The sequence below is a fragment of the Micromys minutus genome (genome assembly GCF_963924665.1).
Source record: "Micromys minutus genome assembly, chromosome: 16".
Classification (NCBI taxonomy): domain Eukaryota; kingdom Metazoa; phylum Chordata; class Mammalia; order Rodentia; family Muridae; genus Micromys; species Micromys minutus.
In genome coordinates this window covers 39,670,185-39,814,363 of record NC_137985.1, presented here as the reverse complement: position 1 = coordinate 39,814,363, position 144,179 = coordinate 39,670,185, and the positions used below count along the sequence as shown (strand labels likewise).

The 144,179-nt window shown below is 45.3% G+C and overlaps 1 pseudogene across 1 annotated transcript; it reads right to left on the bottom strand.

The window, feature by feature from the left end:
• Positions 1–49,327: 49,327 nt before the first annotated feature.
• LOC308430619 (peptidyl-prolyl cis-trans isomerase A-like) lies at positions 49,328–49,817 on the bottom strand (annotated as a pseudogene). Its single transcript has one exon. The product of its transcript is annotated as a peptidyl-prolyl cis-trans isomerase A-like (transcript).
• Between the last annotated feature and the right edge of the window lie 94,362 nt (positions 49,818–144,179).

Below are 144,179 nucleotides of genomic sequence, written 5' to 3'. Positions count from 1 at the left end.
CACACACACACACCACTCCTCGGTATACTCACAGATTTAAGAACATGGGGAGGGAACAGGCTAGAGAAACAGCCATTTCTATGCAAAGTGCTCATGCAATGTGAGGGGCAGAAAATTAAACAGTCAAAGTGCTCAGAAATGGAGGAAACCAGAGCCTGAAGCCAAGAAAAGAAGACCTGGGCCACCTAGGCTGACCTGAATTTGAGCTCTGTCCCTGGATTCTGAGGACCCATTGGGCTGGGGAAGAACTGTTGTCCCTGAAAATCAGCAACCCTGTTTGGAGCACCGCTGTGACCAGTGACAGTCTGTGTTACTCTAGCACCATGATGCTGGCTGAAAGCAGCCTATCCTCTGCTTTCCTCATGGGGACAACTTCTCCAAGAGGAGAATGGATCTGAGAGAAGCCGCTGGGCCAGTGTCTTGGAGACTGGGTCCTAGCGGCCATGTGATCGGTTTGCTCAGCTATGCTTCTCTTTGGACCTCAGTTTCCCCATGTATATGACCCCAAAGGCTCTCGCCATGGCATGCCCATCATGGTGGTGTCTGGTGGGCTTATTTAGAATGGGGTGTGTGTGAATGATAAGGTCAAAGCACTGCCTCTCCCTACTGAGGACACACTGTCTTACAGGGAAGGAAACCTCTGCCCAGAGCATGAAGAGACAAAGATGGGGCTTAAGGCGGGAGAACAAGCCTTTACTGGACCTTGTGAAGAAGTAGATGTAAGCGATGCCTTCTGACAGGGGTGAACCGTTTGACCTAGAATAGGGACCGGACCTCCCAATTTGGCCAAGTGTCGAAAATAAACAGAAAGAAAGAAGTGACCATTAGTCTAGGCCCAGGAGGTGTATGGATGTCCCCAGGAATGGACAAAGCAGGTATCCCGGGATTCTCACTGCCCCATGACTGTCACTTGTGGACCAAAGGGCCAGGTGCTTACTGCCAGTACTACAACCCGAAAGGATGCAGTGAGGAATCCCATAAGCCACCTGCTGCCTAAAGGGAGACTCAGTTAAACACTAAAGGTAGCCTTAGAGGATGAAAGTAGAAAAGAGCATGTCACTCGGGGTCAGGGATTGGACAGTGTAAGTATGAGGAAAGCATATATGCACACTTCCATGACAGAGGTTGGATATATGGGCTGTGGTAGCATCTGGTCCTGTTTTGTACTGGCTGAGCTACCCAGTGGTCCTGCCTAGTACCTAGCAAACAGAGCTCAAGACTTCCCCACTCTACCAGACTTGGGGGTTGCATTGTCCAGCCTTGACTCATTACTTCATCCTCCAGTTCTAGAAGGTTTTATTCATTCATGATATCTCCTTCCCAATTTACTTAGAAAGTGGGACATAGAAATATTGGAAGATTCAGCCCAGCTCACACATTCAATGCATGGACTTGAACCCAGAGCCAGCCTTCCTTCAGAACTCTGCCCACTGCTCCAATGTTGATGGTATGAGATGCCTCAGTCTACTCTCCCGGGACAGGAGGGCAAGAGGGCAGGAGGGCAGGAGGGCAGGAGGGCAGGAGGGGCAGTGTTGATGGGTACCCAGGAGTTCATAGCATGGCAGGGAGTTTTCCCGCAAAATAGAGCCAGCCGCCAGCATGCCTATTACCCAACCTTATTCCATCTCATAATAAATGGAGCCCCCGGAGGGCCAGGCATGATGGGGTGGGGTGAGATGGGGAGTGAAGACTATTACGGGATTTTAACCTCCGTCTTCTCTTTCCGGGCCTCTGGAACAGCTGTTCGACAAAATGGATCTTTGCAGACAATCATTTTTGCTGCATTACTTAATATACAGTTGCTCTCGGCAAGAGATATAATTGACTTGCTTAACTAATCAATCTTTCTATAAGCATAGCCGTCTTTCCTCTCCCACTGGGGGGGGAGGGAGGTAGGGGGAGAGGGTGGAAAAGAGAAATTGCAGGGAGCAACCTTTGGCATGAATTACAGCGCTCTAACACCCAGCTGAGCTCTTGGAGCTGGGGGCAGAAACCGCCGCTAAGCATTCCCGTCAAGGTTCCTTTCTGGACCAGATGTGGTCTATGGTGGCCTGAGGTAATGGTGACCCTAGCAGAGTGCCAACCGAGGTCAAAGGAATCACAGCCCAGACGATGAAAGAAATTGCTCCAGACTGTCTTAGCCATAATTCGCTCCATCTTTAGTGGTGAGTGTGTTCAGTGACTAGAAACATCACAACTCCCAAATCAAGTCATGGAGCTATGGGTACAATCTCATTTGGCTGAATAAAAAATCAATCCTGCTCCTCTTCAGCTCCCACCCCTTCCTCTCTCCCTCCCTCTGACCCCCATGCATCTCCCTAGTATCCCACAAGGCCTGTCTTCACCACTGTGCATGTGCCAAACACCAGAATGACAGGTTTTGTGAACTAGAAAGAGTTTACTAACAAGGTACCAGTTGTGAGGAGGTGGAAACCCTGATTCTCAAACACACCCAAGGATTGGTTTTAATTGTACTTATGGAATAAAGAAACGGGTTAAACAGTGAACAAATGGCTTGGTTGGTAAGATGTTTGTGGTGGAGACCTAAGGACCTGGGTTCAATTCTTACATAGAAAGATGGGAGTGGCGGGGTTCCAGTGATTCAGGGCCGAGGAGACAGAGCTGGGTGGGATCCTGGGGCTCACCGGCAAACCTGCCAAGGCTAATCAGTGAGCTCTAGGTTCAGAAACAGATCCTGTGATACCCAGGATTATCTACTTGAGCACATCTAGATGTAGCTGAGAGGCAGACCTCTAGGTGTGCCTATTGGGGCAGCGGTGTGAATTAAACTCACAGATACAGGAAAAGCCATCTTTTCTGTGACTCCTGCTATTCCTTGAGCTGGGGTCCTGAGTTGAGTAAAATGAAGAAAAGGAGCTGAGCTCAAGCACCCATGCTTTTTGTGACTCTGTTCTCCAGATAGCGTCAAGCTCCTGCTGCCTTGACCCCGCCCCCTCCCTACCCCGGAAATGTACCTTGAATTGTGAACTAAAATAAACCCTTCCTTCTGCAAGTTGCTTTTGCCAAGGCATTTCATCACAGCAACAACAAAAAGAAAAGTAAGATAGACCCTGTCTCAAAAAACTAAGGGGCAGAGCTATCAAGGAAGTGACCCAACATTGACCTCTGACCTCCACACACAAACTCACATGCAGGCGTTTTTGGACACACGGATACAAACACATATACAAAAGGAGCGGTGACCTAAGGAAAAGATAGTGGGGGGGTAGAAAAGGGAGAGCGATCAGTGACCTCTCTCCATGCATGGTCAAGCTTCATGGCTCTTCCTAGGACTCATGTTCAGTAAACAGTATTATATTAGTAAGGTCTAAATGTTGGAGGCATCAGCTCACTAGACCATCCATGCATCCAGTCTAAAGACTTGGGGGTCACCAGCTATCTGTGAATGAACGTGTTTCTCTAGCTACATGTACTAAAACCCCATAGGACCCAGGGAGAAGGGGCTTTGACTCCCAAGCCTAGGTTTCCCCCAGCCTGGGACAGAGTTAAGCATTCAATGCAGGATTAAATGCAGACTCTGGAAGTTGAAAATTACAATGTAGATATTTCCAGAGAACACATTCTTGGGGTTTTCTTCAGGGGGTGTTGTTTGGTTGGTTGGTTTGGTCTGGTTGGTTTTGTTTATTTTATTTGGTTTTTGGCTTTTGGTTTTGTCATCAGATGGGAAATCTTTCTCTAGGAGGAAGGCCCAAGAGCCATGTTCTGTTTTAACCAGTATTTTTACCACTACCATAGATGAAGTTTGAGAAAGGAAGATGGCCTCATTTATAAATGGAAAAGTTGGAAGAAATTAATTACATAGCACAGTTGTCTCAGCACAACTACACTACCTTACGTCTGACCACCACCACAGACAAAAATCCATTCCCAGACAACACAGATAAAATCTGGCAGTGTTGGGTATAAAACCCAGTGTTTGGAGTCAAAGAATCAATTGAACTAGTACCAGATAAAGGTTCTGTGGGTTACCAGAGACACATGAATAAAAGATCTTAGAATCTGAGATGACCACAAGTTCAATAGGAAGGCGTGGTGGCTAAGCAAAAAAAAAAAAAAAAAAAAAACTGTGAAAGAAACTCGATTGGAGAGAGGCACGGTGGCCTCTCAGCATTTATCTTGGATGAGCCTATCTGGGCCAGAGCCTGGCTGTCACTCTTAGCTTCAAGGAAACAGAGGGATACCTGCAAACAGTGGCAAGGATTCTGGAAGAGTATTTCACCCAGAACAAATAATAGTTCCCTCAGTCATGAGACAGGCTACCTCTTAGAACAGCAGTTCTAACCTGTGGTTTGCAACTCTTTTGGGGGTGTTAAACAACCTTTTTCACAGAGTCACCTAATATAGGAAAACACAGATAATTACATTATGATTTATAACATAGTGAAAATACAGTTATGAACCAGCAACAAAAATTATCTTATGGTTGAGGTCAGCACAACATGAGGAGCTGTATTAAAGGGTCACAGCATTAGGAAGGTTGAGAACCAGCCACTGCCTTGGAGGAAAGGAAAGTTCAGAACCCCTTGGCAGTGCTGAGGTTTAAAGGGCAGGCTTGAGAGCCCGGATGCTGCCAAGGGATTTTGCTGTTGTCGTTGCTGCTCTGACAAATAGCAATTTGAGAAGAAAGAGTTTATTTGGATTTTTATTCCAGGCAACATTTTATCATTTCAAAGAAATCAAGGGAGGAACTCAAGAAACTAGTCACATCACACCAATAGACAAAAAACAGGAAAAGAACATATATATCTTTATTCTCTCTCTCTTTCTCTCTCTCTCTCTCTCTCTCTCTCTCTCTCTCTCTCTCTCTCTCTCTCTCGTGCTTGCTTCACTCATATAATTCAGAGCCCTGACTAGGGAATGGTGCTTCCAACAGTGGTTATGTCTTCAGATATCAATTTACACTTAACAGGGTCCCTATAGACAGGCCCACAGGCCAACCTGATCTAGATAATTCCTTATCAAAAATTCCATTTTTTAAAAAAATGTATTGGGAATGTGTGTATGTGTGTGTGTGTCACATATGTGCAGGTACCCCCAGTCCAGTGGCCACAGCACACAATTGTGCTGTCCTTGCACAAAATGATGTAGAGGTACAGACATTTCCTGAAAATTTACCTAAGGGATAGAAAATTTCTCAATAACTACAGCTGTTGAGGCTCTCAAGGGTACGGAAGAGGAAACTTTAAGTGTTAGAAGTACTCTGAAGTCATAGAGCCCAACAGCAGAAATGAAACTAAAGCCCAGATGCACATGGGGTGGAAGAGGAAGAATTCTTGGCCATGGCTTCACACCATGCACATGTCTCTGTCTGAGGCTTTTGCAACTACTAAGACATGGGCCTCTGAAAAATCTCTATTTCAAACCCTCTGAGGAGCTAGTCTATGTATTCCTTTTATGGGAAGAGTATAAGAACCACTAGGGATGGGGAGCTAAGTGGCAGAACACTAGCCTGCACTAGGTCCTGGGTTCAATACTCCTAGCATCAGTAGTGAGTAGGGCCACAACACTTTATGACTCCAAAGCCAAATTTCTGAGTCGTTTCCTGTATAAAGTCAGTCCTCACTCTCATCAACAGAGTCAGCAGAGAATTTGGAGGTGGGGTGGTGCCCTGAGCATACGCCAAGGGGAAAGAAGCTCCCACAGTGGGCTCTGGAATTGGCTCCCCAAGCAATGAATGCATACAAGTAAAGTCCAGACACTTCTGGGCTCAGAGGAGAAACAAAAAATGGGATTTAATTATAGGAGGCACCAAGCTTCCCTAGGGACAGGAGGCTTCACACACAGCCAGGGTGACATTTTGGGAGGTTCAGCATGTCATTTCAACAGAGTATCCACCTTAGACAGCTGAGGCTCCAGTGAGAACAAACAGCGGGACACAGATGATTGAATTTCTAAAGCAAGGTGGGCGTGGTCAAGCACTCTGGTGGCTACAGTAGAAGGTTTTTTGCAAACACCAGGACACTGCTCAGCTTTGCTCCTGGCTTAACATGAACCAAGGTGGTTTTTAGCACTCTCACCCAGGGTGACCTTGAGCCAAATTGCTTATCTCCTGGAGCCTCCATTTTTCTATCTACAAAGTGAGGGGCTGTGCTGGGTGCCCTGAAATGTCTTTTTCTGTGGAAAGACAGTTTGCCAAGGAACCTCACAACTGTGAGTCCCTTAGCTCTCTTGGCCTTCCACTAGTACTGGCAGGCCAAAATTGGCGGCAGCGGGGGCAGGGTGAGGGGCATGGTGGGGGGTGTAGTAGATGAAGGGAAAAAGAACAAATTCATAAGCTAAAGCCCATGTCTATGGAATCTCCACCCACAATGGCAGTACTGTCCCCACCCAGTGGTATCTTTCTCACCCCACACAGAACACTCCACCCACATGGCCCAGCCCAAGTGTTTCTGTGCTATGGGGACCCCAGTGAGCAATTGAGAATGGAGAAAGGGGACAAAGGTTACCAAAAGTCAGGGCCAGCTCCTTCCAGGATCCTCAACTTCATCCTTCTTAAGAGTCAGCTCCCTTGTCCTAGGGAGGAGATGGATCGGGGTTTGATGCCGGGAGTAATCAGACATTGCTTTAGCACACTAGCTCTGGGCCCTTCTCTGCAAATGGATGTGAATTTTTTTTTATGGTGTTGTTTATGAATCTGAATATTCAAAGTGATTCTCTTTTCTCTTTCTTAGATCTGGGAGGAGCGGGAACAGCCACAAGCATTCTCCACCCCGGGGTGAGAAACTGCCCCTGTTCTCCTCCAACCAAGCACACAAAGGCTCAATCCTTTCCAGCTCTCTCGGTAATGCCAGGGGTGGAGTCTCACCTCCCAACCTCTTCCACTCTCCTCTGAAACCTAGAAGCCTGTGATTAGAGAAAATGAGGCAAAACAAAACACAACAAAGCAAGTAGGAGAAGCTGTCTTTGTGCATTCTTTACAGTGGATCACCAGGCTGTGTGTCTCCAGTCCTCTGGGGAGGGGCTTATCTCTAGGTAATCTCTGAGCAGGTGTCTTCCGGTTAAACCAATGGGCTTCAGCCTTTTCCTTTGTTCTCTTAACCGAGCAAAGACAAGCTTCCTTCTATTTTCTGGCCAAGTGCTTGCCAGAAGCTGCAGGCACTCCTCCAGGTCATGTTTCAATATTAGTCGATTTTCTTGTAGCTGTGACCAAACACAGGACCAGAAGCAACAGAGAGAAGAAAGGGTTTCTTTTAACTCCCGGTTTAAGAGGAAAAGAGACTTGGCTGTGGAATGCAACGTGGCTGGTTACATTGTAATCACAGTCCAGAAGCAGAGAGATGCTGGTTGTAAGGTGGCTTCCTCTGGGTTTCCTTTCTATTTTACCCGAGACCCCAGACCATGGGATAGTATAGTGCCACCCATATTTAGGGTGAGTCTTTCTTCTGCAATGAAACCTCCCTGCTAATACACTCATAGACATGCCCAGAGCTGTGTCTTCTCAGTGATTCTAAATTTGATGGATAATGGAGAGGATTCAATGGACAATTGACAACGGAGAGTAACCATGGCAGGCACCAATCGCTCGCTTCTTGCTGAGTTCTCAGCTTCTGACTATAGGCTTATTCTGTGGGTAACAACATGTCATCTCCCTAAACTGAACCCCACATCCATTCCAAGCACTAAGTCTCCCTGTGGGGCTGGGAGAAGCAAAGGGAGAAATAAACCAACTACTACTAGCTATTCCAAGTGTCCTCCACAAACCCCAGTCTTCCATTTGCGTGGGTGGAGGGGACTGTTCTCGTAGATTTTTTAAAAGTACATTGTGTGGGTGTGTGGGGGGTGGGGGTGGGAAGGTATATGTGGGGTGTGTGTAGAGGGTGGGAGGACAACTTTTAGGAGTTGCTTATCCCCTTCCACTTTGTGGGTCTCAAGGATCAAACCCAGGTTCCAGGCTTGGCAGCAAACCCCTTTACCTGGTTACTCATCTCACCTGCTGTAACTCACAGGGTTCTGCCGTGTGTTATATCTTAACAGCTCCAAGGTTGCTTATCCATTAGGGCAGCATGTTATGTGCTTACACCAGGAGTCTCCAAACCTGTGTAAGTATGGACTCCTTTCCTATCATAACCCCTGCAATGTTAGAATGAGGGTTCCATGGGACCCACTTGAGGAAGCTCTGCATCAGCTGATGCTATGATGCCTGAGAAGCCCTGACAACTTATGGTCCTCTGTAATCTACATCTTGCTGACAACACCAGCATGGCTGAAGACATGCCCAGTCTCCCTGGGTCTCCATGACACACTTCCCTGGCCATCATGACTAAAGTCTCTCTTTGTTATTTGTTGGCATTTAGTCTAGGCTCCACCCCACAGTTACCTGGCAACAGCCAGGTGGGCCTGACTTCCTATAAAAGAGGATGCTTGCCCCCTCCTCTCTCCCTCTTGTTCTCTCCTCTTGCTCCTGCTCCCCTCTCTCCCCACTACTTTCTCTTCTCTCTCTATGTGCTCATAGCCAGTCTCTATTACTCTACTCTCTCCTCCTCCCCCTCCCTCTCTTCCTTCTCCTCTCCCCCTTCCACCACCATCTTTGTTTCTCTGTCTCTCTCTCCCCTCCCCCTCTCTCTGTCTCTCCCTTCCCTCTCTCTGTCTCTCTCTGTCTCCCTGTCTCTCTGTGTGTCTCTTTCTGTCTGTGTCTCTCCCTCCCTCCCTCTCTCTCTCTCTCTCTCTCTCTCTCTCTCTCTCTGTCTGTCTGTCTGTCTGTCTCTCTCTCTCTTGCTCTCTCTCCCTCTCATTCTCTCTTTCTCTCAAGTCCCCTCCCCATGTCCTGGATAAACTTTATTCTATACTATCTCATCATATGGCTGGTACCTCAGAGGGGGAAAGGATGGCTCAGCATGGGCCCAAAGAGGCATATCCTTCCCCTACACCATACCATGCCTCCACCAAACACGTCCCTGCCTTCCCTGTCTTTTTATAAAACACAACATTATTTACTTGCTAAAAAGGGGAAGATTTCACAAGCTGCACCTCTAAAATCTGCTCTGCTGTTGCTCTTTCTTCTCATTGATCAACCATAGGACCTTTGAAGCCAACCTTTATTCCTGTCTCTGTCACTTACAGCCATGAAGACATGGACAAGTCACTACAGTCCTCCAAACCTGGGAGTGAGATGTGGACTTGTAACGTCCCCCAGGATCCCCACCTTCGTCATATGTACTCTGTACAACCCCTTCCCTGGAACATAGCATATCCATCACTAATACAATTATGTTTTTTTTTAATCAACTGATTTCTGAGTTTATCAAATGTGAGGCACTTTAGTGTAGGCCTTCTCTAATCAGGTGAGATCATTTTGAAAAAGCTTGTAAATGCAGATGTTTCCTGGCAGGCTTGGAGAATAGAGGCGGTACAGGGTTATGTGAATTGCTATGCACGAAGTCACTGGACTAGATGAGGGAGGCTTTTCATTGTGTTCTGTTACTATAACAAGACTCCTGACACTGGATACTTTATGGGGAAAAAAAAGGAAAAGGGCTCGATTCATAATTCTGGAAGAGGAATTCCAAAAGTATGGAATTCACTCAATGACTAGTAAGAGTCTTATACAGTGTTCTAACATAGAGAAGCAGGAAAGAAAGTGCGTGGGAGTGGACTCTATGTGCTAAGGGGATACAGGGAAGCCGGGCTGCCATAGAGACTGCCCACTGCCATAAATTCTCATTTTAAATACTGACAGTGAGCATACCTATTATGTGACCTTCTGGGGCAGTGCAGCATTTAAAGAGGCTCAAAATGTTTATGTCCAGAAAGGTTGCTGCTGTCGCTGGGACACCAGACAGGCTGCCAGAGGTGACAGCACTGTCATAAAGACCCAAGTGTGCTTTCTAACCTTTTGCCAGCACCTTTTAGGGTGACTGGACCCCTCCCCACTGGCATGCATCAGCATTGCCAGCCTCAGCCTGCTGCCATCTTGGAGCCTTGGAGCCTGCTCACTTCTACTTGCCCCATCTCTATCCCCTTCAGGACTGTCCTGATACTGTGAGCTGAGCCCATCAAGCCAGAACTGATTGCCTGCAAAGACAAACCTCTTAAATCCAACAATAGATTGGCTCTCCTGAAAGAAGGAAGGTGGTGGTAGCTTCAAGTTTAAAGCTCCAATCTTCAAACAAATACCTATAGGCAGGACTCTCTGTCTCTCTGTCTCTGTCTGTCTATCTGTCTGTCTGTATCTGTCTGTCTGTTTGTCTCTCTCTCTCTGTGTGTGTATGTATGTGTGTGTGTGTGTGTGTGTGTGTGTGTGTGTGTGTGTAACTTAATCCCCAATGTCAAACATTAATGATATTGGAGGCTAGGCTTTTGAAAGGCTCTTGGTAGTCTATGAGGTCACAAGGGTGGGAGCCCCAGGATAGCATCAGTGTCTCTGTAAGAGGAAGAAGGAAGTGTACTAGGCTAGTGCACTTGTTCTATCTTGCAGTGATACCCATCACTATGTTACATATGACAAATGTCAAGATGCCAGTACCAGAACCATAGCCAAATACACTTCTATTGTTTATAAATTACCTTCTCTGAGTATTTTATTATAGCAATGAAAACCAATCTAAGACATCAAGTTTCCGAACTCCACTTACCAGAAAGTCAGTGATCAGGTTCTCTATTTGTCAACTGAGATTCCTTGCAATAGCAAGAACAGTCTATGTGCCAACCACACGTTAACCCTGTGTTAGGTGCCACAAATATGACACTGTCCTTGGGCCTGTGTTAGAGGTACAAATGGGTAGTGGCAAAAATAAGATTTCTATCAGGGATCCTGTGTCAGATTGAATTCCACAGGCTTATTTGGCTGTATTGAGGGAGAGACGATGACTATTTATTCCTCTGAAGTGGAGATCAGATGTCCAGTTATAAGATTGTCAAGAAGTCTATTACCAAAGCTTCTCCCTAATTTTAAAACATCTGCCACCCAGTTAGAGGAAGAACACACCCTGCATGGTGACAAGGTCCCTGGATCTGGTGGTTCTGTTCATCTACAGAGGGGCTGATGAGTGGGAAGAACAATACACAGAGTAGTTGTGTGTGTGTAAGCAACCCCACATTCTGTTAACCCCTCCTATTGTTCCTACTCCTCACCAAAACACACACACACACACACACATAGAGAGAGAGAGAGAGAGAGAGAGAGAGAGAGAGAGAGAGAGAGAGAGAGAGAGAGAGAGGGAGAACCAATGAAACATAGCCAGGACACACCGGATGCTGCAAAGGATAGATGCAGGAAGATGCGTGCAATTTCCGGAATGTAGTCAATCTACGGTATGGTCTCAGTAAAATGTTTCCAGGAAGAGCTGGACAAACAGGAGTGTTCTCTAAGCTTTTCTAAGTTAGAGCAAGTATCCTAGAGAGCAACGGAATCTGAGAGAAAGTCAGTACCGTTCAGGGGTTCTTAGCAGAAGAGTGACATCATCTCTGTTGGGCTTGAAGGGTGTCTTTCTGACCTTCACATTGGAAATCATGGCAGCGGTAGAATCAGGGAGACCTGGTAAGAGACTAAGGGAGCAGCACAGTTCTGTGGCGAAGGTTCCCTACTGGGGTGAGAGCGGTGAATGTGTAGGAATTGATCAGATCCAACACAGTTTTCTAAAGTAGGGAAAAACAGAGCACTCCCTAGCCAATTTTATGAGAGGTGCCAGAGAACAAGAGTAGGGAGCAACGTTGAAATTTTTTCCCCAGACAAGTGAGAAGTTGGAGTTGCCCCCCATGGAGGTACAGAAAATAGCTTATTTAGAAGAGGAATGCGGGGAAGGTTCTGTTTGAGATCTGTTGACGCTGCAGATTTTCTTTTCTGTTCCTCCTTATCTCGATCTCAGGGAAAAAAAAAAAAAACAGGCCAGGCTAGGGAGTCTAAGAGAAGCAAGGTGAGCTTTTTGAGAAGAGAGAAAAGTCAGGAAGTGGCCAGGAAGGACTGGCTGGGAGGAAACTCCCCCAAAAGTGAGTTGGGGGATTTTTCTGTGGGCTTGGGTGGGGTTGGACTGGCTGTATGTACAAGTGGTAAGAAGGAAGACCAGCAGGCATATTAGTGGAGAGCCTGCCTAAACTAGGGAGGTGACTTAATTAGGGCCACTTGTGCCTGCTTCTTCAATCTTCCGTTTGATGTCACAGTGGAGACAGGGGAAATGAAATCAGGTGTAAGCAGCTGACACTCCTGAGCCCGGTTTTCTATGCTCCACTTCAGGCCGGTAGCACCAACCACAGCCAGGTCCTCTCCCTCCTTGGACACAGAGTCTGAGAAGTTCACCCAAATGTCATCAAAGGCAGGGAGGGTTTAAGGTTCTGGATAGGTAGGTGCAGGTGTATGCACGTCGTAACGTGTGCACACCTCTGGTTCAGGAGAGAGGTTAACATGGACGGTATTAGTACACAGCTGATATTTCCAGACTAGGTGAAGTCAACAGAGAAGACAAACACGGAGTGGGCCCTAGGGATCCCAGTTGGGTTAAGAGTAGGGGAGCTCATAGGAGAGGTGAAAAATAAATAAATAAATAATAGGAGGGTAAATCATTATCTGTGGGTAGGAAAAGCAGATGTTTACATGTAATCAAACAGAAGAATGACACCCCTAGAAGTCAAGGATTGCTGGTGGACTGAGCAGGATGCAGCCTGAACAGCATCCCCTGGATGAAGCCACATTGGTGGGAACAGTTTCCATGGAGAGGTGGGGTAGGAGGCCTCTCTAGGTAACAGCATCTGTGTTGAAAAACATGCTGTAATCAGCGGGAAGAAGGTATGGGCAGTAGCTGCAGAGAAATGGGACCAGGCAAAGGATTAATTAACATAGGCGAATATTAATTAACATGTTTACATGAAGATGGCGCTAAGCTGGTACAGAACTAAAACTGAATCAGTGTGAGAGGGAGAGATAATGCTTATAAGCAGAAGAGAGGGGTTTGGCTTCTGGTAGACACACAGAAAGCTCATCGGGACATTGTGTGAGAAGTCTGGGGGCGGAGGATGGATGCTGTCATGAAGTAGATAGAGTGGCAGAAGTCTGTGGACGTCATCTTCTAGTTACCACCATATTCCCAGTAAAGCAGTGAGCAAGCTGAGGTAGAAGCCAGAGTATGTTCTGTGAGAAACCTGGGCGGTGCCACCAGGATGGCCAGCAGACAATGTCCCACAGAGATTTGTGTTCATAGACCCTCGAACAAAAGGAGAACTAAAAATTGGTGAAAAAAAAAAAAAAAAAAGACCTTTGCTCAGCCAGAGCATCAACCCAACCCACTGCAAACCACTGCAAACTCTGTGCCTTGGGCTAGGCTGGACTGAGCTGGGCTGGGACACATGGCTAAAACAGGGATAAGAGGTGGAGAGGAAAAGGATGCTTTGGTCAACTTAAGTCAGTGAAAGGCAGGATCTGAAGGCTCACCTCAAAGATACTTCCCCCTCCCCTCTCCCACTCCCCCCCCCAAACAAAATTGTTGATCACTGAATCACTTAGATGCTCTTTGCACCTGTTAGGTCCCTTTGAGGGTCTCCTGCTATGTTTTGCATATAGCTTAATTAAAGATTGCATTTCCCACGGCCTATTAGACTCCATTATCATGTTCTTGAGCTTCTCTTGATCTGCCGTGCATTTCCAGGCCATCTGGGAAGCATCAGGATATCTGTATGAGGTTTCTGTTGCTGCTATAACAAGTGAAGCACAGATGAGTCAGGGCTGAAACCATGTGGCACGGGAGGTCAGCAGATCTATGGAAATCTCACTGACTACATGGTACTGGCTGACGTCACCTTGAGAGTTCTTGGGGAGACTCTACTTCCTCACCTTTTCCAGGTTCTAAAAGTCACCTGAATCCCTTACCCCATCTTTAGACCCAGCACTGCAGGCTGGGTATCACTCTGGCCTCTTCTGCCTTCTTCCACTTTGAGGAGCCCTTGTAAAAACACACTGGGCCACCCAGATACCCCCTAACCCTCTCCCTATCTTCAAGACACCAAACTAGCAACTGTCTCTCCATCCCATGTCCAGGTTCCAGACCATACACAAGGAGATGTGGGTCTGACAACGCCCACTTTAGTGGCACTAAATTCACAGCTCCGAGTCTAAGTCACACCTCTGTGCAACACTAGCCTCCAAATCCTTATTGTCGGCATCCCATCATTCATTCAATCAATAAGTCATTTATTCATTCATACAAGATTTGGGGCTCAAGAAGTCAGCCTGGTCTGGTAGCTATTCTCCCGCCTCTCCTGCGGTGTTTATTAATGAATATGTTACTTCTCCCAGAAATCTTTCCAAATAGATGAAATGAAAATGTATTTTGCATCTAATCTACAGCATGTACTGGAGGGGTGTGAGGCTGGGGGAGGCACAGTCCTCTCCTGTTCTCTCTCCTTCTGTAGCTAAGATACAACAGATGGAGGGGTGAGCTCTGGTGGGTGGTAAGGTTTCACCTGACAAACTTCGTTCTAGGGCCATTTAAATCATTCTAATTGCTCAGAAACACCCCATTAAGTTCCCCAGTGAAGGGTGCTGGGGAAAAGGGCAAGGAAAAATTAGGAGAGGCCGGAAGGAAAAAGCTGTTTCAGACTTGCCATTTGGCTCCTTGCAGCCTCTTACAGTTTGCTTAAAGCAAGGAGGCAGGGGCGGGAGCCAAGGGCAAGAGGGAAAACAAACAGATAATGTCAGGTCCTGCCCTTAGAAATGCAAAATTCATTAGAAAAACATTGATTGTGAAGAATTGATTTGATTGTCAGACACACGCTACATCCAAGGAAAAATCTTTCATTATGATTCAGAAACTGTTAAAAGGAAAAAGCAGAGAGGACGGTGCGGGGTGGAGGCGAGGACAAGCTGCTGTTTGCTGGTGTTTGCTGTCAGACACAAACCTGGCCTGATGTCTCCAAAGAAGACCCTTAAGATGACTTACGGATTTACCTGCTTCCATCCTGCATATTTGGTAGAGAGACCCGGATCTGCAGCACTGCACTTGACCAGGAAGGGCAGACCATGTTCTACCTGTCTGCAACCCCTTCCCTGACTTCTCTCTCCCCACCACTCTCATCCTCCAACCCCCTTAGTGAGATCCTGTAGTTGGATCTGGTTAAAAAAGCTGGGGAACTCCTGGGTTACTCAGGACTCTCTACCAAATGATACTCTGGCTTAACTACCACTCTCCGGAGAGCACTGCTAAGCTTCTCTAAGACCTTGCTCCCACCTCACCCCCACCCGTGGTTCTGAGGCTCTTTCTGGTTCTGTCTTCTCTCACTCCTCCACATGGTGGCAAGGCTTCCTTTCTGTCTGGGATTGTGACATGTACCTTTTGGCTTCTGGTCTTGACTTCATCTTCAATGTCCTTGTTATGGGTTCTCTAAGAAAGTCTTAGCAACAGCCACACCTCTGCCTCTATCTTCCTTTTGTGGATGCCTCAGAGGTTTCACACAGACCAGGGCTGTGTTCTCCCCGGCATCCAGAGCTGATGCTGATGCTGATGCTGACTTTATTCCTCCTTCCCTATCTTGGCTCCAACTCTACTAGTCAATGATGACTTATTTCATCAAGTCGAAGACATTGTTATTTGAGAAATGCACCATTGCAGGGTACTTCATGTACCATTAAGCACACTGTTAAATAAAATGTCATGTGCCAGCCATGGTAAGGTGAATCTCATTGGTAGACATGCTAAAATGCAAACAAAGACAGAACCAATAAAATGCAATTTTATCTACTCAGTCCTCCTCTTGGTCTCCATTAAAGAGCTGGCCTTCCTTAGCTGTGCCTCTAGAAATGACCCGCCATAGGTCTCTGGCTTCCTCTCCCTCTGAAATTCCTGAGAGATTATCTGGGCTGGTGAAAACTATGGAAGCAGATCAGCCTGTAACCAAGGGAAAACTTCAAACAAAGCACCATTAGAGCACCTTTGCCCTGACAGATTAACATAGCCTCATCTGTGTGGGCAATATGTATGTCCATGCACACTAAAACCAGGTACTGGGATGCACAGAGAATGAACACTTGATCACTAACTTCGAATATCCTAACTCAGCCTAGTTAGCCCCAAACTTTTAACACATGCAGAAGGATCACAACATGACATTGTTATCTGTTTCCTCAGGATGGAAGGTTTCTTCCGGGGGGAGAGAGGAGGCTTATAAAACTTATAAAACTTTCAGGCTCAAGACATTTATAAAACAAGAACTCCCCAGGCTCCTCCCTGAGGTTCCATAAGCTACAAACAATTACTAGGGGAGGGGAGATGTGCTGGGTGAAAGGTGTGGGCAGCTACACCACTAAGGTATTACTAACAGTAACATGGTATGTCATCTCATCATCACCGTCATCATCACCATCATAGTCGTAATTGTCATCAGGGACCATTGCTTTGATGAGTCATTACCCATGTTGGGGCAATGTAGCTGCCTTGGTCCCCTGTAAATAACCTCAATTAACTCAAGCTGAGCATGGGTGGAATCAGTTGTCTAGTCTGCCCTTGCCCTCCCTACCTGGAGTGAATAGACACACACACCCTCACCCCTAGGGAAAGTCACACTGCAAGTGTGGTGGTAATGTCTTCATTGTGAAAGGCTGGAAGGAAGTGACAACAAGTCATATCTATGATAAATAAGACATTCACAAGCTGAGACCGTTATAAGAACTTGTAGACAGAGAGAAGCACACGATATAAAAGGCAAAACTATATTGAAGACCTGCAGTAGGCCCTGGTGTGCTCTAAGAACATGTGGGATGTACCAAGGGATAAAATGGAGCCAGGCTGCCAAAATCCTGCACAGTATAATAAAGAGCGGAGACTTTGGAACATGGGAGGAGTCCAACAGGAGTGTGGCATGCTTTCTCTGAGCACATACTCCACTGCATGAAGGCTGCTACTTAATGAAGAGATCTCTGTGATTTGATGCCTGAATACTCAACTGGTCCATCTCTTCTGCTCTGCCTCTGCCTCTGCTTCCCACACAGCTAACTTTCCAAAGATGGCACAAAAACCCACACTGGCCTGGGGGAGTCCTCAGAAGCACTTAAGGAGAACATTAGCACTGACCAGACAACTGAAACAGAATCTACCTGCTGCTATGGCTGGTGGGGCTGGAGTTCAGAAGACTCATCTGACTGGTTGGGGAGTGGAATGGGTCTGGAACTGGCAGAGTATTCAAGAAAAGAAAGTCAACCGTGACTTTGGGCTACCCATGTCATTCTGATATGTCCTCCAAGGGTCGGAGCCTCTGGCTGAGCAAGTATGAGGTAAGCTAATTCCATCCCAAATGAAAGTGTTGGTCTCAAGGCATCCTGAATAAAAGGCCTGTGCTCCTTTGAAGAGTGAAGTTTGCTCAAAGGACACTCAGGTCTGTTATGCCAAGAATACCAGTCCATCTCATTACCTACTTCAGGGTGATTCAAGTTTCCTTCCCCAGCATTCGGCTGCCCTCAGATGGCCAAGAGGGTCCTCAATCTGTGGCTCTCCTGGGATTGGAAGAGAAGGTCAGTGAGAAAGTTTTGAGGAAATTTCTTACTTATTTATTTTCATTTGTGGGGTGTGTGTGTGTGTGTGTGTGTGTGTGTTTGTGTGTGTGTATGTGTCCATGTCTCTGTGTGTATATCTGTGTCTATGTGTGTTTGTCACATGAGTGCAGGAACCTGCGGAGGCCATGGAGGCTGGGAACTCAACTTTGGTCCTCTAGAGGAGCAGCAAGCATTCTTAACCACTGAATCTTTCCAGCCCCTAGAGGTTTCTTAAAGATCATTTCCAAAAAGATCAGAGCCAGTGTATTATTAGTGTAAGAAACAAGTATACTATTAGTAGGGGCTGTAACAAATAAACCTACAACTCAGTGATTTTCTGCTTTCACGGGGAAGTGTTCTTGTTCAGGAATCAACTGCCATCTTAGAAAAAAACTTTGCTGCCAATGTCTTAGGGCATCTTGGGGTCGTCTCGGGTGCTGGATTTCCAACCAGCAATTACAGAAAGACTGAGAAAATGTATGCGTAGGAGGGTATTAGGAGCAAGGTTTGAAAATGGCACCTATCTGCAACTTTTCAGTTTTGTGGCCCATGTAGATGCACAGGGTGATGAAAATGAGATTTCTATGTACACAAGGGATATCCCCATGACAGCTGACCACAACAGAAGGGACACACTGACCTCTGTTGAACCATCACCTCAGGTGGGGATATCCATGAGACACCAATCTCTGTATTTGGAGTTCAGCAGCACTGAAACCACTTCAAACTCCCATTAAAAATCAAACTGGTGGGCTAAGGCTAGCACCTGAACTTCTAACCTTCAGTTTCTCCATCTCGAAAATGGGAGAAGAGCTGGAGCAATGGTCTCCAGTAAGTTTTGACCATAACAGTGAGGTGGAGGTTACACTGTAAACAAGAAATTGTTATCTGAGCCTGTAGGAAGTTTCCTCCCAGCAGGCTGCATGCCCCCCTTGGGCACAGAGTCACACTGCTTTAGAAAGATGTGCAGGGCCACAGTCTCACTTTTCACCTGACATCATACAAATGGGACCCCAGAGAGGATGGAAATTGAACAGTCCCCACAGGAGAGGAAACATGAAAGGTTATATGACTTGAGCCTGCATGGGGGTCCAGGCGACCTTTCCTTGAGTTAAAAGACGCAGACTGCTAGGCCAGTGACCAATAAGGCAATCAGCGCCGGGAGCTGGGCTGTTTCCACAGATGACAAGGATTGAGCAGAAGGATTCCTGCTGCCTTAGCCACAAAGGCAAGCACATGCACACAGGTGGGAAAGGTCAGGTCTATGCAGTCACAGACACACAGCCCACCTGTCACCACAAATTCATACGGTATCTACATAGATACCCACAGGCAGGTATACGACAGTACCAAAACCCATAAACGTACACAGATGTAAGCCGACAGATACACATCTGTTCAGGGAAGACAGAATGTGCCCCTCTTAGCATTTACAGTTCTCTGCAATTGGATATACACAGAGAGATGTTGAGATGCTGAAACAGAGCTCGAGCCAGATAAAGGCTCAGGTGGAGAGTAGCTGGCTCTATAACCTTGTTAACATGGAGAAAACTCACCGATTCATTGTCCACATGGATAATCAATCACACACCTCCCGACAGGCAGAGACGAGGCCAGAAATACATACACGGCCGCACACAAATGAAGTCACTCCCACGTGGCGGCACTACACGTATGCACATATATCCATAGGCTGTACTAATGCACACAGATGAACATCTCACAGCTCCCCATGTGATCTCAGACTCATACTAACAGGAGTTGGAGACTGCTTTCAGCCCCAGTTAGATGTGTTGACCTGAGTAAACCATACTCTCTTTGGGTTTCTATGTCCTTGTCAGTAAGCCTCGGAGGCTGAACAAGCAAGCGCTGAGAAACACACAGGCAGCCACCACTGCAAGCTAAGCTAATAACCGCTGTCCTGCAGGTAGCCGGGGTTTGAGATCAGACAAAGATAGTCCCAGAATTTCCTTCCTGATGGTACATGGCTTTAATATCTGCTACTTGCAAAACTTTTCCAAAAAGAACACAAATTCAAGTTGAGGTTTATGCCGAAATACTACTAGGTCAAGGTCAGCCAGAGCAACTTAGTGATCTACTGTTTCAATTAATTTTTCTTTTAATTAAAATAGGGCTCAGTGGTTGAGGGTTTGCCTTGCATGCATGAGGTTTATTTCCAGCATGAGACAGAGACAGGGAGAAAAGGGAGGATCTTGGCAGCTTCAACTGGACATTTAGGAAGGACATGGTATGCCAGGGCCTTCTTTTCAGTAGTGACCTGCTAGTTCAGCCTGCAGAGAGAGGTATTTTTAGGGAGACTGAGGACAAAGGGTAAATTAGAGTTCTCCCCAAACTTCAGGACCAGTAATGATAGACATGTCTGTCTAGGGATCTTCCAGCAACCTATAGCCAAATGTAGACATCCAGACTGGTGACATGCTGTAAGATACAGCCAAGGTGACAAGCTAGGTGTTGGTCACTTTACCCACAGTGGCCTTTTGGCACACCATAAAGTGGTCTCAGACGAGATATGTGTACCCCATCTTCTGCAGTCAAGTGGCTTGCAGCTCTCTCAGAGCAGCACTGCCAGGTTCAAGGGTGAGTCCGTACATAGAACGGGCCCTGGATGCTATGTATGTTCAGGAATGCATGGATGTGACTGCGCAGGAAGCTATGAGTGTGTTTTTACTTTGTTTCCATCACATGCTTAACTGTCTGCACCACATAACTGTTCACTTATGCATCTTCAACTGTGCAAGCCCAGTACCTGAATAATCAAACTGTCTAAGGGTAAATGCCCCAGATATGTTTTGACCTATTTGTATATGCTAAGGTTTATCCACCTTAAAGGGAAAGCCATTTTTTTTCCTGTGATCCTGCTCTAACTCATACAAAGTAGGAAGAAAAACCTCTGCCTTCCTCTGCCCCTGTCTATATGCCCTGACCCTCTCCTACAAGTAGAGCATAGTCAGGGCTAGAAAGAGAGTACTGAGGGGGTACAGATATTCCCCCCACTCCTCAGTGAATAAACTGGCCTAAACCAGCTCTTCCAGAGAACAGGAAAACCCACAGGAGTCTGGGTTCCTGGCTTATGACTCTGGACCCCTTCCAAACAGAGCAGAAAGAGACCGGTGGGTACTTCATTTTCCTGTATCAACTCTACCAGCTAGAAAGCTGTTACAGCGACAAATTTAACTAGTGTGTGCTTTACTGTGTACAATATCTATTGTAAAACGTACTCCAATTCAGAAATGTGAAAATACACACTCGTGTCTTTAAAAGAGATAAAAATATAGAACTACATTGCATTACCATCTGCCTCTTGTGCCTGCTTCTTGGTCCAGGAAACAAAGGGAAGAAGGAAGCACCAATGGTCATCCCCGAACCTCTATACATTTGCACACGTCTGTATAGGAAGGTGGCTGTGCACATTCAACCACTACCCCTGAGCGTATAGCATCGCCCATCCGTGGGTTACTGGTTGTAATACTGGTCACTGAGAACATATCAGTGCATATAGTGGCTACACACACTGTTGGGATTCTGTAAACCCCGCCCCACAGTCACCTGGCAACAGCCAAGTATGCTCCGCCCCAGTTACCTGACACTGTAAAAAGGGCTGCTTGCCCCCTCCTCTCTCTCTCTTGCTCTCTAGTACCCTTGCCCTCGCCACCTTTCCCCTCCTCTCCCCATTCCCTTACCCCTCTCTCCACATGCTCATGGCTGACCTCTGCTTCTCTATTCCTCCTCTTCTCTCTCTCTGCCTCTACTACCTTCTTGACTCTCCTCCCCATGCCCTGAATAAACTCTATTCTGTACTATACCATCATGTGGCTGGTCTCTCAGGGGGAAGGGATTCCCAACATGGCTTCCCCAGAGGCATCTCCCTTTCCCCCATGCCTTGCCACACCTCCATGGAGCATATCTCCCCCCAACCCCCACTCTCTTCATCTTTTTCCTAACATTGGTGCCAAAACCCAGGACATCATCTTTTCCTTAACACACACTGGCACTTTAACATGGATGTGAATGAGTTCAGGTATTCAGAAGTCATCCAGAGCCAAGGCCCCTGGAGAAATAGGCCCTGGCTGCCTTGCCTGAGAACAACAGACGTGACAATCTAGTAATTAGCAATACCAAGTCTCTCTAACAAGCCTTTGTTTCACCAGAGTAAAGAAGGAGCTTTGGGTGGAGTATGGGGTGTTCTTGGTGCCAGGAATCAGAAGATGGGGGACTCACTCCTCCATATCTCTGGGGCACAGTAGGTACCCTCACTGCCTCAGAATATCCCCACACCTACCTTCTATCCTCTCTGCATTCTTCCTGATCCTTGCTCCTAAGTATTCAGGAACCCTTTTCTCATCTCTGTTCCAAGGAGGGGGTGACTGACATACTCATGCAGGAAAGAACCTAGATGTCAGCTCAGAGACAGAGAGTGTAGCAAGGACTGGAAGATGGACTGTCCGGGCCTTTGCCCATGGTTAGACTCCGAGGGAAACAATGCAGCTGAGTGGATGTGAAGTTATCTGTGGGAGATAAACTTCTGAAGCCTGTGCCTTTCATCTCCTGATGCTTTCTAAAGAAAAGACGTTCTCCTCCACCCCCACCCCAACCCCCAACTTTCATGGTGGCTTCTTGGGTACAGGAAGAGTTAGATACCTAAAGAAAGAGCCAGGGACACAGTACCTTCTCTTGAAGAGGTTCAACGCAACAAAAGAGAAGTGAAATGTCAGCCAATTATTGTCACAGAGTACGGTGAAGAAGTGTGGTGACAAAAAGGACACGGGTGACCACGGAGGATGAAACCATTGCTGCCTGGGAAAAATTTGAAAACACTTCCTGAAATGGAGAACTGGACCTTGAAGAATAGAGATGTGAAGGGTTCCAAAGGAGATAATGGCACGGAGGCATTTGAGTTCAGTAAGTTATGAAGATGAAAACTGCGGCATAAAAACATCATCATCATCATGATGACGATGACAGTGATGATGGTGATGATGATGGTGGTGACGATGAGGTAGAGATGACACTGGTGATATGCAGCATCAATGACAACAAAAGCATCTCTTCCTCCTTCTAGAATGAGACCTCGACTCTACTGCTCTGTTCATTCCTGCCTAGCCCACCCCCAGCTTCTTTCTCTCTGAAAAAAATGCTTCCTGGAATTTCTAATAGATGTGGTCCATCTGCCTTCTGCAGCAGAAAATCCCTGGGAGGTGGGTGGAGATGGGTCTGTGGTCCTGGTTCAATTACAGGGAAGGCTGAGAGCAGATGAGAAGATAATAGGAGGGGGAAGATAGTACTCTGCAGCTGAGTAGTGCCTTAGTGCTTTCTAGTTACCTTGATACACATTCTTCCATGCTGAGGAGAAAGGCAGTATTGACTGCACTACAGATGGCACTCAGGCACAGAGAGGCGAGAGCTCACTGGGATTGCATAGGTGAACTTGGTTCCCAACTGCCACTACACACTGTGACCCAAGGAACCACTCTGAGCCCATCCAGAGGGGCTAAGCATGTGTTCTGAAGAATAATGTCTGCAGTGTGCCTTTCTACCCATGAGTGATGAGTGGATGTCTCTGTCACCCACCAGGGGGCTTGGGAGGCATTGAGAACCAAAGAGCAGACCCCTTTGGGTTCTGAATCTCCCATGAACCTACATACACAGAAAGAGAGAGAAAGAGAGAAAGGCAGACAGACAGACAGACAGACAGCAAGTATCCAATATATATTTATTCATTAAACATTGTTCATCACAGTGGTTGACATCAGTGCCACTGCCTCTCCTTGCACCAGAGAACAAAATCCAGGCAGAAAGGCCCAAGGAGGAGCAGACTGACAGAGATGTTAACCTGGGTTGGTCACAGATCTGGCTATTTGGGGACAGTAATGTATCAACGGGAAAGTGTCAGAAGCCTGTTAGGCTTAGAGAGACCCAACTGAGAGCCAATGCTAACCTCAGTCTCTCTCAATCAGCCTGGGCAGGGAAGACTGTGGGTCTTTCACAGCCCCGGACCTGTCAACACTCCACAGAAAGAGGTCTCTTCTGGCCCGAAAATCTCCAGGCTGCCTGCACTTGTGATAAGCCCAATAAATAAAACAATGAGACCCATGTGAAGGCCCTTGTGAGACAGTGGGGCTCTGAGAACTTAACTTTGATGAGTTTGAAAGGCAAAGGGAAGAAAGGAGAATGAGTTTCCTCTTGGGCCCTGGTTTGTTTATCCTGCTTCTCAAAAGCCAGAGCCTCCAAGCTTGGTGTTTCAAAGGCCCTGGGTGTTTCTCCAACTCTAGACCAGGAGACAGTGCACCAGAGGGCACCTGTCTGCCCTGGACAAAAGAGAAATGGCCAATGGGTCCCTGAAGGCTCTCATCCACAGTGCAGAGAGGCAGACATGAGGACAGGAGGAACCAGGCTGACATCACCCTTGGGAATACACAGAGGAGGCAGAAAAATCAGAAGCTACAGGCCCCTCGTACAGGGCCTCCTAATTCTGTGGATCATGGTGCCTATCCTGAGTCTGAGAATGGTCCTCCACAAGGAGCTTGGTGTCCATGGCTTGTGTCTAGATTTGCCCTGAGCTCTCCCTAAGCTGCACTCTGCTCTACTTTGCATGTTGTTCTCCTAAAATGTTCTCTCTGAGGTGCCTCTGAGCCTCTCAGGCAGTGGCTTCACTATTACCTTCCAGACCCCTCTCCTCTGCAACTCAATGCAAGAGTCTATTCTTGCCTCTCAGGTTCTCTGCTGCCAACCCAGACTCATGTCCTCAGGGACCTCATGAGAACGCCTTGATGAAGTGTTTCTCTTCCTCAAGGAAGCTTGAAACATGCTCCTTCAGGCCACACCCCGTGTGGCCAGTACCGATGGTCTTCAGCAGTTCCAGGAGAACAGAAGCCCCACAGTCCCCATAGGTCCTTCCAATTCACTCAAAACCTGTTTATCAAATGACTAAGCCACAACCCCAAAGCATGTGAGGACTAAGGAATGAGCTCCACCCTTTTGCCTTCACAAAGGCCTCAGTGTCCACTTCACCCTGTCAACAGCTGTGCCAAGTGGGCAGCCACATGCTCCTACCAGAAGGGAACTGAGGCTGGGAAGAATGAGGAGGAGCTTAAAAGGCTCTTCTGGCTGAGTGACCCCGACAGGAAACCTGTCTCCGCACTTACATTCCGTGAGGGGAAAAAAATTGATGGCCGACTTGGGAAAAACAAAAGGAGTTGCCTGCTACCTATTTCCCTGCTTCGGGGTCTTGTCCTCCTGTGCCCTTGGTGCAGTAAGATAATCAGCCAACCCCTCCTCCCCCTAGATTGTTCCACAGACTGTGGCCAGACAGACACACTAATTGGCTCTGAGTAGTGTTTACTTCAAAGAAGGTCCCGTTGGACCAAGGTTTCTTGGAAAAACAAACAGTAAACCCTGTCTCTCCCTCACCTGAAGAGCTGACAGAACAGAGATGGACTTCCACCTACTTGTAGGAGGCAGTGAGGTGGAGACACTTGTGTGTAACTGAGCCCACAGGCTGCCTGTCTTCTACCCACTTACTGTCAGGGGGCCTTAGAGCTGAAAGGCATATTCCATCCATCGGGGCAAAGAAGAAAGCAAATCCTCTTCACAGTTGTCATACCCATAGTCATTAGAGAGGAGACAAGTGTCCACAGACAAGGGGTATGCTGTCTTCCTCCCCTACACATTGTTCTGAAACACTACACTCTGGGTTCACACAACATTGAACCCAAGCCAGGACAGTTTCAGAGCAGGGTGGTTTGTATGTTGAGTGTGTGTGTGTGTGTGTGTGTGTGTGTGTGTGTGTGTGTGGTGTGGTATGTGTGTGTATGTGTGTGTGTGTGTGTGTGTTACTGGAGACAGAACCCAGAGCTTCCGTGCACTGTCTCAACAAATTGGATGCCAGTTCCCAGACAGACATCCTCTGCACCTGCCAAGCCTTCTAAGGAAGTCAAGGCTGTAGAGGAAGTTCAAGAAACCAAGCAGACTTGACATAATTCCACAAAGAGTTCTTAAGAACATATTTTTTTAAACTAGTGTCTAATAGTTGTATTTCTCACTAAGAGTCTAAATTCTTGGGACTGGAGAGATTGCTAAGCAACCAAGAAAACTTGCTGCCCTTGCAGGGAAACCGAGTTTTGGTTCCCAGTGCTCACATGGTGGCCCACAAGCATATTCAACCCCAGTTCTAGGGAAACTGATACCCCCTCCGACCTCCAAATGTACATGTGGCACACATACATATATGCACACAAAAACATTCATACACATAAAATAAATAAATCTTAAGTAAACAAAAATAGTCCAATGTGGTAGAGTAATGCCTCGCACATTCAAAGCCTCAAAATTTGTCCTCAGCATGAAGGAAAAGAGGAAGGTAGGGAAACAAAGAAGGTGGAAGGGAAGTTTTAAATTCCTGGATGCTCTGTTGTTGTTTGGTTTCTTTGTTTGTTCATTTGTTTTGAGACAAGATTTCATGTAGGCTAGTCTGACCTCGAATTCACTGTCTATCCAAGGATGGCTTTGAATTCCTAAATCCTCCTACCTCTACCTCTCACGTGTTGTCATTTCAAATGTATCCCACCATGCATGGTTCATATGATGCCGGAATTGGTATGGTGCTCTTGCAGGCTAAGCCAGCATCCTACCACCGAAGCTGCCTCCCCTGCCCAGGTTTTCCGTGTCCTTTCAATGAACTCAGAACAATGGGCCCTCATCTCTTCTTGCTTGCATTTAACCGTTTGCAGTCGGAAATACTCATCAGTCTGTTCGGTGGGAAACAGATGAGAAAGAAGCAGTAGAGATGCAGGGACACAGGAGGACCATCTCCATAAACTAAGCCAGATATAGTAGTCGCAGGAAGTTGGAAAGTAGCTCAGCCTTGTGTCCCCAGCACCTAGCATGCTTCCTGATGTCCAGGATGACTAAAGAGTGAATGTTTGCTGGTTGGATCCATACATAATGAAAGGCACAGATAAGCAAACTATTAGGTAAATACTGGTATATAAATATTAGCTTGCCTTTGTTGTCTGTTTGTTTCCCGGGCTAGACCTCAAACTGTCTCCACCTCCCCAGTGCTAGGATTCTAGGTGTGCACCATCGGGCCAAGTCTATACTGTTCCAGGGATCCATTCACATTAGTCTCCTTAAACTTCATCACTGCATTCCAGAGTCCAAAACAACTGACTATGAACTCTTGAAGGTCAGCTCTGCTCGTGTCCCAGGCAACAGCATTAGAGGATTGACTCACAACACCACAGAATCATCTTTAGGCCTTCCCAAACCCCCTTGGCCCAGGTGGGGTTATTTCCACTTATCAGGTCAGGAAAGAGAAGTTAGGATCACTAGCTCTGGTCCTGGGGGCCCTGAAGTGAGGATAACTTCTCACGGAGACATGCCTTTCTCTCTCTGATAGCATCTCAGAATGACTCTCTCCAGGCTGACATGGCCCTAGTAAGTTGTACATTCTCCTCCCAGTCTTCACTGCAAGCAAAAGAGGGCAGTTACCCGGTGAACTTTAAGGTTGGAAAACATGAATCTGGGGGCTCTAGAATGTCATCGTCACTAAAAAGAAAAACCATTTAGCAAGTCTCTGCTGTATACTATCCACTCTGGGGAAACATAAGGATGCCAAGACCTGGATGTACTCATTGTAGGGAGAAACTAGGGAGGAACCACGCTTCTGGGACCGTGTGCACAGATTCACCTTGGAACACTGCATCCAGACACTGACAGCTAAGAGACCTGTAAAGGAAGAAGATGGGTGAGAACTGAAAGGTGGGCTGATGAGCACCTAAATCAGTGCCGTGGCAATGGAGACAAAGCAAGCAGGGTCAATGCTGAAGATGCTTCAGTGATGGACTGGGAAGAATGGCGGCCACTTGGGAAAGAGAATGGACAGGCCAATGTCCACTTGGATGTGCTGAAGAACCTAGGTGTGTTTCAGAAAGAAGAGTTCCCCAATGGACCCTGCCCTTGGCCACAGCAAAACTGCCGAGACATTCTATTGTTCCAGTCCCTGGTTAATCCCTCAGGAGCAGGCACAGGGGCAGGGAAGAGGCTCCACCTCTGCACACCCCCTCTGTCAACATATATAGACTCTGGCCACTTTCCCTTCCCTTCTTACCTGTCCAAATTCACAAACCTGATCAACCCACTTGCCCCTCAATCTAAATAACCCTGTCTTCGGCTAAATAGGGAAGAAGAGATGGAGGATTTGAAGAGACACTTATTTATCTCTTTACCAGACAGTCTAATGAATAATTTCATGTTTGCAAAAGCTCATTTTGAAATTTGAAGACAAGAGATATATTGCCAAGGCGGCTCTAATACTGCGACATTAATTTTGCACTGAAAGATTTACTCAAAAATTAGATTTTACAATTTTAATGCCTCCATTCTTTTCTTTAAATAAGCTGTGAAATACAGTTAATTAGACTTAAACCCTGGAAGCTTAGACGTTTGAGCTTTGGTGTAAGCTACAAAAGAAAGCAAGCTTTTTCACTTGCAAATTAAATCTAAATTCATTACACGCCTAAACCTACACTACTTGCAGAAATCCTACTGGGCTGGGGAAGGGTCTTCTCCGGGCTCCAGATGTCTCCCTACAGAATTCTGGCTGTGAAGAAGAGTAGGGAAAAAAATGAGGGCAGACGCAGACAGGGGAAGAGAAAACACAGGCACCATCAGACAACATTGTCTCAGCAATACCAGTATATTCTGTGGGTACCAGTCATGAACCTTGCTCCTCAGGTAAACAAAGGTTCCGTGTTCAAAAAGACCTAAGAAGCCATTGCACACAATCTTTGTGGAAAGCTACAAAGTTCAGGGGAGGAAAACAAGCAAACAAAATGTTTAACTCAGTGTAACTCAGTTTCAACAACAACAATACTTGACCCAGAAGTCTTTTTGTTGTCAAAACACTCAACATTTGGTTCAAGCCACTGCACAGTAGGACAGAAAACTCTGGGCTCTAACGACGTCACAAAGTTGCTTTCTCTTCCTTAGACACAGTCTGGGAGTCCCAGCCCAGATCCTCTGTTCTGTCCCATGGCCTGTTAGGTGTGAACTGTGACACACATACATCCAGCTATGAATTACAAAATCAAATTTATAACAGTTGGAGGAAATGAGGGGCCAGGGTAGATACTGCCCAGGTGTTCAGCTATGTGCTCTCGTCTGCTAGGGACCTCTCTACTTGTTATCTAACAAAACAATTCAAAGGTATAAGGAAGCACAGGAACCTTTTAGTACCTCAGCCTTCCTAATGGAGCATCCTTCCAAAAAACCTGGGACAGGACCACTCATGTTTGCACACTGATGCTCAGGAACTCTGAGCCTGCTAGATGTTCATCTCATCTCTGGGAAACCCTGGCCACATTGACACATAAGACCCCTCCTTGTAGGGCTCTACCCTGTACCTGGGAAAATATCTTGTCCCAGACTCTTTGTGAGAGCCAAACTGGCTGGACAAAACATTTCTTCCCACTAACTTTTACAGCTACTGTAGTCTTATTTTTAAAAAATAAGAGGCCCTCTTTTTCAGCGGCTAACCCGTGTCAGACTTCATGGCCAGAGCTCTGTCCATTGTCTATGGCTTCCTAAGCTTTGGGAAGAGCACAGATCCTATTATGACTATTATGAAACCAACAGGGCTTCCTCCTAGAATTACCCAATATTAAGAACTCCTGGCCAAGTGTAGTGCTTCACAGGCCGGATGTGACAGCTCATACTTTTAACCCCCGAAACTTGAGAAGCTGAGGCAGAGGACCTCTATGTGTTCAAAATCAGGATTGAGCAGCAAATGGAGTCAAATAACATGTATCCTTGGGGGCATCCAGAAACTGAACCACAAACCAAAGACTGAACACAGGCTAGATCTAGTCCCACCCCCTCACGTACATAGCATATGTAGCAGCGCAGCCTGTTCTTCATGAGAGCCCCCCCCCCCAACGACTGAAAGAGGAGCTGTCCCTGAATCTGATACCAAGCCCCAAACTGGGCCACTATGTCTGGCCTCAGTGAGAGAGGAAGTGACTAGTCCTGTAGTGATTTGATGTGCCATGGGTGGGGGGAGATACCCAGGAGGGGTACTTCCCCTTCTCAGAGAAGGAGAGCAAAGAATGGCAGGAGAAGCTGTGAGAGGGAGAGACAGGGAGGAGAGAAGGGGTAATGTTGGGATGTAAAACTAATACACAATTAAAAGGGAGATGATCACAATTCATTCAAGTTAGGACTTCATAATAAAATAAATAAAAAATAAACAAAATTGAAGTTGGTCAAGAGACTAAAACCCTGACTCAAGAGGAAGAGAGGGAAAGAGAGGAAAACAGGAAGGAGACGGGAGAGAAAGGACAATAGAAAGAACCACAGTACTTGGTGGTGAAACCACAAGTTCCACCACTTTGAACTTTGTCCACCAGCCTGTGAGCAAAGATACCCAAATGAGATTGCCCACATTGGCCGTCTCTAACAAGCCTCAACACACTTGATGCGGTTTTCAAACTATCACCTCATATGCCTCCATGTTCTGTCTTTACAAGACTCCCCCTGTGCCCTCTGCCTCTTATAATTAGGTAATTCATCTCTGAAGGGTAATAATAAAGATGATTACAGTAATAATAACAACTCTGCCTTATTTACGGTGCACGGAGCACGGGCATAAACTTTAATTTGACCCCTACCAAGGCCTAAGTCTTACATAAGAGTTATTGTTTGCTTTTAACAAAGAAAATAACAGGCTCAGAAACGTGAAGCAACTTGTCCAGCAGCAGCAGAGCCAAAGGACAGACAGTGGATCGAAGGAAACAGCACTGCCTCTCAATTAGGAGCTCCAACTTCCACACATCCACATTTTTCATGTCCTGCCCATAGCCCTTTATGTCATATGAAGATACTCAGGGATATACATCTGTCACACAACAAGCCCAAGAGACAACAGACTGCTTTGTGTGTGACAGGGTGAAGAACGCTGCCCTGGGTTCTACAAGATCTGGGGTTGATACCAACTCCACTGTTTTCCACTGTGGGGCTGCTTTCCCTACAGAGCTGAGAGCTGACCTGAAGTCGCAGAGCTACTGGGACGAAAACTCACCACATGTTTAACCCATGGTACCCACCCGACAGACATTGAGCTGAAAGTGTATGGGGGCCATTTAAAGATCTTTCTGGGAGAAATAATGTTTAAACTGGGCCCAGGAAGCAGTTGTAGGTGTGGGTGTCTGCAGGACAGGATGGGGCCTCTGGAAAGGTGTCCAGGTAGGAAACCACACTGTGCATTCAAGTGGAGGGAGTTATAAATAAGCTACAGTCTTGCACAGGAAATGCTTCAGGGGTAGAGGGAGTCAGGAGTGCAGACATCAAGTGGATCTAGATTTGGGAGTGTAAACTCCCTTCTGAGCTCAAGTAAAAGCATGGAAGGATGCTTTGTTGGGGTTGTTGATGCTGTTGTTGTTGTCGTCGTTGTCATTTGTTGATGTTGATGATGGTGATGGTGGTGGTGGTGATGATGGTGATGGTGGTGGTAGTAATGATATTGGTGGTGGTGGTGGTGGTGATGGTGGTGCTGGTGGTGATGATGATGGTGGTGGTGGTGATGATATTGCTGGTGGTGGTGGTGGTGGTAGTGATGGTGGTGGAGATGATGGTGGTGGTGGTGGTGATGATGGTGGTGGTGGTAGTGATGGTGGTGGTGGTGGTGGTGATGATATTGGTGGTGGTGGTGATGATATTGGTGGTAGTGGTAGTGGTGATGGTGATGATGGTAGTGATGGGGGTGGTGGTGGTGATGATAGTGGTGGTGGTGGTGGTGATGGTGGTAGTGGTGGTGGTGATGATATTGGTGGTAGTGGTGGTGGTAGTGATGGTGGTGGTGGTGGTGATGATGGTGATAGCGGTGGTAGTAATGATATTGGTGGTGGTGGTGGTGGTGATGATGGTGGTGGTGGTGGTGGTGGTGGTGGTGGTGGTGGTGGTGGTGGTGGTGGTAGAGGTGGCAGCGATGATGTTGGTGATTGTGGTATGCCTTGTCTTGGAAGCGAGAAAATAAAGAGCAGAGATAACTTCGGAGACAGTGGCAGTGGGTTAGTGATAGAGAAGTAAACTAATTTCTTTCCTGTGTCTAGCTCTAGCAAGAAGACTCCTCCCCTGCTGCAGGACCTTCTTCCACCCTCCCCCTGAGTGTTCCAGGCACAATTACGGAGCCTCTGTGACAGACCCCAGTATGAGATTCCCATCCTGATGTGTCAGCTTGTACTACAGTTCCAGGCTATGTTAGGTAGATCTTTAAGCGTTGCCTTCCTGAGGCCTGGATCTTTGTCTCACAGCCCATGACACAGCTCATTGTGTTGAAAATGGCACCCAGACAGTGGTACAGTCAGCAGGGAGCTTGCAGACCTGGCACTGGGAAAACCAGGCACAAGAGTCCTCTAATTCAAGGTCAAATGTGATTCACAAGCTTTTCAGAATTCCCTAGCTAAAAGCTGCAGCTGTTCCAATAAAAAAGTGGGTGGAGAACTCCCACAGGCTTCCATTTCTTCAGCCAATGCTGCTATTTCCAGTGTTACCTATCGGAACAGTCAGCTCATGGGGACAGAGTCAGCGTGGCTCCCTGACCTGTTAGGACATCTGCCTTCATTTCCCTGCATGCCTCAGATACTTAGGTTGGCCCTTCTTGACTGATGTCACAACCCTCTCATGACTGACCCTCACCCCACCCAGCCTTCCAGCCACCCTTCCTCTTGCTGTGATTTGCAAACCACAGTAGAATCAGAGGAAGGAAAATCTCTATTAGTAAAACTAAAGTAAAATACTATACACCATTAAAAAGAAATCCACTTGCCAAACATTTATCTCTCTTTGCAACCCAGGTATTTAACAAAATATTGACTTGGGCAGGCATAGCCTGCCGGATCTCCAGCCTCACCATAGTCCCTCATGTCCTTCCAAGTTTTTCTTCAGTGTATACTTAAGAGACACTGGAATTTCTCTCCAAAAAAAAAAAAAAAAAGATGTATATTCTGAGCCTGCCTTCCTGCTGGATTGGGGTCCCCAGCTACACTCACTGGACTAGAACCACTCCTCTGACATCCTTCATGCTGTTAGATGGACACCATGCCCAGAGCCCTGCTCTCTGCCTCAGTCTCATCCTTGACTTCCCTGTGCTAACTCGGCTGGGACACTGCCTCAACTCAAAGTAGTTATAGGTTGGAATCCAAACGTTCCTACAATCTTCTGACACTAGGGTGTGACCTCATCCATACAGTTCACACTTGAGATCCACCCAACTGAGTTTTAAGAACAGGGAAAACACGCGCGCGCGCGCGCACACACACACACACACACACACACACACACACTCACAATGTCTTAAGTATGTTTATAGGTTTTGTGTTGGGCCCCCTTTGTAACTGTCCTGGGGCACAAACATGGCCTGCAAGCTGCGACATGTCTGGTTTTGATATTAAATGTCCCACTAACAGCTCTTGTGTCTTGATAGCTTAACTGATGGTACTATTGGAAGGTGACAGAATTTTTGGGTTTGGAGCCTAATGGGAGAAAGTTAGGCTGTGAAGGTACCCCCTCCCCTTCTATTCCCCCATTCCGCAGCCACCATGAAGTAAACAGACTTATTCCATCATATACTTTGATGAACTATGACCGCCCCCCCAACAGGCCCAAAAATAACAGATCCCGGAAGCCTCTCACACCATGAGCAAAACCCTTTTCTTCCCTTTAGGTTGGTTTTCTCAGGTACTTTGTCATAGAAACAGAAAGCCGGTTGGCACAAAGACCCTCTGCACTGAACTCAGCCATTCTCTCACGCACCCACCCCTTCATCATGTGAGCTCCATTTGATGAACAGCTGAAAATGTAATCTCTTCCCAGGAAAGCTCAGCCTCCATCCCCTGGTTCTTTCACACCTCAGCTTCCACACTGGTGGCCTTGAATGTCCCAAGTGACTCAATCATTTCATTACCTTCCAAGTGTCAGAAATACAAATCCCCATCTCTCTGTGCTCAGAAACACCACTTCCCTTCTCCTGGCCGGCCTCCAGCCTCCTTGGGCGGGTACCCTGTAAAGCAACAGGCTGCCAGTGGTGGTAGCAGCTTTCACCATCCACTCAGTCTCAAGCCTTCCCCTCCCTGGTCCAGATTTCATGACTCAGTAGGGGAAAGAGACTCCCAAGAATCATATCTATGTCCTCTGCAGTTTCACACATCCAACTTCTCACAGCAAGCCCACTGTGGCAGGCAACCCTGCCCAATACCGTACTCACCTTCCTTCCTAGCCTAACCCCTGTGCACCCCAATCATATAGCTGCCCTCTAGCCATTTGAGCTGGAGTTCCCCAAATGGACTCTGCTTTTTACCCCCTTGCCCCATCATACAGAGAACACCTAGTCAACCTCCAGGTTTAATGGCCTCTATCAGAAAGCCCTTGGGTGACCTCCTTAAACCATGACAGCTTATGACACTCTGTGGGTCCCACAGCACTGCACTCGAACCTGTACTACCAGACTGGGCTGCATCTATGATGATCTATCTTCTGTCTTTCGATACATTCAATTGTGGCTAAGAGCTGAACCCGGAGTCTGACAGAGCAAGGATCAAGATCCAACTCCACCATTTGCTAGCTGGGAGCCCTTCGGGCTGGAGCAGACTTCAGACTCTGCCTCTTTCTGTGTGGGATGGTAATGAGAGTAAGAACCACCCCATGCAGCTGTGGTGAGGATTAAGCAAGTTAACACATATAAATCACACCGTCTGCTTATACAGTAAGCAACCATTGGCAGTGGGCTCATTCTCTCTCCTGCTCTCGGACGCTAAGTTCTTACCACATAGGAATAATAACTACATTCATCCAGCATTAACAAACATGACTTGTGTCCGTTTGTTTAATGCTCCTAACCATGTGAAGTGCTGTTTTGTTAAGCCCATTGTGCAGAAGGAAAAGTAGCCTAATTGGCTCACCTAAATTTATACAGCAAGTGAGGAGCAGATCCAAGGGAGTCTGGCTCCAGAGACTTCTAATGACACCCCACTTGCCTCCTTACACATGCAATCAATCTGCTCAACTTCGTAGCCTTGGCGAAGTGTTGGGAGATGCTTTATGCGGACTCAACGTGTAATGAGTTCTCGAAAGCAGGAGTTGCCTAATGAAGAGCAAAGACTCCAAGTGCAGAGAATCAACCTGTCTCCATTATCCTTTCTGCCCACTTCTTTGTGTGCTCTGATGATTCTTGACTCTGGAACCCTAATGGGAGTGGCCATCCATCCATCGGCCATCCACCGAATGTTTCAGTCTTCTAAATGAGTCCAGTAAAGAGAGCCAGTTTCCCACTTGCTGAGGAAAAGGAAAAAAATTTCTTCATCACCCCACATGGTCCCAGTCTCTGCTCTTCCCACACAACTTCTGACATTTGCAGTAGCCTGAGCAGAGGGAAGAGGGAAGGAGAGACAAACCTTGGCCAGGGAGAGATAGAGAGGGTATTTGACTCATTAGCTGCATATTAAAGTCTGACGTTTGAACCTGAGGAGATCTGAGTGGGGCTGAAGTTATGAATTAATCCCAGGGAGGAAGACAGGTCTGCAGCTACTAGGCCATTAGCAGCCAGCTGAGAAGGACACCCTGCAGAGCTGACATGTGCCACAGAGTTTGTTTCCTGCCACCTGGCTCCTTTTAGAAGCACCCAGCCAACCTCCAGCAAGACCAGACCCGGGACATAGTCAATATATATTTGCCTGTGCATGAAGTTCTCTGAGTGAGAACTTTCTCCGCATTTATTGAAGTAGGACCAAGCCCCACCCCCACCCCATGACATGTGTCCTAGTTAACAAGCTCCACATCTAATAGGGGACATTTAGATCATGGCCCTGCCTTTGGACTCCTATTCTGGGGTCACAGATCAGAGTATCTTCTGACAATAGGTAATAAGAGGAAAGTGAGCATCCATCCATCTCCATGAATTTATCTCATTCCTCCATTTTCTCATTTATTCACACGCATACATAAACACACATGCTCCCCAAATCCTTCAGGCTTGGACTCCCCACATTTTAATGACACGGGATTTCAGGACAGTCACAGTGTAGTGTTGGCATAAATCTCCTTAAAATGAAGACAAGAGAAACAATCTCTCCAAGAGCAGCATCCTGAAGCACTGGCTTTCTCCTCTGGGCTGGGCTGTCTCTAACCCCAGGCCACAGAATTCATCGCTCACTCTGATTCAGTGGGACAGTTATTTTATATTATTAAAATAAGAGATTATCACCACCACCAATCTCCATCTCCTTTCCAATCTCGTCTGCAAAGCAAGCATCGCCTCCTGCTCCCAGACCCCTAATTCTCTCTGCCTCGGCTGTTAAATCATTTAACCTGGAAAAGTGTCGAGAGATGCATTTTACATGAGAGACACAAGGAGGGATGAATCTGGACTGACTGCAGTGTCTGAAAAGAAATGTCTGAGGTGTGGCCAGGGTCAAAGAAAGCTTGGATAAGAGGCAAAGTTGGAGAGAAGATTCTCTCTCTCTCTCTCCCTCCCTCCCTCCCTCCCTCCCTCCCTCCCTCCCTCCCTCCCTCCCTCCCTCCCTACCTCTATCTCCCCTTTTCTCCCTCTCTCTCATTCTGTCTCCAGCTACTGAGGATACAAGAGAGCTTAAGCTTGGTCCCTAAGTGCAAAAAAACCGAAACCGAAGGCTGATTTGTAGCCTAGAGGGACAAGGAACAAACAGAAATAGTCAGACCCTCCCAGGGGTTCTGAGTTGGAGCCTCACTGTGCCTTGTGTTCCCCTAGACACTGGGCCTTTGCATGGTCCCAGGAGGCATCATTCAACTAGACCTACTCGAAAATGGGCTGCAGAGACTTGCACCAACAGGGTGTAACAGCATGTCTGGGCTGCAGATGCCTAAACATGATCTCTTAAATTTACTGATGCAAAAATCAAAAGGAAAGGGACTCAGTCAGGGATATGAGATCTTAACTAAAGCTGAAACTAGTGTCAGGTTTGAGTCCAAGAATCCTGGGTCCTGGTTCAGGAGGTCCAGGAATGGTTTTGATTCTGGTCAATTCGCTTTATTTTTTGAAACTTATAAATGACAATTCTGGATACTTGCGATGTGGGGTGAGAACATAGGGAAGGTTTGCTTTGTCATAACTTATTTTCCAGTGGAGGAGGTATACAGAGAAGTTAGGTTCCTGTTGTGTCAAGGAAAAAAAAAAGACATCAGGTCCCCTGGAGCTGAAGTTACAGATATTGTGAGACTTCCCAACAGGAGTGATAAGAAAGAAACTTGGTCCTCTGCAAGTTCAATAATCAATATGTGGCTCTTAACCACTGAGCCATCTTTCTAGCCCTAATGAATTCATTTTTAACACTTCTGTTCAGGGTCTGCCATATGCCAGGCTTGGCTTGGGTTCTGGGGGTGAAAATGTAGCACAGACATGGGCCATGCTGTCATGGTTAATGGTTAGACACCCACATCAGGATAAATGGAGGGACCGTGGGACTGTGGGACTCTGAGTTCCAGAGAAAACAACCATCTGCTACAAACCATGCCAGCCACATTCTCAGGATCACACAGGCCAAGGATATAATTCTTCTATACAACTTATCAATACAAAAAATGTTTTTCACCCAACAGCATGAGAATTCCATAAACGTTTCCATGCCCCGAGAGAACAAGGTTGCTCGACCATTGGCAGCACCAGTATAGAAGCAACAGATTATCCAGGGTTCCCTGAGTATCTGGCCAGAATCAAAACCAATGTTAACCTTACTAGACCAAGGGTCAGGGTTCCTAGGCTCAAAACTGGATGCAAGTCCTGGCCTTTGCCAGGATCTCACATCCTTGACTAAGCCCCTAGGAGTCTTGCCCAAGTTCCTATACCATGCTTCCAAATTCCACCTCCTAAGCTACGAATGGCCCAGACACTTTATCCAGGGTCACCAGACTGAAAAACTAACAATACAGGGTGTTCAGTTAAATTTTAAATTTCACCAATACAACCAATGAAGTGATTTTGTAATATCAGTATGTCCCGGATATCGTGCCAGACACAGGCTGATGGAAAATTATTGTTTGTCTCAAATTCAAAATCAAGTGAGCAACCTGTGTTTTGTTTGGGAATGGGGAAATAAAAGGACTGCTTAGAAACCAGGCAGACAAGACCAGAATGAGAGAACAGGAGCCAGAGAAAGTGCCAGGAGCCCAGTGGGTGTCCCCCAACCCCCAGGGGAGCCTGGGCTCTTCCTCCAGCACAACCTCTCCCAACCCAACAGCAACTTGAGCAGTGCCTTGCAGCTGTGCTAACTAAAATGCTTTTCCACAAACAACAGATTAATTGATTTAAAACTTTTAATGCCAGATGCTTGGTGGAAGCATTTTAATAATCCTCGAGTCAGAATTAATCACGTCTCCTGATCTTTAAGGAGGGCAGTTATTAAATCCTGCAGAGGCGCGGGGGGGGGGGGGGGGGGGGACAGGGGGAGGAGGATGCCTGTTTTCTCCTGTGTCCTAGTCACAGCTCTGCTCTGATTAAGAGTCCCAGTTCACCCAAGTGAGGACTTGGATGGGGAGCCTGGGCAGGGACGTCTCTGGGTGTGCCATGTCTAGGATGGCCCCCAAGAGACAGAAGGCTACTTAATCTAGCCTTGATTTCATGAAGCTCAAGGCCAAGGCATCCGAGGGAAGGCTCATCCATGAGTTACCCGCCAGGCCAGGCGAGACTCAGTTGACTCATGGACTACAGACCCAAGATTTATTCCCTAAGTCCCAGGTCAGACCTACAGTAGAAATGAGACGCCCATGGGCAAATTCCTCTCACCCACTCCCTTTGTACTTCCTTGGGACTTCAGACAAGTGTTTGGATAAGAAAAAGGGAGAGAGTCCCCTCTCACAAAACCAGGAAGCCTTCTACCTTCCTGTGCTGCAGACTGTCTGGACTTGATAGTTCCCCCTCCCCAGACATCTCTTCTCCACCAGCTTAGCATCAATGTTTTCTCCTTTGCCTCTTCAGGAATGGCATAGCTCAGCCTGAGAGACCCACTTGTTCTTCCGTTCTGACTGAAGCAGTGCACGTCCCTCCCCGGAAGCTGGGCCAACATCAAACCTGTGTTCCTGGACTTCCTAGCCTCCAAAGTAAAGTAACACACACTTCATTTCTTTCCTTTTTTAAAAAAGTGGGATGTGTGCATATTATATATATGGGATGTATGTACATGTGAGTGTGTGCACACGGGCATGCAGGTGAATGTTTACATGTGTGTTCATGCTTCTAGAGGTCAGAAGTCAACAGGGAGCATCTTCCTTGCCAGGCAGGCCAGTGAGCTACACATCTCTCTGTCTGTCTGTGTATGTGTGTGTATGTCTGTCTCTCTCTCTCTCTCTCTCTCTCTCTCTCTCTCTCTCTCTCTCTCTCTCGCCCATGCTCTTTCGCTCCCCCCTCCCCCCATACATGTAGCATTGTGGTTACAGCTGCATCTGGTTGCTTATTGACATGAGTATTTCGGATCTGAACCTTGGGCCACACGCTTATACAAAAGACATTTAATTGACTGAACTACCCTATCCCCGGACCCTACTTCTTTTCTTTATAAATTTCCCAGTCTCAAGTAGTCTGTCATAGCAGCATAAAACAAAATACACCATGCTCTCTCCAGTCTCCAATCTCTTCCCCTTCATTACCATAAGCCACCTAAATTCTTACTCTGCATCTCCACATCCTACCCACTCCTTTTTTCCCCACTCGTTAATTATGTCTCTGGTGCCTTTCAACCAGCCTCCTACCTCACACTGTTCCAAGCTCTAATCTTTACAGGCTCCTATATAGCTTGATATACGAGGGGTAAATGGAGGCTCAGTTATGCTCCATGACTGCGTTGTGCCAGCTCCAGGTGCCACATTGCTTCCTCGTCCCCATGACTTTCTCTTAGTTTCTTTATTTTATAATAACCCAAAAGACCATATTTTGCATGTGATAATAACAAGGGTTTTGCTCCATTTAAAACTCCCAGAGCTGACAAAATGACAAAGGAGCCTGCCACCAAGCCTGATGACCTGAGTTAAATCCCTAAGACCCACCTAGAAGGAGGAGAGAACCAACATCCACAGTTGACCTCTAACCTCTGCCTGTTGGTTGTACACACATACACACACACACACACACACACACACACACACAATCAATCAACCAATGTATAAAATACATACTCCTAAAGTCCATACTTCTTAGCTACTCCTTCCACCCTGTTTAGCTTAGGCTAGCCTATCAGGCCACCTAGAAATATGCCCTCGACAAGAAGGTCATGGCTATGGTCAACCTGTCTGGGTACCCAAGCTTCCTGATAATGGAGCTTAGGATCCCCACTGCCTTTGAGGGTCACCATTGCCATTGTGGTGAGAACCACACCCACCCAGCTCCAGACACCTCACCTGTCCCTCCACACTGCCACATCAGCCCCAAGTGGTCAGGGGCCTGCTGAGGATCCCCACCACACATGAGGAGCAACTCAAAAGCAATTGATAGTCCAGAACTGCCTGAGGGTGGTGCACAGTGGCCCCCATTAATACTGAATACCCAGAGCTCCCCTGGTCCCCAGATGTCCCACTGTCAAGCTAAATCGATACTCTCTTTTTTCTCTGCAAGAACATCTCAGTAATCCTAATTGGTCACTATGGCAACCTCAGCTGCAGCTTCTCGTGGCCTCAATGAAGAGACAGAAGGATGAGAGGGGGTGAGATGGAGGTTAAGCCTACTTATTGTATAATGCTCTGCCTTTGATATCACCTAGATCCACATGCTAAGTACCTGGAAAGAAACAAAATCCCGTGTAAATTAGAATGATACCATCCAATCCCCTCCTTATACCCCCACGAGCAGCAGCCGATAAGGCCATTGTCTGCAGACGCAGGGTCTGACCTCCTCTGTCTTGGCAGCTGATGAGGTTTCAGTGGTAGGTCACATTCATCAGGGAGGCTGGGCTGAGAGTCCTGAAGGGCCAGCTGGCTGAGCAGGGCCACTGGCTGCAATCCTGTTCACCCCCATAAGGAGTGCATCTCAGGGAAGGGGGCAGGTAAGCAGATCAGAGCTTCTTCCTTGGCAGAATCGGGACGCTGACACCCCATACCATCATCAGGTGTGTCCCTTCCCACTTAGTTGAGGCGTTGCCTTGAACTGCTTCCTGTTGCTATAACAGAGTGCCACAGACTAGGTAATTTGTAAATGATACAAGTTTTGGCTCACAGCTCTGGAGGCTGACAGGGTCATGCGAAGAGATCACTTCTGCAGATAGCCTTGGATACTGTCACAACACAGAGAGTAAAGTGAGGTTCAGCTCCTTCTTTGTATCAGTCACCCACTCCAGTGATAACTCATCCACTTCCCTCCACCTTGATATGAGTTCTAGAAACCAGCCTCAGGTTGTCAGGTTTGTTCGACAGGCCTTTCCTCCCACTGCGCTCATTCATCAGCTCTTAGGGTGACTAATTTTATGCCACCTTGGCTGGACTAAGACATGCCCTAGACAGTGGGAAAACATTATTCCAAATATCCCTGTGATGAGCAGAGCTCACCTTGTCCAGTGGGTGGGCATCACCCAATGCTATGGGGCCTGAAGACTGAGAATGCGGAGGAGAAGGGACATCACAGAACCAACCTCCTCCTCTTTGACCTGCAGGCTTAGACTGGAACTGGATCTCAGGCTTTGCTATACCTGTAATTGCAAGGAGGTCTTCTTTTTCCTCCTCTTATGGATTCTGTTCTCTCTGAGAAGGAATCTCTTGTCCCTTACCAGGTAACAGCATGTGCGTTCTTGCCCCTTTCCAAGTGTTCACAGAGTAGGTCACTATGGATAGAGAACTCACAGGTGAGGTACTTCCTGTCACTTCTAGTGTGAATCAGGCAACTGCCTAAATCATGTGCTGTGGCCCTTTAGTACAGTTCACGTTGTAGTGACCTCCCCAACCATAAAATCGTTTTAATCGCTACTTTATAACTGTAAATTTGCTAATTTTATGAATTGTAATGTAATTATCTGTTGTTTTCCAATGGACTCGGGTGACTCCCAATGGGATCTCGCCCCACAGGTTGAGAACCTCTGTGTTATCTTGCTGTGGTGACTATATTTTCCTCTCTGTAACCCAGTCCCACCAGCTAAGAACATGACCCTGCCTCTCCTCTTTAGGTTTGTTTGTTTTTGTTTTGCATCGATAAGAAATCTAAGTGCAAGCATATTTCAGATTCATTCCTTGAGCCCCCAAACTACTGAGATGTAAATGAAGCATTATTTTGTGTATATGTTCGATATACCAATGGGGAAACTGAGGGAAAAGAATGATTTGACTTCTCCAAAGCTGGGGAGCTAGTGAGTTACAGATCTGAGAGCCTTCTAATTCTAAAGTACAAAATCTGGGCTCACCACCGTGGTGGTACAGCTGTCCGCCTCCTGGAAGCTACTCCCTGGGCTCCACTCATCTGCTATTCTGGCGGGGTAAACACTTGAAGAGTGCCCTGTGCTTACAGGGCATGTTGAGTGGAATATCAGGTCAGGGTTCATCTGCATTTCTGGCGGCAGAAGGCTCCGGTGATAATAGGAGCCCCTTTGTGCTCTGTGGGGCTGGATGGGAGCAAGCGGGTGTCTGGAGGAGATTACAAGCAGTTATGGATATTGCTTGTCATGCTGCCATCAGCAGACGCCTTTTTCAATTGACTAGTTGCTTGTATTTCCAGAATAGGGAATGCCAGATGTATTTACCGCAGTGAAAGAGAGTGTTGAAGGCCCTTGGAAAGACACCCAGCTGCCGAGTATCTAAGCATCCATGAAAGCGAGGGTAGTTTAACCCTTTGTGGCCTGGTAATCAGAAATCCTAAGAGCCAAAGACAAACAGACAAGGCAACCTGAATCTGACAAATGACTCAAGACTTGACATCCCTCTCTAAGCTGCTTGTCTGACAGTCAGAACTGACTTTCCTATGTAAACAATGCAACCAGAACTAACATATGTTGAGTCCTTGCTGTGTGCTAGACGGAATCAAAAAAGATATTGCATCATCTGTTTTTTTTTTTATTAGTATTATTGCAATCTCATAACAAACTTACAGTATGGAAGTGTCAGACACTGGCTGTTTGTTCAGCCACCAGTAACCCTTTCCTCTTAGGCACACTGTCACTTCTTAGCCTTTCTTCCCTATATCGATGTGAACATGTGACAGTGGCATCTAGGTGGAGCTCCTTTACACTAGTCCCTGAACTGACCCAATCCTCCAAGCCCTCTTTTCCCATCATATGCATGCTGCATGCAGAAGATGCAGCGGAAAGCCCCTAAACTCTGTAGAAACACACCACTAGGGAGCCCAGACAACTGCATATAGCCAGAACCCTTCACTGGCCTATACTGAGTCATTGCATTGGCTGCTGAGGTTTGACAGGTTGCAGCACTAAAGGTCACCAATCCTAACTAGTTCATTAAAATATCAGTACATATCAACTGCTCCCATTTTTTGAGTAAAGAAACAGAGGCCCAAAGAGATAGTCCCTGATGTGTTGTTGCTACATAGCAAGCAAACAGTAGAGCCAAATCCAAAGTCCACGTCAGGCTCCAAAGTCCACTGGTTTTCAGACTCCCTATAACAAATGGTATCCAGCCATTTGTTTTACCAATGAATTCCTCAATAAGCTCTTCAATTACCCTTAGCTACTGCTCATGGGAGTTTCTATCAAACAGTGATGGGAGCTTCAAACCTAACTCAGAGAACAGAACACAACCCGACACTCCCATCTTAACAGAACACAACCCGACACTCCCATCTTACCTTCAGCAGTTCAATCATGCATCTAGATCTACATAAAAGATGTTTCTGGAAATGTAGAGGATTCACAGTCCGCTTTTCCTAGAGACTTGGAATAGGGATAAAAATGGCTGTCCCCGTGGAAGGGAGGGAGGGGAGTGGGTTCTCACCGCTAGGTCAGATTATTGGTAGGTGAGATTTTGCATGACAAAGAAAGTTGTCTCTGTGTTTTAACATGTTTTCTAGTCTTGTCAAACTTAGCACATCTAGAGTCATCTGAAAGGAAAACCTCCATCTAGAAATTACCTAATTATTCTGTGAGTATGTATGGGGACTGGGTCTTGGTTGTTAATTGATAGAAGAGGGCCCATCCCATTTCCGGCAATACTGTGTGCAGTAAGTAGTCCTTGGCTGTGTAATAAAGCTGGCTAAGCATGATCCTGTGCATACACACCAGCAGGCAACATTCCTCTATGGGCTGTTGGCGTTGTTGCCCTGACCTCCCTCGCTGACTAACTATGACCTGTAAGCGGGAGCAAACCCTCTCTTCCCTTAAGCTGCTTTTGGTCAGAGTGTTTTATTACAGCATATTCCTGAATTAATCCTAAGAGCACGGTGACCGTTTCTGTAAGTCTGACTGGTTGGGGTACATGTTCAGTGGCAAGGGAAAGAATAGCTAAAATTGCCAGTGACCTGGAAACTCTGGAATGTCTGATTGCTGCAGGCAGAGAAAAGCTCATGCTTTTTTTCTGAATGGGACTCAACCAGAGGAAACAAATCAACCTGACGTGAGGGAGAAGGGCACGTGAGGATGTGTGTGCCCTGAGAATGTGACCAACATGCCAGACCACAGGAGGGAAGGCGAAATGAAGGCCCATGCCTGTCCTCTAGGGTGATAAGGTGATTAGGGAAACCAAGCAGAAATGCTGGAGTTCTAATTCTAGAAGGTCTCCACTAGCACACCCTGCAAAAAAATTCTCTCCGGCAGTCACTGTCGATTTGTGCGTGATCACATGTAATGCACAGAGCTCGGTGGCTGAGCTTCCAAAAACCAAAAAGAGGAAAATCCAGCATACATAATGGTGTGGGTTTTGCTAAAGAACTGATAGGGAGAGGGAAGATGGTTTTCTTCTTATGGTTGTTGAAATCTCTCTCGTCCCCTTTCCTCCCTTCTTCTTCCTCCTTTCCTCCCTCCTGCCATTCTTCCTTTCCTTTTCTCTTTCTCTTCTCTCTTCCTCACTCCCCAGGGACCTTTCCTTTCTCAGAAAACCCACATACTCCTGAAAGTCTCTCCCACTCTTAGCCACCATAGCTCCCAGATCTTCCTTCACTGTTTCATTGCACGTAAGATCAGAGTTCTTTGCAAGATTCTGTCTGCAAACTTTTACATTCTAAGCTGTTCCCCAACCTCACCCAGCACACACCGCCAAGTCCTTAAAAAGAAAGTGTCCCCTTGTTTTCGAGACTCATTCTGGAAGATGGAGTGTATCATAAACAACACACTGGAAAACATTTCTAGTATTCCACCAGTGGGAATTCACCCTGCGGAAACCTAGCTTGTACCACCAGGCTGTGAGAGCCGCTGTCCGTGGTCCTGAACCTGTAGGCTGCTCATCCGTTTGGTTTGGTTTTGTTTTGTTTTTCTACTCCATTGAGCTAGCGAGCTGAATCCATCTGAGCGTCATTCACTGTAGCTAAAATGGGATTGATGGGGATGCAGAGGTTGCTGAGTGGATAAAGCACTTGCCACACATGAAGACATAAGTTCAAACCCACAGAATCCATATAAAACTGAACATAATAATGTTTGTCTGTGATCTCACTTCTGCTATAATGAGAATTCCCAGAAGCTCATAGGTCTGCTCAGCATACATAGTGCAGCAGCAAACACTATAGAATAGACCCTGCCTCAACAAGGTGGAAGGCAAGAACCGTTGAAAGTGTCCTCTGATGTGTGTGTGTGTGTGTGTGTGTGTGTGCGCGTGCACACACACACAATAGATAAATATTAAAATGAAATAAAAATTATATTAATAGTATTTGTCTCACACAAAGCCATTAGCACAGAGATCGATACGTGTCACACTTACTGTTATTATCATTATTATGTGTTATGTTGTTTTTCTACAGGCTCCAGGACTGTCCACTGTCCCTTTGTCTGCCATTGCTTTTCACTTTCCCATACAAATTCTGCCCTTGGTTGATTGCTCAGTACTACTCGTGTGGATAACGTTGTCATCATCCTCTGCCCACTCCCTCGCATGGCGTCTTTAACTTTTAGCTTCCAGTGACAGGGAAATGGGAGTTAACAGCTGGTAGAGGGTTGGCAACAAACTACAAAGGAGTCTAACTGTCGGCTGCAACTGATCACACTGGTTACATATGACAGGAGCTGGCTGGAAACGCTTCCCAGTTTACTGTTTTTCCTCTGTGGGCTCACATGGTGACTTCAGCCTGCCCCCATCCCCCCATCCTTGGAAGCCACTATTCTCACACTTGCCTTTCTGACATCATTATCTTATGCTCTGCTGAAACTGCCTGCCCATGGAGATTATTACTTCCTTTAATCCACAACAGCTTGAACACTGTCAGTCACATTGTTTGGACCAGAGTGAAGAAATAAATTAGCAAACAAAAGGACAGCTATAACAGGGTAGGTTGGATTTTCTTTTTGTCTCTGCCTTTTGCTCTTCCCTGAACCCACACACCCTTTTCCATGTTTCTCTCAATTACTCCTTTCCTTTGATTCTGGGTTTACATATGTAGGTTTCTTTGGACAGGTAATGAGACAGATGTAATGATAGGGCAGTTTTAAACATAACTCTTACGGTGTCTTCCACCTCTTGCTTCATAATGAAAAATAAAATAGTATAGATTCCCTCATGGTACCAAGAGGAAAAGCAGAGCTACTTGGAGCATTGCTACCAGAAACAGTCTTAGGTAGAGCCATTATCTTAGTCACTGTTCTATGCTATGAAGAGGCACCATGACCAATGTAACTTTTATAAAAGAAAGCATTTGATTGGCTTGATTGAGGTGTCAGGGGTTTGGTCCATTATGATTACGCCAAAGAGCAAGGTGGCGTGAATGGAGCTAGAGCAGAGCTATATCCTGATTCCTAGGCAGAGGGGGAGAGGGAGGGAGGGAGGAAGGGAAGGAGGAAGGAAGGGAGAGAGGAAGGGAAGAAGGGAGAGACAGATAGACAGACAGAGAGACAGAGAAACAGAGAGAGAGACACTGGGCTTGTCACAGGCTTTTGAAACCTCAAAGTCCCACTCCAAGACACACTTTCTCCAACAATGTCACACCTTCCAATTCTTGCAATCTTTTCAAATAGTGCCACTCCCTGGTAACTGTGGGGAGGGGAGCATCTTTATTTAAAGTACCACGGCTATGCTTGATAGCCACAGACGTGATGAGAGATATGAAAGCAAGGCCTAAACTCACTCTGGATGAACCCCTTCGCAGCTGACTTGCAGAGATGCAACAACAAATGATTATCAGTTTCAGCCACTGAGTCTGAAGTAGATTTGTTACATGCCTGGCATTTTGATAATAACCAACCAGCACATAAATAAATACACTCAAGGAATTTTATTTTTAATCAGAAGATTATGTTTATGGGTCCTAGTGTCTCACCCCATCCGAGAGTTAATTCATGCTCCATAAAGTCTGGGTGACAATTCCTGCCTAATCCAGAGCATAGATCATGCCTACTCTAGATGAGATTAAGTTGGAGTGCTCCACAGTGAATTAACCAGCAACACAAAGAAGAGGGGCCAATATTACCAGAGGACGCCATTCATAAGTCTCTCCAATACCCCACACACCCAAACTAGCCTTGGGTCCTACATCAATTAGAATGAGACAGTGAAGAGTTAAAGGTGGGTATTTGGATCCACAGCAGTACTAATAGAACCCGTTCACTAACAAGAGAGGAAGCGAGACAACTTTTGTCATAGCTGACCAGGAAAGTTAACCAAATTCCTAGACGTTTAAAATAAGGACCTGATACTCTATCCTCTGATCAAAGGAAACCCGGACAAACCGAGAGATGTTGACCCTGGACAGCACTGCCTGAGAGATGCTTCCTCCTCTTCCTGAACCCCCAAAGGGGATCTATTTCCCTAGTTACCAGCTTCTTGCAGCATTTTCTACTTTTCCTTCAAAGCCTGTTATAGATTATAATCGAAAGGCTATTTGTGGAGCTGGGGGTGTAGCTCAGTTTATAGAATGTTGCCTAGCATGCACAAAGTCCACGTTCAACCTCAGACCTGCAGGATCGAGGTGTTGGTAGTACACACCTGTAACCTCAGCTCTTGGGCAGTAGGTGCAAGAGGATCCGAAGTTTAATGTTACCTTTAAAGTGGACTCAAGGCCAGAGGTTATTCAAGGTCAGTGCCTTACAGCACACTGTGAAAGTCAGAGGTGGACAGGAATCACATCCTTCATCTTCACCCTAGGGTACAGATAAGTCAAAGGCAGCCATTGCCGGGAAAGCAGCAGATTAAAAGGGAGAAGTAGTTCTTATCCAAATGCATAAACAAATCATTTTAATATTATTTTAGCAATCTGACACAGCGCTTACTTAACCAAGACTAACTCCCTCAAGAATGAATGAATGAACTAGCAAAGGAGGAATGAATGACAGCGTTTGTCTTTCTGAAGTTTCTACCTCTCCATCACCTGAAGCTAATTCTGTCTCTTGGGGAAACTGCAGAGCCAGCTTCCATCTTGAACCATTCATGAGTATTCTAAAAGCTAACTCTTGGGGAATTTCTCATTAGAGGAGATAAAAGATGGAGAGTGGAGAGGGAGTAATTCACAACGCCATTATTTATCGGATGAGTAGCAAGGGTCAGACAGTTTTCTGAGTATGGAGGGTATAGCCCTAAGTATAAGAGATACCTTCCCTGAGTAGAGTGTGTGCTCTGGTGGGAGGAGAGGAAAATGAAACACTATGTGTCTGTATCCAGTGGTGCCAATAGCAGCAGACATAAACAAAGCAGAACAGGGCCTAACGGTTGCTTCTGTAAATGGGGTCATCAGGACCCCATCTTTGAGATAACATTTCATAAAGGTATGAAGACGTGGAGGGAGTAAACCATGCAGATTTCTGAGGGAAGCACTGTCCAGGCAGGATGAAAACAAAGACCTCCAGAATGCCACAGGCACATCAGAACAGCAAATGGGAAGGCCCTGGGTGGGTGGTGAGCAAGCCTGCCTGGAGGTGCGGAATGTGTGGAAGCCAGTGTCAAAGATAAAGGATGAGCTCAGGCGGGTCAAAGGGAGCCTCAGAGGCACTGTAAGCATCTCTACTTAGCACGTCGAAATTCAACCTCACATCCACACCACATGCATGCATACACACACACATACACCAGCACCCGTATACAAACATAGAGTCGGATGTTCTGAGCACACCATGGAGAAAGAGTTCCTCACCGTGGCTAGTACAGTCCACACTGGAGGGAAGTAAAGGCCAGAGGAGGTTAGATGCTAATGAGCTGAGAAGCATTGGGATAGCGGGTTGGTTCTCTTTTGTATCCCCAGATCCTCCAAACTTATAATCCTCCTGCCTCCACCTAATGACACACATGAACCACTACACCCTATTTACACCTTAGAGAACAGTAGGTGAGTGTTGGATGCAGGACTGTTTTGAAAGACCAGTGGCAGAAATGCTCAGGTTTTTTTCCCCCTGAACAAGTGGCTTTGGCTCAGCATTCCAATGTTGAACTAGATAGGCGGCACATGCCAGCCAGTATCTGGGAAGCAGAGGCAGGAGGATTTCTGTGAGTTTAAGGCAAGCCTACTACTGTATTAGTCAGAATTCTCTAGGGGAACAGAACTGATAAAATGTTTTTTTTTCTTATTTAGTTTTTCTTCATAATCATAAACTTAACTTTGCAATCCAGCTAGACTTGAAGGGGAATGAGGAAAATACGGAACCCAAAGAACTTCAGTGAGAGCAGAGATGACAGGGTATTGGGAGCAGATGGGGTGGGAGTGCTCTCCTGAGCTACAGAAGGAATGGTTTGATGGGTAAAATGCCCGCAAGTCAGAAGAAATTAGAGTTGTCCAGAGTCGGAAATGGTGATCCTCTTGCTGGTCTTGCCCTTCCTGGACCCAAACGCTCCATGGCTTCCACATGCTCATGCCTTCTCTCACCTTCCCAGAGACCACATGCAGCCCTCCAGCCAGTCAGTCTTGGCAGTGCAGATAAAAACTGGGAACCATTGTGTTTGGTCCAGCATTTGCCATGGACAAGATGCCGGGACCTGTGTGCTTCAGGATGAAGTTCTCATCCTCAAATTCCTCTCCATGGATAGACCTGCCACCAGTGCCATTATGGGGTGTGAAGTCCCCACCCTGGCACGTGAATCCTGGAATAATTCTGTGAAAGGAGGAACCCTTACAGCCAAATCCTTTCTCTCCAGTGCTCAGAGCACGAAAGTTTTCTGCTGTCTTTGGAACTTTGTCTGCAAACAGCTTGAAGGAGACATGGCCCAAGGGCTGGCCATTCGCCATGATGTCAAAGAACACAGTGGGGTTGACCATGTCTGCAGCAAGAGACAAAAAGCGACAGCGGCATCTGCAAAGCCAGAATGTCTTTATTTATGGGATTTATTAGAATAGTTTATAGACTGTGGTCTGGCCATCCCAACAATCACTGTCTCCCAACAGAAGTCTAAGAATTCAGCAGTTGTTCGGTCTCCAAGGCTAGATGTCTCAGCTGGTCTTTAGTACATGACTGATATTTGAAAAAACAAGCTCTAATACCAATAAAGAAATTAACTTATCATCAAGAGCAAGCAGGTAAGAAACAGAAGTTTCCTCCTCTCATGTTCTCATATAGGCTGATACTAAAGGGTGTGGCCCAGATTTAAGGTGAGTCTTCCTACCTGGAATGTTCCAAGAGAGAAAAGTCCTTCACAGATTTTCTTCACTAAACAACTTGGGTTTCAGGTAATTTCAGAGGTAGGGACTTGACAACCAAGAACAGCCATCACATAAACCAGTCCCAAGCCAGCCAGTGCTACATCATGAGGTCCTGCTTCAAAACACAAACAGAAACAACAAAAGAGACTCAGAACTCCACTGCTCTGTCTTGTGCATGTTTTCTATAGAACTCTCTCTTCTATAGAGGGGAGCCAAAGTTATTAAAGCATGTAGAAGAATGGCAACCCAGCTAGACAGAGGAGGCCACATCTTGTACAATTCCATTTATATGAAATGTCCAGAAGAGGCAAATCCATAGAGACAGAATAGATTAGTGGTTGCCAGGGGCTGGGGAGCAGGAGCTGAGCAAGTCGGCTGTGATGGTTACACAGTCACAAATATTCTCAAAGTCCTTTGATTTAGTGTTTCAAATGGGTGGGTTTTGAGGTTTATGGAACTTTCTTAATTTAAAAGAAAAATAAACAGAGAATATGATAGGAAATGGCATGTGTGCTATCCTAAAAGAGATCCTAAACAGAAAATGGACAGGAGGTAAAACCAAGGAAATATGATATGAAAGTAGAGATCTGCTTCCCCTAGCTGACATTGATAATTCAGAGTGATAATAAAGAAACCTGGTGTGAAGCGACTGGGAACCCTGATCCAGATCACACTTGGTGGGAGGCTTTTGTTTTGTTTGCTTTTTAACTAGCCCAGGCTGGACTGGAACTTGCTTGGTAGCCGAAGATGAGTCTGAACTCCTGATCGCCTGTCTCCATCTCCTGGGATCACACTCACATGCATGAAACGAAACAGGTGTTTCTTCCACCTGCAGAGCGGCTCTCCTCCCCACACCCTCTCTCACACCCCCTCCCATATCACCACACCTCCAAATTCAAGGTGCCTGGGCATTCTTCCATATTGCAGCCTCAGAGCTGTTCTATTTGTGTGTGCCCTGGGCAGTAAACTGATTGTTTAAAATAATCATAATAATAAGGTTAAAAAAAGCTATATATATATATATGACTTTAACTAATGTCCTCTGGGCTTCTGGGTGGATACTGTGCACCCTGTCTTCTGTGAACAGGCAAATGTGATTACAGCAAACCCTGTATTGGCGGCCACTCTCAGCACACTCAACTCCCCAGGCCACTGCGGGCCCCAACCACATTAGCAGCAAAGGGGCCATCCATCAGGCTAAATGGGGACTGGGCCTGGCCCTGCTGCATGCCCCTGGATCCTCCCAGCAGAGCATCTGCTCCAATTTCTCACAGTGACACAACCAAGCATGTGGCTGAAGACATGATCTGTCTCAGCTTGCTTCTCTCCTGCCAGCCTCAGCCACCCCATAACATCCTCAGAGTTTCTTGGATGGCTGGGGAGGAACTCTCTGGCTCCTGTGGACAGACCAAATCTGGCTGGGGTGAAAGGCCATGTTTTTAAGCTCCATCTGCCTCCCACCCCCAGTTCAGCAGGTGCCAGCTCTTTAGCCCCCACCATCAACTCTGCAGTCTCCTGGGCCCAAGCCTGTCAAAAAATAGATCTCACTGGCAGCAGGAGAAGGAAAGTGGAAGGGGCAGGGGGTCTTGTTTACCTAACAAAGGTCAGGGCCCATCTGCCAGGCAGCAGGTGCCAGGAAGCCAGCTGCTTTAATGGCACAAGTACCAAATAGGCCTGAAGGGCAGGTGGATGGACCTAGAATCTACCTCCCCTCTCCGTGACCTGGCCTGCAGCAGACACGTGTCACGGGTTTGGTCTGGACCCAGACATGACCTGATAGGCCACACGTAACTGGCTCATTTGACACTGTGACCCATGCAAATGTTCAGTTCCGTGTTGACATTCCCTTGTCATTTCCCATGCCACAAGCCACCATTCTACTTCCCACATAACCCTAGGGAACCTATTTTACTTTTAGACAAAGTTCAAGTTAATTAAGATTCCTAATTATCTGTCATGGGGGGTGGTGCCCAACAACGTTCTAACTTACTTTCGTCTGAACAAAACCAGTTTTATTTGGGGGGCTCCCTTTGGTCTGGGAGGGCTCATCTTAGTTTAGAGGACTCACCTTGACTTGGGGGGCTGATCCCAAGTGACCAACTGAGTCTTCTTCTGGGTACAACTGAGTCATTCCCCTATTCTGCTCTTTTTACTATAATTCTGCTTGGTTGTGACACTAGGCAAGAGTGTGACATTACACAGGGAGAAACCTGAACGTCCCTGAAGGCAGGAACAAGCTACATCCGAGGAGAACAGTCTCTCACCTCAAGAAGAAATGGCAAAGGTTTCCCAGGCTGACCTGAATAAAGACACTAGTTTTTCTACAACTTAGGAATGACAGGAAGGGGAGTAATATCCCCCATACATCTCACCTTCTTCAGAGCACTTCCCAAAAGCAGGAAGGCAGAGAGGAAGACAATCTGGGAGAATGGCTCCTGTTCTGATATCAAGGCCAGGCTCCACCTGGGCTAGGGGTTTGATGAAGGCAGAGAGCTAGAACAAGACTCTGGGTAAGCCAGAAGCTTCAGAGCCCCATATGTGCTCCAAACACTAGCAACTCCAGAGAGAAAGCTGAAGCTTAAGGAAAGCCTGTACCAACTTTCTGACCTCTGCAAGTATGGTGGTTTGAATATGCTTGGTCCAGGGAGTGACACTATTAGGAGGTCATTGTTGGAGTAGGTGTGGCCTTGTTGGAAAAAGCATGTCACAGTTGAGGTGGGCAAAGAGGCCTTCCTTCTAACCACATAGGAACCAGTCTTCTCCTAATAGCCTTCAGGGGAAGATATAGAACTCTCAGCTCCTCATGCACCATGCCTGCCTAGACTCTGCTATGTTTCTGCCTTGATGATAACGGAATGAACGTTTGAACCTGTAAGCCAGCCCCAGTGAAATGTTGTCCTTACAAGAGTTGCCTTGGTCATGGTGTCTGTTCACAGCAGTAAAACCCCAACTAAGACATCAAGTAACCTTCCTTCTCTAAGACTGTTTTAAGACCTTAGGCTGTCTACCTAGCACTTTTTCAGCCTCCATGGTTCCTGAAAATCACTTAGAAAGATTTTAAAAGTTGTTCAAGCAAGCATAGAGATTCCTAGGTTAAATGGTTACCAGTTAAATGACTGGTATTTTTTAAGGCTTGTTAGTTTACTCTAAAGTTTAGCTAGGCCTAAACTGTGGTTTCATAGCCACAAAACTTCCATCCAAACAACCTAGCGAATTTGTGAAAACAGACTTAGGTCCTGCCTTTAATATTTCAAGCTCACTAGGTTCATTTTTAGCAAGTTCCCAGATTGTGGCTGGAGGGTGACACTCTGAGAACCATCATCCTACGATGATGCTATTCCTAATCTGATCTCCCAGCAGTGGCAACAGTATTACCAGGAAAGTCGCTAGCAACACAGCACTACAAATGTCTTTACAGGTTTAAGGAAAAATGTTAGCAATGACAATGATGGAAGGTAGAGAAAGGGTCGAGAGCCCTGTGAGAGGGGGTGCATGCCAGCCCCTCCTCTTAGTGTATGACAGAGGTGGGAGGGAAAAGAGGTGAGAGTCAAGTTTGGTTGCCCCTGCCAGTCATCTGTTCTCTTGCTTTGCCTTTCCTGGCTGTCATGGAAAGTTTAGGGAATGGAGAGATGGCTCAGGGGTTAAGAACATGTACCATCCTTATAGAATACTGGAGTTCAGTTCTCAGCACCCACTTCAGGAGGCTCATAACTAGCTGTAAATTCAGCTCCAGAGTATGCTGCCCTCTCCTGGCCTCTCCAGGCAATGCACATATGCAACTCCACGCACGCATCTGCATACAAGTAGTGAAAAATAAATCTTCTTAAAGTATAAAAATGTGTGTGTGTTGAAACTATTTTATTAAGTGAAGTGACTCAACAAGCCAGTTTTTTTTTTGTTTTTTTTTTTTTTAGGCTAAGCATCAGAAAGACAAATACACATATTCTCTCTCTTAGGTGTCCACCCTAGCATCCAATGTGTGTTGTATATGATTATGTATATGCATATATCTGGGTGCGAATGTGGGTTGAGACTATACAATTGGAAAGGAGACCATGGGAAAGGAAAGAAGCCCAGGGAAGGCAGCGGGGCAGTAGACAACATGTGCATGAATACCATGAGGACGTCTTAGGGAATGAGTGTACCTGGGAGACGGAGGAATGCGTGTGTAGAGTATAAGAGTCAGCGTAGATTATGTTTGAGAATGCCATAAAGTCTAAGGTTTTATATTCTGACAGAACACACACACACACACACACACACACACACACACACACATGCAAAAGTCTTAAAAGTGACCCTAATCCATTTTTGCATAAATTAGTGGCTCAGCCAGATCCCTCCTCCCCCATCCCCACCTTCACTCCTACAGAAGCATTCATCACCAAGTCTACAATCTCGATTAGATTAAATGGAAAATAACCTGCCTAGAGTCCTCAGGACAAAAGCTTTATTGTCCTTTGAGCCTGGTTTGTGCTCCCTGCTCCCCACCCCCAGAGCCATAGATGTGCCCAACCAGAAAGACATACTGTGTAGACTGAACATACTCTGAACCTCCTTCCTTGGTGAGCTGACTGATTCCTACCCAACCATCTTCTTAGCCCTTGAGCTGCATAGACATTAGAGAACATGATAAAGAGAAAGTTGGTAGCCGAACCAGGGAGGCAAACTAGCACCTTTACTATCCTGAGCCCAATTCCAACTTACTGTGACCTTGGCATGGCCACTTGCTCTCTCTAGGACTTACCTTCTCTCTGTAAAACATGACAAGGACCCCTGGCTGCTTCCCTCTGACAAGACTATGAGCTGTATTGTGTACACTAGGTTACACTTGTGTCCAGTTTTCCCCTTGTATTGTTAGTAAGGAATGGAGCCTGTCTGTAGGGTGCCCCAGAATCCCATTTGCAACAACTCCACTCTTAGGAACAAGGTTTGGTCAGGTGACTAATCATGACACACATCTATTCAAACTGAGGCCGAGGGCTTATTCCACATGGTTGCAATACCCACCCCATTACTCGGCTCCCATTCGGGAAGCTGCTGGGAGCACCTGTTACGACTTTAAATAGCCTTGTTGGTGGCAGGTCTTCAACCAGGGAGGGTGGATTTGATGGTTGGAAGCAGCCCAAAGCTACCCAGAGCCAAGAGTGGCAAACAGAGTGAGCGATTAAGGCTGGGAAACACCGTTTTTAGTCTGAAACAAGGTGTAAGTGTAATTAAATCGATCTGGGGGGCTGTCTGGATGGTCGCTAATGTCTCCTCCAGCTCCAGTGTGCTATGATTTTCTTGTATAAATAGAAAATGGATTTTGAAGGCAAAAGAAACATTCCACAGGTTAGAAACAAAGCCACTTTAGGGGAATCTGGATGAAATCACTCCTACCTTAAAAGGCAATTCTCAAGATGCAGACCTTGTCCCGTGGAATCCAAGACGTACTTTTTTCAGGCTTTATCTCTGAAGAATGGAGTCAGGACAGGGATGACGATGGAAGGTCCTCCTTTTTCCCATCTTGGTGGATATTTAAAAAGTGGTGCACACCTAATCCAGTGGCGTCTAAGATTAGAGGAAATGCAGTCCAACCAGGTGGATTTTACCGCTCATCAAAATGTCATTGGGATGGTGCTTCTTAAACTTTCCAGATGGGTTTTGCAGTTGTTGGTTTGGCGGTGGTGGCAGTGGCGGAGGTGGTGACTGCTTGTGTTTTGGTTTAATCTACTTTGGCCTGCCTGAAACTCGGCAATCTCTCTACCCTTCTCCTCCAGCCTTAGTCTTCTCTCTTTATTTTTATTTGGAGATAACGTCTTAGAGTTTCTAAGTCTGCCCTTGAGCACTCCCAGTTGCCCTGGGAGGCCCTGAACTTAGGATGGTCCAGCCTCCACCTCAGGGTAGTTAAGACTGCAGGGCTGTGCTGCAAGCCCAGACTCAGGCTAGTCTTGACCGACTTCCCTGCATACCCAGGGTCTCTTGCAGTAAAGACTCAAACAGCATATTCTAAAGCTCTCCAGCTGCAGGCTTCTAACGTTTAAGATGCTTCTGAGTCTGGTGTTTGCTGAACATACAGAACGGAAGTGGGCCAGCAGTGGTACTGTGTGTGGTGAACTACGTTAAGAAGGTCACCAGTGAGCACTAACGCCATCTTGAGCCAAGAGGATGCTAGTCTTTATTCTGAGCAATGCCACCAATTAAAATATAGCCCCCCCCCACTGTGAATCATACATACTATGGTTTCACCAAGGTTACCATGTGCCCTGAGTTTTTAGAGGAAGCTCAAGCTTCCCATGACACAGGCTACTTTGTCAAGCTCTCAGTGAGGCTTCCAAGTACCCCCACTTGAAGACAACCTGAGAAGAAAATATGGATTTGCAAAGAGAAGGCCCTTTTAGCTTGTGGTATGCAATATGTACCGGGAAACTAATAATTAGGTTTGCAGAATGGGCAAAGCCACCTCCTATTTTCCAAGCTCAATTTCCTGCAAGTTGAGGCAGGAAGTAAAGAACTCAGCAGAAGACATACAAGTACCCAAGAGACATCCAATCCCCCAAGGTGTTTCCCAGGTGTGCCTCTGAAGTGAACACAGAGATCTCACTCCATTGATTAAAACATAGCTGCAAGCAAGATTTGGAGATGCAGCCTTGCCTCATCTGAGGCTTTCAGTTGCCCCGAAGTTCAGCCCACAGGGGACTAGGGAGTGTGCTGTGTGAGACACTGTGCTGAGTAAGGCCAGGCCTGCCTGTTTGAAAATAGAAGCATCCAGACCCCAGTCTAGTATCTCCAAAGAGAAATATACCTCCTTTGTTCAATAGTCCTTCACCTGGAGCACAGAGACCCATGGGCTAAAAGATCTTCTAGGGTTAAGTTTGGCTTTCTGACCACAGCTACTTCTCCACAAAATGAGTTGACCCTTCCCTATCACTTCCCAGAATGCTAAGCGGCATGGAGGAAACAGCTGAGCAGAGGTGTGCATGGATCCAGCCCCAAGAACTTCGAATGCCACTCAGAGCACAGGGCTCAATTCAAAGTGAAGAGATGCACTGTTTGGGCTGGAGAAGAGGAATCTCGGATAATGTCTGAGCCTTAGCCACGTTCTCCTGAGCTGTCCTTCCTTGTCTCTCAGATGAAGCTTCACCTTCCCTGGCAACAAGCCTACTACTGAGGATACTCCAGGTCCTTCTCAGAGACTTATCCTAAAAAGGATTGGCTCCTGTTTCCTGGAAACCTAGAATGGGTCGGGTAACAAACAATACAGGTGAATCCAAAATCGTTCTCTGTGGGCGACTGACAAAGAACTCAGGAACAAGGCCTCTCTGGTTTATATGGAAACCCAGAGAACCCAGAGTAGCCGTGGGAATAGAACTGCTGGGTTGTATATCAAACTCTATTTGCATATATTATGTGTTCCATACATAACATTTTAGCACAGTGCCAAGTTCTTTTCCGAAATGGCTCCATGAATCTGACTCCCACCTACAATCTACTTTCTCCAGTTCCTCCCCATCTAATTGGGATGAGATGGGCAGAGCTCAGTGGTGGAGTACTTGTCTGCCATGAGCAAAGGCTTGTGTTCAAGTCCCAGTGAACTGGGGTGGAGTGGGGGTTGGGGGGGATGACACAGAATAAGAAATGCTTTTGAGGATGTTCGAAAATGGAAGAGCTCGTACATTTTCCAGGTCAGGAAGTCAAAACCTCCGACGAAAAACAGCTCCATGCTTCAGTTTAAAATGTTAAATATAGAGTACACAATAAATGTAGATACAGAAAATATGAGTATATTCCATTCCTGGGTATTTACCCATAAAAGAGTAAAATGTGTGTCCACACAAAGGACTGCAAATGAATATTCATAGCAGTGTTTTGCATGATTGTCGAGAAGTGGAAAGGAACTGCTCTTGCATTGAGTCAGGCCTGAAATTTTTCTCCTTCCTTAATGTTCATGTCTTTCCAGACAACATATCTTTGTTATTGCTTATAAGATGCTTCTGAGTTTTCTGGTACTTTCAGTATGAGGCACATACAGAAAGAATGTGGCCTCATCCCTGATACTGTGCCTCATCAGTGGATAGATAAAATCATAATAAATAATAATACAGAACGATTATTAATACATCCTACATACAGCATGGGCGACCCTCAAAAGCATGCTAAGTGAAAGAAGCCAGGCACAAAGGGCCATTTAAATTAACAACTGGAAGCTGGTAAGAAGTGGGCTAGTGGTCACCTGGAGCTGGGAAGGGCAGCTAAGGGCACAGGAGTGCAGACCACTAGGACCATACCCTGGCCCTTCAGGAGCCCTTTGCCTCATCCGATAGCTGAGGTTCCATCACTGTACCACTTTAACCATAGTCTTCTCTCTTTCTTTTTCCCTTTTTCCTTTCAGTGCTGGGAACTGAAACTAGGGTAAGTACTCCACCACTGAGCTGCACTCTCCAGCACCTCCTGCCTCAGCCTCTCAAATGCCAGAGATTAGAGGCCTGTGTTCCATGCTTCAGGCTAGCTGGTCCATGTGCTTCCGAACAGTTTTCTCTCTGTAGGCATGCAGGGTTACGGATGGAGGCTGCCCCATCCAGCTTTTACTTGGGCTCTGGGGATGGAAGTTGGGCCATGAGGTGTGTGCAGTGCGTGCTTCTGCCTGCTTAGTTACCCCACAGGCCCAGGATGTGTGTGTTCTGCTTGGCCCTGAGCATGTGCACTAAGAGCTTCCCAGAAAGAGCAGAGTATCTCTTTTAGGAAGAGTTTATCTAGGTAGATGAGGCTGGAGAGCAAGTTTGCACAAGTAAAGAATATGACAGTGAATTCCATCCTTCCCAACCTGAAAATAAGGTATGTGGGAACATTCTCTGGGGACTGGGCATGTGGGTTAGATAGTAGAATGCTTTGCACAAAGCCCCAAGTTCAGTCTACAGCACTGGTGGTGCATGTAATCCCCGCACCCAGGAAGGCAGATCAGAAGTTCAAGGTCAGCTGCATTACACAGAGAGTTCAAGGCTGGCCCAGGATTCATGAGAATCTTTGTTTGCTTTGGGGTTTTTGGTTTTATTGTTGTTCATTCATTCATTTAATCATTTATTTGTCCATTCATTTATTCATGTTAAAGTTTTAGGGTTTTTTTTTTCTTTGTATTTAAATGCTAACAAGTTCTCTTGGTCTTTAATAATCCATTCAAGAAAAGTCATTTAGCCCAACTTAATGAAGCCCATGTCCTTTGAGTACCGACTGGACACTACCTGCACATGTTCAGCGTGCTGAGCAGACATGGCAGGAGAGAACCCTGGTCAAAAGGGCAAGGGTCAAGTCTACCGAGCCTTCAGACTGCCAGTGAGGGAAAAGGTGAGGTGCTATGTTTAAAAGAAGGAGGACGAAGAGGCCAAGGAGGATGAGGAGGATAAAACACGTCTCAAGGGCAATAGGGTAAACCATATGAAATCTGGTGAGGCAGGTATGGCCCTATAAACCTGTCCCCTACAGGTCTCCTATGTCTTCCCCACATAGGTTCAAAGAGAATCCAGGTAGCCCTGGTTCTAAAAGGGCAGGGAGTCATTTGCAACACTTCGAAGGGAATGGTACCATATGAGCAGGCAGGGAAGTCATTCGTGAAGGAGTAGCCTGTCCCCAAAGCAAGGACCTAAGATGCTTAAATCCTGAGTGCCTGAAAGTTGTCCTCACCCATCCACCCCCAAACCTGCGAGGGAAGGTACTGTAACAAGCGTCTTGATATATACTTGTCTACAATCTGGTTATGAGGTTATCAGGCAAGAAAGACGCCCCGGGGGAATGCATATGCTTCTCTCACAGAGGAAGCTATGAGGAAATGGCTGAAATTTATCTTGAGGGAGATAATAGAAACACTTTTTTAAAATGTGGAAAAAACAATATTTTCCCCTAGAGCATTAAAGCCTTTCCAGGCTTAGATCATGTTTCTCATTAATGGGCCTCCTGGCCAGATCCATCTAGGGTCCCGGAGACAAGGAGAGAAAGTGGATTTGCCTGGTCAGTGGTTTTAATACAAGCCAGGCTGGGGGTGGGGAGGAGCATATACCACCTCAGTCTAGAACTTTGCTGCTGCCCAACTCAAAGCCCCTTGGAGGGTGACCCAAGGATACCCCCTAATTATGATAAGAGGTCCTAGAAGTTTCTGGAAGAATCTATTGCTTCTAAGTCTAGGGTCTATGCCATTCCTGTCTTAGTGAGAGACTCAGCCTCTTTGCCTACATAATGTAAACAGTGAATTGTTCCCTGCACTGACCTGTTCCTGTAGGAACCAGCTTTGCTGCTGAGATGGCTGTTTAATGTGATAATGCCTGTGAGCAGAGAAACAGTGGAGGGGCAACTCGAGAGAAGGTGACAAAAGCATTTATTGAAAACATGGCTTTTAATTCTACGGATCCAACCCAGAGCCCCATGTACACCAGACAAAGGTTCTCCAGTGGATTACACCCCCAGCCCTCTTTTTACTATTATTTCCAGACAGGTTCTCATTCTGTTTTCAAGCTGGCCCTGAAGTCATTCTGTAGACCAGGCAGGTCTTGAACTTGGGATTCTCCTGCCTCGGCATCCCAAGTAACTGGGAAAGACTGTAGGCCTACACCACAGAGTCTGGTTTCATTAAGTTCTTTAAAATAAAAATCTTCACGGAGTAGGCAGTTGCTGTTGGAGAAACTGAGGCTCAGGGATCACACCTGACCTTATCAGTGAGAGGTGGTGTGGGGTATGAATCTAGGTATATCTGAGTCTGACTCCAGAGAATCCTGAAAGTTGGCCATGAACATGTGGTGAAATCAGGGGAATGGGGTTGGGTTTGCTTTCTGTACATGTAAGGTAAGCTTGGTTCACAAGATGCCTTCACCTTTATCTGCAGCTACCCCACTAGAAGACCCACTAATACCTGCCAGCAACAAGTTTCCATCTCAATGCTCCAAAATGCCCTCATCCCTAGAGAGGGCAAGGAAAACCCTGTCCCTGACCCAACTACCTACTCCTTTTATGGGTACATTCTATCTGAACCTGCACAGAATCTCTCTCAAGTCTTGATTTCCTAGTTAAAAAAATAAATAAAATTAGACCAGATAGATGCTTTTTCAACTTTATTTCACCATAACTCACAGTGAAAACCATATTTTTATAACCCATTTTATATGTAAATATGTTTTTTTTTTCATAAAACAAAGGTTATTCCTACTCCGTGGGATGCAACCTACTATTTTTCCATCTTATTTCTGTTTTCTGTGTTTGTTAGTTTCAAGGCCGGTCACAGCTCATTAATCGATTTCACTACCCTAGTGGGTCATGACCTGCAATTTGAAAGCCCCTTCTAGAATGTTCTCTAATGACCATTCCAGCTGTGCCCTTGATGGCTCTTTATCTAGGCTTCTCCTGCTCACACCCTGGGAGCTGATGAGCTAGCTCTCCCCACTCATAAGGCTGCCTCATTCTGCTTGCCCCTCTCCTTTGACCACCTGCTTTACATGAGGCACTCTTACATCTATTCTCATGAACTCCCTGAGGTTAAATGACTCGTTCAAGGCCTCATGCTTGCCTATACAGCACGGCTGCAAGGCCGTGTCCTCCTGAGACAGTGCCCCGTGGTCAGAGGATATCCAGGCCTCCTGGAAGAGGTCTTTCCTTCCGGTGTGTACTTTCCCAACCCCCAAGGAGCGGCTCTCACCTCTCACCTTTCTGCATTCAGCACTCCTTGCCTCCCCTGGCTTCCAGGGCAACCTCTCGAGGGTGTCTGTCATGTCAGTTTTGAGCACACCTGACACAGGCATGAATATAGGGCTGAGCGACAGGTACATGAGTCTCTTGATCTGTCTAGTCTGTAGGCAGATTTCAGAATCTTGGTTCCCAATGAGCAGACATTCTACCTCACGCGGGTTTTAATTGGACAAACCGAATGTGAAGTGTTAAAGCTGTCTTTCTTTGAGTCCCAGGAGCGGACCCTCGATGCTTCCTGTCAAATATGCCCCCAAAACCATGATGTGTCAGCCAGATGTCTGAGGATTTCATGAGCTGGGGACACTGAAATGGGCAGGGAGGGCCTATGGCCTCCTTACATGCAGTGTGTAAGGGACGCCCACAGAAACTCACATCTCAGGTGTCAGAGAGGAGCCTCTGATCCCAGAGGGACATCTGTAAGCAAAAATCTGGGCTCGGGATTTATAATGGCTATTAATTACTGTGCCGAACTTGGGTAGAGAGAGAAAGATGAAGGCTGATAGGCGGATGGCAGCTGATGGATGTTGAATAATAGATGGTAGTGGGGAGATGGTAGGGAACTGTAGATAGAGAATAAAAAGTTGCTCGTAGATTGTAGCACGGCACAGATAATAGGTGGTAGCTGATAGCAGATCACAGATAACAAATGGGAGATACTGGGTAATGGCGGAAGATAATAGAAGCTGATAGTAGATAATAGTAGATGGTTGATAAGAGCAGCTAATAATAGATAATAGGAGCTAGATGATAATAGTACCTAATGGTGCCTAATAGTTGGTAAGTGATAATAGTCACTAATAGAGGGCAGCTAATAGCAGGTAATAGTGGCTGGCTGCAGATCAGAGCGGATAGCTCCGAGCTAGTGGCCTTGAGAGACCACTGCATATCAGCAGCTCCTAGCTCCCCTTGTTGCTCTGAATGACTTCAGGGTGTCCTTACATAAGTCTGCCCTAAAGTCTCTGGAGCCGGAGGTAGAAGAAACAGGGGCCATTCGACACACTCATCACGAAACTTTGTCTGTATTGTGTATGTTTACCTGGATGTTCGTGTTTTCGTGGGTACACGTGTGTACATGTTGGGGTTTGAGATGGGTTTTTTCATTGGTCTAGAACTCGCCAAGTAGCTGGCTGTCTGGCCTGTAAGCTCCCCTAATATACACATCCCACTCTCCTGTCTCTGCCTTCCCTGGCACTAAAGGAGTCATATGATATCCCATATGATGATAACCCAGGTCCTCCTTTTTGTACACAAGGCAATTTAACCCCCACCTCATCCTTTATTTGTGATTTTCTTCCTTTCTTAACTAGCTACAGGATTTTAGGTCCATTATGTGACCCTAGAATCCCTTACCTCCAAGGGAGGGATGGGTCATAATCCAACAGCAGGAAGCAAAATGCCCATTCAGGATAGACTTTGATATTTCACAGTGTGCTAGAGAATCATGCAGTCCAAAAGGCAAAGGCAGGCCCCTCTGCAGGAGGCAGACCATGGGCTGGTTGTGAACATAGAAGTTAAATGTGCCTCCCTTCTCAGATGCCAGCAGAAGACTCACCAGAGCTGGGTGCATGACTGCCTCCTGATCATCCAGGCACATCAAAGAAACATTTAATGTTACCTTAAGCTATGTCCAAGTATATTTTACTGGTTCCATGGCTCTCTACCCAACTTGGGAATGATTTCTATGAAGTTTCCTGCCCCTACAAAAGTTCCTGGCACATTCAACATTGCAGGGAATATTCATTGAATTGATAAATGGATAAAGCATTATCACCACCTTGGCTGTAAGATGGCAGTTATGAAGCCAAACAGGCTGGGGGACACAGACTGTCCCATTCCAAACTGGTCATGGCAGATACCAATAAATCTTTTAGCTGCTCTTATTACCTTTGCCCAACTGCAAATATCAGGGTGATCTCAATGTTGATTTTGAATTGAACCTTTGATATGGAATGTTGAGAAATCTACACGTACCCCAACTTTAATGTTCTTCAAATAGCTGATCTCAAAGGACCATCCTCTCCCAGATAAGACCCACCTCCACCATTTTCCAGCCACACAGAAAAGACAGCCTCTAACCTTCCCAGGACTCTCATAGGATTCCCAGGGAGCTTCCTTTCCTGTCTGTCAGCCTCTGTGAGATTCTAGGCCCCTTCCTTTTCTTGGACACACTCTTCCCCATTTTCCCCATGGCAGCTAGTCTAAATAGAAACATCTCATTACTGGGCACATTCTGTCTTCCACAATATGCTTTTCCCTTGCAGAGTCAACATGAGGATCCAATGAAGTGCATGTGTGAATATTGCACCATATGACACCCTCAGAGTCTTCCTCCTCTCTGGGGTCTAAACATTTCCAGTGGTTCTCCAGAGGTCACAGAAAGATTAAACACAGGGTGTTATTATGGTCACTCAGAAATTCTACCTCCTTACCTCTACTTCGAAAACATATAAGATGAAATATGTTTGCTCTGATTTTCTTTAATGTCTATGCATCCATGTACATATGTATTCTTATATAAACCCATATATGTCATGTATCCATGTATGAATGCATTTCTATGAGTGTATTCCCAGATATTTTTGTACACATGATGTACATTAACATGTAAGTTTCATACACAGTACAGGAACCATTTTGGATCTCCTGTGTATCTCATAAGCACTGCTGATTGTTAGTAACCCCATTTTCAGGTGTGGGAATTGTGTGAGAGAAAAGGAGGTAATTAGTTGGCTCAAGGTCACACATTATTAGTGACCAAGCTGGGGTGAGAACGCAGAGCTAACTGACTCTAAAGTTCTCCCTCAAATTTGTATCTCGATAACTACTAACTACCATTCATTGAATAAATGTTTCCTACACCTGCTCTAGACTTGTCATGTGCAGGACACAAAAGGTTGTTTGCACACTTCACCCTCTTGGAATGTTCCTAATCTGTTTTCTGAAATAAGACGGAGATCCTTGGACTAACAAAGAAACCACCCAAGACAGTACTAACAAATAAGAACCGAGGCGAGGAGCATAGAAAGTAAGATCAGTGCACAGCAAGATGCTGGCTATGTGCTACCCAGTGTGTGTGCTGAGAGATGGATGGGCTAACCAAGTGGTTTAAGAGATGCTTGAGGGATAGATGAAGGATTTTTAAATGGTATCTTTTAATGGCCACCTCTGGGCCTCTGTTTGGATAAGGCTGGAGATGAGGAACATTGTTCTGCCTCTGTGGACTCCTTCCCATGTGATTACCTGCTGCTGCCAGCCATGGGCTAGGTTTGCCTTCCTGGGTCCAAGACCCTCAGCTAAGAGCTCAGAACTCAGATCATTTTTCAGGCAGCTCTGTTCTCCCAACTCCCCCATGTGTTTCTTAGGAGCCTCCCAAGGAGCTGAAGAGTTCTAAGATATGGAAATTAAAGAGCAGGCATATTCTTAGTTCCTTGAATGGTACAATGGCCATTAACCAATTAATGGCTGGGCAGATGCCAACCAGTACCAGGGTAATTATCAGATGATAATTGTCATATCATTAGAAGGTAAATATAGGGTCGAACTGTCAACCACCCTGTAGAGGGCAACTAGGAATTCATTTTATCCCTATTAGGTATAATTATCCCCCAGTCTCTAGGAACCTGTGATTTCCAATATAATTATATAGTGTTTGCCAACTCCATCCGCAAGGGAATGAGTTCAAAAGCAGACAATGGAGGGCAGCCTAGGAAGTAGTAGAGCAGAAGCTTAAAGCTCATCGCAGAGTTGGGATTAGGAGCTAAGTCAGTTGACTACATCCAAAGACAGCAGGACTAGGAAAGAGAACAGGTGACAAGAAAGTGTTTTGGTTACTTTGGTGGGTTGAACAGGAAATGCCTCCACTGGCTCATGTGTTGAACACCCCCTGCCACTGGTGGAGTTCAGTCTAGAGCCTTGAAGAGGTGGAGCTTCACTGGAGGAGGTCGCTCTAAACTACTGGGCCTTGCAATCCAAGCCCCATCCTCTGCTTTCTGCTTCAACCATTCTGCCTTCCCTGCCTACTGTCACAACCTCCCCAAGGTGACAAAATGTACCCCTCCCCCCTCAGCCCTCGAAATGTAGGCCAAAATAAACCTTTTCCCCCTGAAGTTGCTTTTGTTGGGTGTATTTTATTACAGTGGTGAGAAAGTAACCCTTCTCACTAAGGCAACCACATATCAGACAAGAGGCAGTTTAGAGTTCATCATGGTAGGGGAGGCTGGGTGGAGTTCCCAGTGGGAACTAAGGAGTGGGTAGCTAAGATGACTCACCTATTGACATCTACGTAGAACAGGAAGCCGAGAGGGAATGGGAAGCTGAACCAGGCTATGACCATTAAGACTTACCTCCAAAACAGTGCCACCAGCTGTGACCAAGTTTTGAAACATGGGCCTGTTGGAGTCATTTTATGTCCAAGCCATAACAGATGGTTCATTGAGATTTAATAGAAAACTTGTCCCTGAATGTCTAAAAGCAATCAAGGGGCCCTTCATCGCTCTCCCAAGCTACTTCCCTTGTTATACAACTGCTCCAGGCAGAAAACAGTAACAATAAAATAAACAAACAACCAAAATAACAAGGTGTCTGATTTAAAGAGACCAAATACAGGTAGGTAACTTGATATTCCTTATTTTAGAGGTAAGGAAACTACCCAGGCTGATGGTGCATGCCTTTAATCCCAGCACTCAGGAGACAGAGGCAGGTGGAGCTCTGATTTGGAGGTCAGTCTGGATTTACATGTTGAGTTCCAGGTTAGCCAGAGCTACAGAGAAAGCCTGTCTCAAAAATTAAAAAAAAAAAAAAAAAATGAAAAAAGATAAGGAATCAGAAATTCCCAGTTAGATAGCATTGCTTAACTGGTTCCTAAATAAACAAATGTAGTGATATTAAAACAAAACAAAACAAAAAAGGGTCATCTATAATGCTAAAAGGTACCTTCTCACTAGCCAGGAAGGAGCCACACAGGTGTGACAATGGGAACACAAAGCTGATAAAGAACCCTAAAGGCTGCTCCATGAAAACAACCACAAACGATGTCCCCAGCCATGTCCCCAGCCATGGAAGGCACGCAGCTATGACCCAGTGCAATTGGAGAGATCCAGAGACGCCATTTTTCATGCTAATGTGTGTTAACACCATATATCACCTCTAAAGAGAACCCGAACCTAATAAACATTTACACCCAAACTATTTCCTATAAATCAAGGAACAAATCCCTAACCCAAGTAAGACTTGCTTTGTATCCAGGAGTCTCACTATTAAATCAAGTGTCATAATTTGCTTCAAAAAAATGTTTTGCCAAAAGGTTAAAATATCCATACTTGTAGCTCGTCAATCTCATGGGGTAGTGGGAAGCCCGTTTCTTTTGTTGCTCTTTATTATTTGGGTCGTCTACCCATTCTATAAACTGGCTGCAGGACCTGAACCAAGGGATTGGGTTTAGTTGGAAGAGGGAGGGATTACAAAGATCAGAAACTTTTTAATACCCTGCCGTGGTTTAAAAGAAAAACAACTATAACAACAGAAAGACTATACTAATCACTACACTAATAAACCTATTACACGTTAGGCGCTGTGGTAGCACTAGGGGTGAAACACGGAATCAAGATGGACAGGAGCCCACCCCTCATGGAATTTATAGAGGAGCAATTTACTGGTACCTTTACACTCCTCTACACCTCGAGCTGCTTTTAATCCCCACCTCCCGGTAGGATTATCTTCATAGTCTTGATGATGTTAAGCAAATCACTCAGCCTCCCATACCCAGAAAAAAACAGAGGATTTTTAAACCCAGGTGTTTCTACTGCCCCACCTCCCTCTCTGTGTTTGGTGAAGATTGTTCTCAAAACACTAAACAATTGTTTGCCTCAACTCCCAGGTGACCCTGCAAGTGTGACGTGTTGTCTGCTGTCTACCCGGCCTGCCAATAACCACTCTCCAATTATGTGTTTATTATCTTTGTGGCACAGGGTTACTGTAGCAGTAAAAATTTACCCTCAACAATACAGTACCTACTATGACTTCCAACTACTAATGGAATTGCTATTTTTGTTTGTTTTAAAGCCCCAGCAGTAAAATAGGCTCCCAACGATATCCTGGCAGTTTTTTTTATGTCTTTAAAATTTACTGGAACTGATAACTGCAAGAACAGAATGCCTGTAACATGCAAATGGTCTTCCTGGAAAAGGGAACTTTGGCGTCAATCATGGTGGGGCTCGCAGAAATCAGAGATTGATGAGAGTTTAGAAAGTAAAGGTTGACAACCATAGTAATCTTGGAAGCACGCAGGAGTCTGAGTCACATGAATCCGATTATCCATGTTTGATAATCTGAGGCAGAAAAGCCCACCCCTTCTCCCCACCAGGGACAGCCAAGGGCGTTCTTGCTAAAGGAGAGAAGTCTAGACAGTTGGGTGTACCAGGAACCCTGGACTGTTCCTGTCCTGGGGAAAAGGATGCTGCAGTGAATGCCAGGCACTGTGGTTTCCATATGCTCTTTCCAGGTCCACAGGGAAATCAGAGGGCAAGGTAGATAAAGAAAAAGCAGTGACTCTGCCAAGGTTAAGACCAACTAAAGGCTAGGGCTGTAGCCTAGTGGATTATCATTTGCCTAACATGAGCAAGGTCCTGAGTTCAAGCCCCAGCACTGAAGCCATGTGGTATAAAACAGACATCAGAAATATGAACAGTTTCAGGGTATACACAGCCCAGGAATCCCAGTCTGTGGTTTTGAACTTGTCCATTTCACCAGGTTAAAGTGACTTCAGAAAGGCCATGTCAAACCATTCCCACTGACATAACATATCCATTCTAGCAGGGGTTGACCTGGCTGGGCCACAGAATGAGGGAAGCCAAGACAAAAAGCCAGCAGGAAAGGAGGCAGTAGAGGAGGGGAAAGGGCGGAGACATCTCTCACTAGAGACAGAGACTAGATGCAGGATTGAGAGGAGAGGCAGGGGCCCCTGCAGGGTATCCAGATCTGGGACCACAATGGTCCTCAAGGCTTGATCAGAAAGTTCTGAATGCAAACCAGGGAATGCAAAGAACAAAGGTCCAGGCAGATATTCAAAGACAAGATTGAGAAGAAGAGCTTTCAAAGAAATACACCAAGCATCCCAGACGTATGAGGGCAGACTAGCAAAGCTTCCAAGAAGTCAGCTAGCCCAACTAATGTGGAAGTCAAGTGGAATTAATCACTACCACTCCACACTGAGAATTTTCTTACACACTACTAACCGATGGTTGATTCTGGGTCCATGGTCACTATGAGGAGGGGAGACAAAATACTGACATAAGGCTCTAGAAGTTATCCATGGAGATTCTTAACCAAGATCCCCATACTTGAGCAACGTAGAAGTGGGACACAGAAGCAGGAGCTAACGACTTTCCAACTTCAGTCTTGTCCGACCCTGAAAGACACACAAGCAGTACACAGGCCCTCGACCAAACACACAGTCTACCTAGTGTCTTCAATCTCATTTCCATATAGGCCTGGAAATTGTCTAAGCCCATCCACACTTTTTCTGCAGTATTTAAGCCTGACCCACATCTCCACCATTGGTGTCAAATGGCTGGAAGGTGGCCAGACCCAAACCTTTCTCTGGGAGCCCTCAGGAGCCCTGCATCGTTATGCCATGGCCTAGCCATGCACATGACTTCTCTTTTGACCCCAACTTTAGAGGGTATCAGGTTTGATCAAGCTGAGCTGGAGTGTGATAAGCCAGAGGGTTAGACTAGGAGCCACCAGCTGGACCATTTGAAGAAGCAAATGCAACGGGAGCTAAGCAATACAGAGAATTAATTTACTGTCCACTCTGCTCCCAAAGACAAGACAGTGACAAGAAGTCAGGAAGCCAATGGCGTATGGGTGCATGTTTGAGCATACATGTGTCTCTGTTGCAGATAACTTGGTTTGTGTAAGCAACAGCCTCCCCTCTGCAAAAACATGGGGAAAATAATCAAGGGCAAACTTTCAACAGCTGCTTCTCACCCCAGAATATCCCTAGGACACTCTCCAAATAGTCTAAATCCCTGCCAGGATTGCCAACCCACCTTCTCCTCTTCAAATCCTACTCACTTTGAAATGTCTAACTCAAGCTGCCAGCCCTCTAAAAACTCATACTTCGGACCTCCTTCTGTAACATCTAACTGGTGTCCCCTCTGCTCCGAGGTCTCACACCCTGTTCTCCATGCCTATCTCTGTCATGGTCTTCCTATGTAAGGCAGACTGATTCTTCCTATGTCCTTGTCACGAGCAGAGTATCAGCTCCTCAAGGTCAAAGAAGACCTTGCCGTTCACTCATGGCTCAACTGTACCCTGCAGGCTCCCACAAGTAAGCAGTTGTGACGACGAACTCAAGGTTGCTCATTTAGCAGTATTTTGGAGAGTGTCTGTGAGGTTCCATTCTGTAGGAAATTATCAGTGGACTGAGTGAAGAAGATCACCCCCACCCGCATGGGAGAGCACCAGCCAATCCTTGAGACCTTAAGTAGAAGAAAAAAAGATGGGAATCTACTTCTCCAGCTGACAGCATCTATCCCCTGCCCTGTGACACCAGCACTCATGACCCTCTCTGATCTTTAGACTCAGACTGACCTTGCAGCTTACAAATGGTGTTCATGAAACTTCCTGGTGTTCATAAGCACAGAATGTTCCTGTTTCGCACATACGTGTGAACTATTTTATACTGGTCTCTTGACTAATGAAGAGCTCAACAAAGGACACATGCTCAGGCCTAAGCGAGTTGAAAGTACAAGGCCAGCCCAAGATACACAGTGAGACAAACACAATATATACTCTCACACTAATGCACGCACACATGCGCGTGCACACACACTCACACACATGGACAGATACACACAACTTCCCACACTCAGTGAAGTAGTAAGAACAGCAATACAGAAATGTCTTGCAGGGTCCTACATGACAACAGTAAATAGAAATTATACATTTAACCTCACTTCTCTAGACTGATTACATAATGCTTAGAACCCAAAGAAGATTCTATGTGAAGAGGTTCACCCAGTGATGGACAGATGACAGATACTCAAGCAGTACTAGACCCTTCTGACTGCCTAGTTCACAAAACCCTTCGTTGCATGTCTTCTTATATTTCCCCCACAGCAACCCCTTGAGGTAATAAGCATTTTCTATTTGCATGTCCCATTCTAGTTGTAGATAGATTGAGGTCTTAGAAGTTTGGGTTGCTGCAATCTAACCAATGAATCTCAGAATCAACCTGACTTCGAAACACGGGTTGCCCAGACAGTCCACAGCATAAAGTCAGTACCTAGACATGGTGCCTATTAGGCCAGTTGGTATCAACGCCTGAGGACAGAGAAAGTGAAAGAGAGTCATGGATTTGACTCTCGTGAAATACACCAGCTGGACAGAAAAGGCCTCATTTGGAACCACATCCTGCATTAGCAAGGACATAGAGGGTGCAAGACTCAGATGAACCCATGTCTTGCATAAGAAAAGACAGCTTGCTTTGTCTTAGTGAGGATGCTAAGGACTTTCATCTACAGTCTCCATGGCGGAAAAGGTAAGCGGAGTTCTTTCCGGCCTAGTCCTTCCACTAGGAACAAAGAAACAAGACTTCCCAGGATTTCCCTGATCCCTCATCTTAGCTCACCTAGCTTGTTCCAGATCTGAAGCCCACTGTAAGGTGCCATCACAAGAGGAGCAGAGGGAGAAACGTGAGAATGTTCAGGAACACCAAGAAAGCCTACATCGTCCCAGGGGACCTCCATCACTCTGAATGCTTCTTTCAGATGTCCATCCTAAGGTTTTAAGGTTTAGATGGGTGGGAGGCATGGGAGGAGACATCAGCTATGATAAGCACCATGTACATTCATATGCCCACTCTCCCCTTCCATCCACACAACATCCCTGATAAAGAAGGATGAGTATCTCCAGTCCAGGCTTCAGATCATTAGTAGAGTGTTTGCCTGGCACACACAGAGCCCCAAGCTCCAACCTCAGCACCGAGAAGTAGATAAATCACTGTGATTTTGAAAAGGCAACACACCCTCATTTTATTGTCTGACCCTATGGGAAGTGAGGCTTGTAACTGAAGGATGAAAAGCTGACAGAATGAACTACAAGCCATAGCAGCACCAGGTCACAGGTGGTGGATGGGTATTGCTAATGGAAGCCTGGGGTCAGAGTTCAATTAAAAGGATGGGACTTGGTCTGTCCTCATCCCCTCATATCCCCATCTTAGGAAGGCAAGTGAGTGACATATGACAACACCTGACTGGACAGGGCAGGTTGATGGGATAAGTTCACCCTCTCCTTATACCCTTCCCCCCTCCCCTGCCATAGCCAGGGAGAGACCATTCCTCCTCTCTCCTGCAGACTTGCATTGAAAAGAGTCAAGAAAATAATTATGGGATGGAGAGGATTTACTAAATTGGATAAGTACAACCTTCCTTTTAGGCTTTGAATGGTTTGGGGCTTTTTTTTTTTTTTTTTTTTTTATTTTGGCTGCATAATAAAATAATATCATAATTAGTGAGGAATTTGTTACCTTTCTAGGAGGAGGCTTTAATGCCCCTGAAGAACATCTCCCCACCCTCAGGCTGTCTCTAGGACAGTGTGAGGAAGGATATGGGGAAGAAGGAAGGCTACCCTACTCACTGTAGCTAGTCAGGTGTGAGGTCAGGTACCCATCCGCCCACTCAGAAGCTCTTTGAGCAGAACCAACAAAGGGCTGACTGCCTAGGACAGCCAGAACACCCAGGAGTCATTCCTCCCGTGAGACTGCGGCCTCTAGTCTAGTGCATACCACAAGTTGCCTTACCAGGATCCACATGAGGCTATGCAATCCAAGGAAGGGAGACATCTACGTATAGCATCATCTAGTTGCTAGTGTTTTGCCCTACTTGATTTTATTTTGTGATGGTCTCAGGTATTATGGGCTAGCCTTGGACTTGCTATATACCTGAGGATAACCTCTTGCCTCTGTTTTCTACATGCTGGGGTAACTGTACTCTGTTTACACAGCCCTGGGGATTAAATGTATAGCTTCTTCCAGGCCAGACAAATGCTCTACCCGCTGTGTGCATTCCCAACTCCTCCCATACCCTTGAATTCATATTAAATCTTGGCCAGCATTGGCCACCAGGGTACCTATCTGAGTGGAGTGCCAAGGAAAGGAGGACTTGGTGTCACAGAACAAGAGCAGAGCAGAGTGCTCCACTAAGTCCTCCACACTGTGAGGCCAGGGAGATCCTTCATTCCTATCCCTAACGGCCCCACTACTAAGTCCTCACTCTTCCCACGTGTGTAATGGGTACTTGTGAGTGATATGTCTTGTCCCTTCTTTGGCTCAACACCTGCATCGACAGATTCTTTCCCATCTCCCTCGTCTGTGACGTGTTATCCATCCTGGTTCAAGCAATGAGCCTGTGGCATCAAGGAAAATAAAGAGGAGCGGGAAAAGTCTGCCACTGAGAAGATTCTCCTTCACAGATCTTATAGATCCTAAGCTCCCACGCCTAACGGGACCCAAACATTCCAGGAAAAAGATGCAGCTACAATGTAAGTTGTCACCTGTTTCTCTGTCCTTGGCAGCGGGTTTTCCCTAAGGTGGAGGATGAAGAGAAGGGTGTTCCCTGTTTAGATATGAAAGAAGTAAAGGCAAAGGAAGATATGAAAGTGGCCTAGGAGCCTGGAGCCCTGGCTCTCTGCCCTACTCCAGCAGACTAGAACTGTCTGGTTACAGTCAGGTTTCCGGTGCTGTAACACAATACTAGGCACATGCTCCTTTGAAGAAAATAAGGTTTATCTGGTCCATATCTGGCCCAAAGGCTAAAAGTCCAAATGGCCTGTGACTGGCTCTGGTTGGGTCTTGCAAGAGAAAGAAATCAAATCACCAGACAGGAAAGCAGAGTATGGCTTGGGGTCAAAGTAAGCCTTCTGTAATGCAGTCTGTCTGGCAAACATTACCTCAGGACACCAGGATCCCCTTCTGAGGTCCCAGTGACTAAAGTATTCCTATAAGGACCCAACTCTTAAAGGTCTCAACACCATCATATGTGAGCCTTTGGAAGGAAATTTTAAAACCATATGCAAACTGCAGACTACATCATGTTTAAGATTCACTTTTGCCCACCTTGTAATACTAGGAAGTCATGACAGCTAAGTCGTGTTTGGCCATTCTTTGTGTCTTGGGAAACAGTGCTTACATGTGCATATATACATGCAGACATGTACATACCTTCCCCTGGTCTTTGTGGGTGCATGGGCAAGCCAGAAGAGAACCTAGGATATACTTCTTCAGGTATATTTTGTCTTCCTTTCCTTTCTTTCCTTCTTTCCTTCCTTCCCCCTCCCCCTCGCTTTCTCTTTCTTTCTTATTAAGACATGGTCTCTTTTTGACCCAGAATGTGTCAAGTAGGCTAGGCTGGCTGGCAAACAAGCCCCGGGGATCTGCCTGTCTCTGCCTCCCAGTGCTGGGATACAAGTATATGCCACCCCAATATTTTTATACACAAAGTCTCCTGGTGCAAGGCAGGCACTTTACCAGTCTTCTGGGTTTGTTTCTCACTCGATAATGATGGCTGGGAAGTCAAGCCAGTTTCTTCATCTGTAGGAGAAAGGAAAGCATGTCACAAAGGTATAAAATCAAATAGGCCAAGTGTCTCTGAAAGCCGTAAGAAAATGCATTGCTCTAGAGGAGTCAAGGCTTGCATCCTTGGCCTCCATTTTCTTCTAAGAATGGATCTTAGTCCTCGAACCTGCTCCACCATTCTCTGCTCTCTGACCTCAAACCGTCCAGCTCCCTCCCAAACTCCCGGCCGGTTCAGTTCGGCTCCACAGCTTCCATCCAGAAATGTACCACTCCCTTCCCCAGGCGCAGCCATCCCTCATCCATCACTGTCACATCCCACAGAGGACTTTTATTTAACAACCAATTTATTTCCAATTTAACTAATCTGGGGATGGGCCATCTCTCTCACGCAAACCACCAATGCCTGGGTTGTAAATAGACTCACAAACGAAGGTGCTGGGTAATATAAACTCTCATCAGAACAGCATCAGGAGAGAGCTGCTGGAGAGTGGGGGGTCACGGGAGTGCAGGCCGATGCAATATACAACTCCCCCGATATAACTAACCCTACAGCCCTCATTCCTGGCCCCTGCGCTTGGCACTGCTTAGAATTATTTATATATGTATCTGTTGATTCCCTGGCTCACCTTGAGCCCAGGACAAATGTTTCATCAACAATGTAGGGGATTCCAACTAACTTCAGGCTAGGTGAGAAGGAGTGGGTGGCTGGGTAGGTAACCATGGTCTGCCCCTGGCCAGCCCCTCTCTCTATTTTTCCTGGTTGGAAGTCTCCTCTGCTAGGATGGAACCAGTGGCTTCCGTGAAGGGTAACATTGCTTTGTGAAGAGACCACTAGTAAATCACCTATACAGCCCAGCCAGCATCAGGAGCATACATTGGCCTGCTGGAGATGCCAGGGAAGAGCTGCACCTATATACTGGCACAAAGGACAGGTTCAAGGCACCAGCAGACTGGGTGGTCTGTGATCCGTCCCCAGAAAACCTAGAGGCTGAGGCTGAGGGTCCCTGCTCTCAACTGCCCCTTCTTCCAAGTTCTAAAGCTGTGTTTAGGCTTCTAAATTGAAGCCAGGGATATAGAAAAAGAAATAAAGGATCTCTGTTTCTGTGTCTGTCTGTCTGTCTGTCCACCCCCCCCGTGTGTGTGTGTGTGTGTGTGTGTGTGTGTGTATGTGTGTGCATGTGTGTGTGTGTGTGTGTGTGTAGAGGCCAAAAGACAATCTTGGGTGTCATTCTTCTTGTTTTGGGGACAGGTCTCTTATGGACTTGGAGCCTGTCAATTAGGCTAGGCTGCCTAGCCAATAAGCCTCCAGAGCTGAGGTGACAAGTGTGGACCGCCATACCCAGCCTTTTACAGGGCTCTGGTTATTAAATGAGGTCCGCTCACAAGGCAGATACTGTGCTTGGTTGTCTCCTTGGCCCTGGGAAAGCACACTTTGGAAGGAGTCGCTCTCTCTGTCTCATTAGTTAGTCCCCTTCCCTGCAGAGGAAGGCTTGCGCTCAGGTTCCCAAGATCCCCTCTAACTCTGACCTCTTCCAGGTGGAGCCCCTGAGAGACTGACCCAGCTCCTGAGAGATTTATCCTCTTCCTGGCTGCGCACTGAGGCCTGCCTGCATGACTTTAAATCACACCTCCTCAACTCTGCTGCACTCGGTCCTTTCCCCAGCCACCTTAGAGGGCAGAGAGAGTTTATGTTAAACAAACACCTCTTGGTTATTAGGGACATATTTATAATGGTTATGGGGCTCCAGAGGTAGAGACAGATTCATTCCCAGGCTGGGTCTCCAGGGAGGACTGTGGGTACAGAATTAGCTTTCTCCAACCCCAGGGACCATCACGGATGGTCACCCCAGCCTACATCAATCCCGCCCCTGCCTTGTTTCTTCTCCCTGGGACAATAATTGCAGGTCTGCATCATGCTCCTGGTGTTGGCAGGGGCGGAGAGCTTGTGCGAGGACAGGCTTTCAGGGCTGCTGATTCCATTTAAGACAGATGATGGATGTGAGGCCTTTTTGAAGTTGGAGACTCAACTCGATCCTAAGCCAATTAGAAAAGGATGTGTTTATTGAAAGCCTGCAGCATCTCTTTCAGGGCTGACTTCAAGATCCTGGTTTACATTAAGAGCTACGACCTCCTGTATCTCTAGTCTGTGCGAAGGAGCCTGGGAACAAGGAAGAAGGACGGAAGAATGCTCCCCAGCAGCTCCGGAACTCTCTGAGGAGGAAGGACAAAGAGGCAAGGAGCCTGTCTACCCCTCTTCCCCTGCAGCCCAATGCTACATGGCTGCATTCCTCTAGTGGCCAGAAATATTTAATCGAATACTTTTGTTTGGATCTCACATCCCTGGTAACCTGAAGATGTTACCATGGCAATCCCCAAGTAATACATCTCGATTATTTATGGCCTTGCAGATAGGGTGGGGAGGCTCCACAGAAACAGTGGGAAGGTGGGAGCTTCATTTTCTGCTCTCACTGTTCGGTAGCCCAGGAGGAAAGGCTGAAAGGAGATGTGAGCATGGCTGGCTCGCTTGAGTTCAAAGCCCGTTAACACAGAGGGCCTCACCTCTGCCTTCTCCTGTTATGTCCCTAGAATGTGCTGTGTCCTGTGTCTCCATTCTGGGGTCTCCATTGCTCTTCACTCCCTCTGCCATGGGTGCTGGTAAGATGGGAGGCGCCAGGGGAGTATGACTTGTGCTCTTGGGGGGTAGGTGTGATCCGAGCCAGGATCCTATTCACACCACCCGTCGCATCCGTGACCTGCTGTCCCCCAAAGGCTTGGTTTCTCCGAGAATAAGAAATGACAACTTCTGCGATTCAGTATGAGAACAATGAAATGAGGCACATCGGGCTCCTTTGCATGTAATAAGTGCTCAATAAATCCCAGCTGTTTGGAAATCACTACATTGTTGGTCGTCCTAGCAGATCCTTGTCTATAAATGGGAGTCAGTATCGCCAAAGGAACAGGGCTCATGGTGAACAAGATACAGGGAGGGAGAGGATAGATTTCTGAATATCTCTCTTATCCAGTCTTCCTGTGTCCTTGTGTCCACCTCCCTGACAGAGTAACGTGCCATCCTGCTCCTTGAGAGGGGCCCATCAGTTACATGTGGAGCTATTCCTGAGTTTGGCTCACCAGCTATCTCGATATCCCCGACTTCTTCCAGCTGTGAAGTGTCCTGCCTCAAATCCCCCACTCCCACCTGACTAGCTTGTCTCCACTATGCCGGTGATCTTCTCTAAGAGGTCCCTAGACTGTGAGTGCTCCAGCTCACATGCCCATCCCCCTGCGTAGTTGTGGCTCCATAATTATTTCAGCTAATGATCTCTGATGAGCCCGTCTCCCTCAGGTTGCAAGCACCATGCGAGCAGAAATCTTTAGACATCTTTGTGTATTAGAGATCCTGAGTCCGTCACTCCGCCCGCCACATATAGCTATTAAATTCATTTTCAGTGAATGAATCATTGCACTGAGGTCTGAGGAACAGAATTCAGACACATATGTTCAGCTATGAAGAACAACTCTCCTCACTTGCCTAAGCTCACATCATTTTATATCTATTAGCACTGTGAGATTAGAAATCTTTGCCCTACATGCAAACTGAACTATACCTGTTAGGAAGAGGTTGATGTTCAAGGATGATCATCTGTATGTGTTTGCATTCGTGCATGTACGGTGTGGGTGCAGGTGCATGTGCTTGGGCACATATGTGTAGAGAAAGGATGTGACACTGCCCTCTCTGGCCCAGGGCTGCTATACAGTCCCTCTGTGTGGCAGAAAGGCAGAAAGGCAGGTCAAGGGTGCTGAAAGTGGAACAGAACATACAACAAGGATACCGTGGTCCAGATCTTTGGTCCTCAGACCCCTAGCATTGTCCCCAGGGAGTAATGGGGACTCATGAGCTATTCTAACATTTCTGTCTGCCTAGCAGAAATGACACATTTAGCAGAGATAAAGCTGCACAGACTACTAACTGAGACTTCATTTCTCTGCTTTTGGCTGGAATTACATCAACTCAGTGTGATAACGCCACTAATCTTGTGCTGATCGGAACCCCTGATTGTCAGTCATACATGGCTTTGATTAATAAAAAAATGGGAAAACAAATTATTACTTGATAAATGCAGTTTGTTTGGTAGACAAAAATCTTTGAAAATACACAAAGTATGGTGTGGAGGGAAGGAGAAACCATGTGACTGACTGTTAAAACCTCAGGCTTAGGAGCCACTTGCTCATCCAAGTCCTAGGTCAAACAACTCCTTGCCGTAAATTATATTAGTGTCCTAATGGAATAGGCCTCAGTTTCTTCATATGAATGAGGATAATGGTAGTACTCATCTCAGAAATGATCATGGCAGATGATGGAGAAGCTATTCGCTCTTTGCTGGGATGTACCAGGTAAACCATTATCGAGATTCAAGATCCTTTGTCTTCACTGGTCCAAGGGTGAAATAAAAAGTAGAGATAATGGGTCCTCAGGTGGGAACTCACCAAGGGCATACAAGGTCTCCAAGGACCTAGAAAATTGCAAAAGAAACAGATACTGGGCTGACCTGCTCCTTCCCAGCGAGGTAGAAATGTGGTCTGTCAGTGAGGCATAAGCCAAGCAGGATAGATGCCAGGCCTTCCATGGGCTCACTTCCTAGAACCTCAGAGCTGATGGCTTAAATCACACCAAGTTACTGCTTACCAGTCCAAAGTGGAGGCGGCAGGTGAGTTCAAATGAGCTCTCTGCTTAGAGACTCAGAAAGCTAAAGTCGCAGGCCCTTATCTGAGGTACTGGGAAAAAACTGGCTTTTGGGGTCATTTGGGTTATGTCTGCTTTGAGCTTCTGTGCTTGCAGGACTGAAGACCCAATGTCCTTGCTAACTGTCAGCCATGCACAGTCCGTGCTCTGCAGTGTACTGCAGCCTGTCCATAATTCCGGTCTTAGTCACCGTTCTATTGCTTTGAAGACACACCATGACCAAGGCAACTAAAAAGAGAAAGCATTTAATTGGGGGACTGCTTGAAGTTTCAGAGGGTTAATCTATTATCATCATGACAAGAAATATGGCAGAAAGTAAGCAAGCATGACATCAGCAGGCTTGAGGCAGAGAGAGATCAAGACTGAAAATGGCTGGAGGCCCCCCAGTACCTTACTTTCTCCAATAAGGCCACACCTCCTCCAACAAGGCCACACCTCCTCCAACAAAGCCACACCTCCTCCAACAAAGCCACAACTCTTCCAATAAGGCCACAACTCCTCCAACAAAGCCACACCTCCTCCAACAAAGCCACACCTCCTCCAACAAAGCCACACCTCCTCCAACAAAGCCACACCTCCTCCAACAAAGCCACAACTCTTCCAATAAGGCCACAACTCCTCCAACAAAGCCACACCTCCTCCAACAAAGCCACACCTCCTCCAACAAAGCCACACCTCCTCCAACAAAGCCACACCTCCTCCAACAAAGCCACAACTCTTCCAATAAGGCCACAACTCCTCCAACAAAGCCACACCTCCTCCAACAAAGCCACACCTCCTCCAACAAAGCCACACCTCCTCCAACAAAGCCACACCTCCTTCAACAAAGCCACACCTGCTAATCATTCCTAAACAGTCCACCAACTGAGCACCAAACATTCAAGTGTATGAAGCTATGGGGGCCAATCTCATGCAAACCACCACACACAGTAAGTAAGTATCTCCATCTTTAAGCCCTTCCACAATTTCTTCTTTACTGTGGCCTGAAGTGACCCATGGAAATGGCCCACTTGGCCCAGAAGATTCCACAGAAATCATGCAGATCAAAAGTCTGAAGTGTTTGTGTTCCCTTTAAACACACTCATGGCACTACCAAAACCATCAAGATTTAAGCAGAGCCAAAAAAGCTCTATGTAAATGAAAGCAGTCACTTTGCACAAGTAGAATGTACCACCCTGTGGTTCCAGTGGTGGAGTTTGTTGGTGTGCCAATTCCCGACAGCAGGGCTGGACACAAGATTCATGACCTAAAGGAGTGCTGAGGTTTTTTTTGTACATGCTTGAAAGCCACTCAGTAGGAAAGCATGTCCATACAAGGCTCTGGGTTCAGGAGCCAACCCTATACCTCAAGTACAGACAGTGGAGCAGCATAGACCTTATTTAAAGGCTAAAGTGGGGATTCTCAGCTGGGTGTGGTAGTACCCTATAGTCACAGCAACTGGGAGGCAGAAGAGGATAGAGAGTCAGGGCATCCTGTGCTACCCAGCAAGTCCTGCCTCCTCCTTTCCCCCAAAATTGTTCTTGTGTGTTTGTTTGTTTTTCTCCAGACATGGTTTATCCATGTAGCCCTGGCTGTGTGTCTTCCTAATGTACATTACATAAGCCACCCCATTCTGCTGGCCTCACCTTCCACATCTGTAACATGGGTAATAGGCTTTATCTTTCTCAGTGATGCAAACATAGGCCAGATCAAATCAGATCTAAAGCAGGTAAATGTAGATTTATTAGGCACTATTCCCAAGGGGTTTTTTGGTCCCAATAAACAGGGCCAGGGAAGTTGCATGACCAGGCTAAAGTAAGGAGGTTGTATAGATCTCAGGCAAGGGGTGAAGATTGGTCAGCCAGGAGCCAGGGTTGCTCCCATATATGGTCAAAAGCTGAGCCCCTGGGTCATCAGGAATACAAAGGCGATCATGTGCCAGCCAGGAGTTTTCTCCTAGTGGGCGGGGCTGAGGGGAGGAGGACACGTGGGGTTTCCTAGTTTTTGCTGGGGTTCCAATCAAACACTGGGCACAGGGACAAGACCAGGTCAGCAGTCCTCATTTATGCTGCTTCAGAATCACCCATGTGTGGACAAAATACAGATTTCTACTTCCTACTCAGAAGTAAGGAGAAGCTCTAAGGTAGAGCCCACTTGCTATATATTAGTAGGCCCAAACAACAGTTCTGTGTCCCACAAACTCAGGAGCCCTGGCTGTTAGGGATGTAAGTTCCTATCCCTTTGAAAATGTCTATACCCCCAATGGGCTAGCTAGAAGGCTCTTTACCCAGATACAGGCAGCTCCTTCGGGGAGCTTTCATCATCAGCTCTCCAGGGTAGATAGAAGGGGCCATTACTTCATGCCTGATTTGCCTCAGCACCAAGATTCCCCAAGTGCTAAGTTGATAGAATGTTTGCCTACCATAAACAAGACCCTGGATTTGATTCCCCAGTACCTATAGAATTAAGAACTCCCCAGGTTAGGTTAGAGAGATGGCTCAGCAGTTTGGAGCACACACTGTTCTTCCAGAGGTCCAGAGTTTGGTTATTAGCATGAAAGCCTGGCATCCCATAACTGTCTGTAACTTCAGTTCCAGAGGATCTGACACCATCTTCTAGCACCCGTAGGCACCTACACATAAGCAACATATAATCACATAAATAAAATATGTTTTAAAGTTTCCCCAAGGGTTACACACCCTCCTGTTACCTAGAATAAAGGTAACTGTCCTTCCTGCCAGGCTTGGGGAAGGACAAAGCCCCGTTTGCTGGGGCTGTCTCCCAGACCTGCTCCTGAAGCTTGCTGGAAAGTAGCTTCCAGCCAAACTGCTTGGGACAGCTGGATTGTCTCAGTTGCCTGGTTGTTAAGGGGCAATTCATACTCAACGATCAAACCCCTTTAGCTCACTGACAAGAACTGACCAAGAGAGCGACACCTGTAACTGTGGAGAGAGAACAGGCATCTTATGTCTCTGCTCACATCAGCCCATCGATTTGACCAGAGACTTATCCCCTGTGGGCATGAGGAGACCCTTCATTTCACATACAGAGAAACTGAGTCATCCAAGTCAGACAGAAGCTGTAAAAGATTAGCCTCCGAGTGAAGGTCCCTGTGGTGAGTAGAAGTGGGAGCTTATCCAGCAGACAGACAGACAGACAGACAAACTGACTGACTGACTGACTGACTGAGACTTCCTTATAACACCCGACATCCTACAACATCCCAGTACGATGTATACATTTTAGTGCATGAACCTTGAAGTGCAGAATGGTTGCGGGTGAGAGCAATCAGACCTTGGCAGAGGCTTCAGGGAGGAGAGGAGAGAATTAGTCTACCACATGGTAGCGTATGTCAGAGTTCTTACAAGGGAATAATCAGGGTGTTGCCCACTCTGACAGGGAAGGGTCAGCCTGAGTCACCAGGGCCTTAGCCAGCCTCTGCCCCACTTGGAGAGGGCAAGGTGAGGTGAGCAAGTCAGACCCAAATCAGGTCTCTAGGTTTTTGAAGATCTGAAAGTTTTCTACAAGCCAGAGAGATCGGGAGAAAGTCTGGCGGGCTGAGTTCCTTGTTCATTGACATCATGTTGCTGTGAGGAGCAGCTCCCACAGTACTCCGGTAAATCCCTGGAAAAGATCTTTCTCTTTTACAGAGTTAAGAATTTCCCTAGCAGACCACCCCACAAGCCTGCAGGATTCGAACCAAAACACAACTATCAAGTCTAATTGTGTTCTTTCTCTTCCCTGGGGCAGAGTAAACCTACCCACTGCCCCTCCGTATATACCCAGCAGCAGTTAGCTACAGTCGCACTTTCCTTTAGAAAACAAAGCTCCGGAGAGGGAAGACCTAGGGGAGGTGGGGAGAGGAAAGACCCTCCTCCATGCAGATGACTTCCCAGGACCACCGCTATTGGCTCCCCGTGTGGGCTTCCCATCCAAGCTGGTCCAATGATGTACACCCAAGCAGGCTAATTTAGACCAGCAGGCCCAGCTACAGAATACCAGGAAGGGGGCGGGGTGAGAGTAGGGAGACATCCTGGGAAAGCAAGAAGCAGGGACTTGGGAGAAATCTCAGTGGTTTCTGAACATTAACTGAGTTGGTATTCAAATGAGATGCAAATGAAATGTAAATGAGCATCTAGTATTTTTGTAAAGAGACACCAGTGCTTTGGCTAAGGGAACAGCAGTTAATCTCCCAGAGGCCAGAGATATCCAAAGTGACCTCTCCTAGAGGAGTGTCCACTGCATCTAGGACCTGCCTGAAGTAACGAAAGCCAGATTCCTAGCCCAATAGGTCACAATGTACCCCAGTGCCACCTGGCACCCTGCATGGATCCTCACAGAGCAGCTGCCAAAGTACCTTGTCTTTCTTTGTTTGGCACAAGGCGACTAGGTAAAACACAAAGGTCTCCCGTGTCTGCATGGCAGGGCACTCTAGGGTCTAGTGAGGAGGGGTAGGACATTGTCCTCGTGACTGGGACACTGCAGCTCCCCTACCCACTGCAGCATGCTATCTCTCCCAGATGTCACTCGTTCACCAGTGAGAGTGGACTTTGTCTTCTGAGGATGCTCAGTGGTAGGCAGGTGGCAGGAAGAGATGTCACCCATCCTTTCTGAGGAGATGGGGAGGTGGGTCTTCACAGGGGAGGGTGAATGAAGCTCCTCGCCAACTCCCAACCTTTCCTAAGTCATCCCAGGATTCCAAATTCTATGAACCAGCAAAGCTTTGCCCTCTGTTATCCTTTCCCTTCTAGACCTGCGTAGACACTTCTGGAAGGGAGCCTCCATCCCCTCTGGGACCTAGAGAGTCCCCGGCCAGGGTCTGGAAATGCCAGAAGGAAGACAGAGTGATGAAATGGCAGGGAAGGGTCTCGTTCTAGCAACAGTCTCTGTCTTACCTTTCCCAGGTCTTTCAGGTGCCTGAGGTGCCAGAAGGGCCCTCCAGAGGGCACAGGGGAGCTGGCTGCACTGCCTCAGAGACAGCAGCTAGGAAGGAGCAGGCAGGAGAGGTGGTTGTGTTTGGGGAAGAGACTTTCACAGTTCATAGCTGATCCTCAGGAGAGTTCCCCACCACAAAGTGCTGGGTACCCAGAGAACGAGGTAGCTCACCTCTACCCTATCCCCCCCACTCCTGGCTTTGCTGTCCCCTGCCTTAGTTCCAAGGGCAGAACTCAGGGTCGGACTGAATATAAAGAAGATGGAACAGGGAGTAAACGAGGCACATAGCCCTGATGGTCCCAGATTCAGAAGTGCTTTCTAACAGAAACCCTTTGAGTTCAAGACCCAGTTGTCCCAACACAATTCGTGACAGCTTAACAAATAAAAATGTGAAATTACTAACTAGTTAATGATGGTTGGGGATGTATGTGTGCACGCATGTTTATGTCCATGTGTATGCAATGGGGGGGGGGGGGTGCACATGGAGGCCAGATGTTGACTCTATGTATCTTCTTCAGTCAACACCTCACATTTTGAGACAGGGTCACCCAGGAAACAGAACTTGCTAATTCAGTTAGTGACTGGCAGTCAAGCCCTGCGGATCCTATTTGTGCTGCCCCCAAACCAGTGCTGGGGTTGCAATAGCATGCCTCCCATGCCCAGTAGGTCACTTGGATGATGGAGATGAAATTCAGGTTTGCATCCGAATTCAAATTACTTGATACATGAAGTGGCCTTCCTCTTCAGGTTCATCGGAAACGTCTGACCGTGGAGACACCAGGAACTCAGCAGACATGACTTCCCTCTTCTCTTGTTTCCAGGTTGGTTTAAGTAGTCCATGCCTTCACTCTGCTCTTCTCCCAGGCGAACATTACTTCCCAACGACACTCCGAGTCATCCTGCAAAGCACAATGGCTGCTCGAAAGACGGCATAGAGGGGCTAAGAGTTCAATGTTTTCTGGACTCGAATTCTGTCTGTCCTACCTGCTGTGTGATCCGAGCTATTTAATACCCCTGACGTTCAGTTCCCTCCACTCATGCACAGGACTACTGCAAGCATAAGGGGTGTTATGTGCAATGTACTTGACAGTATTTACTTAACAGAAGGTGCTGTGCGAAGTTTAAAGCTAATAAAGTAGCCAGACCTGATAGCATCACCTCACAGCTGTCAAACTGCTTCTGAGTTAAGCTGGACATACTTGTGCCACTTGTCCTCGTGAAAGGACACCCACGGTGCCATGGGGGCACGTGTCCCCTAGAGCAGCAGAGAGGTTGGCAGACAGGCCCCAAAGCATGCCCTGGAAGGGAGAAAGTCCTCACCTTGACCCAACTTGCAGAATCCTATCCACACCCAAGTCTAATTTCCTCCCCTTCTACAGTTCCTAGCTAGGCGGCTTAAAAGAAAGAACAGGTCCTCTTCCCTAATGGCTTCACCATCAGCTTTTTGGGAGCAGCTTCTCCGGGACACAGCAAGCCCCTCGATGCAGCCTGTTTTCCTTTGTAGGAAAGATCCAGCTCTACCTTTAAGAATTCCAAGTTGAATTTACTTCTAGACCCTCCTCCTGCCTGTCATCAGACATGCCCTTGGCCCCAGTTAGCAGCGGCAGCTGTTAGGAGATCCTATCTAGCCCTGGCTTGACATTTCAACAGCCCAAGACCCAGAGATAAAGGTTGTCACTGAACAAAGTTCCACTGCCCTTGCCTCACACTTCTCTCTTACTTCCCAGAGATTCGCAAGGCATCAAGTGGGCACTGAGATGGTCTCTGTCTCTTGCTACTGCTGCAATTCCTGCTCTGGGGGGTGGGGGAACCTTCAAAATGAAGAATACGAAGAAGCCGTTTATCACCTGTGCTTTTATGATTGCTGCGTCTTGGGAGGGAGGGGGCAAAGATGTCCTTTCAGATAAGCATTTGAAGGGGGGAGGGGAGAGAAAGATTTTCAAAGCTTCCTTTGTTCTCCTGCAGAGCTGAGCCATGGAGTTCTGGCAGACAGCCCAGGAGAAAGGAGGATTTTTAAAACACAGTCTGAGCTGGCTTCCAAACTGCTTCACCGTCCCTGTCATCAATTAGGGATGTTACTTAACAAGGGTTTGGGCCGATGTCTCACCCAGCCTGCTCTCCCTAATTGGATGTAGACTGGGGATGAATTCCTGGAGAAAAAAAAAGCACTCCGCACTACAGAGGTCCTCTTTATGGTGCCCCAAACTCTAGGAGAACTCAGACTGAGCTGGTATAGGCCTCTAGGGGTGGGGCATACTCCGGCAAGAAAATAATAGAAGGTCCTTTCTTGGGCCACTTAGTGCAAACCAAGAGGACAGATCCAGGACTCCAAGCATACAGGTTGTCAAGTAAGCTGGGAGCTAAGGGTATGTGATCAAGAAAAGAGGCTGAGTCTGTGTGGCCTGCAAACCTCAGCTCTGTTCTACACATCTTGAGATTTTCTTTTTCTATTGAAGACCTAAACCCCCAAGTTCTAAAAACATGGGACTGGACCCAAAAAGGTGAGTCTAAAATTAAATTAAGTTGCTACAGACTCAACAAATATTGTGCCCAAAGATCCAATGAATCCTAGGTCATAGCCTTGGTGCTACCAAAGGACAAGAAACAGTCACGTTTGCCAGACAGTGGTACACACTTGTCTGTACTTTAATACTTAGAAGGCTGTGGTGGAGAGTGGCAAGTTTGGGGCCAGCCTGGGCAACATTTTGAGTTCTTCAGCAACACTGTAACTGACTCCCACAGTTTGCAGTGGAGACAAGTCCTCCAGAAAGTAGGTCTCCTGTTGTATTAAGGCTCTCTGATCTTTGTAAATGACTGAGCATTGGGGTTCAGGGTACTCCCAACTTTATCTTGCAGTTCCCAGGGTGGGTGTAGCTATTGTCTGTCCTCTTAAAAGAAAAGCTGAGATCAAGATAAATTGTTCACATGTAACTTGGCTAAATTCTCAGGAAAGACCTAGGTTAATTCCAACCTACACAGTTTCATTTCAGAGCTCCTGGTCAGCCCAAAGCCTTACAAGATGCTTGTCCGTCATTGAGGCCTCTAGGCTGGTCTTTCTTATCAAAGCTACTTCATCCCAGGCCACCCAGGACTCTAAAGGCTCAGCATGAGGTGAATGAGGTAGGGTTTCCCCCAACACTTGGAGCCCTGCTTCTAGGTTGTTTATACCTCAACTTGGGTCTCTTGCCTAAGTAATTAAGGGACAAAATTTCTACTGGGTATCATCCTCAAGCATCTTATGACCTCCAAGCCTATAAACCATAAACACACCAGCATGTGGTGCCAGAGGGCCAATGGAAATGCACATGTGCAAAAAAGCAAAGGGACAGTTCTCTAGTTCAAGTGGGCTGAGCCTTCAGCCTCGGTTTCTGGCTCATCTTTCCAGTACTCTTTGGCAATTATGCCCAGCCCTGCTTGGCTGGAGCCCTAATGCATCCCTGCCTACCTCTTGCCAACTTCCTGCTGAAGTCCAAGAGTCCCAACATTATTCCCTAGAACTTCTATTTGCTGGCAGAACCTCTGCGCTGGTCAGATGGACCATCTAGATTTAGCCTACAGCCAGACACCCACTCCACTCCCAGCTACGTGCCTTCCCCCAAATCACCAACTCACTAAGGCTAGTGGCCTAATACTAATTAAGCTAAGATCATTCTTAGTCTTTGTGGAACTGAGGGCAGGAGGACAATTCGAAAGCCCTCATAAAGAATCATCCATATTACTGAGTCAGAATACTAGGGACTCTTCATTCTCCAGAACCCTCCTCAAGGTGAGTAGTCCATGGATTTCCACAGCACAGGAGTTTCCCAACAGGTCAGGAGGAAAGTAGGACTTTCACTGCATATTAGGCAAGAGTTAGAACTATGGATATACCCCACTGAGTGAACTGAAACCTTTCTGAGTCCTGATACCCCTAAATCACCAGTAAACCCACAAAACCCACCAAATACTGAGGTATGCCCAGAGAGTAGAGGAAAACCAGGGGAGGGGAAGGAAGATATGCACAGGGCTGAGGATAGATGATCACAAGCTTACTTAAAAGAGGTCAAGAAGTCATGGGAGGTTCACATAGCAGAACCTCCCAAAATGAGAGTTCTGGCTAAGAGTAATACATCTCTAGAGGTAGAGTTCGTATCATCTACTTTTTCTTTCTCTTCCATCACACAGGGATTGGACCCAAGGGCATTGTGCACGCCCAGTAAGTACTCTACCACCAAGCTACACTTCCAGCCCTTGGGTTTTGTGTTTTGTTTGCTTTGAGAGCAGAACTTGTCACTTAGATCAGACCAGCCTTAGACATCCTAGGTAGCCCATCCTGTCTCAGCCTGTCAAGTGCTGGTATGTCAAGTTTGCACCATCAAACCCATCCCTGGAAACATCTTAAAGAACAATCAAGACCACCATCTTACACTTCCGTGGCCAACTTCGCACGCTTTGCTCTTGTAAGAGCTTCGTTCTTATAAAAGCCCTTTAAGATAGGCTCTAATGCCCATCTTAGAGATAGGGCAAACAAAGTTCAGAGTAATTATCACCCCCCCCCCGCCCGCCACCAAGATCATATATAACTTTTGTATTGCAAAGGTAGGATGTAAACACTGGAGAGCCAGCCTAAAACTCATGTTATTTCTAGTATAACATACTGGCCTCCAGAATTTTCTTGGTTCCCTTCTCTCCTTATCTTGGTATGTTAACTTTCTCCCTTTATCTGGTTATCTAAACACAAGTCTATGCTGAGGTCATATAAGTTACTCCAACAGTCACTTCACAAACATTTCTCAAGCCATTGCCATTTGTCAGACATTTTGAAAGAGACTGAGGGCACAAACACAAATAATGACTAAGTGTTGGGTGTCATGGCTAATAGCAAGTCAGGAGGTACTGGACAGCACAAAGCTGGCCCCAGGCTCGGCCTTGGGACAAGTAACAGAGAGGATACCGTTAAAAGCATACAGTCCACAGCTTACCCAGTGAGGTGGTTTTGTTTGCTCGTTTTATTTGGGGGGCAGGTTGCAAGGGTGGGGAGATAATGGGGATTAGGGTGCATAATGTGAAAGTCTCAAAGAATCAATAAAAAGAAAGGAAAGGAAAGAAGGGAGGGAAAGGGAATAGGAAAGGGAATAGGAAAGGAAGGGAAGGAAAGGAAAGGAAAGGAAAGGAAAGGAAGGGAAGGGAAGGGAAGGGAAGGGAAGGGAAGGGAAGGAAAGGAAAGGAAAGGAAAGGAAAGGAAAGGAAAGGAAAGGAAAGGAAAGGAAAGGAAAGGAAAGGAAAATACAGATAGCCCCTTTGGCCAAAATCTACTGCATACAATCTTCCCTATGGCACTTAATGAACCTAGAAACCCTGAGAAATACAAATAGCATTCCCCTACCCCTCCACCATTTACTCTCTTGTTGTTTAGGTAAAAACAGGAAGTATAGAATACAGACTCGTTACCATATTCATACTAAAGGGAAGAAAAGCCAAAACAGTGTTTTGAGTGTCACCTACATGCCAGGTCCCCCTACAGATCTTTACTTTCCTTGCTAAAAAAAAATAACCAGAGGCTTAAATAACTTCACCTCGGTCATTTGGCTGCAAATGCCCACTCGGAAACCCTGGAGTGCATGAACATTTGCTAGTTCTGGCCTCACCATCTAGGCCAGCAGCTGCTGGATGTGCACCCCAATGACTGGCTGATTGAGCAGTAAGCACAGCAGGTAACAAGTACTGTACGAGAGTGTGCCAACCCTTCTGTGAGCTGCCAGGACACTCCAAGTCAAAGGACAGGAAATAGCAAAAACTCCAAGGGCTTAGAATCTATGCTGTTCACTCCCCTTTGCACCCGAAGACCTTCCCCCTAGGCAACCTCAGTTCTTTGTATCCCCACCTTCCCTTCCCAGCCAAGAAGTCTGAATAACAGTCTCAGGAAAATGTCAGCCAGACCTGGTCAAACATATGCTTGCATCAATGGCACCCTCAGGGAGCACCAACAGTCAGGAGGGGGAAGAACCCAGAGCCAGGGGCGGGGCATGTGACATCCCATCAACGCTGTCATTGCTTTGAGAGCCCTCAAGCCTACTCTTGGCTTTCTCTCTGAAACAAGGGTTGTCTACGAGCCTTCATCATCCATCCCATGCCATGCCCGTGGCAACTCACCCAGCTTGCAGTTGCATGCCAACCCATGAGCTGGCAGAGACACCAGCAAGGCTCGACTCCCTCTGCCACCTGCCCGTTGTCACTCTTCATTGAATATCATTGCCCTTCCATAGGGCTGTGCTCCCAGGCTCCAGGCTTCCAATCTGCTTTCTGGGAGGCTGACAGAGGACGGGCAGGCAGGGGGAGGCTTCCCTACCTTACACTTACCAGCTCCTTGCCCAGGGCACGAATGTTGGAACAAGTGCTAGGAACCCAGATGGCGATTGCTGCCATCTAATTACGCGTGCATATGATATTAGCCAAAAGCATTTGACTATCTCCTGCAGTCTTAAGCACATCAAATGGAGAGGCTGCATAGGTTCGAGGATTACTCCAGCAAGATAATGGCTGACAAGACTGCCTGCTGCCACTCAAGCAGCCACTGGAAGGCTGTCATTGCTCACTAGAGACCTCACTACCCACCCAAGGAAAGAGCAAGAGCTGAGCTAAACTCTCTTGGGCCAGCAGGATGTAGAATCCTCCACTGGCATTTCCAGTGTCCAGTCCTCCTAGTCCTCACATTGATGAGCAAAGAGTTTATAGTTTCTGATCAAAACAACAACAACAAAAACCAAAAAAAAAAACCCACTGTTTTTGTTCGTTGTCTTAATAATCAGAAGAGGTATCTCCCTGTTCTTCTTCTAAAAGCATGGTACCTGGCTCATCTGGGTCAGTCATTCTCCCAGCAATGGAGAACTACTGGGGCAACAGATGTTTCTCCTTCATCTACAAGAGAGCGTGTTCTCACCTGGATCCCATCTGCAGTTCATTGGAAAGAAGTTATTACCTTTTCCTGGTCCTGTGTGTGGAAAAACAGACATGCTGTCTGGGTTCTTTCTAGAAGCTAAGATACTTAACACAAAGCCTTGCCCACACTGGGGTTCAAGGAATTTTTCCTCAGCTCAACTTCACCTTCCTAGTTGGCAACTTTCTCTTTATCAACTGATAACATGTGAGACGGTAGAGGCCCAGGCATGAACAAACCACAGTTTCTGCCCCAGAGATGTGGTCACCCAACTCAGCAATGTTAAATCCTAAGTTACATCTTGGACTATTGGTGTTTGGAAGGGAAGAAGAATGCCGAAGAAAAAATTGGGTAGAAGCTGAAGGCAGAATGAGCCCTATTCAAAGTTGATGCTTTAGTGAGTGCTCAGCAAGGCCTTCTCAGAATGCGAACACCACACTATTTACAGCATTTCTTGAATGAAGAAGGTGAGTAATTCATAGGTATGTGAGTGTATGTTCTATTGCGTGCTTTAAGATTCAAGAGAGTGGTATGGGTAGCCAGAGTCCCCACACACATCTCGGGATTCCGCAGAGCTGCCGAGGGTGTACCTGAGAGCTAGGTGATAAAGAGAGGGTATGGTTGGGGCTGATTCTTTCTGTCCCTGGCCAAAGCTAGGTGCTGCCGAGACAGCACAGTGGAGAAAGGGGCTGATATGCAGTAGATAACAGTGGGCTACACTTTATATAGTCTATATATAACAGTCTATAGTCAAGATAGAGTTCCCAGAAGATCTAGGGCAAAGGTCCACAAAGGCTTGGTCTAAGGACTTGTATGCAGTCTGAGTACAGGGATGGCTTGGGAAGAGACAAGGTTCTGAGCCCACTGCCCAAGTAGAAATGGAGGCACAGCACCAAGGTCATCTGCAACACCAAATGACAGCAAAGTAAGGGTCACAATGAGGATGCAGCAGCTCACCTGTGGGTCCCTTTAGGGGAGCTCATCTCACTGCAGCTTAGCCCAGGAGGACATCTTTTATTAGGTAGGTGGAAGGGTTCGTAGAAAGTGAAAAGCACCTTGGACATCAGCAGGGAGTGGGAGCCAAAGGTGGGATGGTGCTACTTTGAGGACATGGGCGGCAGTCTCGCAAGGGAACTTGCCAATCAGACTTGGGAACTTTGGGATCCTGGGGGAATTTTAAAGCCAATGGAAGGAGAGAGATAAAATGGAAGTGAGGGTGGGGGGTATAGCTAAGATGGCCTCTCAGGAGTATCAAGTCTTTTATGAAAACCCCAAGGTTATAAGGATACCCTTCATGTGTAACTGCTGACCAGGTGGGAGGTTGAGATAAACAGAGATTCAGCAGGTGACAGGCGCAGAGTGTTGAAGAAACTGTGCAGCACTTAAGCCTCCCTTCTGCTGGTCCATCTCTGCGTGGCTTCAGGTCAGGGGTTTGGCTCCACAGACTATACATACCTGGAACAGAGAGAAAACAATGCCAAGCTTGGCCCAGCTCCTTCTTTTTACCCTAGCCACCATCTTCTCTTTCTCCTCTTGTTCTTTTCTTATCTCCAGAGAGGATGTTTGCTTTGCTTCTCCCCCCCTGCCCCCCTCCGACCACCCACATTTCCAGCACCTCCCAGACACTAGGAAGTGGGTGTGTCAGACTGTACCTCAGTGAAGGTGAAGAGCGGACACCTCACAGATACTGAAGAGAGAAAATGCATCTTGGTTGGTCATCAAAGATGACAGCTGATCAGTGTTTGCCTCTTTCCTCAGATGCATTTTGTCACCTGATCACCCAGAGCAGCCAAGAGAGGGAGCCCACTGCAGCCCTCTGGGTACAGGAGAGTTGGGGTCTCTTTTGATCCCAGATGAGTTTAGCTCTGGTCTCTGCTGCCTCCTGCAGCTCCCCTACTGTGGGAGAGCATAGGAAGGGTCTGGGCTCCCGTTGAAGTCCATCCTGGGAGAAGGCAGTGCTTCCTTTTTCTGCAAGCTTTGTGTGTTTAGGGAGACAACCTCCAAAGAGCAATGGGCAGAGGCTGTGGTCAAGGGTACGCAATGGCTGCCCACATAGCCCTAATTGTTCTAGGACCCTGGGGCTGTATAGGAGACAATATAGTCATGTGACCTGTGAAAGGCCATTGAAGCGCCCTGAACTGCAAGTTCAGTTATCTGAAAGGCAGGGATCAGTCCATGCATTCTGTATTAAAAGATGTCATTGACACTTCAAGGTTCACCACCCACCCTTTTCTCTTACCAGAAAAGAAAAAAGGAAACAGGAACTACCAACTAAACTCTGCTGTGTTATCCACCATAACTGGTATCCTGATGTCAGAGACGTTAAGTGGGGGGGGGGGAACCAATTTTGAGAATTTACAAAAGATAGTCATAATAATTCTTACTACACAAGGAGGGCTTTGGAGAGAACCCGGTGGGCCAATGAGCATCATCATGCTTGGCAAACCAGGAAGCTGGATGAAGGCATGCTCTGTGTTTATTGTCAGGGTGTCATGATGGTCACGTTCCCAAGTGACAACATGAGAAGGTGAGCTTCAGGAGGCTCATCACCTTTAATACTACATCCCCAGTGTCCAGAAAAGCTCGGCACATGGATAGGCTCTCAATGTGCTCATAATTAGATGGATGAGGTCTCACTCCATGACAGACACATTGGGAATATATAGCCGAGTCTCTTCTGGTTCTCTAACTGTAGTCTAGGTGAAAGCTCCAGGTCAGGGCTCCTTGAGATTAGCAGGTACGACCTTCTACAGTGAGCCTTACTTTTTCTATAATGAAGATGAATACTAGCCCCATGAACAGACAAGGACTGTCCCTCCTTCCCAACAACACAAACAGTGGAATCATTTATAGAGCAATGACCGGGTGAACAGCCATAGGCTGAGTTCTGCATGAGAAAGAGACAAATGAGATCTTCTCTCCCCTGGAGTTGATTGATTGAGAAGAAAAGATTTAAGAATAGAGAAAAATTAAGGCAACATGAGGCCTGTGCATAGAGTTAGAGACTGGTTCTTGGGTTGGTATATTTGTTTGCTAGAATTACCATAGCAAATTCTCATAGACTGGATGGTTTAAGCAACAGAAATTTATCATCTTACAGTTCTAAAAGCTTCAAGTCCCAAGATCAATATGCCACTGGGGTTAATTTCTTCAAAGGCCTCTTGACTTGGCTTATAAATGGCTGTCTCTTATATCTGTGTTTTTAAATGTTCATTCTTATGCATGTATATGTATCCTAATTGCTCCCTTTTTTGGGGAGGGTGCTGCTTTAAGACTCCAGCATGAACTTGGCAAGGATAAAATTCAGCCTGTGACAGTTATTTAGTTAGTACTTCACAATCACCTGCTATATGCCAACTACTGTGCTATGTGAAGAAAATATGGGTAAATGATATAGCTCTTAAGAGCATCCCAATTAATTCTTGGAAGCTGACAAAGGAACAGATAAATGTCATCCTTTATGGAAGGGTAATGACAAAACACACAGAACCAGCATGATTGGTGTTCCAAGGAAGAACACTGTCCTAGCCTGGGAGGTAGTCAAGGAAGGCTTCCTTGAGGAGGCAAATCCTACCTAACCATGAAGGATTAATATGAACTACACTTCTGATAGTAAAAACAAGGAACAATGTGAAGAAGCCACACAACAGTCAGGAAATAGGTTGAAGGAAGATGATAATCTCAGAGGATGCTGAGGGGTTGAGGGGCGGGTGCCTCTTTCAGTGTGAAGCATATTCACCTCTTTCCATGTCTAGCTCTATCCCAGTGTTTCTGAGGGAACACAGTTTGATGATGCTGGGACAGAGGTCAAACAAGCAAGGACAATGTTATACAACAACCAAGGGAAAGAGCTGGACGTGGGCTCTGGATGGGCCCATCCAGTGGGCAAAGGAGACTGGTCTCTGTCCTCTGAGTGATGTGAGCCTTCAAGACTAAGACTTCAGGAGCCTTCCTTCTCCTCCTCAATTGGAAGGCATGTATCCCATCTGGTGACAATGTGGTTTCACCATAAAGCACATTGCCCAGAGCCCTCCTGGAAACTCAACAGGTCATAACCATCACTATGCTTACTCTGCCTGGGATGGTTGCTTATCTGAGGAGAAGGAATGGTACATGCATCCTATAGTGTCCCTGGGGGCTTACAGGAGATGCCCTGTGTAGTGAGGACTTAGTGAGGAGCACAATGTACCAAAAATGTGATGAAGCTCGGCTTTGTTGAGTGCAAGTCAGGATGGTTGATATGCTGTTCAATCAAAGATTCCTTTGATTGTAAGACCCACTATGCTTAGATTCCTCACCTGGGGAGAAACACATGTTAAATGTGGTCACAATGACATGGGCTCAACACTCAACTTCGGGTATAAGGATAGATAGAGAAGGAGTGGGTATACAGGGAGAGAAGTGGGAAGAGCCCTTGGGTTTCTGTCTAGTTGCCTAGGTTAAAGACCTGACCACTTGGGACTTTCTTTACTCTCCTGCTGCCTCACCCCATTAGCCACCAATTCTAGACCTGCTATCTCCTCCCTTCTCTAGAATCTGCCCACATTTATTGGTCTAGTCTCCCACTAACGTTAAGGAGCTATTCCACAGTGACCTCAGCAATGCTAAGGTCCAGTCATAGAACAATAGAGGCTCTGATCCAAAATGGCTGGTGAACTTGGAAGAAGAAAGGTATTTACATAGTCACATGCATAGGAGATAGGAGGAGGAAGTACTGACAGGGAGACAGCCATGGGGCAATGGAGACAGAGGCTAGTGTGACTGCTCGCCACCACCAGAAACTTGGAAGAGGCAAAGACGGACTCTTCCACAGTGTCCCAGAGGAAGCAGAACCCTGCCAACGCCTTGATGTTGGCCCTCTGATCTCCAGAGCTTTGAATCAGTTTCTGTTATTTTAAACCATCTGGCTTGTGCTACTTCATTACAGTATCCCTGGGAAACTAATACAAGTACCAACTCCTGCAGCTGCTGCAGCTGTACCAAGCTGCAGAAGGACAGAAGGACGGGAGGCAGGGAAGAAAAGAAGATATCATTGTCTTTTCCCATTGTCTCATCTCTTTTGAGACAGTTACTAGGGGGTGTTGGGTTGGCTTGGTTTTGTCCCCGGGTGTAAGAAAAGATTTCTTACAGAAGGTACCGTAAGCATGTGCCTTAGACATCCTTCTGAAAGAGGAAGTGAGCTGAGCACAGGGAACGCTTCCTTCAGATAACCAATTGACAGGAAGACCATGTGAGCTTCTACTGCGCTGCCATCCCCTGTGGACTCATAAACTTGAGAGAGAATGAAGCACTTTTGTAAAAAGAATATAAAAGGCAGTATTGTATAATTTCTCTTAAATGTCTGCTGGGCATCGGGGGCCTATAAATAGGCAGAGCATCTGCTATGCAGAGTAAGAATGGGGGAATCTCTTAAACAGGATGCCAATTCTGGATCTTCCCAGATTTATCTAGGCTGCAGGGGTGAGGTTAGTGGCCAAGGCTGGAGGGCCGCTCTCAGCACCTTGGGAGGGAGGCTTCTGGGTAGAAAGGGGGCAGAGGTGAAAGGGAAGCAGAGAAGAAGCAGGTTCTCTGTCCCCATGGTGGTATCCAGCGTGATGACACACCTGGAGCCGAGGGATTAGAGTTTGTCCTTTTCTGTGTTACTGCAGCAAGCAATTGTGCATTTAGTGGCTCACAATGACACAATTTTATTATCTTACACTTCCAGGGATCGGAAGTTCAAATTGAGTTTTATTAGATTAAAATCTAGATGTCAGCCTAACTGTGTTCCCTCTAATATCCAAAGGTCGAACCTATACCCAGGTGTCTTCCAGCTGCCAGAGACTCCACTGCTCTTGGTTCCTGTGCCCTTGAAGCCAGCAGCATGGGGCTACATTTTGTCCACATGGCCATCTCTCCAGGCGGCATTCTTTGCCTCTTCCTTCTGCCTTTAAGAGCCCTTCTGATGAGTGGGTCCACCAGAATCCAGATTTTAAGATCAGCTAATCAAAAGACTGAATTCCATAGGCAGCCTTAATCCTCCATAGGGAGAAACATGTTCACAGGTCTCAGGAAGCAGAATATGGACATCTTTGTCCCAGGAACACTGATCAGCCTACGACCCTTCAAAACTACATGCCCACCTACCAGCAAATGGCAGATACATTCACCCCGTATCTGTTACCAAAATATTAGTAAAGATTCAGTCAGGGAGCTGGAGAGAGAGGTCAGTGATTAAGATCATTTGTTGTTCTTGCAGATGTCCTAGGTTCAGTTCCCAGTACCCACACTACAACTATAGCCACCCATACCTCTAGTTCCAAGTGATCCACGCCCTTTTCTCACCTTTCTGGGCAGGACTTTCGACACAGGATTCTGATGTACTCGTTAAGCTGTGTATCACCTTGGCAACACTGTGTTCCAAAGGTCCCTGAAATCATTCTGCATATCTAGCAGGGTTGGTGATTCTTCTACAGAATTTAGCTGATCACACTTGCTGGGAGAAAGACAAGACATACAAAGCATGACTTAGACACAGCTTTAAGGCATGTAATTGAGATATACTCTAGGTCTAAACAGGCTGCAATCTAAGGAAAGTTATCCATTCCCTTTATCTAGATTAGTTCTGTTAGAAATATGCGGCACCATCACAGACAAATCACGCCATGCAGCAGGTCTCACCTGGGAGGTTTATTGGGAAGGGTAGTCAGAGGCAGCCTCTGGGAGAAGGTAGAAGGAAAGTGGGGGGCGGGGAACAAGTCTTTTATCTGGACCATGAGGAATATTCAAAGAGAACAGATCGGGGCCATGGCATATGTGCGAAGGTACAGACCCAAGAGCAACACTACTGCCTAGAGATGACGTGTCTGGTCGCTGGGTTGGAGGCCTGGCTATAAAGATGCCTGATTGCTGTGAAGTCACTTCTAGCTGTCCACAGATGCTCCTGATGCTAACAAGTTCCCCAAGGTCACAGTCTATTCATCAAGCTTCATTGTTGCTGGGCCAAATATTTGAGAAAAGTGACATGCAGGAATATTGATTTTTTGATCCAGGTTTTAGAAGGTCCAACCCATTTTGACAGGGAGAATGATTCACAATATGGCAGCCAGAAAGAATGGAAAAGAAGATGCAGGAAAAGACTCCAGAGAGATACAGTCACTAAGACAGATTTTTAACTGATATGCTTCCTATATAACTAGACTCCTCCTCCCACATATCACTACCTCCCAATAATGCCATCAAATTATGAATCCATCAAAGGAGAATCCATTGTTTAGATCAGAGTCCCCATGATCGAATTGTCTGAACAACCTTACAGGTACACACAAAGGTACCCATCACTAACTTGGTGGTTATGTTAATTTAATCAAGTTGACTATTAAGAATGGTGATTATATCAACCCACAGTGAATACCAGAGCTCCTCCTATTTGTACAAGATCGCTGGACTCATGTGGTTTACTAAATCTAGCACTCACAAAACCCAAGCCAAGTACACATAGTTATGTGAATACGATTACATCACTGAGCAAGAATAATTCAAGGAATACAATCATAATGCTTTACTATTCATTTCCCACTGTTTATGATTCATTTGGCAAGTGAAGGCTCCCTTTGTCTGTGATTATACTCTTAGTCCTAGAAATAGTTCATAGCTTGGTGTCCTTGACAGAGTTCTAAGCACCACAATTCTATCTTCTGGTGCACATACCCCTCTGGAGTCCTCTAACCAGAGTGTGGTTCAGACTAAATATGAAGAAGATATCCATCCCTACATGGGTATTATAACAGGGCTTTGGGGATAGTCCTTAACAGGTCCTTGTTCTAAAAGATTGCATTCCCTTCCTACTCCACATTATTTCTCTTTTACTTAGCATTCAAAATTCTAAAGAGAAGCCCCACCTAAATAGTGAAGATATTAATTTTAAAATAATATGTTTTTTTTAATTACAGGGCCCAGAATATCTGGTGACCTTTGTAATGCCTTAGCCTTCAATCATGACCATCAATTGATGCAAAGTACATAGATTGCTGTGAGATTTAACTGGCAAAAAGGCAAAGTGTCTATCTTAGGAAACGTGGGGGTGGGAGCTGGGGGATGGTTCAGTCAGTGAAGGATTGCCATGGAAATAGAAGGACCTGAGTTCAGGTTCTTACCACCGGCATAAAAGCCAAGTTCAATGGTACACAACTATAATCCCAACACTGGAGAGGTGCAGACAGGATTCCTGGAGTTCACTGACCAGCCAGTTTAGCCAATCAGAGTGCTCCAAGTTCAGTGAGAGACTTTGTCTCAAAAAACAGAGGTGGAGAATCTATCAAGAAAGACATCTAATTTCATCCTCTACACACATGAGCAGACATGTGCATACACACCTACTTAGACAAATACACAGGAAGGAAGGAAGGAAGGAAGGAAGGAAGGAAGGAAGGAAGGAAGGAAGGAAGGATGGAGGGATGGAGGGGCAGGAAGGAAGGAGTAAGGAAACAAGCAAGCAAGGAATGAAGGTGAAGAAAGGGAGAGAGGGAGAGACAAAGGAAAGAAGGAAGGAAGTAGGGAGGGAGGGAGAGACAAAGGAAAGAAGGAAGGAAGAAGGGAGGGAGGAAGAGACAAAGGAAAGAAGGAAGGAAGTAGGGAGGGAGGGAGAGACAAAGGAAAGAAGGAAGTAGGGAGGGAGGGAGAGACAAAGGAAAGAAGGAAGGAAGGAAGTAGGGAGGGAGGGAGAGACAAAGGAAAGAAGGAAGGAAGGAAGTAGGGAGGGAAGGAGAAACAAAGGAAAGAAGAAAGGAAGAAGAGAGGAGGGGAAGGAAGGAAGGAAAAAGGAAGGAAGTGAAAAAGAAAGGAAGGAAGAAAAAAGAAGGAAGGAACTCTTTCCAGGAAAGTTGAATCTGTCTATGATGTTTTGTTCTGAGACACAAAATAGAGATTCCCTGGACAATAAAGAGCCTCCACTCAGCATAAGCCTTTCTGACCATCTCATACTGCACCCCCACCCCACCCTCCCCAACATGGAACTTGGAGCCAATAGCCCTCCATTTTCTCAAGATGTTAACCTTCTCTTGAGTGACCTTGATTCCTCTGACCCGTAGCAGCACCCAAATAAACTACTTAACTGATCCCAGCAGCGGCAGCACATTCTTCACTACCTGCCTGGATGATCTGGGCTTCCAAATGAAAGACACATACATAGCCTTTATATTTTGATATGCCTTAAACAGATCAATGGCCAGGTCACTTCCTAACCTCCACATGGCTAATCCACCTCCTTCCAATATTCCTAAGTCATTACTTACTAATATATATATTATATATTAGTATATATAATACTAATATATATATTATATATCCATCTTAATTGCCTGGACCCAGTTGGGCAGCCCTCTGCCACTCTTCCCCAGCTCCCACACAGTGACCATGTTCTTCATTCCATACCTTCTCAGGTATGGTGTCCGGTTCTCCTTCTCTGGCAAGATGGATCTCTTCCCTCCTTCCTCCTTCCTTGGTCCCTTGCCCAGGAATTCTAGAATTCCCACTTTTGTCTCTCTGTCCAGCCTTTGGCTGCCGGCAACTATATTTACCAATCAAAACTGACTGGGGGTGCGGTCCCTCAGTGTCTTTCTTGAGGATGTGCAGATTCTCATGCGTTTAGGCGACTCAAATTAACATGCTACAAGCAGCATTAGACCAAACCCATTACACCCACCAACTTCAGTATCATCCCCAGGAAACCCAGCCATTCCATGCTTGGCTCCTGATCCATGGAAACTGGAGGAAAGAAGTGGATATTGTTTAAGCCATTAAACTTGTACTAACTTGTTACATAGAAATTAGAAAACAAAAATATTTCTCTTCATTCTACCTACAAAGTTCAAAACACAAATAGGAAACAGTTAAAGCTACAGGGTTCACCTATGAGATCATGAGTAGAGACATAAGGACATCTCCCAGACCCACTCTCACAAGGGGCTGAGAAAATGGTATGTAGTATCTCCTGTGAAGAAGCTAAACAGCATGTCTGTGGTGAGTTTGAAAGAAAATGGCCTCCATAGGCTTGAGTGATTGTTCCCAGCTGGTGGAACTTTTTATAAAAGATTGGGAGGTATGGCCTTGATAAAAAGAGATGTGTCAGGAGGGATGAGCATTGAGGTTTCTAAAACTCTTGACATTCTCCATCTCTCTTCCCCTCCCCTCCCCCTCCATCACCATTCCCCCTCCCCTTCTGCCTCATGGTTACTGTCTCAACACATAAGCTCCCATCTACCACTCCAATACTATGCCTGCCTGATGGTATGTTACCAACTAGGATGGTCATAGACTCCCTCCCTGAAACTGTAAGCCCCAATAAACTCTTTCTTCTATAAGCTGCCTTGATCATGGTGTCTTAGCACAGCAATGAAAAAGTAACTAAAAGAACACCCTACTAACAAGTTAAGGCACAAATACAATCTTCCCTCTAAAATGTGGGGTGTTTGGCAATGTCTTAGTCAGGCAGGGTTCTATGGCTGTATCAAGATACCATGACCAAGGCAACTCTTACAAAAGAAATCATTTGATTGTGGCTAGCTTACAGTTTCAGAGATTCAGTCCATTATGGTCATGGCAGGAAGCATGGTGGCATGCAGGTAGACATAGTAGCTGAGACTCCTATATCTGGGTCAGAAGGTAGCAGGAAGAACAAGAGCCTTTTGGACTGGTTTTGAAACCTCAAAACCTGACCCCAGGGACATAGCTTCCTACAACAAGGCCACACCTACTCTAACAAAGACCATACCCCCTAATCCTTTCAAACAGCTCCACTCCCTCAGGGCCAAGCATTCAAATTTATGAACTGATGAGGTTTGAACTCTTGTTCAAACCACCACAGGCAACAAATATGATTCCATTTGATTTGGTGTCAAAGCTCTTTTCTAACTCCATTGGGCTCCAGTTGACAAGGGGTGTGGAGAGTTATAGAACCTTTCTTTGCCTATAGAAGGCAATAGCTAAAGACCAGGAGATGCAGAGACTTCTAGGTCCTTTACCTTAAGAATTTGAATGATGAATTTCCTGGAAAATGGAGAGGAAGAGCTTTTAGAAAGGAATTTATAATAGACTCAAGGAGACCTTAAGAGATGAGAAATAGGCAGAGTTCTTGTATAGCAAGTGTGAGTCCTAAAAAATGGCTTGTCAGCAAGGGTCCCATCTAAAGGTTAATAATGCTTTACTGGGTTGAGGTAAATGGTGTGAACTGGTTGCCATGTGTCTCAGTTTCAATCACACCCTTGAAAACAGCCTGCACACAGCTATGGACAAAAGAGAAGAAATACAACAAGAAACAAGGCCAGAAACCAGAGCACCCCAGTACCTCTGCCATCTCTGGCCTTCAGAGAGGACAGAACGAACGACACACTCAGCTCCTGTTCAAGGATGAGAAATGGAATTGTTTTTAAGATGCCGCTACCAGCTTCTAGCTGCTGTTCCTACTGAAAGGATAAAAAATATAGCCTAACCCCTCCAAGGACCCAAAGCTAAAGAAGCCTTAACCTAAGCCTAAGAACCCCTAAATAACTCAAATTTCAGACCCTGCTCTCTGCCAGTAAGTAGATATAAGGTCGCACCTTGATGTTCCGGAGCCTGCTTTCTGTATGAAACTGGGTGAAAGCGCGTAGGACAGGCCCTTGGATACTCGAGCCGGGCCTAGTAAATTAACAGGAGATAAGCTGACTTAACCGCTTCTTGTGAAAGACCCCCGAAGGGAGACCCTCACTCAAATCTCAGGAGAGGTGCGCACCCATCGAGGCACCGAGACCAGACTTGCTGCAATCGCATGAGGAAGTTTATTGAAAGTGAAACAGAGAGAGATCTCAGGCCAGCATGCTGGGGTCGAGACTCATACACCACACAGGGGTAGAGGAGTTCGACCCCGGCCTGAACTTGTGACGGGCTTATAAAGGCAAAAACCACAAAAGAGGGGGAGGACAGGAGGAGAATGAGGAAATTCAAAGGGGAAGAGTCATACATTATCACATGAATCATACACCTGGGGCACACCTAGGGCATTGAAACATTCCACAGAGGTCATCGGGACCTTCTGTGGTTATTCTGGGAACTCAAATCTCAAGAAAGTTCCGGGTGCAATTACCTGCAGAGGAGAGGGCCCTAGGGCAAGGAATCAGTGTCCTTTGACAACTTTTTACTCTTCACTTGCAAACTGCTTGCACCATAGAAACCTCCCCACCCTAGTGACTTATCCAGAGTGCCATTGTCACCCCCACCCAGGAGACCATGCAAATGCAGACCTCCGAGACTAGGGAACTGATTGATCCATGGAGTGTGGGCTTAGATAGTTTAACATGATTGGTCCATGAAGCACGGGCTTAAATATTTTTAAATAATTTGTTTGTGATTCATGGGCTTTGCCATGATTGGTTTGTGATTCACTGGCCTTGTGAACCCTATAAAAACTGTCCCAATCCTGCACTCGGGGTCTGCAGTCCTCTACCCCTGCGTGGTGTATGACTCTGGGCCCCAGTGTGCTTGGAATAAAAAAAATCCTCTTGTAGTTTGCGTCAAGACCACTTCTCATGAGTGATTTGGGGTGTCGCCTTTGGGAGTCCTTGCTTCGAGGACCTAAAACTACCAATTGCCTCTGGGATGCTTATATATGGTGAGGGGGAAGATGATGTCCCCCTTTCTTGTCAGACTCTGCATTCTTGTCAATGTGGATAACCTGTACAGGTGACCCACACTAACAGCCAAGCCCTCCCTGGCAGTGATAGACACAGGAATTCTGACCTCTTCCCACCATCTATCATGGACTCAGGTTGTTAGCAGAAGACTCTTCAGGCCTACATAGGTTAAACTGCCTTCAAGTTAGGTGAGTAGACCTGGTAAACTCACCTACACACTGGTTGCAGAGGGTCCACAGCCTTTCTCATTAAGGAATCCCTTGTATCAAACCTGCAAACCTGAGTTTCCATAAACACGGCAACTATAACCTAATGGTGTGGCACCTCTGTCCTCTCCCCAAAGCCTTACCAGTTAAAACTGGAATCAAATTCAACACTCCCTCCTACATCAGTTCTCACTCTTGGCTGATACCTTATCTGTTTGGAGACCAGAAAGAGGCACTTTCTGGTTTACAATATAAAAATCTGTGCTCTGAGCCCTCGGCTTTGCCTTTTGATATTTAAAGCCACGCTTTTGAAATTCAAAAATACCCTTTTTTTTCTCTCAAGCACCTTGCCCTTAGAATTGAAATCTGTGGCTCTCATACCATTGCCTCTACAATAGATTTACAAAAGGCTACTTAAGAGCTCAAAAAGCAAGAAAGGGATGCTTTGTTCTCTCTGTATGGTCCCTGCCCTTGGGGCAGTGCATGGAGAAAGCCCAGTTGAGGCTCAAATTGTAAGGTGGAGAAGTTAGAGGGTTAAATGGCAAAGGCAAGGGAATTTAATATCAGAACTTTACTGGGCAGCATTTATAAAATGCTGAGGTAAGTTTCCCCCAAGGCTCAGATAAGTGTGGTGTTCAGGACTCGTTCTAGCCCAGGTACTAATAAAAGCAAGCAATTGTGAGTTCATAAATATTGACACAAAGAGTTGACAGGTAACTTTATTATTCTTATTTATAATCATTTGTTGACTAAAACTTAAAAAAAGAATGTCTTAGGATGTCTACAGTCTGAGACTTTCAGAAAAACACATACTTGAAAAAGCACATTTTAAACAATATTTTTTATTTATTCTTTGACAATGTTTTATATGTATATAATGTATTTTGATTATATTTACTCCCCGGTTCTCCTCTCTTATCCTGCTCACACTCCCTAAGGAACCTTTCTTCATAGCCTGTCTCTCCTAATTTAATGTCTTTTTTTTTTTTTAAAGTAACCCACTGAGTTTAATTAGGGTTGCTTGCATGTTCATGGGTGTGGAGTTGCTTTTTGAATCATGGAACAAATATACTTTAAATATATTTTTTAATTATATATATATTTATGAGATTCAAGACACTATACTAAAATAAGGTGCCTTGGCATTTAAATAACAGCTGAGGCTGAGATCACTCTGACTCTACTGTTAGAGAACCCTGAGCAGAAAAGGTTTTCGAGGGCAGAAATACATCCTGGATGGCTGCTGCCTGGAGGTCAAAGGCAGTCCAACTACTGTCATGTTCCATGTCACACACTAGCCAAGACCCTCTTCCCTATGTAGAAAATGAGTGACCCTTGTTATATCCAGGACCTGCTAGCTGCCTTTGTCTTTGTTTCCCAAACACATCAAACTCCTGGGATCTCTCTCTCTCTCTCTCTCTCTCTCTCTCTCTCTCTCTCTCTCTCTCTCTCTCTCTCTCTCTCCCTCTCTCTCTAGCAGAGTTAATGAAAAAAATGTGCTGTGCTGTGTCCATACATCATGACCATCTTACATATACCTTGCAAGATAAGCTTATGGTTCTTTCTAATATGGCCCTTGGTGCTTAGTTCCTGTTGATGGTCTCCTGTTAAAGACTACACTTCTCAGCTTCTCTTTCAGACAGGTAAAGCAACTCTGAAAAGGTCTATGTGTAAGAATGTAATGTACGTGCAATAATCATTTATACCCCATAAAAATGGTAGGAGCCATATTGTTTGTAAGCATTTTGCTTAATCACACATGTGGTGCCAATATGCTTTCTTGTGTGAATAAACATGGCTTCAACTAAGGTCAGACCTAACTTCTCTTTCTTTCCTCCTTCTGTCTCTCTACAGCTGTCTTAAGAACTCTAACACAAGTCAAGCTAGATCATTCGGTATGAAGGTTGTCTTACCCCTGAAAACCTTTAAGAGTCAGAAAGCCTCTTTGTTTCCTTCTGGAATTAAGGAGTTTGTTGCCTCTTAGAGACAACAGCTATCTCTAATAGAGCATCTCTCTGGATTTGAAAGGAAGCCTTTTTTGGATCGGGTGTAGTATCATGTTCTGTCCCTCCTCCTCTAAGGCCTAATCATGGCCATCTGTGAATCTGTGGTTATAAGGGTCTCTCCTTCCCTCCCTCTTTCTCACCTCCCTCCCACTATTCCTATTCTAATAAAGCATGCCCACAGGGTAATTTTGTGTCAGCTCCTTCCCATGAGCTTGCCCTGGTTTTTGTTTGGTTTTTTTCTCTAACCAGAGCCCAAGTCACACATATCCCTCTCCCCTGCTCCAGTAATGTAGCATAGCTCACATCTTAACCAACCCCACTTCCTTCCCTTCCTGGGAAACCTTTAAGAGAGGACATCTTGCTTTGTGTGGCAGAACTTCTTATTCTTCCATATTGCTTATGGTGGATGTAATAAATCTCTTGCCTGATAAACAATTTGACTCAGGCCCCCCTCCTTCTCCTCTGTCTCCCTAAGACCTAAAACTTCCCCTTTGTTCCTTCTCTGAACCATCCATAAATTGTGTTGCCCTTCAGCTTGGTTATAAAACTAAGGAAAACTCATGATTGGCAAGGTATCTGAAGGTTCATACAACCATGGAATTGTATCACAGTGTGATATCATTCGGTCTCTGGAATAGCACATGTGCAAGGCCACCTAAAACCAACAGCGACCAACATGGCCAACCAAGCCAAGATGACCACTGACTGCCCTTTGCTTTGTGTAATGGCACTTTCATGTCAGATCATTTGAGCTGTGAAGACTACCTTGATCTAAGTTACCTTGTGTTATACAAAACAAGGGCTTTTAGGCTGAGAATTGCTCTGAATGGCTTCATTTTACCTAGTAGCATCTGGTGCAAGTTCACAGGTAGGATGGAATCTGCATTTTCTTGGTCATATAAACACTACCCACTTGGTACAAACATGGAGTACAAGGCAGATAATTTAGTCATAAAAAGTACAAAGGGTACTTACCACCTATAAATTTATTGAAGTATATTATGCACACTTAAACATAGAGTTATGTTAAAATCTGGTCTATGTTTGAGATCCCTCCTAGCCTTCATCATTACCAGCAGTACTTTCATTTCTATAATAAAATATACTGGGAGTTGACCTAGTGCCAGAGTTCCCTATACCTGGGAGAGAGCTGGTCCCTTAGAAGTGCTGACACACCTGAGAGCACAGCTAAGACCATCACATCTACTCTGAGGGGCCCACCCAGAGACTCCAGGACACAGGAATTGAGAAGCAGTTTGGAACAGGATCCTTCCAGTTTCTGTCTGTGCCCTGTACTGATCCTGTGCCACAGTTCTCTGTACCCAGACCCTGCCGGGAGAGAGCTGGTTTCCTACGAGTGCTGTCACACCTGCTTACAGGAAGGCCAAGCCACAACCAGAATCAGCAAGACCAGCTAACACCAGAGATTAAGCAGATATCAAGAGAGAGGCAAGTCCAAGAACCTAAGCAACAGAAACCAAGGCCACTTAGCATCATCAGAACCCAGTTCCCCCACCACACCAAAAAAGTCTTGGATGCCCCAACACACCAAAAAAGCAAGATTCTGATTTAAAATCTTAACTCGTGATGATGTTAAGGAACTTTAAGAAGTTCAGAAAAAAAACTCCTTTGAAGAAATATAGGACAACACAGGTAAACAGGTAGAAGCCCTTAAAGAAGAACCAATTAAACAGGTGAAGAAATTGAACAAAACCATCCAGAATCTAAAAATAGAAACAATAAAGAAATCATAAAGGTAGAAAAGCTTGGAGATGGAAAACCTAGTAAAGAAATCAGGATCACCAACAGGATACAAGAGATAGAAAAGAGAATCTCAGGGACAGAAGATAGCATAAAAAATATTGACAGAACAGCTCAAAATGCAAAAATATCCTAACCCAGAACACCCAGAAAATCCAGGAAACAATGAGAAGATCAAACCTGAGGATAATAGGTATAGAAGAGAGCAGAGATTCCCAAATTAAAGGGCCAGTAAATATCTTCAACAAAATTACAGAAATTTTCCCTAGCCTAAAGAAAGAGATCCCCATAAACATACAAGAAGCCTACAGAACTCCAAATAGATTGGACCAGAAAAGAAATTCCTCCCATCACATAATAGTCAAAACACTAAATGCACAAAACAAAGAAAGAATATTAAAAGCAGTAAGGGAAAAAGATCAAGTAACATTTAAAGGTGGACCTATCAGAATCACACCAGACTTCTCAACAGAGACTATGAAAGCTAGAATATCCTGGGCAAAGGTCATACAGATCCCAAGAGAACACAAATGCCAGCCCAGGCTACTATATCCAGCAAAACTCTCAATTAACATAGATGGAGAAACCAAGATAGTCCATGACAAAACCAAATTTACACAATATCTTTCCAAAAATCCAGCCCTATAAAGGATAGTAGAAGGGAAACTACAACACAAGGAGGGAAACTACACCTTAGAAAAAGCAAGAAAGTAATCTTTTTTCAACTAACCCATAAGAAGGCAGCCACACAAAGATAATTCCACCTCTAACAACAAAAATAACAGGAAACAACAATCACTGGTACCTAATATTTTTCAACATCAATAGACTCAATTCCCCTAATAAAAAGACATAGACTAAATGGCTGGATATGTAAAGAGGACTCAACATTTTGCTGCATACACGAAACACATCCCAGTGACAAATGATAAAGACAGACACTACCTCAGCATAAAAGACTGGGGAAAAAAAATCCAAGCAAATGGTCTCAAGAAACAAGCTGAAGTAGCCAGTCTAATATCGGATAAAATTGACTTTCAACCAAAAGTTAGCAAAAAAAAAAAAAAATATATATATATATATATATATATATATATATATATATATATATATATATATATATATACATACATACATACATACATATATATATATATATATATATATATATATATATATGAAAGAACACTTAATACTCCTTAATACTCATCCAAGAGAAAAGAAACAAAGATGAAATCTCAATTCTGAATATCTATTCAAGGGTACCTACATTGGTAAAAGAAACTTTACTAAACCTCAAAGCACACATTGCACCTCATACAATAATAGTGGAAGACTTCAACACCCCACTCTCATCAATGATCAGATCATGGAAACAGAAACTAAACAGACATAGTGAAACTAACAGAAGTTATGAACCAAATGTATTTAACAGATATCTATAGAACATTTATTTCATCCTAAAACAAAAGAATATACCTTCTTCTCAGCACCTCATAGTACCTTCTTCAAAACTGACCATATGATTGGTCACAAAACAGGACTCAACAGGTACAAGAAGACTGAAATAATCCCAATGAATCCTATCATATCACCATGGACTAAGATTGGTCTTCAATAACAACAAAAAGGACAGAAAGTCCACATACGCATGGAAGCTGAACAATGCTCCACTCAATGATAATGTAGTCAAGGAAGAAATAAAGAAAGAAACTAAAGACTTTTTAGAATTTAATGAAAATGAAAGCACAACATACCCAAACTTATGGCACCAATGAAAGCAGTGCTAAGAGAAAAACTCATAGCTTTGAGTGCCTCTTAAAAGAAACTAGAAAAAACATACACTAGCACCTTGACAGCACACCTAAAGCCTCTAAAACAAAAAGAAGTAAATACACCCAAGAGGAGTATACAGCAGGAAATAATCAAACTTGGGGCTGAAATCAACCAATTAGAAACAAAAAGAACTATACAAAGAATCAACAAAAACAGGTACTGGTTCTTTGAGAAAATCAGCAAGATAGATAAACCCTTAGCCAAACTTACTAGAGGGCACAGAGATGGTATTCAAATTAGCCAAATCAGAATGAATAGGGAGACATAACAATAGAAACTGAAGAAATTCCAAAAAAATTAAAGCTTATACTCAACAAAACTGGAAAATCTGGATGAAATGGACAGTCTTCTAGACAGATACCAGGTACCAAAGTTAAATCAGGATCAGATAAACCACCTAAACAGTCCCATAACCCCTAAAGAAATAGAAGCAGTCATCAAAAGTCTCCCCCTCACAAAAAAAATCCCAGGACCAGATGGGTTTGGTACAGAATTCTATCAGACCTTCAAAGAAAACCTGACACCAGTACTCTCCAAACTATTCCACAAAATAGAAACAGAAGAAACACTACCCAATTCTTTATACCAAGCCACAATTATGCTTATACCAAAAATACACAAAGACCCAACAAAGGAAAAAAAAAAACTTCAGACCAATTTCCCTTAAGAATATTGATGCAAAAATACTTAATAAAATTCTCACAAGCTGAATCCAAGACTACATCAAAACAATCATCCATCATAATCAAGTAGGCTTCATCGCAGGGATGCAGAGATGGTTTAATATATGAAAACCCATCAATGTAATTCACTATACAAACAAACTCAAAGAAAAATATCCACATGATCATCTCATCAGATGATAAGAAAGAATGTGACAAAATTCAATACCCCTTCATGTTAAAAGTCTTGGAAAGATCAGGAATTCAAGGTTCATACCTAAACAAAGTAAAAGCAATATACAACAAACCAGTAGCCAACATCAAACTAAATGGTGAGAAACTTGATGTAATCCCACTAAAATCAGGGACTAGACAAGGATGCCACTCTCTCCCTACCTATTCAATATAGTACTTGAAGTCCTAACCAGAGCAATTAGACAACAAAAGGAGGTCAAAGGGATACAAATTAGAAAGGAAGAAATCAAAATATCACTATTTTCAGATGATATAATAGTATACTTAAATGACCCCAAAAATTCTACCAGAGAACTCCTACAGCTGATAAACAACTTCAGCAAAGTGGCTGAATATAAAACTAACTCAAACAAATGAATAGCCTTTCTCTACTCAAAAGATAAACAGGCTGAGAAAGAAATTAGGAAAACAACAGCCTTCACAATAGTCACAAATAATATAAAATACCTTGGTGTGACTTGAACCAAGCAAGTGAAAGATCTGTATGACAAGAACTTCAAGTCTCAGAAGAAAGAAATAGAAGATCTCAGAAGATGGAAAGATCTCCCGTGCTCATGGATTGGCAGAATTAATATGGTAAAAGTGGCCATCTTGCCAAAAGCAATCTGCAGATTTAATGAAACCCCCATCAAAATTTCAACTCAATTCTTCATAGAGTTAGAAAGAGCAATTTGCAAATTCATTTGAAATAACAAACAAACAAAAAAACTCAGGATATCGAAAACTATTCTCAATATTAAAAGAACTTCTGGGGGAATCACCATCCCTGACCTCAAGCTATATTACAGAGCAATACTGATAAAAACTGCATGGTATTGGTACAGAGACAGCCAGGTAGATAAACAGAATAGAATTGAAGACCCAGAAAGGAACCCACATACCTATTGTCACTTGATCTTTGACAAAGAAGCTAAAGCTAAAGAAGCTGAAGGGGTTTACAATCTCCATAAGAACAACAATACCAACCAACCAGAGTTCCCAGAGACTGAACCACCACTCAAAGAGTACACGTGGATGGACCTATGGTTCCAGCTGCATATGTAGCAAAGGATAGCCTTGTTGGGCATCAATGGGAAGAGAGAAGCCCTTGGTCCTGCCAAGGCTTGATGCCTCAGTGCAGGGGAATGTCAGGATGGGAGGTAGGACCTGGAGGAGCAGCCTTGTAGAAGCAGGGCAAGGTGGGATGGGCTAGAGGGTCTATGGAGGGGATAATATTTGAAAAAATGAATAAAATATATTTAATAAAAAATTAAAATTAAGAAAATAATTATACTGCACTATAATGGAGAAGAGAAAAATAATTCTTTCTGAAGACACAATGGCACAATGAAGAATATGGAGAAGGTCAGTCTTGCTGGCTTTGAATGTGGCTAACACCACACTTCATTGTGTTAATTCAGATCCTCTTTGTCTAATCATACTTTGGTACACAGAACATGCCTCACAGACAGAATTCCCAAAATGGTACAGGTTTGCCTCGGTACGTGCTCACCAAGAATTTACAAGGCCCTGGGTTCAAGACCTAGCACTGCAAAATAAATAAATGTTTGAAACACAGTTAAAAACAAAATAAAGCCATATTTTGTTCCTTTGTCTTATAACTCTTATTTTGGAAGGCTCCCATGCCATATAAGATATTAAGACATAAAAATATAGTTTCCATGTTTTTCCCTTGTTAATCTGTCTTTTAATACAGGTGCCACAGCCATGATCCTAACAACGAGTGAGAAAAAGATATTGCTGTTTTCCCCCCTACATTCAAAAAGGTGTAAAAGCAATTCCATAGAGAAATGATAGAATTTTCAACAAATAGTGCTTGAACAGTTGGATGCCCATACTCACAAAATTTAACTTTGATCCACACATCCAAACAGGTACAAAAATAACTAAGAGTAAGTCATAGTCACAAATACAAAACCAGACCCAATAAAACACCCAGAAGAAAACACAGTAAACACCCTGTGACCTGAAAAGGGGTCAAGGTTTCCTAGCTGTGACCCCAAAATCCATCCATATAAGAACAAATTAATGAGTCGAACTTCTCCAAAACTAAAAACTTTTGCTCCTTAGAAGAGATTTTTGAAGACACTGGGGGTAAAGCAGTGGACCCCGACACTGCCTTCATTTGACACACTGCATGATGGATTCTTTTCCAAGAAGAAAGGCTGGAAGAACAATGTAAACCACAAAGGAAGTAATCAAACATCTGAAAAGTGTGGAGAAACAGAAGATGCTACACATAGGGTAGGGTACGGGCGGGGCTTATGCAGAATCATCATTCAAGAAGTAAGGAAATATGCTCCAATAATATACATCTGCTATAACTATAAATGCCCCAAGTGTTACTGCACCCAATTTCATAAAAAAAAAAAAAAAAAAAAAAAAAAAAAAAAAAAAAAACATCATTGGTCATAAATAAACAGGTTCAGATACACTATAATGATTACTTCAATATCTCATTCTCATTAATAGATAGATCATCCATACAAAAATAATCAATGAGAAGCCTCAGAATGTTCTCATCTTATTAGGGATACGTGGTGTTCTCTCTAAAATAGACCACCTTTTAGGCTAGAAAGTAAATCTTAACAAACATTAAAAAAATCAAAATCATTTATTTTATCTTGTTAGAGCATAGTGAAATAAAGGTAGAAATGAGTAACAAGAGAAAATACAGAAACTGCAAGTACATGGAGATTAATCAGTAGACTCATGAATGACCAGTAGGCCATTGAAGAAATCAGGGGGAAAATGCAATTCCTAGAAATTAAGGAAAGATAATTTTAAGAAGGACATTAGGGGCTATGAGTTCTTGTATTAAAAACCAGATGGACCTCTATTAAATAACTTAAGAATATGTCTCACTGACTGACAAAAGCAAATTCAAAACTCAGTAGACAGAAAGAAAGACTATGAATCAGGGCAGATAGTCATGAACTAAAGACTAAAAGAACAATATAGACACAAGGAAGAGACGAAAGACCCATACTAACAAAATTAAAGACAAAAAGGAGACACCGAGACAGATACCTGTGGGACCCAGAGGACTGGCACTGGAGAGATGACTCTGCAGTTAAGAGCCTGGTGTACTCTTGCAGACGATCTAAGCTCCTTCCCAGTACCCATATCAGGGGGCTCACAACTGCCTATAACACCACCCTAAGAAAAAAAATGAATAAGTAAGATTAATAAAGTAATTTAAAAATAATTTAAAATATATTTTTAAAGAAAAACAACCAATGGATACAGAGAAATAATCACAGAGGATAACTGTAAAGACTTTTGATCCAAGCTAAATTAAGAGCTTTAAAAACACAATAAATAGCAGAATTTATTTTTAAAGAAGCAAAAGAGTTTTTTTCTCTTGTTGTTCGTCCTTTTTGTTTGTTTCTCTGTTCATTTTTTGTTTTATTTTGTTTTCTGAGACAGAGTAGCACTCTGTAGTGAAAACTACCCTAGAACTTGCTGTGAAACCTGGCCCTCCTTGACTCCTGATCCTTCTGTTTCTGCCTCCTAAGGCATGTGCCACCTTTCCAAATGAGCAGATTTGAAGACACTTCATGAAAGAGGTATGTGAGTGGCAAGCGAGCACCCAACCAGATGTTCACTACTGGAGTATAATTAAAAGTATAATGAGATCCCACCACATCTCACCATACAACACCGAAGGTGTTGTATTTTATATAGAGTTCAGCTGTTCTTTCCCTTTGTCTAAAGGACAGCACCACGGGTGGGGGTGCCAATGCACTGCCTCCATCACAACGCTTGGGAGGCAGAAACAGGAGGTGCCCAGTCTACATAACAGCCAGGATAACAGACAGACAGACAGAGAGGCAGAGATATAGATATAGATACACAAATAAGCAAACACAGAGAGAATGGCAGAGATACACTAAGAGATAGAGACAGACAGAGACAGAGAGATAGATACACAAAGAGATAAACACATAGAGACAGACGGAAAGAGAGAGACAGAGATAGAGACAGAGAGAGCACGTAAAGGTCTGAGTTGGCCTTATCGATAGTTCTAGAATCAGACAACATTTTCTTCCATCAATTAGAATGAGTGTTCTGATAGGCAAAACAGCGAAGGCTGGTCTTATTAAGAAATGAAGAAACAGAACAGAAAGCTCATTGGCTGTTTCAAAGCCCCCTTTCTTGTAAGGACGAAGGTTGAACTGCCTTAGCATGCCACGAAGGGGGCTTGTCTAAGGATTGGGCTGTTAGCTATCTATCACTTTCCTAGTTTGTCTAAAATCAATTTGATTTTAGCTCTGTATCTAGAACTTAAGTGCCAGGGTCTCTATTTTGGTCTGGTCATTTGTGTCTAGTGCAGAAGCCAGCCCCAATCAAGGGCTCCTAGAGCCCTTATGTACCAGGACCCCTCTTGTGGTCAGGCCCTTGCCTGGGAGACTAAAACTTCTGACATAGATAGTTAGGATTTTGAGTTTCTTCTCTCAGCGTGTCAATCACAGGTTGTGGGGTCCTTCTGATCAGAGACATTTGTTTGAGTTTTTGTCAGTCCAGACAAAGAGTGACCATTTGACATTTGACAGATAGCTGCATACAGACATTTAAAACTGTTGAGAGAATGTCACACTCCAGAGATAATATTCTCATGAGTGTCTGAAGGAAAATACCAAGAAATTGGCATTTGCTGCATACACCCAGGGTGTCTTTGAATCAAACCAAACCAAATCAAATAGATCAAAGAACTAGCTGGGTGAGGAGCTTACACACTTATCCAAGTGGATGCTAGGTTTTGCATCTGAATCTGCATTGTCTATAAAGCAGCAAGCTCTCTTAACCACTGAGGCATGTCTCCATCCCCATGAATTTTTCCTTGGGGGTTTCAAACTATCATAATAGAACCACAGGATGTTATAAAGCCAAATCAAAGGGTCAACAGACTTTAGAAGCAGAGCAGACACAGGAAAAGTAACATAGCTAGAAACAGATTTCAACTCTTTTTTTTTTTTTTTAATTTCTGTCTTCAAACACACCAGAAGAGGGCATCTGATTCTGTTATAGATGGTTGTGAGACACCATATGGTTTCGGGGAATTGAACTCAGGACCTCTGGCAGAGCAGTCAGTGCTCTTAACCGCTGAGCCATCTCTCCAGCCCGCAGATCTCAACTCTTATCAGCGAGAAGATTCATTTTTCTTAAGTAATCAAAGAGCTAATAGAAACAAAGCACAAGAAACAATTATCTTCATTTCCTAGTCTTGCCACCTAAAAGACAAAATACTTTCACCATTTCCTTCTGAGAACAAATCAATGCTCCAAGAAAATCTTACTATGTTCATAGCATAGAACAAAGTCTAATTTTGTATTCGTATTCTTTTGATATTAATGCTCAATTTTTTTAAAAATAACTTATAATTCACTTCTAATTTTAGATGGTTTTGACACATGTAAATTTCCTTCACAAAACCTTCTACAACTCTGTTATACTTCTTAGGATATTGTCCTGTCCCTTCTCTTTTTACTGGAATCTTGATTACTTTATATTGATTATAGTTACTTTAACGTAGCAACTGTCTTGCTCATAACAAAAATATGAGGTTCTATGCTCTGTGAAGAAAGGAGATTCTTCTGGCTCCTACTTACAGAGGCTGGAAGTCCAAGCCTGGATAGACCCATCTGACCAGCCTCTGTGAGTGTCATGGAACATGGAATTCCTAAAGAAGAGAATGGAAGGTAACACAGGAAGCCAGACAAAGGAAAGGGGGCCACCCTCACTCTTGATTCAGTCCTAAGAGCAGCACATAGGCCCTTCTGATGGCAGTAGTCTATGGTTTAATTCGCTATGATCTGATGCCATATTCTGTCTTCTTTGCTGAGTACCCACATACATCTTTTAATAAGCGAATTATTTCTCACTTTGACTTTTTTCTGGTTTAAGACAGGATCTTACTCTGTAGCCCTGGCTTGCCTGGAACTCACCATGGAAACAGGCCAGGTTTAAACTCACAGCAATTCTCCTGTCTCTGCCTTCTGAGTGCTGAGATTTTAAGTATGTGCCACCACACCCAGCCTAGGTCTTACTCTTTAATAAAATTCCCATCACACACTGTTATAGTGGGGATCAAGCTTCTACTATGTTAACCATGAAAAATAAAACCATCTAAACCTCTTACAAGTGGAGACAGTGGGCAACTTTAAATGGCCATATACCAAAATTTCACAAACATGTATTTAATAATTTCCAGAAACATGTGTTTTCTCACAAAATAAATTATTCATGTTCAGACTCAAATATACTTATCTTCTATATTCCATATAAAGAACAAGACTGTAGCCAGCCAGGCATGGTGGTACATGCCTATAATCCTAGCACTTGGGGAGCTGAGGCAGAGGGATCTTAAGTTCAAGACCAGGTTGGCCTCTATAGTGACTTCAACTTCAAAAGGCAAAAACAGGAGGCTGGGAGGTACCTCGGTGGTTAAGACTTGCTGCTCTTGTAGATTTCAGTCCCAGGCACCTACAGGGTGGCTCATAACCTTCCATAACTCCACCTTCAGGAACTCTGATACCCTCTTCAGACCTTCTAGGGATCTAGGCATTTACAAGGTATTGGCAAACCACTCATACACATAAATAACTATTTTTAAAAGATGCTAAAGTAGATATATGTCAGCAATTTATCTCACTTAAACATGATCTACATGCATATTTCATGAATACCCTTTAGTTAATATAAATGAGCAAAGCTCCATGATCTAGTTTGTAAGAAACATGGAGAACTCTTGCCCATGTTTTAGCAATTACCCAAGATATTTTTCTGTGCTCTTCTGCAGCACTAGGCAACCTCTCAAGTTATTTTCCTTGTAACCATTTTTACAGCTTATGGGTTAGCCTTCACCAAAGCAAGAGCCAAGACTTGTTACAGGCTGTGTATGTGTGTGTGTTGTTGTAAAGCAAGAACCCAAACTTGTTACAGGTTCTCTCTCTTTCTGTCTCTCTCTCTCTCTCTCTCTCTCTCTCTCTCTCTCTCTCTCTCTCTCTCTCTCTCTCTCTCTGTGTGTGTGTGTGTGTGTGTGTGTGTGTGTGGTTGTTGTCTTGTTGTAAAGCAAGGACCCAGACTTGTAACACTCTGTGTGTGTAGGCATGCCTGGTCCTCCAGCAGGTCCTGCTGGTCTCCTCATGGGGATAAGCAGGATGATGAGTGTCTGCCACCCAGATCCCCTTCTCAGTGCCCAAGAGAAGCCACACTGAGGCGGGAGACTTATGGAAACAGAATCTTGGTTTATAACATCAGCCTTGGGCTTATATAGAAAAGGGGCAGGGGGGCCAGGATCTCAGACCAAGATGACGTGTAGGATTGGGTATAGGAGGGGGGACAATAATGTTTTTTGTTTCTGTTTTTGTTTTTGTTTTTATGTCAGCGGTTAAAAGGAAGCAGCAGAGGAAGTTTTAAGTGGGTCGTGCTGAGTCACTCCTATGCGGAAGTGATCAGTGTCTAAACTCAGGCTCAGGAAGTAAGGTTCAGTCAGGAAGCTGCATTAGGCCTCGCACCTGGGCCCAATAGAGCCCAACACAGTCATGCATGTGTATGCTGTTGATGATGATGATGCTGGTGTTGTTGCTTTTGTTGTTTTGGTTCATAACTTTAGACTGTGCTTCATTAAATGAACTATTTGAAAGTAGTCTTATTTAACCAAGGACTTGTCCAAGTCATGTTACCTGGAAAGGATTTTTTTGTAGCAGTTTTTGAAATGCTCGTTTATAACTAAGCCAGTATGAATTAAGCTTCTTGCTGATGTTTGTTTGTTTGTTGGATTTTTGTTTTGTTTTGCCTGTTTTCAGACAAGATCTTTTGCTGGCCTGGAATTCACTGTGTAGACCAGGATAGTCTTAAGGTATAGAGATTTGCCTGCCTCTGCCTCTGGAGTGCTGAGAATAGAAGGCACATACCACCCTGCCTGGCTGGCTCGTGCCAAGATTTAAACTGGCTTATTTTCTCACTTTTCAAATTATAATTTTTATTTTTTTTAATTAATTAATTTATTTTATGAGTGAATGCTCTGTATGTATGCTGGCATGCTGGAAGAGGACTTCAGACTGTATTATGATTGTGAGCCATTGTGGTGTTTTGAATATGCTTGGCCCATGGGAAGTGGCACTATTATGAGGTGTGATCTTATTGGAGCAGGTGTGGCCTAGTCAGAGGAAGTTTGCCATTGTGGAAGAGGGGCTTTGAGGTCATACATGCTCAAGCTGTGCCCAGTGCAGAGGCAAGTCTCTTTCAGGCTGCCTTGGGATCAAGATGTAGAACTCTCAGCTCTTTCTCCAGTACCATGTCTGCCTTCATGCTGCCATGCTTCCCTCCATGATGATAATGGACTGAACCTCTGAAACTGTAAGCCAGTCCAATTAAATGTTTTCTTTTATAAGAATTGCCTTGGCCATGGTGTCTCTTCACAGCAATAAAACCCAAACTAAGACAGCCATCATATGTTTACTGGGAATTGAATTAAGAATATCCAGTGCTCTTAAACACAGAGCCATCTCTCTAGCCCCTTAAATAATAATTTTTAAAAAGTCATCTGAAATAAAGAAAATAGACAGGGAGGCAGAGAATAGGGTTAGCAGGAGGTTGAAAAGGATTTGGTCAACTGAGAACTGCTACAGTACCTACCAATGGGGAACAAAGAGGTCTTATCCTGCATATACAGCACCCATTTAAGTTAATGACTATGGACTACCTTCAAAACCTCTTGGGACTTGCACACCATTCTTGGGTTATAGAGAGGCCCTAACACTCAAAAGTATAAAAGAATTTTTCAACTATCTTGCTGGTAAGGACAAACAGCAAGATTCTTGACATCATTAAACCCTTCCTTCTCCTCAGATATTAGGTACATTTCAGTTTATAAGAGAAATTTTAAATAGATATGGGATTAGATAGATAGATGATAGATAAGTAGATGGATAATAGAGATAGATTGATGATCGATAGATGATAGGTACATAGATAGATGATAGATGATGATAGATGATAGGTAGATGGATAGATAGATAGATAGATAGATAGATAGACAGACAGACAGACAGACAGACATGGATGCATAGATACATAGATATATAGACAGATGATGCAAAAACAAGGGGAAGTTTCTATCATGCTCCAAATAAGAAGTATATTTAACAAGTGATTCAAGGTCAAACTTGATAGGCTCCAAAGAGGGATCAGAAAGACTCCATGCAGAAAGAAATTAGGGGAAAGATACCCTTCACAATAGTCACAAACAATATGAAATACCTTGGTGTGACTCTAACTAAGCAAGTGAAGAACCTGTATGACAAGAACTTCAAATTTCTAAAGAAGGAAATCAAGGAAGATCTCAGAAAATGGAAATATCTCCCATGCTCATAGATTAGAAGGATCAACATTGTAAAAATGGCCATCTTACCAAAAGCAATCTACAGATTCAATGCAATCCCCATCAAAATTCCAACCCAATTCTTCATAGAGTTGGAAAGAGCAATGTGCAATTTCATCTGGAATAACAAAAGGCCTAAAATAGCGAAATCTATCCTCAACAACAAGAAAACATGTGCAGGAATCACCATCCCTGACCTCAAGCTATATTACAAGGCAATTGTGCTAAAAACTGCATGGTACTGGTGCAGAGATAGGCACATAGGTCAAAGGAATAGAAAGGAAGATTCAGAAATGAGCCCTCACATATATGGTCACTTGATTTTTGACAAAGGAGCTGTAAACATTCAATAGAAAAAGGACAGCCTCTTCAACAAATGGTGTTGGTCCAACTGGCACTCAGCATGCAGAAGAACGAAAATGGACCCTTTCTTATCTCCTTGTACAAAGCTCAAGTGCAAGTGGATCAAAGATCTCCACATTAAACCAGGTACACTGAAACTATCAGACAAGAAAAAGTAGGGAAAACCTTAGAACACATAGGCACAGGAGAAAATTTCCTGAACAGAACACCAATGGCTTGTGCTCTAAGGTCAAATATCGACAAATGGGACTTAATGAGATTGCAAAGTTTCTGTAAGGCTAAGGACACTGTCAAGAAAACAAAAAGGCAGCCAACAGAATGGGAAAAGATCTTTACCAACTCCACATCTGATAGAGGCTTAATATCCAAGGTATACAAAGAACTCAAGAAGTTAGACACCAGAGAACCAAACAACTCTATTAAAAAATGGGGTACAGAGCTAAACAAAAAGTTCTCAATTGAGGAATATAGAATGGCTGAAAAGCATCTAAGGAAGTGCTCGACATCATTAGCCATCAGGGAAATGCAAATCAAAACAACCCTGAGATTCCACTTCACACCAACCAGAATGGCTAAGATCAAAAATTCAGATGACAGCAGATGCTGGTGAGGATGCAGAGAAAGAGGAACACTTCTCCACTGTTGGTGGGGTTGTAAACTGGTACAACCACTCTGGAAATCAGTCTGGAGATTCCTCAGAAAATTGGACATAGTACTACCTGAAGACCCAGTTATTCCACTTCTGGGCATATACCCCAGAGAAGTTCCAACATACAACAAAGACACATGTACCACAATGTTCATAGCAGCCCTATTTATAATAGCTAGAAGCTGGAAAGAACCCAGATGTCCTTCAGTAGATGAATGGATGCAAAATTTGTGGTATATTTACACAATGAAGTATACTACTCAGCTATCAGAAACAATGACTTTATGAAATTCTTAAGAAAATGGATGCATCTAGAGAATATCATCCTGATGAGATAACCCAGTCACAAAAGAACAGACATAATATGCAGTCACTGATAATTGGATACTAACCCCAGAAAGCTCTGAACACCCCAGAAACAACTCACAGACTACATAAGTTCAAGAAAAAACAAAGGCCAAAAAGAAAAAAAGAAAATTAAAATGAAAAACCATTATGCTTAATCTTTACACACCAAGAAAACTTTGACTATTTCCAGGTTACATCCTGTTTTACATGTACTTTATGCTCATTGTAACTAGTAAGATTTTAATGCATACTATCAAACCTTTTTAAAAAAATCAAGTACTGACAGAAATGTTTTCATATACTTTTATGCAAAAATGCTTAAAATCTGTATATTTATCTTTGATTTTTTAAAATAAAGTTGTTCAATTTATATGAAAAAAAAAGAAATAAACAGAGAAACACGAAAAAAGAAAGAAAGAAAGAAAGAAAGACTCCATGCATTTATCAACCCAAAGTTACTTTCAAAGAGTGAGAAGAAAGAAAGACTTGGCAATTCCAGTATACTAACTGTAGATGGGCACCACCCACATAGTTCTCTGGCCATTTTTTTTAACTAGCATAAAAGTATTGGGCACTATTATAATATTTTCAAGCAGAATTTGTTTAGTTCAGTCTCTACCCCCAACCCATCCACCTTTCTGCCTCCTTTTTCCTTTCTCCTTTTACCTCCCATGAGTCCTTCTGCAAACCTCATTTTGCCCCTTCCCCATCTTGCCTTCTTTCTCTGTTAGTGATAAAATAATCAACAAATGCAACTTAGGTGAGGAAAGGCTTCTTTTGGCTCACCGGGTGACAGTCCACCATCAGAGTCACAGGAGATTAAGGGATCTGGTTATCCTCTGCCAGGGCAGAGAGCGACAAAGACAAGAGCTCTGCTTGCTCTCTGTGCTCCCACGTGCTGGGAGTATAGCCACCACTTACCTAAGATCTCAAAGAAGATGTCTACAAAGAGGATGAACCCCCAACACTGTGACCTCCCAAACCTGGAACACGCGTTGCTCCAACTACAGCCACTTCGTGCAACCACGTGCAAGTGCAAGCTTCTTGGTAGAGTCTCAGGTACTCCAGACCCAAGGCTCAAGAGCCTTCTCAAAACACAAACTGACCTTAATTCCACAGCCACTCAATGCAATAGAGCAAGGTCAGGAAGGAGGAACTTGCCTCCCACCCTTGAAGCTCTGTCAAAAAACAAGAGACCTCAGAAGGTCAAAATCCCCTGTTGCATTCTTAGTTAGAGCTTCATAGTTGTCAATGTTGCCCTTCTGGTCGCTTTGTCAACTAACTGCCAGATCATCAGAGGACAAATTAAAATCAATGTAAAGGTCTCCATTGATCTTATCTACAGTTCTTGAGTCAGGAAGCATCTTGTCCCATTGACTAGAGAGAGGTTCTAATGAGCTGGACAGAGGAGATGTCTTCATTAAAAGAGAAGACCGAGGAATGCAGAACCAGCAAAGGCAGCTGGTTGTTTGGTTGTTTCCTTTTGCAAAGGCTTAGGGAGATGAGTCATGAATGAGGTGCCGAGACCTCACTGCCTGCAAGCAGTGGGAAGCACCTGATTAAACTTGTATAAGAACCACTCACTTTCCTGATTTCTCCAAAACTCAGATTAACAGTCTGGTTCCATCTCTTGTCGCTGGCCCTTCAACATAAGGATTCCTGTTCCAGTTTACCCAGCTGGCCTTAGCACAGAAGCTCCTTCCAACCTGTGGTTTCTGTGGTGCTTACATGAGTGTTTTCCCGGGAGAAATTAAAGCATGCAGATTTCTAAGGCATATTTTCATTATTTTAAAGCATGTGTCTGTGTGTGGGTAGGTATGTCTGAGTCAGTACCATGGAGTCTAGAGGTGTTGGATTCCCCAAGGGCTGGAGTTACAGGTGGGTGCGAGCTGCCAGACTTGGGTGCTAGACTAGGAAGTGCATCAGTGGTTGCCTATAGGGGTGGCAAGCAAGAGGGGACACAAGGGGACAGAGGGAAGGACAAGTTAGTTATAAAGTGCAGAAGAAATTTTTCAGGGGTGATGGGTATTTTTATTATTATTTAACAATGGAGATAATCTTAAAAATAGATATGGCAAAGTTTACCAAATGGTACATGTTGGTACATGTGGCTTATTGAATAGCAAGTACACATCAATAAAGCTGTCAGGAAGGTGTGTTTACAGAAGTGTTACTGGGTCTTCTAACACAATCTGTGTGCACCTTCTGAAACTGAGTGAACTGCATGTGGTTCTCTCAAAGCTTTGCTTGTTACCCTCATTAAACGCTGTACTTAAAAATGAGCATGTTTATTTGTACTTAGACCGCATAACTAGCTTTTAAATGTTAATGTCTAATCAATAGCTATTAAAATCTGTGGCTATTAAAGTCTCTCGCTCTGTGCTGGTTTAGGGTTGGGTTTGGAGTGTTGGCGTTAAACCCAGGGCCCTGCACATGTTAGGCAAACAGTTCTATACAGAGCCATGCTCCCTCCTGCACCGTGCTTCCGGTATCTGTCGCTTGTGAGATGCTTCCTGAGTCACTGTAGGAGGTTCTAGTGATCTAAGTGAATCAACTAAGCTTCAGTCAAAATGATGCGGCAAGGCCAGGGAGTTGGTGTCAGTGCCAGCAGGACTGAAATGTTGAGACCTCATTGCCCTGTTAATGAGTTCCTAGTTCATCCTAAAGTTCTCAGAGGTTACAACTAGTCACCTAACACTTGACACCTTGGCCACTTTAAAAAAAAAAAAAAAAAAAAAAGACAAACTGAAGTGTGACAGAAAATGTAGTTGATTCGGTCTTAGATTGGATGCCACATGAGTGGAATGGTCTCCCCCAACCAAGTGGCTTAGAGCAAATATCACAAATTTGCTCTCAAAATTCTCAGTCCCAGATGAACCTCACACAGCTCAGAGCAATGGGTCAGTGGTATAGCCTCCTAGAGGCTCCACGGAAGAACTCATTCCTGACTTCTTCAAACTCCCGAAGCCTGCCAGCGTTCCTTGGCTGGTGGCCACATCATTCCAATTTCTGCTTTCATTGTCAAACAGACTTCTACTCTCTCCTGACCCTCCTGCCTCGCTCTTATATAAAATTCTGTGATCAAATAGGATCCCCCTAAATAATTCGGGGGTATCTCCTCCTCTCAAACCCTATGGACCTTTTAATCACATGCATTTTATTTGGCCCCGAAAAGGAATACATCCACAGTTCCTGTGGATCCGAACAAATATGTACTTTTATATTTTTAAACGTATTGGTTCTCTGTGAATTTCACACCATGTACTCCAACCCCACTTATCTACCCTCCCTTCTTACCCTCCCTGTCCTCTCAGGCCTGTGAGGTACATCTCAGGCTAGCTTCCTGTCCTCTCAGGCCTGTGAGGTACATCTCAGGCTAGCTTCCTGTCCAAGCTGCATGGCACAGTCTGGTGGTTGTCTCAGGCTTGCTCTTTGCCTGGCCTCCCCGAGTGTCCCCTTGCACGGGTCCTCTGCCTCATGCTCGCCGCTGCCCAGGGCATACAATCCCAGGTGGGGCTCCTCTAGTCTTTGGCTTGCTCCTTATCCTGGGGTCCCTTCTAGGCCTGTTCTGCATCCAAACAGTGGTCATCTTAGGTTAGCGCCCTGTCCGGGCCCCCTGGTACCAGACTGGCGGTCACCATAGGCTTGCATTTTTCCAGGAATGTCATTCAAATATCCATAGGTCAGAACAGTGAGTACAGACAGAGCCTCTCTCATCTCTGCCACCTACTGACACACATGTGACACAGCAGCCACACCTGCAATGCCTCTAGGGGCAATACTTTTTGACAGGAGACTTTAGGAACAAGAGGAAATTTTTCCTTGGCCTGATGATGATTGGATAAATTGACAAAAGATATAAAATCAGTACATTATTGGGGGGGAAGGCATACATTTATTTCGTTATACATATGTGTACATTTTTACATATAAAGTATGGGAACCCAAAGAAGGTTCAGTTGGTTAAAGCTCAAATACAGGGAGGGGGTCGGGGGGTTAGGGGGGGGTGTCATCAGACAATTTCCAAAGGCTTGTGGAGAATTTCCATGAGAAGTGACTGAGCCCAAAAAGAAGACAATGGCCTGAGGCAGAGTTCTTTTGGGTTCTGGCAGAGACGGCAAAATGACAAGCAAGGTGGCCGAGGGTAAAATTTGAACTTCATTCAAAACCCACTGTGCAAAGCAAGTGTCCCAGGTGACTTCCCGGAGCTGCCATAAGAAGACCAGGTGCTTGGTTATGTGGCGAGATCTCTGGAGACAGGGCACAGTCATTACCTCTGTGTAACTGTGGCCAGAGCATCGGACAGAAGCCACTGAAGGGAGAAAAGGCTCATCCAGGCGCACCGAGTCACACACACAGAGCATTATGGTGTGGATTGCACTGTGGAGCTCGCGGTGGCAGAAACTGTTCACAGCATGAAGGACCAAGAAAGGAAAAGTGGCCAGAACAAGGACCAGCCTCTAACTTCAAAGACCTGCCCTAGTGAGCTAACCTGCTAGTGAGGTCTCACCTCCCAGAGGCTCCGGGGCCAGAAGCTGAGGAACGAATTTGGGGCTGAAGAAGGATAGTTTAAGATGCAAGGGGATTACTGATTGCATTTCTTTTGGGAGAAGGTTCCTCAGCTAGATTGCAAACCTTCCCTGGGAAGGCAAGAGGGTGTTTTCTTTGATTTGAGGCAGTACCTCTGGCCTTCCTATTTCCTTTGATTCAGAAATATTGATACTTTGGAGTATCAGTTCCATGCAGTTACTAATGAGGGCCTGTCTTATCAACCCACAGTATGTCAACTACAGAAAGAGATTTGCAAAAGGCACCATGAAGCAGCCAATACTGAAGATGCAGGTGTTTCGGGATTCTACTCCATCGTCCATAGCCTAAGGCTCAGGGTATTTGGATGTGGCTTCTTGGCAACCAAGCGAGGCAGGAACCAGTAGTAACAAGCACCCACATCAATGTCCTCCTGAATCCTTTCCCAGCAGGCAGAGGCATCCCAATCTGCCCTCTTTATGTCACACACGAAGCATTCCCAACAGTCTTCCTAGCCACCACTTTAACCTTTGGAACATGTGCTAGATGCCCTTGAACCAGGCACACCTCTAAACATACCTAACTCCTCTCCTTCTTAGACTATGACCTTAACCTGAGCATGTTCAGGAAATGTGCTTCTTAAGTGAGCATGCTCAGACATGTACTTGCCTCCTGAAGTGCTTTCCTATATAAACATAATAGGTCCCCAAATAAAATCCCCAGGCTTTCTTTGTTCCAGGAAGGCATTGCCATGGAAATAACTTCCCAGCTCTCCTTATCTGCAGCAGGTAGCAAACCTCTCTCTCTCTCTCTCTCTCTCTCTCTCTCTCTCTCTCTCTCTCTCTCTCTCTCTCTCTCCTCTACTCTGCTTCATTTGTGTATTTAGGGCTTTGCACTCACCAGGATGTAAATGTAAATCCACCATGTTTTGTTACATTCTGAGTGAGAGAATGGGGACTGTAGGAGGAGGAGCAAAGGAAATAGGTGGTATGCACATTCACAGCCAAACCTCGTGGATTTTCATAGGCAAAAGTTGAGAGTGTAATGATGGCAGCACGGTGCACAGACTGAGGCATCAGACACTCTGGGGGAGCAGTGTGGAGCCCTCTAAAGTCAAAGGCTTTCCCAGTGGATCCTTGCATGGCACCGAGGGAAAGGTCTGTGGTTTCAGTGGGTTTGAGTGACCTCAGTGCTCCTGAGAAACAGTGTGGGGCAATAATCATCACTGTGACGGCTATCCCCAAGGTGACACTGTGAGTCTTAACTACTGGGAGACCCCCCAAGTGAGACATGAGAACAGAGTTTGATGCAAATGCAAGAGGTTTATTTTCCAGCATGTTAGGATCGACCCTCAATCAGCCCCACGTGGCAAGTGGCTAGAAAGTGACCCCAGAGGGCTATAACAAGCAGTTTTTATACTTTTTAGGGGTACAGGTTACAGCAGCAAGGTTACAGTTTAAACTTATTGGCTAAGCACATTGACCTTTAAATCTATTGGCTAACAAGCATGGACAGAGTATGACACACATTCGAACTCTCTCTGGGATCAGATAGTCAGGTGACTATCAGTCTGTACATTCTGGGGTTTTGAAAGAATGTTTTTGCTCCTCCCAATAACTGTGGGTGAAGAATGGAACTTGGCCTAGTCTTGGTCAGAGTTGGGTAGGTATAAGGCTGGTGAAACCCCTAGTGTCCTTCACCCCCCCCCCTTTTTCTTGTATAAATTCCAATCTTGAAGCTACACTCAGGGGACTCTGGTAACTAATTCACATTCTTCAGGTCCTGTCCTCAGGGTCTCATATTGTTGGCACAGGACCATCAGCTGTACTGTACCTATTGACATGGATAGCAAGCCTGCGGACACAGAGCGGCTAGACCTCTTAAGAAGGCGATAAATGAGACCGAGGTTATCGAGGTCACTGGGATTCTCTATTACTCCCTCTGCCACCCCCGCCCCACTTGATGAGAGCACTTTGATTGCTGATCAGTCCCTACGCTAACTTCCCTCACTCTCCTAGATCAGTTCTCATAGCAGCTAGGCCTCAGGGAGTCTTCTTCCTTTGCTGGACAGCTCCTCTCAGCTCCTCCAAATCTACTGAAGTTCCTGCCATCTGCTACCCACCAGTTCACACAGCTTCTCCCCCCCCCCCCCACCCGTGAAGTCTTTGCTCATCTCTGGCTAAAAGGTGCTCCCTATTCCCTGGAATGCCAGAGGATTAGGAAATTGCATTCAACCTGTCCTGGAGAGTGGTGTTACAACTTGAAATTTCCCACATAGGCTAGTGTCTCATCGCTTGGTCTGCAGCTGCTGGCGTTGCTGCTGTTTGGAAAGGTTGCAGAACTTTTAGGAAGTGAAGACTGACTAGAGGAAATGAGTCACTGGTAGGTGGACCTTGAGGTTTTACATCTCAACCCCACTTCCTGTTCCATATCTACTTCCTGGTCTGTTATGAAGAGTCTCAGTCACATGCTCCCTTTGACATGACGTTGATCATGCCTTCCCTACCACGATGAGCTGCATCCCCTCAAACTATGCAACAAAATAAACCCCTCTGCCATTAATTAATTCCTCTCAGGAGAAGAGGAAAGGAACTATTTCAGTTAGTTGTGAAATCTTTCCAGGCCGGAATCCTGTCTCATTTCTCTGTGCAGCTCCTACAGTCCACGCTGCAGAGCCCACATACAGAGGCTTAGTGAGTGTTTATTCAATGCATGAGGGGATCAATGAGTGGAAACAAGACAGTGCCCAAGTGGCCATACTCTGCCTCTTAGCGCCATGGTACACTGGTCCTCCCAAGTCCCTTGATTCCAGGGCCTGTCGTGTCTCACAGCAGAGGTGGCAGCATTGCCTTGGAGCAGTATTGACTTTACCGGACACCCATGGCCAGGCTGAGCATTGTTTGCTCAGAGCTGTTCTAACTTGGAGTGTGAGCTGGACGGAGAAGATGATGTAAGCAAGGGAGGGCAGAAAAATTCAGGCAGAAGGCAGAAGCATCCTTTATCAAAGATGCTCAGTCTAGTAATGTGTTGTCTCTGTCTGATTCAGGCTCCTTGATCAGTCTTGTTTTCCCATTTGACTCATTTCCTGATGAGTCTGTCTTCAGCTAGAGACCCAGTCACCAAGAATATGTTCTTGGACCCATCATTAGCTTGCAAAACTCACTGGGGTTAGGGACCAATGACATGATTCAGAGCCAGCAACTTTATTTTGCTACAAGGAGCCCACAGGAAGTGGCTCCACCCCCATTTTCATCAGCCAACATTAACTGACACAAAGGAAGGGATCCCTGTCATTGGTGACACCACTTTCACTTGGCCAACATTCATTGACCAGTGGGCCAAATGCAGGAGGAGAAGCACTGGCTCACATATGCCAACCCCTGTACACAGATGCAGTCATATGTTCCTGTGTGTGCATGAGTGCATGTGTGTGTGTTTAACACATGCATATAAATAGTCCATGTACAAGCTCATAAATACTTCAACCAATTCATAGGAGGCCTCATTATTTTCATATCAATAAATCCACTGTTTTGTTGGCTACCTCCTAAATGGGCAAAAAGCTTTCAGGTCAGTGATTTATCACTTAAACTATAGGCAATGGATACTGAACACAGACTTCAAAAGACTGAGTAGTACCGGAAGCCAAGAAGGTGGGAAGTCCTTGACCAAGTGCTCATGGGAAAGATGGGAAGGAAAATTAGACCCTTTAAGATACAATTCCACCTTCTCCTGAATCAGAGTCTCACGTAAATGTCTACCCTTCCTTATATTCTAACAGGACTTTATTTGGGCTGCTCGGATATTTGGGACAAAGCCCTTTGCATGGGCTATTTGACAGTAGCCATCAGCCTATGAACTACAGGATTGGTCACAGTGAACAACTGAGCAAGACAGCACAATAATGCACAAGCAGGTGATGCATTAAACAAATCCAGGGACACCTTTCAAACTATGTCATGTACAGCTGCACACGTGTAGTGGCAATTTCCCAGCAGATGGCAGTGACGGGTCTGGAGGGAGAAATCATCCTCTCTAATTTGTACCAGGCATCAGACAAGCTAGGACAGTTGGCTTGTCCAGAGTGTCAGCTTCACCTGGGTGAAGTTCTTTTCCATAGAGAAGCAGAGCTAAGACTGGACTGTCTCGAGCTCTGCCCATGTGACATTTCCACTGTGTGGTCTAGGGTTGGGACAAATGAGGATCCTGGGCCTGACAAAGCTATCTGAGTATATAAGCACCTGATGGCCTTCATCCTGAGCCGAGACCATTTTCTGGGGTAGGGGAAAGCACGGGCTGAGCTTCTTTCCCACGGCTGTGCTCCCAAAACTCAATGCAGTGGTACAGGGAGCGTATCCGGCACACACTACAAAGGAAATGAATGAAATAGACGGATAAATGAGTGAATTCTCAAGAGTCAGAAAGAAGCCCAGGAGGGTTTTTTCTTCCTTCTTCCATGAGTGCATTCTCCGAGGGGTAGGGGTGGGGCAGGGAGTTCTACTGTAGAGTGCAAATCTGCCGACTGAATGTGTCACCAGGAATTGGTCCCCAGAGAGCCCCTTTCTGAGAAAGCAAAACTCTAATCACCATGTGTGCGCGAATTCACTGTCATTGCCTGCTCAGTCCAGCTGTTTGTCCCACCTCTCAGCAAAGCCTATCTAAACCCATTTGCAAGTCTAAAATGCAATCACTGACTTCCTCCTCAGAATATTAATACTTCAATAGGAATCCCCAGAGCCAGGGAGTCCCTGCTGGATTCTCCTGCTGCCTTCCTGCCTGGCCACACCCACAATGCCCAGGAAGAGAAAGATACAGGTGAAGCAGAAATCGAGATAAGAGGCCTGAGCTGAGGCTGAGGCTTCTGCTAGCAAGGACCAGTGTGAGGATGTCCTTAGTCCAAACCAGACTCAGGAATAGGTGATGGGGGACTAGGGTCAGACCTTGAATTTTGGGGGAGGCTGAAGAAGATCTGTTTCCTCCCACCCTCCCTGCTCTGCCCCATACAATGACTGCTCATGAAGAGTTTTCTGGGCTTACTGGACAGTCTAGTTCACTGAGGAACTCAAGGTCAGTCATGTGTGTCACCTTTTGACCTTGCAACACAACATTCTTCTACAAACTTTGCTTTTGAGAACTGCCCATTATAGTTACCAAAACAAAATTACATGCACAAAAAAAAAAAAAAAAAAAAAAAAACCTTACTCATAATGTTTCTGGTAAATTATGATTTTTGTCTTGGGCTGCATTGATAGCCATCTTGGTGTCTGGAACAGCTTTGAGCTAAGTGGCCAAGGCAGGGCCCATTTCTTGTTTTGGCACAAACCACCTCCCTCATGCCTCTAGCAGCAAGAGTTTACTGAGAAACTGTCATAAACCAAACACTACTAGGGATACGGCAGCACACAAAACAGGTAGGGAAGCTCACCCTGTGAAGCTCACGGTCAGTGTAGATTATGCTGGTGTAAGGCTTTATATACTAGCATACATCAAAGGGTGCCTAGGAGATTGCTGGTGCTCGTGGACGTGTCTTCAATGATGTGTTTCCAAAGAGGAATAGATCCTGAGGCTCTGGTCTCAACAGTAGATTTGTAATATGATGACATTTTTGAGAAGTCTCTAAAGACAGGAGGTGGGGACTGTGGAGGAAGTAGATCACTGGGAATCACTGGAAAGTGTGTCCCTGGGGGCTGGATCTTCTTATATCTCCTCTCTTTGCTTCCTTATTACCACGAAGTGAAGTCAGGTTCCCCGATGACCTTCCTGCCAGAATGGACTAAGGCCTAGAAAATCATGAGACAAAACAAATAAGACCTCCCTTTAAGTTTTCTCTCAGGTATTTGGTCACATTGATTAAAGAAAAAAAAAATTTCGACTCATACAAGTGGGAAATGAAAAGCAATCAGAGCAGAGAGCTGAGTATTCCACTGTTCCATCACTGACAGCCAATGCCAGAGGAGTCCTGGAAGAGGCATCAGTCAAGAGTTGAAGGACAAGCATGAGTTATTAGGCAGAGGAAACAGTATGTGCAAAGGTCCGGAGGTCACAGAAAGCACAGCCCTTTTACCAACTCAACTCTCAGGCTGGCCAGAGCTGTGAACAGAAACAAAGAAAGGAGGAGGAAAAAGGGACCCCCACTGTGATGGTTTGTGTATGCTCTGCCCAGGGAGTGGCAATATTAGGAGGTGTGGCCTTGTTGGAGTAGGTGTGTCACTGTGGGTGTGGGTTTTAAGACCCTTATCCTAGCTGCCTGAAAGCTAGTATTCTGCTAGCAGCCTTCAGATAAAGATACAGAACTCTCAGCTCCTCCTGTACCATGTCTGCCTGGATGCTGCCATGCTCCCTCCTTGATGAAGATGGACTGAACCTCTGAACCTGTAAGACAGTCCCAATTAAATGTTGTCCTTATAAGAGTTGCCTTGGTCATGGTGTCTGTTCACAGCAGTAAAACCCTAAGACACCCTCCACCCCCATCCCCTATCAAGCTCCTTCTTGGCTCACTGTGCCTGGTAGTTACACTTTGGCCTGGGATTGGGTGATGGGCAGTGATGATAGGATTTGGAAAGGTCAAGCATAAAGAGACCAGGAGGAGACTGGACATACTAGTTCTGAGCATTGAAATCAAATTCCTTCCTACGTTGTTTTTATTATGGAGTAGACACACTAGGGAGTCAAAGAAGGTTAAAAACCCACCCCTGAGGTATTTTATACTTCAAAGGGGACTTGCATGTCCATTTTCTTGTATGTTGTATGAACCCTCACCCCCATTGGGGATGAAATCTGGGAAGTCTCATGCATGATAGTCAAGTGCCTAACCACTGGGCTACCTCCCCACCAGCTGCCATTTCCTTGCACAATTCTGTAGAAATTTCCAGGTCAGCCAGGCAAGTAAGAACAGCTTCTACCGTCCAGCCGCGGAGACCAGAACACAGACACTTGCCAGCAGCTACATGATAACATAGTGTCATGGAAAACCTTCTATTCCACCCCGCCGCCCCCATGGGGAGCCTTTTACCTAGCTTTAGAAAAAGAAATCAGCAAAATCAGACTTCCGGGCATTTTCTAGGTTACCAGGCATTTACAAAAAAAAAATAATAATAATAAGGTTAGGAAGGCTTTTTGGTGGGCAAAGGCACCGTTTGTGTGCTCCTCTTTAAAGCTCCCACTCTGTCGAAAGAGGGATCACCCAAGGGTTCTCCCAGTACCCTGACTATGTGGGTCACATAACATAAGACAGGCCCTAGGAGCAACCCTACTCAGAGCTGTGGAAAGCACACAAAAGCCCTGCAATGGACAAAACAGAAAGGACCTGATGTCACTGAGGTGGGAACATAATCCAAGCCAAGCCATTCGAAATGCACACAGATGGTAAGGATCCCAACCTCTGTACTGTTTCCCCGTCCTTCCCCCTATAGCTGAATCTCGTGCCATCTGAGGGGGAGTAATTACAGGACCACCCCTTGGGCCGCTCAGCTCCTTGCCAGCCTCTGCATGCTGTCCCCAGCCTGCTTGTGGGACCCCGTACTTCCCTGCTGTATCGGGCTTGGAGCCCACTCTCTCTGGCTTGCTACTTAAGCGGGGAAATAAATATTCCCACTTCAAACAGCAGTGATTTGGGGGCCTTCTGTCTGAGAACAACTGTGCCCTTCACCAGATCCTGAGCATCCTTCTAGGATTTTGGTTTTTTCCTAGGGAAGAGGAAGAGACAGGGGACTGGGAAACAGCCTGGAGATGAACATTATTCTTTTCTTTAAGGGGGTCTTTGTTAATGTTATTTCTGTCTTCCTCCTCTGTGGTGAGAGCCCCCACAGAGCTGCAAGGGGCTCAATGCCACGGAGACAATTGTGTTATCAAAGAGAGAGGATTATGGCTCCAGTGGGGAGGGAGCACAGAAGGAGGGAGCAGCAACTGACAAGAGGAGATGACAAGTCACTTAGGCCTGGTGGCAGGCTGTGAGATGCAGAGGCAGGTCTTGTCACTTCTGAAGGATTGTCCATGTCACTGGAGACATGCTCTTTCAAAAGGAGCCATCCCCCTGAAATGGGGAGACTGAAATCACAGCAGCTGCTGCTGGGGGAAGGACAGAGGCAACTCTTAGAAGGTTATCCCTGACCCAGGCGACCACATCCCTGGCAGTAGACAAGAAGGCGTCTCTGGTTTCCCGAGTGGCTCTGGAGTGAAAAAGTTTGGACACACTATGAACTCACTTTGTGCCTAACCTAAGTAATTTGTCAGATAAACAGCAAAGTAGTAGACATGCCCTTCCTGAGTCACCCTCCTCAGCAGACAATGCGCAGAGGCTCTGCACCCATGCCTGGCTAGGCTCCAAGATACTCAAGCGAAGTGGCCACAGGAAGAAGTCAAAGGAAAGGAAAGAAACACTCTGTTTGCTTTCTTTGGATGTCAGCGTCCTCCAAATACTGGACTACCTTACCGACTAGGGTCTCCCAGATGCTTGCACCAGAGGCAATATGGCTGCCTCTCTCGGAGATTTTGGCACCTGCTTTTCCCCCAGCAACAGGAAGTACTTTCCCTGGCAGCCTTATCCCTTGTCCCAGAAATAACCTGGGACACAGAGGTTACAACGTCAGAGAGAAAAAGCGGTCCGGTGCCTCCAGAGCAGCTGGTACATCTTCAAGAACTCTCTGCCACTCCTCCATCTTACCACACCCAAAATAACCAAGGGAGACACATTTTCTGGGCTTTCCTGACACGTCTAATGGATATCAGATGGGAGCGTCCGCATAGCAAATAGGAAGCTAATCTATCCCCTCATTCAGCCAAATGGAAGCATCAGGACACCCGCTGCTGAGCCTCTAGCTTCTGGCGGGGGACACGGAGAAGGAAAATGGAAACAGATTACAGTCAGTCTGATACCCAAACAACAAATAGGTATCCCAGAGAGAAATTTGTTTCATTGATGTTCGGGAAGAGAGCCACTGATTTCTTTGTCAGCTCTGCCTTGCCGCTTTAATTGCGGAAGTGCTAGTTACAAAGCAAAAGGGAAAATACAATGGAAGCAGAGGCCAAGGGGGCTGGCACGAGGTTGGCACGGGGCTGGCACAGAGTTGCTCGCCCACGCACGCCCGTGCACGCGCTGCAGTGGACTCCTATACTGGCCACTCAGTGTCTGCTGAAAGGAGTCAGCCAGGGGTTGACAGGTGTCTAAGCCTCTCAGGCAGATAAATTCGGGGAGCTAAATAAGCCGTTGGGGTCAAGTTTCAGGTCAGGGTCTGGAGGTGTCCGGTGACTGTAAGAGGAATTCAGAGCAGTCCTGAGGAACATGGATACCACTATCACCCCATCTTCTTCAGCTGCCACTACTACCTCCTCTACTACCTCTGTGCAAGTGTTGGGGTGCAGGCCTTGCTTACAAACATCTTACTTTAGGGTTAAGAATGTAGCTCAGATAGACTAGTTGCTCAGCATGCTGGGAGCCACGAGGGAAAGGTCCGCACTCCCTAACTTTTGGACTGGGTATAGTGATACACAACTAAAACCCCAACACTTGGGGCATAGAAATGGGGTGGGGATTGGAAGTTTGAGGTCATCCTCAACTACATATCCAATTCGAAGCAAGCTTGGGCTACATGAGACCATGTTTGAAGGAAGAGGAAAGAATCTCATTTTGGATCCTAAAAACCCAGGGGAAGGTAGAGGCCTCTGTGGCACCATCATCAGGACCACAGTGCACATCTGAAGATGCCAGATAGAAGGGTAGATTTTTGTGATGCTATAAATAAAGTTTATAGGCTTTAGTTTGCCTTTATGACAGACCTAATAAATAATTTACTAGTCAGTAAAAGATCAAAGGAACTGCCAGAACCGAAGCCTGAAACATCAGAATCTCTAATGTTCATGAGGAAGCTGCACTGACCTTATAGAATTGATGAGACATATTTATAACCGTGAGCCTTTCACTGGTCCCAAAAAGCAGAAAGTATGTTCTGATGTGGTTGAGGTGTTTTTATTTGAAGACAAAGTCTCAAATATAGCTCAGGCTGGCCTTGGACTTAAAAATCTCCTGCCTCAGCATCCCGAAGCCTGCAGTTACAAGTATGAATTCATACACCCAGCCCAAAATAAAATAAATAAAACACTAGGGTAAAAATATATCAAAGTAGGTATGTGTGTGCATGTGTGTGTGTCTTGTTTGTGTATCTCTGTGTGTCTATATCTGTGTATATCTATGTGTGTGTCTGTGTATGTCTATGTCTGTATGTGTGTGTGTGTGTATGTCAGTGTGTGTCTATATCTGTGTGTGTATCTATGTATCTGTCTGTGTGTATCTGTATGTGTGTGTCTGTGTGTGTCTATGTCTGTGCATGTCTAAGTCTGTGTGTGTATTTGTCTCTGTGTGTGAGTGTATATCTGTCTATGCATATCTATGTCTGTCTGTCTGTATATGTCTTTGTGTACATCTGTGTGTGTCTATATGTATGTCTATATGTGTGTATGTGTGTCTGTATGTCTTTATATGTGTGTGTGTCTCTGTATTTGTGTGTCTGTCTGTGTGTCTCTAGATATGTGTTTGTGTGTATGTGTGTGTGTCTCTGTCTGTATCTGCGTGTCTGTGTGTCTCTGTATGTGTGTGTCTGTGTATGTGTGTGTCTCTGTGTGTCTGTCAAGTACAACAGACAACACAGGTGACAGTACAGCAGCTCACACTGTAATGGATGGAGAAGAGGCTGCTATGAACTCTCGACTCCCTCCCCACCACCATCTGCCACAAAGAGTCCTCAAAAGGATGTGGACATGTGTAAAAGCCAATAAAGTGTACATGATGTAATTAACCCGAGAAGCCATTGGAGGCAAACCCAAGATCTGATGAGCGAACTGTGAATGGTCCCAAATCTGATCAAGGGGAAGTGTGTAATTTCCCAGGAACACTGAATGTGATCACAGTTAAGATCTACCTGGGCTCCTTCCTGAAGGGCTAGCCCCATGGTCCCCACACGCTACAAAACAAGAGCTGTCCCAGGGCCTCAGCACACATCTGCCAGCCATGTGTACCAACATGGAGATTACAAAGATCAAGAAAGGAAGGGGGACAGAGTGGGGGTTCCCGAACTATGAACTTTGGGGAAAGATGCTACTTCCTAGGACCTTCATTGGTAATAACCCAAACAATCAGTGCTTGCTGGGTACATAGCTGTAGCCAATAGGGAAGGACATGAATTACAAGAAGATTCTGATCTCAGACAAGTGAAGCATTTGCTCCAGGGGTGAGGGAGTTACAAGCTTGTGGGGCCTTCGCTTTGAAGGCTTTAGTTACATTCCCAGTGTTCTGTATAAGAGTAAGCTCCAAACACGAGGCAGGGGCCTCTTTCCAACAGCAGGAACAACACAAAAATGCCATTAGCACACAGCCATCTTTGCAATTCTTTACCGGTGTGAGTCTGGTTAGAATAAGCCACTCCCCTTTGAGCCCAGTGGCCTATCAGCATCTTGATCCTGCCATCCCTGTGCATATCACCCCACGCCATTGCTACACATACCAGAGAGAAAGAAGTTAAGAGAGAAATACTCGTTTGGGTTCATCATTTTGGAGATTTCTACTCATGCTTGGCTGGCTTCATTGCTATGAGTCTGCGGTGAGGCAGAATATCATGGTGGCCATGACAGCATGTGGCAGAGGACTCCTGTGACAGAGAATCATGGCTCAAGACATGGTATCAGGGAAGCAGAGAACAGCATAGCATGAATGGGCAGATCTCCTCCTTCTCCACGCAGGTTCAAATCTGATTGGATGGTGCTGCCCATATCCAAGGCAGATCTTTCCCATGTACCTGTCAATCATTTCTGGGAATGTCCTCAAAGATATCCCCAGAAGTGTTTTACTAACCTCCGAGGTGTCTTTCAGTACAAGCAAGGTGCCAATCACGACAAACCCTTGCACTTCCTGCTTTTAACAAGGCTGGCATTTGGGGTAGGTTGGGTCTTTGTTACATGGGATTTAGCCTGCACATAGCAGGAAGTTCAGCATTCTTGCTGCCTGTCCACTGATCACTGACAGAGTCAACAATGGCTCTTTGTCACTGAGATGACAAGAATGCCACTCATTTCCAAACACCACTCCCCAGTGCACACTGTGACTCCCTAGGTGGGAAGGAAGACCAGGGAAGGAAAATGTGGGGACAGACATGAAAGCTCAGGCAGAAATGGGGAAAGAAAGGGAAACAAGCCAGAAGGCAGGACAATGAATGCTCAACCCCACACTCCCTGGTAAAACTCAATCAGAAACTGCCAACCCATGCTTTCCTTCCACAGGAGATGAAAATAGAGCATGCTGCCACAATTAACTCATCTACCAAGGAGCCCTCTCCCCTAGTCCTGGGGATGTTGGAGAGCTAAGAGGATGAGAGTTTAGCAGAATTGTTACACTCTTGCCCACCCTACCTGTCTCCTGCCTCATCTATCTCATTCTTGGTGGAAGCCAGTTGCTGGCAGATTGGGGGCAGGCTATGTCTTGCTAGACTCTTCTCCCAGCAAGAATCAGGGGTGAGGCTGTTTCATCAAACTGTGAGCTTGCCCCTAGTCTCTGCATTCATTCAGTCAGCTCAACCCAGGGGTTTTTATCCAGACTATAGCTTCCCAACCTCCAGGGCATGAAACAGTGGCTCCCTCTGTACCTACACTTCTTCCTTGTCTGGCTCTGGCCCTCCCCAGTGCTCAGCCCCAGGCCCAGCCTTCACTGGTAGAGTGCAAAGACAGCAGAAGGGAGATCTTCCTTCACTGTTAAGGACAGAGGACCTCCGGGAATAGACTTGATGTGTACCCTCTGCTGTGCCTGGCTTTGTCATCCTAGAGCACAAATCTCATGTGTCTGAGTCCCAGAACTGGGTGCCGCCTGCATGCTCCCCTCGAAGCCTGTGTCAGCTACCTGGTGTTACTATCACAGAATGCCTGACAGAACAGCTTTAGTGAAGAGAGATTCCTTTATTCTTATCTCACAGAGTAGTAGAGAGTCTCTGTGTAAGTGGTGGGGGGAGGTCACAGGGGTGCAGATCACTCCAGTGGCAAGAATGTGAAGCAAAGGACAGCCCACATGGAAGCAAACCAGGAAGCAGAGAGAGTAGAGCAGAAATAGGGGTAGTCATAACTTTTGTACCTAAGTCCCTCCCACAAGGCCCTTCACATTTCTTTTAAAAGGCCACAGCTTCCCAAAATAGTGCCACTAGCATTAGAAATAGGACCCAGTGGGGACACATTCAAACCACAACATGGCCCATTCAAGCAGCTAGCTGAAGGGCACAGAGACCCCAAATCCCCAAGAACACAGAGTAGACTCCCTAGTAGAGAGTGACCTATGATCAACCCCCAGGATCTGTGACCCTTGTCCTATTGTTTCTTGACTCAAAAGGGAAGGGCCTTATTTTTAACTAAGGCTTCAGAAATGCAGCTACCTAGTTTGCTGCTTTCCCCTCCTCTGCCCTAGAAGAAAGCAACTGTGTTTTTGTTTCCCTACTGCCTAAACTCCTTCATTGCTGGCTCCGATCCTTAGGGTATGAACCACACGTGAGAATCTAGCACAGGGACTGCCAATTATGATACTTCCATTTACAACACCCACCACACTATCTTATTTAAGCTCTTAACAATCCGGCAAGTCAGGTGCTTCCCATTATCACTCATTGTGGAAACCAAGACACTGGAGGCTTGGAGAGGTTAAAGAACTTGCCAAGAGCCACATGCGCGCAATAGTCAACTCCATGGAGTGCCATCCATGGACTTAATAAATATTTGACAAATGAAAGGGTGAATTAAATGCTCAACTTTGTCTTCAGTGATTCAACCTTCTAACCCCACCCTGCAGCCAAACGGGGCCAGCTAAGCTATTTGTTTATTCGATAAATACGTATTGAACACTCACTCAATTTTGTTCACTGCTGTGAGGGGGGACAGAAAAGCAGTCATTGGGAAAGTTAATGGAAACATTCAACTAATAAAAAGTTAGCAACATTTAACATTAAGTTGAATTAATTTCAAGGTTATCTGTTTTCACATTCAGCTAATTAAATGTTAGTTAAATGGTCCATAACTGGTTGACTATAGAGTAATAGAACAAAGAGGAGGCTGAGTTAGAGGAATCTGGGGTCCTGGGTTCCAAAACCTTACCAAGCCCATCTGTGTGTGACCCAGATAGGACTCTTGACCTACACAAGCATCTGCCTCTCTACACTGGGCTGAAGGGAACACTGCCATGCTAGTCCTCACCACAAGCCTTCCAGAGAAAAATGCATGACAAGGAGATTTATGAACCTTGAAGCTCCAGAAACACTTGAGATGGTGTTCCATTCTGAAGGCTGAAAATTAGTCAATCGACTTAGTATTTAATTTTTTTGAAAGCAATAATGGGCAATTTGTCCATAGGCTCATAAATTTCCTTGAAACTCACCCTGAAAAACAGTTTGTTCTCTCCATATAATTTGCAGAATGACAATCTAACAATGTTGCTAGACTACCATGGCAAAGATCTTTTTTAATTTGATGATAGCAAAGAAGGAAACCCATAATTAAAAGAAGGCAGGCCAGAGACATATTTAATGCCGATAACCTAATTGTTGTTTTGGAATCATATTTCCAGGCTTCCATAGGGACACTTTTTTTTCCAAACATAATATAAACTCTTTGAAGAAACAGATATTTCCATGAGACTTTTACACACCCAACACTTCCTGTGGCCAGCACACCACCTCTTCAAAAGTCAAGAGTGAGTGAATTTTTATTGCACACATCTGAATGCTAAAAGAATCTTGACTTGGGATCACGTTCAATAAGAAATGCTAAGAAGAAACTTTATGTTCTGGTTGGAATTTTGTTCTGGTTGAGAGGTTATTTAGAGAAAAGTGGCAAAGAAATGAGGCTGATGCCTTTGGGGATGTGATGCTGGTTTTATGTGTCAACTAGACTGGGATAAGATAGACCCAGAGAGTTGATAGAATATAACTTACAGACTCGTTCATGAGACTCAACACTGCAGTTACCAGGCTAATGATGACTCATTAGTGTGGATAGGCACCACCCAGGACCTGAACAAGACAAAACAACAGAGGTAGGACAAATCTGCTCTTTTCTAGAGCTTGCCCAAGCAGCTTCTTCCCTCAGATATCATGGATCTCTGCTCCTCAGACCATCAAGATTGGACTGAAAATATCTCTACAGGCCTTCCTCAACTGATAGTTTGCAGACAGATTGTGAGACATGAGCTTCCAAAATGACAGGAACTAATCCCTCAACCTAACTCTTTCTATATGTCTTATCTTAGGGCTTCTATTGCTATGAAGAGACACTATGACCATGGTAACTCTTATTAAAAAAAAAAACTTGATTGGGGCTGGCTTATAGTTCAGAGGTTTGTTCCATTGTCGTTGTAATAGAGACATGCAGGCAGACATAGGGTTAGAGAAGTAGCTGAGAGTTCTACCTCTGGATCCAAGGCAGCAGGAAGAGAGAGTGACACCGGGCCTGGCTTAAGCATCTGAAACCTCAAAGCCCATCCCCTCTGACTATTCCTCAGTTAAGGCCACACCTACTTCAGAAAGCCTTACCTCCTAATAGTGCCTCTCCCTATGAGCCTATAGGAGTCACTTACATTCAGACCAACACATATCCCATTGCTTCTGTTTTTCTGGAGAACTCTTTCACAAGAGATGAAGGGTTGCTCACAAGTCAGTAAAGGTTGCTGAAGTGCCATTGGTGATAACAAGTCTAGTACTAGACCTTGTCTGCTGATGGCTTCCTTTGTCTGACACTGTGTTCCGCTCACCTAATTCTCAAGACAACTACAAACTACTATCCTGCTTTACAGATAAAGAAACAAAGACACAATGAGATCAAGAAGCTAGATTGTTCTCCTGCCTTTCTTACCTTCACCAGCACCCTGCAAAACCTGCAGACTAAATACAGTGATCTTTGCAGTGATTCCAGGGCCCATGGTGTTAGCCACTGTAAACTGTGAATACTTGCAGCAAATGGAGAGAAATCATCTCATTACTTAAAACAGGACTGCTGAACCAGATGGGTGAGATGTTCCTATAATCTTAGGAGACTAAGGCAGGGGGATGTCAAGTTTGAGGCCCAGCCTAAGGTATGTACCGAGGCAGTCTTCAACAATAAATAGATAGATGAACAAACTGTCCTCCAACTTTCGGTAAAGAAAAAAGATGATCATGATTATTTTTTTTCTCGTGTAGGTCTAGATTTATGCAAAAGAAATTATTTCACTGGGAAATACTTGGCTTTTGGCCAGCATTAGAAAGATTGTCTCACTAATTGACTATGACCAATCTAAGTTGGGAGAAGGGCTGACTTAATTTTGCAAACCTGCAAATGTGTAAAGAGACAAGGTAGATGCCAAGGCTGCTGTGTACATCCGAAAGTGGCTTTCTGTGGTTTGGAATTTCTGTTTCTTCTATCATGAGCGAGTACAATGTGGAGCTGAAGAGCAGGAGAAATTACTTGGCTTGTGACCAAGCATTTTTCAAAGTAGCACCCTTCACTTTCTCTTCCTTGGTTTAAGCCAACCACAGGAGGAGAGCAATGTCTGGTAAGCCATAGATCTTACTCAGAAGACTACTCTGCAGCTATGCACGTAAACACACAAACACACACACACACACACACACACACACACACTAAGCTAGTAGCCTTAATGGAACTTTAAAGGCATGTGTCATTTGCAGTTCCTAATAGACTCAAATCTCAGTAGAGTAAGTGTACCTCTGTGATGGTTTGTGTATGCTCAGCCCAGGAAGTAGCACTATTCAGAGGTGTGGCCTTGTTGGAGTAGGTGTGTCCATATGGGTGTGAGCTTAAGACCTTTACCCTAGCTTCTTGGAAGTGAGACTTCCACTAGCAGCCTTCAGATGAAGATGTAGAACTCTCAGTTCCTTCTGCACCATGTCTGTCTGAATCCTGCCATGCTCTTGCCTTGAGGATAACAGACTGAACCTCTGGACCTTTAAGCCAGCCCCAATTAAATATCATCCTTATAGGAGGTCATGGTGTCTGTTCACAGCAGTAAAACCCTAACTAAGACAACCTCCAATTGTGTAATTGAGTTTTCCAGGAGAAAAAAAAAAATCTACAATCCATTGTTCTTCCTCCTCCTCCTCTTTCTGATACTCCCCCCACCCACCCCTCGCCATCTCTTTCTCTCACACACACACTTTTTCATTCTCTTCTGCACTAGCTAGTTTTATGGCAATTTGACACAAGCTAAAGTAATTTTGAAAGAGAGAATTTCAATTGGAAAAATCCAACAGATTGGTCTGTGGGTAAATCTGTAGTGCATTTTCTTAATGGTTGATGAGGATGGCTCAGCCTACTGTGAGTAGTACCACCTCTGGGTTTTATAAGGAACCTGGCTGAGAAAGTCTGGGATCAATCCAGAAAGCTGCTCTCGTCCATGGCCTCTGCATCAGCTCCTGCCTCCAGGTTCCTTCCCTGCTTGAGTTCTTGCCCTGACTTCCTTTGATGATGAACTGTGATATGGAAGTGTAAGCTGAATAAACCCTTTTCTCTCCATGTTGCTTATGGTCATGGTGCTTTGGTATAATAAGAGAATCTCTAGGACTCCTTCCTTCCCTTCTTCCTTCCTCAGCACCAAGAGTAGAGCACAATGGTAGGAAGATCTACATGGTAGGAAGAGCCTTGCTACTAAATGGTAGCTCCAGTCCTATGTTGAGGATATTGGATGAATAAATGAATGTGTGTATGTATATTTTTATAAATATACTCTAGTTTTCAAAATGTTTCAAGTATATCAACTTTTAAGCAAGCTTGAGGTACTTTTAAATTATTGAATTTGAACCTTTCCCGTTGTTTAATAACAATGACTTTAAGGTATCAGCCTTTTCTGCTCAGGAGATACCAGTTAATATGTTCTCTGTGAAAGCCCAAACTATCACCTCTGCCCACAAAGAGATTACACATAGTAGAAAATGAGACCTACACATGATCCACAGCAACACACTGAGCATCATGTGATCAATGGAAATAATGACAAGTAAAGGTGCTTCTGAGTGGTCGTTCAGAATTTTCATGGATGAAGGCACCTCAGACAGGGCTGATGAATCAACTACACTGGGAAAGTGTACTTGAATAATGAGCAGGAAGCTGGTATGCAGATTTGGAAGAAGAATGGAGGGAAGAAGACAAATAGGTAATCTGAAACCTTGGACTGAGTTCATAGGAAGTAGAGCAGTTTAACTGGGGAGTGATGGTTATGAAGAGGGTTAAGGTTGCTAGGCAACAAATTTAGGAAAGTCGATTGGAAAGTAAGACTTAAAATGAGCCACGTGTGGTGATCCATACCTGTAATCTCAGCACTTAGGAGGCTGAGGCAGGAGAATCTCGTGTATAAGACCAGCTCAAGCTTTATAATGAGTCTATTTAAATTTAAAAAAAATTTTTTTTGAAGTAAAGCCTATGGGATTTGTTTAGGTTACAATGGGGAGTTGTTGAAGGTTAGTGAGCAA